At 36.7% G+C, this 136,479-nt stretch overlaps 6 protein-coding genes and 1 pseudogene across 8 annotated transcripts; 2 read left to right on the top strand and 5 right to left on the bottom strand.

Annotated features, from left to right (window-relative positions):
• Window positions 1-25,645: 25,645 nt before the first annotated feature.
• Window positions 25,646-38,332, bottom strand: LOC147543780 (K(+) efflux antiporter 6-like). Of its 3 annotated transcripts, none has more exons than XM_086674115.1 (20): window positions 37,480-38,332; window positions 36,838-36,881; window positions 35,458-35,513; window positions 35,254-35,326; window positions 35,106-35,167; window positions 34,922-34,997; window positions 34,669-34,743; window positions 32,729-32,800; window positions 32,574-32,657; window positions 32,094-32,162; window positions 31,793-31,870; window positions 31,509-31,597; window positions 29,022-29,118; window positions 28,673-28,726; window positions 28,014-28,109; window positions 27,206-27,394; window positions 27,039-27,116; window positions 26,865-26,909; window positions 26,455-26,547; window positions 25,646-26,169 (listed from the first exon to the last, which is right to left on the bottom strand). In XM_086674115.1, the coding sequence occupies exons 1-20, from the start codon at window positions 37,685-37,687 to the stop codon at window positions 26,002-26,004; spliced, it is 1,806 nt and encodes a 601-aa protein (XP_086530241.1). In that variant the 5' UTR covers window positions 37,688-38,332; the 3' UTR covers window positions 25,646-26,001. The 3 variants fall into 3 exon arrangements, with proteins under 3 accessions (XP_086530241.1, XP_086530243.1, XP_086530242.1); XM_086674117.1 differs by having other exon boundaries at window positions 25,646-26,026; window positions 37,480-38,153; XM_086674116.1 differs by having other exon boundaries at window positions 36,828-36,881; window positions 37,480-38,137.
• A 3,873-nt stretch (window positions 38,333-42,205) lies between these two features.
• LOC147543781 (scoulerine-9-O-methyltransferase 2-like) lies at window positions 42,206-43,816 on the bottom strand. The gene is made up of 2 exons (XM_086637756.1): window positions 42,719-43,816; window positions 42,206-42,615 (listed from the first exon to the last, which is right to left on the bottom strand). The coding sequence occupies exons 1-2, from the start codon at window positions 43,487-43,489 to the stop codon at window positions 42,316-42,318; spliced, it is 1,071 nt and encodes a 356-aa protein (XP_086493882.1). The 5' UTR covers window positions 43,490-43,816; the 3' UTR covers window positions 42,206-42,315.
• Window positions 43,817-50,581: 6,765 nt separating this feature from the next.
• LOC147543782 (DEAD-box ATP-dependent RNA helicase 5 pseudogene) lies at window positions 50,582-51,828 on the bottom strand (annotated as a pseudogene).
• Window positions 51,829-52,675: 847 nt separating this feature from the next.
• Window positions 52,676-55,057, bottom strand: EMB2752 (embryo defective 2752). The gene is made up of 3 exons (XM_086635062.1): window positions 54,864-55,057; window positions 54,404-54,817; window positions 52,676-53,112 (listed from the first exon to the last, which is right to left on the bottom strand). Exons 2-3 carry the CDS (start codon window positions 54,584-54,586, stop codon window positions 53,005-53,007), a joined length of 291 nt encoding a protein of 96 aa, XP_086491188.1. The 5' UTR covers window positions 54,587-54,817; window positions 54,864-55,057; the 3' UTR covers window positions 52,676-53,004.
• Window positions 55,058-56,815: 1,758 nt separating this feature from the next.
• LOC147543784 (uncharacterized) lies at window positions 56,816-61,074 on the bottom strand. Its single transcript, XM_086635064.1, has 4 exons — window positions 60,793-61,074; window positions 60,548-60,655; window positions 59,009-59,176; window positions 56,816-57,067 (listed from the first exon to the last, which is right to left on the bottom strand). The coding sequence occupies exons 1-4, from the start codon at window positions 60,892-60,894 to the stop codon at window positions 56,945-56,947; spliced, it is 501 nt and encodes a 166-aa protein (XP_086491190.1). The 5' UTR covers window positions 60,895-61,074; the 3' UTR covers window positions 56,816-56,944.
• Window positions 61,075-88,355: 27,281 nt separating this feature from the next.
• On the top strand, window positions 88,356-93,547 carry LOC147543785 (asparagine--tRNA ligase, cytoplasmic 1-like). The gene is made up of 6 exons (XM_086632907.1): window positions 88,356-88,972; window positions 90,239-90,829; window positions 91,584-91,834; window positions 91,924-92,053; window positions 92,489-92,547; window positions 93,178-93,547. The coding sequence occupies exons 1-6, from the start codon at window positions 88,478-88,480 to the stop codon at window positions 93,359-93,361; spliced, it is 1,710 nt and encodes a 569-aa protein (XP_086489033.1). The 5' UTR covers window positions 88,356-88,477; the 3' UTR covers window positions 93,362-93,547.
• Window positions 93,548-117,645: 24,098 nt separating this feature from the next.
• LOC147543786 (transcription factor bHLH87-like) lies at window positions 117,646-119,001 on the top strand. The gene has a single exon (XM_086635508.1). It carries the CDS (start codon window positions 117,646-117,648, stop codon window positions 118,999-119,001), a length of 1,356 nt encoding a protein of 451 aa, XP_086491634.1.
• Window positions 119,002-136,479: the final 17,478 nt, after the last annotated feature.

The following is a 136,479-nucleotide window of genomic DNA, read 5'->3' on the forward strand; positions in this document are numbered from 1 at the left end:
AATTTGGAATCTACATAGAATTGATTAACTCCCCATTTGTTTGATTACTGACACACAAGTTACCACTAGGACCACTTCCTTAAAAATAGAATTCTAATCAACTTTCCATGGGACTAAAAATATATTATTGATGCAGTGAGCAAAGGAGCACATATGTGAAATGCACATCAATTACCTTTTTCTTTTTGTTGAAATGCACATCAATTACTTGAAATGACTTTAGAGATTGTCTTAGGCTTTAGGAGTGGTGGAAGATAATAGTTTGATTTCAGGATGTTGGAGTGGTGGAAGATAATAGTTTGATTTCAGGATGTTTTCACCGACAATTAAGTTCTAAGTGATGGGGTAGTGAATGTGGTTAATGGAACAATTCTTAGGCTTTAGGAGTGGTGGAAGATATTTAAGTATTTTTTTAATAGTGAGTGTTGAGTGAAATTTGACTCGGTCAATGAAAATTGACCAAGTCAATATGAATGTGAGTGCGACAAGTAAAAATGGTGAGTGTATACGAAATCTCCCAACCAAACCTTCATGTTTTGTCCACCACAATTTTGTGCAGTGGTTCAACGCTCCCTCTTAAGCTCTAGAGCTCTTGGGATCGAGTCTAGGTGGAAGTAGTTTACCATCAAGATTTTTTTTCAAATCTTTATCTCTCATCTCTCCTCTCGGATCACCAACTCTGGCCAATACCCCTGACCACCATCACCATCGTGTGCATCTCGCCCGATCTCCCACTATCTTAGTATCTTTTTTCTCTCTTACTACCTCTCTATTTCGCTCTCTCACTGATCTCACTCCACCTCACTGGTTGAATAGGAGAGAGATGAATGGATAGATGTGCCCTTGTAGAGTTCATTAATGTTTTACACTTCTCACTATATCCAAAACAAGTACCGATAGTCCCATTGCTTCTCTGCTTTCTTGAGCATTTCTCATCAACGATTTCACCAAAATCGATAACTATCCAACATCCACGGTTTATCATGAAAAACAACAAGATAATAAAGATTAAGAACCCCAATATAAGAATTAATCTTTAAAAGTGAACTTCCTAATCTACCTTGACTTTCAAATTTTCATCAGTGTTTAATGCTAAGATTTTAAGGATTATAAGTATACTTGATCTGTTATCCTGCGTTAACTGACTTATTAATTTAAAGCCAATACATTTCTGATTCAAAAATTAAAATGTCTTTGATCTGGAAATCAAATAAAAGAAAAAGAAAAGGAAAATATTGGAGGATTCGAAAAAGAATGTTTTAGACATTTTACTCCCCCGTAACAGCACCAACAGTTAGGTGTTTACCTCCGGGATACAACGACTATACCTTTCAGGGTTGTGATGATACTTCACAATTTTGAAAGTGAACGAACCTTGGTAAGTAATATGAATTCTTTTACTTATGCTGACTTGACCTTCTTGACTCGTGACTTGATTTCCTAGATAACTCTTGATTTGATTTCTAGATAACTCCTGACTTGATTTCGAGATAAGTCCTGACTACGGTTTTTTCTTTTAGGAGCAATCGGATGTTTAAGACTCCATGTCTCCACTTCAACAAAATGTTTTTGATTGTGGATTCTAGACATACTGGAATGCCCTTAATTACGTAATTTAGTCATATTATTCTTTTGATTCCATGCTCTTTATTTCCATCTAATGAATGAAGACTTATTTTCCAGACACATATGAAATGCTTAACAAAATTCAAAAGAGAATGAGAAAAAAGATGAAATCCTTTTAACATTCTCACTAAGGTGTTATTCTAGACAAATTAAAATGCTCCTAATATTCTAATAGACTTGTATTCTTGACACACAAGAATATATAGCTCTCAGTATTGAAAGCAAAGGAAAAAACAGAATGAAATTTGGAGTTGTTTTGTGTTCAATTTATAGGAATCGAATAGGTGTGTGCAAATGGACACTTCTATTGGCACTTAGGACATCATTCATGACTGTTGGGATCAAATAGGTGACACTTAGCGTATTGGTACTATCGGCAAAGATTAGGGTCGTTAGATGTGGAGAAAAAGCGTGGAGCGAATGCCGTTAGTTAGATCTAAACATACTGATATTGTCCTGAGGGAGGAACATCGTGGTCGTTGATCGAGGGGCGTCGGGACTTTCTAGAAGGTTGCAGAATTGTGGCCAACAGATGAACGTGATTCGTACGATGATCTTGCACAGAACTAACGTGGAGTGCTAGATCTTGATGATTTCTTCTTTGCAAAATGGCCCCGATACTAACTATTCCTTTTTGCCGTTTTAGTCTTTAAATTAACCGAACTTCGTAAAAAACTTTAACTAGAATATTTCATTCATCCCGAATCGAATTCGAGTGATCCTTGGCACTAAACTCAAGAGCTCGAAGAGAAGAACATAATGAATTACTTGGTTTCTGAGTTTGACGATTAAGATCGAGCCAAAACCGGCTCTAATTCCAACATTCCCCAACATGAATGAATATTCGGGTTTCATGTAATGGAGATTTTTTAAACTGATATACTGGCACTGATAGAGTTCATAATTAGCTGAACTTTTCTGCATCAAAAAAAGGTGGTCTTTCGACTTTGAACCTTTGCTAGTGAGCAACTAGCAGGTCTGCAAGGATCGACAACAAACTGTAAGTCTTGAACTGCGTCCTGTAATTGTTAACCACAACTAGTTATCCCAAGCTAATTCCTTATGTACTTAGGTTCTCGACTCTGTTCACTTTGGCCTTGAATAATCCTAGTTTCGTGTATGATTTAGAGAAGTTGGTCTAATTGACCTTCTCATAGAACTGACACCAATTCACACACATATAGTTTATCCGTAATAAAGTATGTATCATGTTATACCTCACGTTAGAATCGAGTTTTATGCTTTCGTATGCATTAAAATTTTAACTTGGCCCCTCAATACAGGCAACACTGATTTCATCCTAGGAACGGGTAAGAGATACAAATCCCTTACAATATTACGGTCTAGTCAGAATATAACTTTAGTTTCTCTTTGAACCTAAATTGTGGGATATTCAGTCATCTAGGTAGGGTTTCACCATGTCTTTACTCATTTACTTTAGGCATTTCAACACAATTCCCCTTGATAATGCAATTTTGTCTCTCTTGTTCACCTTTGTTCTATATAGATCCGCTACGTGACTTTAGGATTCAATATAACTCTGATATATGCCTTCTTTGAGAGAAATTTCTTTACGGTATTAATTTGTTGGTTATAAATTCTCTAAAGTTACTGTATTTAGTGCCTATGCAACAACTGCTCTGGGTTTTTTGCATGCACTAGCTTTAACCACAAACACATCCTCTAGGAAGTTTACCACTACTTTGAATACTTCCTTTGCTTTCTCTAAAGCAATGAATCCATCAAGGCCTTTAGGCTTTTATTGTCAATCCAGCTATACAGATCGGCCCTCTGAGATTTTTTTCTGATGTTGTAGCCCTTAGTGATTTTTCTAATTCACTGTTAGACTTTGTATCTTAGATTCTGTAGTTATTCACATGTCTTCATTTTACTTCTTATGATATGTACACCTAAACACTTAGATTCTACAAAGACACCCAAGAACTATCTGTTAAGCAAATATCTCTTTCTAGAATTCAAGTACCTACGTTTATCGTGGTACTTGAGTGATTTTTCCACCTTTCTCGGTCCAATGAAGCAATTTGAATTATCAACTATGAGTAACGATTCAATTTGGAAAACATCGAGATCTTTCTCTAACTCTTTCTTATTCCTAACTAGGAATGTCTGTTATCTTGAACAGATGTTCACAGTCGAATCTTGTTACTTCTTTCAGGATTAGAAAAAAAATCTTTGCGTTTGTGTTTTTCCTGATTTATTGAGTGAATTCTTACTTAGACATTCACTTCATCAATTATATTCACACATTTGATTTCCTAATCTTGTCATGGCTTAGTCTAGTAAATATAACTATGGTTCTTAGTTTAATTAAACCTAATCGATCATACTTTCTTTTTTGGCCAGTTCTGGTTTCCAAGTCTCTATGTCATTTATGTCATTTATTTCTTTATAATTGTCCTTTAAATTCCTTCTCGACTTCCCCATATTCCAAGAGCATTTTCTCTTTTTCACTGATTTAGATTGAATTAAGAAAGGGTATCGAAGCGAGAAAATCTAAAAATCAGGTGTTTTCAATGAAATACAAAAATATAGCTTTAACAATTGTGAATTACGATAAGTCATATAAATCTAAATTCCATCAAAGGGAGTGTGTATGTATTATGCTCATTCAAAATAGTATGTGCAGGAATAAACCGTGAAACAACTCATAAACCTTAGTTTGGCGAAAAAACTCCAATGGGACGCCAACAATGAACTTGATACCCTTGTAACTAGTATAATACATTTGACTTTGTTACTTCGTTGATAGTTTACTGACACATATGAAATCCTAACAATGAGTAGAGAGAAGAGAATAAGAAGAAGAAGAACGAAAAAAGAAGAGAAGAAAAAAAAAAAGAAGATTTTTTTTTCTTTAGTTGAAGGTTGTCGATCGGCGACCTTTTGCCGGAGAAGAAAGATGAGGTGGCGAAAGAGAAAATTGAAGTCCTCATGGTCGACTTGCTGTGAACTCTCGAACGAGGGTTTTTTGACCATTAAGGAGATTTTCAAGGGGAACCCTTCCTTAGGCCTTTGTATGAAACTTTTTCTTTAAGACAAGAGATTTTGGCAAAGAGAACCCTTCACTTCACCAGAACTTTAAGCTTAGACAGTGGGTGAGTAACATTTATCTGACAGATAAAAGGGGGGGGGGGGGAGGGGGAGAGAGAAAAAGATAAAAAGGGAGAAAAAGAGGAGACGAATGGTGGTAGGGGTCTGAAGGAGACGAATGGTTTGGTCTAGTTTAAGATAGATAGTTTAGTCAATTTTTTCACACCCCTATTCTAAGGGAAGAGAAAATGTTAGTAATGGTGGGAGAAGAAGGAAAAATAATTAAGTTACTGACGCAAGTTCCCAACGACGATCTTCTGTGGGCAACCGTGAAAAAGAGAAAGAAATAAGCTGGAGTTTTCGGTCATGTGGAGTGAGAGGGTGCTATAGAGGAGAGAAAAATTGACGAGGTGGATAACTTTAAAAAAAATAAAAATTACAATAATAACACACGAGTACTTTTGAAAAACAAAAACAAATTGGGCCTGAACTACAAAACACTTTGAGGCCAGAATAAAATTAACCGTTGCTAATAATGGATTTGAAAAAGAAATATTAAGAACGGACATATGATTGTACGCATTGTCGGACTCGAACTACTTTGAAGGCTGGCTTTTGCTCTTGACTGGGCAGTCTAAAAGCCAAATCCAGGCCTCAGACTAGTTCGAGTCTGAGACTACTTATTTTTTTAGATTTGATGGTACCGATTCCTACTTATAAAAAGGGTTATTTTCCAAATGGCCCCCTACTTTATGACCAGCTTCCCACGTAGCCCCTTACTTTATCGAAAATACTTAGATGACATTTTTTTGCCGTTACCGTCCATTGACTACCAATTGACTGTTAAATTTTTCTTTAATTCCAGAGATACCCTTATTTAATGTATTTACTTTTTCTATTTCCAACTTTTTGTCTTTACCTTTCTTCTCTACCATCATCTTCTTTTTTTTCATCTTTAATTTTTCTTTCAATGACCTCCATTAGTGGAGGTCTGATTTTCTTCTTTTTCCTCCACCAACCATTATTTCTTGAAGCCACAACTTCATCGAGTCAGATTCAAATATTAGATTCATAAAATTTCAGATTCGTTCAAGATCCATTAAATTAGGGTTTGATCTTCTTGGGGGATTGTGAAATTGAAGGATTTGTGAGAGTAAAAATTAAAGAATTGTGGAATTTGGATTTGATCTTCTCGGGGGGATTGTGAAATTTGGGTTTGTTCTTCTTGGATTGTTTTTCTGTAAGAGAAAACCAGTTTAGCAAATTAACCACAAACAAAGAAAACCACTAAAATTTTACAGAGAGAAAGATGAGTAGCTAGCTAGTTTTAACGCCATGAATAAGAAGAAGGGCATCATTCTAAGCTAGTGATAGAAACTAGGTGGTAATTCCATTAGGGAATACTTTTTTTTTATTGACTTATACAGAAAAAAATAATACTATGAACAAATTAAAATTAGCTTTTGCAGGTTGTGCCACACACGTTGTTGCTCGTTCTTCCTGCTCCATTTGGCTAGCCCGTCCGTCAATAGGAGATGCACCCGAAAGGTTGCACACCCAAGCAGAGGTATCAAGTAGTACCTAGTAAAACCGGGGTCGATTCACAAGACAACAAGTGTAACTAAGATACAAGCTAAAGAGGATAAATTTGACTAAACATTAAATCGGAACAAGTAACGAGGGTTCACTACAAAATAGGTGGCCTTTAGCTACACTCCTTTTGTAACCGACAAAATTAATTGTAGCTATTGATTAAAACTAACGAAATAAACTATCTAAGATGCAAAGAAAGATGAAGAGGTTCGGGTTTTCAAGAATGAGAGGGGTTGAGGATATCGGGAATCCATCTTGATTTGATCATGTGTAAGCTTACTTTAATCCGAATTCGAATTCGAGCTATTCTCGACTCTAAGGTAGGCAACCTAAATACTAGCGTATATCTCTTGATGATACCTAGTTAGAGGATGACATTTTCAAGTAAAATCGAGTCTTCATCGATAATAATGCCTAACGAATAACTATGATGGATGCATGACATACAACATGAAATGGGTTTAGACATTTAATCGAAAATGAGATATGCATCGAATTCAAGAATCATACCAAAATAAACTCACACAATATCCTTTAAAAAATTCATCCCTAGACCTCAACAAATTAATTACCTACTCATAGATTTATTCATGGAAAAACAAACCACTAAAAGTAGATGATAGTTCGCGATAAAAATTATGACAAGTCTCTCTGTATAATCACTCTCTATCTCAGTGGAGGACCCAGAAAATCTTCTTTGTGGGGGCACTTTTAGTCAGGGACGGCACAGACCCAAAGCCACCAAAACGGTCGCTTTGGACCGCAATGTAGTTAAAGGCCTCAAAATTTGAATTTTGTATGATATTTTCAAAATGATTTTATATTTCAAATATATTTAAAACTAGAGTTAACTAGTAGTTTAATGGATAAGAGCATGTGTTTTGTGTAAGAGGTCAGTGGTTCGATTCCTCCTATTCTAAGCACTGTTAGAAATTTTATTTTATTTTTTAAATTTGCACTATATTAATGACACAAATTTTAACTTCGCTTGGGGCCTCCGGAATGTTTGGGTCGACCTTGCTTTTAGTTATAATATGTTGTAAATTGTCTAGAAATCTTGATGTGCATCCGAGCAAGTGATTTTATACATTACTGTTAGTTCTAAGCCAACTCAACTACTATTTACTTGCGAGTTATGTTGACTATAACCAATATAAATAAGTAGTCTTATAATTCGAAATATATAAAGAAGTTAAGGAAACAAAGAGTGTAAACTCATTTTAGAAAATAATTAGAAACTAACACACATGCAATTTAGAAAAATAGTCAAGAAAAAAATTATGTATATAAAATGAATTAAAAAGAAGGCATAAAATGGTAGTACGAAGAAAACTAGCTATTACAGGATTCAATAGCGAATTTACAAAGAATAAAGGCAAAAAAATGAAATGATCTATAAATAAAGGGGTCAAAATGGAATAACATTGGGTTAATATTACATCTAATTGAAAACTAGGGGGCATACAAGAATTTACCCACAAAAAAAAATTATATATATAAAATGAATTAAAAAGAAGGCATAAAATGGTATACGAAGAAAACTAGCTCTAACAACATTACGGGATTCAATAGCGAATTTACAAAGAATAAAGGCAAAAAGATGAAATGATCTATAAATAAAGGGGTCAAAATGGAATAACATTGGGTTAATATTACAGCTAATTGAAAACTAGGGGGCATACAACAATTTACCCACAAAAAAAATCAATAAATGAAAGGCTCCCAGACTCGAACTCGGGTCTCCAAAACCGTCACCTTACTCTACTACCACTACACCATTCCGTACTAAATGTTATTTCTAGGGTTTGTTTGTATTTATTTTGTTCTATTCGGAAAAACTATACTATAACTTTAGACACTGGACCAGTGGGGGCACGTGCCCCCACGGGTCCCTCTCTGGGTCCGCCCCTGCTCTATCTCTCAAATGAATCACAATAGTATTAATACCTAACAACCTTAATATCATACATGGCTAAGATAGATAGTGAAATAAATCACAACAAAGAAGAAATACAAGAGAAATGAGTAAAGGAAAGCCTTATGAGAGTCAAAACCAACAAATGGGACTTCAAAAGCTGCTGTCCAAGAGTGGAGCTGCTGTCCAAAACGAGTTGGAGCTGCTGTCCAAGAGTGGAGCTGCTGTCCAAAACGAGTTGGAGCTGCTGTCCAAAACGAGCTGGAGCTGCTGTCCACAAGAATTTGAGCTGTTGTCCACACGAAATGGAGCTCCTTCGCCCAAAACGAGTTAATTCCGGGCAACTATAAATCTTCCTTCCTTCCCTTGCTTCTTCTTCTTCCCAAACCCAAGATTTCCAATACCGTAGCCTCCTTCCCCTCCTTTCTCTCTCTAGAATTCAGCACTTGGAGAAAATGATAGAAAAATGAGGGTTTCCCCCTCTTTCCTCCAAAAATAGCTCCAATGACAAAATTATCCTTGGGCTTTAAGTTCCATAACTTCTTGAGGGTGCCTTCATGATTTTGCATTCCTTTCTTTTTTGGCCCAAGTAAAATCTAACATGGCCCATCTTATCTCATTTGCCTCATGACCTCTCTCCATGTGGCCCAAAAATCAAAATGCCTTGGCTCTCCAAATTGTTTTCCGACTCTCCCTCATATCCTCTCCTTTACTGTTTCCTCCTTTGATCCTCATGGCTTTTAGTTCTATCCATGTTTCATTGTATTCATGTTTTAGTCTTTTGATTCATTTTTGTACTTTGTTCCTCATATGGTACCTTGTCATGAAAAACATATAACTTATTAAACTAAAGGATAAAACGTACTAACTCGCTTAAGTTAAGTGACATAAATGTGGTGAATTCACACCAAATGTCATACGACGATATGCAAACGTTTCAAAGGCATACGACGATATGCAAACGTTCCAAAGGGACATGTAAAAGTAGTATTTTCTTGATCCCACTCATCAATCTGGTTGTACCTCGAATATCCATCTAGAAAGCAGTAATAAGGATGACCGGCAAGTATCTCAAGGATCTGGTCGATGAACGGTAAGGGGAAATGGTCCTTCTTCGTCATCGAGTTCAACTTTCGATAGTCGAAACATACCCTCCATCCCGTGACTTTCCTAGTTGGGATTAGTTCATTGGCATCGTTTTCGGCTATGGTAATTCTAGACTTTTTAGGCACAACTTGAGTCGGATTCACCCATTTTCTATCAGAGATGGGATAGATGATCCCGACCTCCAATAGCTTGAGGACTTCTGCCTTCACAACCTCTTTAATGTGGGGGTTCAACCTTCGTTGACCCTCACGTGAAGGTTTGGCATCATCCTCAAGATGGATTCTATGGGTACACACAGTAGGGCTAATCTCTTTTAGGTCGACAATAGTCCAACCTAGGGTCCCTTTGTGGTCTCTCAAGACCTCCAATAGACTACATTCTTGTAAATTGGTTAGTTGTGATGAGATAATAACTGGAAATGAGGGCTCTTGACCCAAATATGAATATTTCAATTTATTCGGTAAGGGCTTCAAATCAAGTTTCAGAAACTCTATTGAAGACGGTTGTGGTTTAGGCTCATTGATTGGAAGTGACTCAAATCTAACCTTCCACATCTCCGTGTCCACTAAAGGTGCCGAATCCATGATAGAGTTCATTTTTGATATAGTTATCTCATCATCAAACGTAAAGCAATTCATAAGACTAGTCTCTAATGGGTCTTGGGTACCTAAAGCAAGACCTCCTTGAACAAAAGACTCAATCATATGCAACTCATGAACATCAGACTCATCATAATCAACATCAAACTCATCATAATCGAAAATAGGATGCTTGCAAGAATTGAAAATGTTAACCATAAGAGTCACATTACCAAATGAGAGTTTCATAGAACCACTCCTATAATCAAGTAGAGCCTGTGATGTTGCAAGGAAAGGTCTACCTAAAATGACAAGAATTTGAGATTCACCATGCATCACTGATTTTTTGTCCAAGATAAAGAAGTCTACTGGAAAATAGAACTTATCTACTTGGACCAAAACATCCTCAACCACCCCTCTCGATATCTTAATCGAGCGATCGACAAGTTGTAAAACTACTTTGGTGGGTTTTATTTCACCTAACCCCAATTGCTCATAAACCGAATAAGGTAGAGGATTAAAATTCACACCTAAATCAAGGAGTGTCTGCTTAATGTGAGTCGCCCCTATGGTGCATGAAATGGTGGGGGATCCAGGGTCTTTGTATTTAGGTGGGAGGTTCTCCTTAATGATGGTACTCAGATTGTTAGCCAAGAAAACTCTAGACTTCACATGATGTTTCCTCTTCACAGTGCAAATATCCTTCAAAAATTTAGCATAAGTGAGATTTTCCTTAATTGCATCTAAGAGATGAATATTGATTTTAACTTGTCTAAAGATCTCAAAAATATCACTGTTATCTCCCTTTGGTTGAGTAGAGACCAATCTCTGAGGGAAAGGCACACTAGGCTTAGGAATGTGGTTAGGCTTTGAGGTTTTGTCGGATGCCTCATTATGACTACTACTACCTTTAGAATGGTTCGGCTCCTCAGGTTCAATAACCCTCATAGGATCATCTTGTCCAATCGTTTACCATTTCTGAGAGTAGTAATCGCCTTAACATGTCCAACCATAAGGTCCGATGTATTACCCTCACCGTTTCCCCTAGAGTTTTCTTGATTTTGAGAAGGTAGTTTGCCTTTCTCATTCACACTTAACCTTGCCTCAATTCTAACCATACTCTCTCGAAGGCCTTGCAACATTTGCTCATGATTCTGAAGTATTGCATGGATTGGATCCTCAAGGTTCCTCCGTGTAGGTGGCACATAAGCATTGCTTGATGAGGGACCTTGATGATTATGCACATCATTTGCAGTAGGACCATTCTTCCAACTAAAGTTGGGATGGTTCTTCCAACCCGGGTTATAAGTGTCAGAATAAGGCGAGCTAAATGGCCTTTTGTAGCTGTTCATGGCATTTGCTTGTTCATGGACCAATAAAGGACAATCTCTAGTGGAGTGGTCCATGTTATCACAAACATCACAAACAACAATACGAGCTTCCGGTGCTCTTACAACATTAACCTTTTGCACCTTTAAGGCCTCCACCTGTTTAGTCAAATTGGTTAACATTGCATGCAAATCATCGCTTTCATTTAAAAGATACGTCCCTCCCCTTGAGCTCGTTTGAGCTTTGGATTTACTTCGATCATTTGTATCAGATATTTCCCAACTTTGGGCATTTTTCGCCAAGTGGTCGAAATAATCCCAAGAATCCTCGGGATCTTTACTCATAAATTCCCCATTACACATCATTTCTACAAGTTGTCATTGGGTGGAGGATAAACCATCATAAAAGAAATTGATAACCCTCCACACCTCATAACCGTGATGTGGGCAAGAATTTATGAGTTCTTTGAATCTTTCCCAACACATAAACGACTCATGCTCCTTTTGTGAAAAGTTCATGATGCTCCTTTTCAATTTGTTCGTTTCATGAGTGGGAAATAATCTCTTTAGAAATTGTGTGGTCATCGCTTTCCAACTCCCTATTGATCTAGGGCATAGAGAATGAAGCCATTGCATAGCTCTTTCCTTTAAAGAAAAAGGAAATAGCTTAAGCTTAACGATGTCCTCGGGCACTCCCTCGAGTCGGAGTGTCGAGCAAACCTCGTCATATTCCTTTAGATGAAGGTAAGGGCTTTCAGACTCTAAGCCATGGAACACAATGCTTAATCTCAAAGTTGCCAACATGCATAGGAAGGACAATGCATGATGGTTGACTAGTTCGGTCGGGTTGCAAGTAATCTCTCAAGCTCTTCATAAGAGGGTTCATCTCATGACCCTTACTACCATATGTGCTCTCTTGGTCCTCCATAGTGTCAGACCGATGATAGTTGTGATCAGACTCAGACATGCTACCAAGCTCTATGTTCCTCTCTAAACGATTATGACTATTCCTAATCCAACTATTCATGCACAAAAGGAGAGGACAAAATGCACGCACAAACACACACAAGAGTCAGACAATATAAGAGATAGAACTTCGTTACCCCCCTTTGTTGTTGGATTTCGAGGTCGGGTTTCCACTTTTCTCCGAAATCCCGAAACTTCCTCCTTTCGATCTCTTTTGGTTGTTTTTCGATTTCTTTCTAAAAAGCACAAAGCAAACAAAACTAATAAGAATCTAGGATAAAAGAAAATAAATACTTATATCTAAGCTACAAGTTGCTATCCCCGGCAGCGGCGCCAAAAACTTGATGCACCCGAAAGGTTGCACACCCAAGCGGAGGTATCAAGTAGTACCCGGTAAAACCGGGGTCGATCCACGAGACAGCAAGTGTAACTAATGTACAAGCTAAAGAGGATAAAATTGACTAAAAATTAAATCGGAACAAGTAACGAGGGTTCACTACAAAATAGGTGGACTTTAGTTACACTCCTTTTGTTACCGACAAAATTAATTGTAGCTATTGATCAAAACTAATGAAATAAACTATCTAAGATGCAAAGAAAGATGAAGAGGTTCGGGTTTTCAAGAATGACAAGGGTTGAGGATATCGGGAATCCATCTTGATTTGATCATGTGTAAGCTTACTTTAATCCGAATTCGAATTCGAGCTATTCTCGACTCTGAGGTATGCAACCTAAATACTAGCGTATATCTCTTGATGATACCTAGTTAGAGGATGACATTTTTCAAGTAAGATCGAATCTTCATCGAGAATAATGCCTAACGAATAACTATGATGGATGCATGACATACAACATGAAATGGGTTTAGACATTTAATCGAAAATGAGATATGCATCGAATTCAAGAATCATACCAAAATAAACTCACACAATATCCTATCAAAAATTCATCCCTAGACCTCAACAAATTGATTAGTTACTCATAGATTTATTAATGGAAAAACAAACCACTAAAAGTAGATGATAGTTCATGATAAAAATTATGACAAGTCTCTCTCTATAATCACTCTCTATCTCTCAAATGAATCACAACAGTACCTAACAACCTTAATACCATACAAGGCTAAGATAGATAGTCAAATAAATCACAACAAAGAAGAATTACAAGAGAAATGAGTGAAGGAAAACCTTATGAGAGTCAAGGGAATGAAGATCCAAGCAAAACCAACAAATGGGACTTCAAAAGTTGCTGTCCAAAACGAGCTGGAGCTGCTGTCCAAAACGAGCTGGAGCTGCTATCCACACGAAATGGAGCTTCTCCACCCAAAACGAGTTGATTCCGGGCAACTATAAGTGGTCTTCCTTCCTGCCCTTGCTTCTTCTTCTTCCCAAACCCAAGATTTCCAAAACCCTAGCCTCCTTCCTCTCCTTTCTCTCTAGAATTAAGCACTTTTTTTTATGAGAACTTAAAACTAAAAAAACCATTCTTACAGAGCCAACTAATTTAAAGCAGAAATAAACGAAGGAGCTACATTCTAGATTTTCTTCTGACTATTGGTTCTACCCCATTTGGCGAGTGCATCTGCTATAGAATTGCATTCCCTGGGTACATGAGTGAAGATGATGTCTGTGGATTGATTTCTGAGAGCCAGAGACGTAGAAATGATGCGTCTAGATTGCCAATGAAGTCCGTCACTCTGGTTTTTGGCGAAGTTGATTAAATTAAGATTATCACTTTCGATATGAACATATATTGATTTAGAGTTGGATCGCCCACATGATGTTGTAGAATTAAGCACTTCGAGAAGATGATAGAAAAATGAGGGTTTTCCCCCTCTTTTCTCCAAAAATAGCCCCAATGACAAAATTACCCTTGGGCTTTAAGTTCCATAACTTCTTGATGGTGCCTTCATGATTTTGCATTCATTTTTTGGGCCCAAATAATCTAACATGGCCCATCTTATCTCATTTGCCTCATGACCTCTCTCCCTGTGGCCCAAAAATCAAAATGCCTTGGCTCTCCACATTGTTTTCCGACTCGCCTTCACATCCTCTCCTTTAATGTTTCCTCCTTTGATCCTCATGGCTTTTAGTTCTATCCATGTTTCCTTGTATTCATGTTTTAGTCTTTCGATTCATTTTTGTACTTTGTTCCTCATATGGTACCTTGTCAAGAAAAACATATAGCTTATTAAAATAAAAGTATAAAATGGACTAACTCGCTTAAATTAAGTGACATAAATGTGGTGAATTCACACCACACAATAGGTTATTTCGCCTCGGAGAGTGCGGAAAGATGATATAGTGAATTTCTCTTTGAGTTTCTGAATTTCCTCTATAATCTTGATTGATTGCCATTGCATTGTTGTTCTATGGTTGTGAAGATGTCTAATCACGTTCAAGTTGTCGCTTTCGATATGGAGATGTTCAATTTTTAAATCGTTCGCCCAGAGCAATGCGGCTCGTATTGCTAAGCATTCACATTCTTCCGGGTTTTGTCCTCTAGTTGTGTCTGAGAACGCTATTAACAAATTGAGATGAATTGTCATGCATAATACCGTCTATGCCTGCCAAATCCGTCAATTTGGTGAAGGATGCATCCACATTGATTTTGAGGAATGGTGTGATTGGTGGAGTCCACTTTGTTTGATGAGTTTGTTTAACCGTTGTGGTTGTGGTTTTCATATTCTTAGTAGTAGTTGTTGTGATTCGAGTAATAACCTGCATAGGAGATTGAAAAAATCCTTCGAGAAACGTTTATCACATCTTATCTTCCATATAAGTCAAAGAATATAAGCGTAAAGGGTACCTAAATCCTCGTCAATATCTTTCCAGCTAATGATCTAGTCCTTAATATTGGTAATGCAATCAGAGCGAAAATGAAAGTGGAACCAAATCGATCTGGCGTAGTGACAATGTAAAAGAACATAGTTTATTGTTTCATTATAATCAAAATCTGCACATTTATAGTTGTTACCTATATATTTACCTGTCTTGTCTCTATTGGTAGGCTGTTGGTGCAACATTTCCATAGAAAAAGCTTTATTCTGGGTGTTGTGTTCATCTCCCATATGAGGTTCCATTTTACATCATCGTTATGGTTGGTATATCCCGAGAATCTTAGAACCGTAATTATAGTTCCAAAGTAGAATCTTAACTTGACTAATTGCATAATGACTCAATCGAACCAATCAAATCCCAATCTTTTCTCACATTTTCATAGTTTTAGGTGTCGTTTAGCAACGCTAAAATAAGTTACTTTCTTGCTTATTTAAGTAGAAAAGCAAAAAAATTAGTTTCGTAACGTGAAAATTTCTGACTTCACTTCAGTTAAAATTTGGCTTTCTTTCAAAGTTCATATTTTCAGCTTTTGACTTTAAAGTTAAGCAACTTTTATTCAACATATCCACAAATTTTACTTTACTAAAATTTTTTATTTGTTTATTTCTGTTGCACCGCTTCAACTAAATATCCACCACACAGTGGTACCACTACCACGAACCATCACTATACACCGCCACACCTCAAACTTCCACCACCACTATGTCTCAACCACCACCACCTCCACCACCGCCCCCACCATCATACCTCCACACCACCTCTTCCAAAAGTGTAATAATGAAAATCATAAATAAATTTATATGAAATCATGTATCTTTATGAGAAAAAATTGAAAACAAAATTACATTACCAAACTAACTTTTACTTATAAGTAACATTTTCGCCAAACAGAGACAAATCAAATCTAATCTCTTCTTCTTCAATAAACTATCAATTGAATTAGTTGAAGGTAAATTACTAACAATTACATCACTATTTAGGGTTTGCACAAGTTCTCAAAGCTTCAAATTGGTACAAAGTCTTTAAAATCAAACCAACCAAACCTTGTCCAACAAAAGCCCTACTTTTCCAAGCAAAACCCTAGTATAACTTAAAGCAGATTCATCAACTTGAAGGGAAAGACCAATTTTTTCAAAAGTTTTCTTCAGGAACGAATTACGAACCTTTCGAAAACCGTACTGATTAAAGGATTTAGGTGTCGGCAACACTAAAATAAGTTTCTTTTTTTGCTTATTTAAGTAGAAAAGAAAAAAAGTTAGTTTGGTAACGTGAAAATTTCCGACTTCACTTAAGTTAAAATTTGACTTTAAAGTTCATATTTTTAGCATTTGACTTTAAAGTTAAGCAACTTTTCTTTAACATATGCACGAATTTTATTTTGCTCAATTTTTTTCTTTGTTTAGTTTCGCTCCACCACCACAACTAAACTTCCACCACACTGTTATACCCCTACCACTAACCACCACTATATACCTCCACCACCACCACACCTCAAACCTCCACTGCCATTTCATCCCAACCACCACCACCACACCTCCACCATTACCATACATTCACTATCGTACCTCCACCACCGTACCTCCACCACCACCACTACCGCCACCGTACCTCCACCATCGCCATTATACCTCCTCCACCACCGCCATCATACCTCCACCATCACTATTGCGCCACCACTGTTGCCACCACCATCATACATCCACCACTACCATATCCCCACCACTGTACCTATACCACCACCACCGCCACACCTCAATCACATCATAACCATCGCCGCTTCCATCACCGTACCTCAAAGGTCCCACCACCACTACCACCTCTTCTGAAAGAGTAATCATGAAAATCATTAATGAATTTAATTGAAATCAAGTATCTTTATAAGAAAAAGAAAATAAAAAAGAAAATTAAATTACAAAACTAACTTTTTGACTTTTTTAGTTATAACATTTTTGGCAAACATACTTATGATGATTTTCTACTTTTTTGAAGCACAAGAACTTATTATACTACAAGCAAAAGTACTTATACTTTTGGTTGTCAAACGACACCTTAGGGTTTTATGCTTCTTATTCAACTTTTTGGAGAGATGGGTACCTCGTTACTTGTTTCTCTCGTTTTAGGAATACCATCTTTTACTTTCTCTCACTACAATTTATGGTAAATTACTTGTTTCTTTTGGTTTTTTCTATTCATTTGAATTTTTAGAGAGAGAAACCATTGGGGAAGAGAAATGAGAATATTCAGAGAGAGAAATAATTGGGGAAGATGAACATGTTAAAATGAAAAAGAGATGATGAGAGAGAAAAAGTTTTTAGAGAGAGAAAGCTTTAAAGGGAGAAAAAAGAGTTGATTATGCGGTAGTTAAAAGAGGGCATTTCGGGATTGATTGACGGTAGCGAGAAAAAGGGGGCCATCTGGGTAATTTCGATAAAGTAGGGGGTTACGGGTAGGGGTGGGAATCGGGCGGGCGCGGACGGGCTCGGGCTACAAAGTGTCGGGCGGATCGGGCCAGGATAAGCCGAGCCCGAGGTAGGGAGCCGGGCGGATCGGGCCGGGCGAATCATGGAAATGAAGTGCCCGTAGCCCGTCCGAGCCCGGCTACCCGAGCGGGTTCCAACGAGATCGGGTCGGACGGGCTCGGGTTATTTTATTATAATAAAAAAAAATTATCTTATTATATATTTAATTTTATATAAAATTTTATATAAAACAAATAGTTACTCAATACCCAACCCCTTTGTGTGAGGAAAGTGAAAGAGATACTTGAGATATTTGGGAAGATGAATATAAATAACTCTTCTCCAAGTAGTTTTTCTCTTGTCCCAAAGGTGTGGGACTAAAACATAATTCATCACAAAACAAGAATTGAAAATCACTTTTTTGCCTCCATTCATCTATTTAGTCCCACACCTCTCATATTCTCTCATCTTTTCATCTATTTATTCCCACACCTCTCTATTTCATTGTTCCAAGAGAGCTTGGGGGAGTTCTTAGGGAACAGAGAGGAACACTCTATATCATAAGAAGTGTCAAACCATTCGAAATATCTATCCAAATATTTTTGTGTTGAAAAATAAAACACATCAAAGTTATGAGAAAAAAAACATGGTCATAGAGACCATTTGAAATTTTGATATAGTCAATGACCATGCCCCATAGTTAGTGAAGGTCACAAGAAGGCCAACATCACACAACAAACTTTAAGCAAACTTAATAATGTTAGTCCCACACCTTTGAGTTAGAGATAAAAGAAGCAAAGGGGAGAGGTTACAAGTTCTCCCTCTTTGATGTTCAATCCTAAAGCTTTCAATCTTTAGTACCACATTGATGGTCTTATAGATAGAGATGCAAGAATAGAGGTTATAAATAACTCCTTCATTTGTTTTCCTCCAAAGGCTTTTAAAGGCTAAAATCATTAACTCATAACTTGAGATACTTTCAATAATCATATAATAAAATGTATAAATGTTCATGTTTGGGTTTTTTCTTTTTAAAAGTTCTACAAATTTATCTTTATTCTATCTTATGACATTAGACCCGATTACTTCTTCGTTGCATTTATTCATAATAATTTTCTTCTTTCATTTAAAAAAAGAGATTCACTTCACTTCCACTTAAGTCTCAATAGGTGATGTAAGACTAATAAATAAAATAGACTTAATGTTTTGAGTGAACCTTATTTTCTATTTAATAAGTCTCAAATACATGTTCTAACTGTAAATAGGTGATGTGGGACTAATAAAGTTAAGAGATTTTTGTTGTTCTCTTTGGAGACTTAGTCCCACATTGAACATCTAGAGAAGAATTCATATGGGGTTGTGATTATATGAATCAAACCACACTTCTTGGATTGCAAGCAAGTTAAACCTACATAGTCCCACATTGTTGGGGGTGAAGATGAAGGAGAAAAGGGAATGGTTATAACATCTTAAACACTCTACAATACAAGCCTCTTCAAGGCCAAAATTTATGTAAGTTCCATCTCTTAAGTCCCTCACTATTGGGTCAAAGATATGGGAGCAAGGCTCTTTGATGGCCGAAGGATTTTACCCCTTGGATCAGTTTAAAACATAATCTCTATATGTTTGATCAGGCGGGTTTCGGGCATCACAACTCGGGCGGGTTTCGGGCATCGGAACTCGGGCGGGTATAATGGGCCGGGACTCGGATTTGAGGTTATGTTCGAGTCCCGGCCCAATAAGCCCGATTCATCGGTCCGGGTTAGCCCGGCTCGGGTTGGCTACGGGCAGCGGTCTCTAACGGTTCGGGCCGAACGGGCCGGACCCCGGAGTCTCGGACAGTTTTCCCAGCCCTAGTTACGGGAGAAGCTGGTCATAAAGTAGGGGCCATTTAGGAAATAACCTTTACAAACTCACTCGAAATCAACCTAAAAACGATGATAAACATTGTTCAATGATTTAACCACTTTAAAAACTTTTCAAACACCAGATCAAAAGATAAAATCTTTTGAAGCCTATGTTTAGTTTATTTCTTCAATTAACAAACTATAAAGGATGTGAATCAAAAGAAAATGAAAAATCTAAGAGTTTTAATGAAGATTTTCAGAAAAAATATAAAATGAAAGAAGAAGAAGAAGAAGTTATAACGTGGCCTGCTAGCTCGGTTATAACGTGGCCTACTAGCTCGGACCAAAAGTCATCTCCTGCTGTCCCGTGGAGAGAAAAACCATAAGATATGGGTATTCAATTTCTTTCCTTGATTATTCAATTTCAGACCTTTTTTTTGCCACTAATTTAAAATAAGAAAATTATCTAGGGTGCAAAGACTTTATAAAAAATTTGTCAACTTTAGTTGACCAATATATATTCTAATTGTTATGGAGAATAAAATTTTGTTCACCATTTCTTCTCCATACCGGCAAGGGTCGCCACTAAACTGCCATTTTCTGCGACCTTAATTTTTTTTCCCAAATATTTCTCTCTCATCTCTCTTTTTCTGATCACCAAATTCGGCAACCACCATCATCATTTGCATCTCTCTCTTTCTTTTTCTCACTGTATCTCCCTCTCTATCGTTTTTCTCCCTCTCACTGCCTCTCTCTCACTGTATCTCGTTTTCTCTCTGTCTCGCTAAGGCTCGCACTCCCTAAATCTTAGTCCACTGTCTTGTTCTCATTCTTTCTGTGTCATGTGATTTCAGACTTCATGGTCGACCGGCCAAGAGATTCACACAGTAGATCTCGTGGATCGGTCAACCATGAAACATTTTGTGTCGGACCACCACGAAAAGTCTGTGGTTGGTGGACCACGAAAAATTTTGTGGTCGACCAACCACGAAACCCTTAAGGATGGTTTGGCGAAATCCTCCTCGGGGTCTGGGTCCGGCGAAGGGAAACATTCCCTTCGCCGAAATTGTGTATGCAAATGAGAGAGAGTGAGATATAGAGAAGGACTGTGAGAGAGATATAGACTGCGTGCGTGCAAGCGTGCGTGCGTGCGTGTGTGTGTGTGAAAGAGAAGAGATAGACAGTGAGAGAGAGACATCGAGACAGATATAGATTGCGAGAATGCGTGAGAAGACAGAGAGAGAGAGAGAGAGAGAGAGAGAGAGAGAGAGAGGGGGGGGGAGCAACAGGAAAGAGAGGAAGAGAGGTTAAAGAACAGGAAGAAGAAAAAAAAAAGAAAATGGTGGTGGTGATGGTGGTTGGAGATTGTGGCCGAAATTAAAGAAGAAGAAATATTTTATTTCTCTTTAAATTTTCTTTCCCCAGAAAATCTTCTAAATTCCACATTTTCTTTTGTTTTGTTGAAAGTTGTTATTCACCCCATTATATATTCTTCCCGCTAAATAAAATGGTAGCATTTAGAGCATCGGACCGAAGAATAAAATGGTCGCAATTAGTTAATCAAAATTAGGAAGCGTCTTTATTTTCAGTCTAAAAATTACTTGATTGCATTTTGCCTCGTAATCTTTATGTTCACCTCTTCACCACCACCACCATTTCCGACCACCGATTTTTTCTGTGTGTCTCTTTTTTTTCTCTCTCTATTTTCTTTCTCATAACTTCTTTATTCTTCTCTCTCATTCTCTCTTCCTTGCTCTCAACTTTTCTGTTCTTCTCTCTCATTCTCTCTTCGTTTCTCTTTCATTCTCTCTCGATCTCGATCTCTCTCTCTCACTCTCTCTTTCTCTTTCTCTCTCTCTCACTGCCTCTTTCACTATTGCGGCGAAGGAAAGTGTTCCTCTTCGTCAGAACCCCTTTGTCTGATATGAAAAGGAACTCGAGGAGGTTTTCTAGCGAAACCCTCCTTGAGGGTTCAGGGGAAGGGAACACTTTCCTTCGTTGGAATATTCAGAGAGAGAGGCAGTGAGCGAGAGGGGTCGAGAGAGAGATAAATCGTATGTGTGTGTCTATGTCTGTGGGTGTGCGCGCGCGCGTTCGTGTGTGTGTCAGGGAGAGATAGAGAAAGTTAAAGAATGATTAGGAAAGAGTGAGAATAAGCAGGAGAAAGAAAGACATGAGGAGGTGAAGATTAGGGGATCAAAAACGAAAAGATCAATATTTGGGGTCAAAATGAAGTTGCCCATAAGTCAAATCTAATTGACAAAGGTCTTTGTTCTTCGGAGATTTATTTGGATGTCCCAAAACCACTACCATAAAAGAAAATCATACAATCAAGCTAGAGAATTCAAATCCCCCAACCCTTCTCATCCGTCAGTGACGATTATTGTAGGATTTTTCGGTCAATCTAGTTTTTGTATAAATAAAGTTTGCGTACCCGATTTGTCGATCAATCCATTTTTGGTAAAAAAAATAAAGTTTGGGCCACTCTCACCCAGGGGCGGAACTATGTGGAGACCAGGTTGGGCAGTTGCCCGGCCTGATCTCCACATATACAAGTTACACTACCACTATCTACAACAGTTTGCTTTAGTTTTGTTGGTGGAGTTTGCATGATTCCAACCCAAAGACATGAGTTCAAATCTCACGGCCTGCCTCCTTTCTCTTTTTTTTTTTCATTTTCATTTTGGTTCCAACTCTCACTCTGCTTTATAAACTTTAGGCTTACCCGGCCACGTATGGGATCTTTTTTTTCATTCAAACTGTAGAGTACGTTGGTCATCTATCTCAATTTCCTACACCGTGTGGCATGTAGTATACTCCTTATGTTATTTTTCTGCTTAAATAAATTTCTATGTACTCTCGGTATATAGGGATTGGACTAATGGCCCAAAATTGGGCCCAAAATAAGAGTCCAATCCACTAATGCCCAAAAATGTAAAGCATGTCCAAGGCGTCAGACGGGGAGATGAAAATTCCGAAACGCCCTTCTTTTTTTTAAAATTTACGAAAGCGTCATCGAAAAATTTTCGGGAAACGCGAAATTTTCTGAAAAATAATTTGACACCTCCTATCAGACCTTGTACTTTCCACAAATTTACAGAATTGCCATCAAAAAATTTCCGAGAAACGCAAAATTTTCCGAAAAATAGTCTGACGCACCTGCCATCAAACCTTGTACTTTCCACGAATTTACAGAATTGCCATTAAAAAATTACCAATTTGCCATTTTCGTTCTTTTTTCCAGATTTATTTCTTATTTTTTTTATTTTCTCCCACACATATTTATCTCTCCAATCTCTTTAAATTTCTCTCTCCAATCTCAATAAGTTTTCGTATTTTTTCTAGATTTATTTCTTACCTCTTTAAATTTTCCTCATTTTTGGTAGTTTTTCATTGATTTGTTTCCATATATTTTTTTGATAATTGTTTTCATATATTTTTTGGTAGTTTTTCATTGGTTTGTACAAGGGAATTTTCTTGTACCGAGAATTGTTCTATGTACTGGCTATTTGGTTATGTACTAGACATTTTTGTACTAGGAATCTTCTTGTGTACCGGGAATTGTTCTGTGTACTGACCATTTGGTTATGTACTAGACACTTTTGTATTGAGAATTTTCTTGTGTACCGGGAATTGTTCTGTGTATTGGCCATTTGGTTATGTACTAGACATTTTTGTATTGGGAATTTTCTTGTGTATCGGGAACTGTTCTATGTACTGGTCATTTGGTTATGTACTAGACACTTTTGTACTGGGAATTTTCTTGTGTACCGGGAACTGTTCTTTGTACTGGCCATTTGGTTATGTACTAGACATTTTTGTACTGGGAATTTTCTTGTGTAGCAGGAACTGTTCTGTGTACTAGCCATTTGGTTATGTACTAGACACTTTTGTACTGGGAATTTTCTTGTGTACCGGGAACTGTTTTATGTACTGGTCATATGGTTATGTAGTAGACACTTTTTGTACTGGGAATTTTCTTGTGTACCGGGATATGTTTTATGTACTAGCCATTTTGTTATGTACTAGACACTTTTTGGAAAGAAAGTATAGGAAAATTTATTTCCAACTTTGAACCAATTTCTTTTATTTATTTTATTTCCAAATCTTTCCAGATTTATTTAAATTTATTTATTTTTATTTTCTTTCCAACTTTGAACCAATCTCGAATTTTTTTTCTCCAACTTTCCAGATTTATTTCTTCTTTTTTTCAGATTTCTCTCTCCAATCTCAATAAATTTCTTTCTCTTTAAAAATATTTTTCTGTTTTAGTAGATAATCTTTCAAAAAGATAGAGAGTGCAATAATACAATCAATTTTGGAAGATTTGTAAAGAGAGAGGAAGAATAAATAAGAACAGAAAACTTTGATGTTTTAGAGATTGAAAGAGGTGAAGAAGATAAAATGTGAAATAAAATAAGAATGATGAAGAAGATTTTTGAATGTAATAAATAAGAAGGAAGAAGGAATTGAAACAAAATATAATTGGCGGGATACAAAAAATTGGCCAAGGCAAAAATGGCGCCATTTTTGAAAATTTGAAAAAAAAATCTGAATGTTTTAGAGAGAGAAACAAAATAACGTACGGAAAATTATTATTTCTCTGTCGTCGCGTCAGATTGTTAGAAAATACAGAAATGTCCCGTCCAAGGGCAAAAAGAGGAAAAAAAAAAACAGAAAAATTTGAGTTGTCCCTGACAAAAAGACTAGAAACGTATTCTTAGCCGTTTTTGGATTGCACGCGAATTTTCCCCTCATTTATTGGATCCCTCACTCATTTTGTCCTACATCTTGTAAATAGATTTCTAGGTCCTTGCTATGCATAGTATAGATATTCCCATGAGAAACTAATACAGATGAAATATTATTATATTATCTCGAAAGAGTTGTAGCATAACCTAAGGGTCCGTTTGATACGTGTGAAAACCATCATTTTCTGATAGGAAAGAAAACAATCCTTTTCACATTAGAATTTCAAAGTTAAGTATTCGGTACAACTATAGTAAATTGTGCAGTGCCCATAAAATGAAATATATTTATTGAACTTTTGAGATCACTCTGAATGTATTGTTGAACTTCTTTCGGATGCCTTTGGAAAGTATGTCTCTTCCCCACAATCTGATTTTTAGAGAGAGAGAGGAACGATGGAATCCATGGTAATGAACTTCATGATCATCTTGTGCATCCATGATCATCTTGTGCATTTAAATCTTCATAGCTAATACCTAGAAAACTCATTCAAGAAGATGAATCATAAATAGAGTGCATGAAAGATATAAAACATCAAATTAACCTAGAAATTGTATGAAATAATAGCCATTTCTCTCTCTCTGTACAACTTCATATCAGAAACATTTCATATCAGAAACATGAGAGCGATTGAGTGAGAAAACATCAAATTAACATAATCAATTGTAACTTGAGAACATCAAAGATAACATCAAACGAGTCATCTTGTAATTCAAGATGATGAAAAAAACCTAATTCATGAAGAACTCGGTTCAAAAATCATAAATCTAAATCTGAAAGGGGAATCATCCGGAATAGAAGGTTATGTTTTGATTTCAAATTGTTTGATCCAGGTGATTGACTTCTTGATCTTGATTTCCATCCAATACTATTATCCAAAATCTGAAAGGAAATTTTTACTTCAACTCATATCTCGACCACGAGTCATTGACATCTGAAAGGGAGATCTCGGCAGTACCACTACTGATTCTCCCTATTTCCAGTTCCCCAGAGTTGCTACCTTATGCTTAGACGACTTCTGTAATGAGTCAACTACTACTGTAAGAGAACAGTTAGGGACTTACAGGAGGAGAGAGAGCGGGTTTTTGAAGGGTGGGTGAGAATTCGTTTTACCATGTTTTTTGTGGGAAATTTTTTTTACCTTTTTTCCAACTCTTTTTTCCATCAGAAAACAACTTTCTCACCTTTATAATACCTTATCAAACAGTGTAAAATCGATTTTCGTACCCACATGACTTTCTCACGTATCAAGCAGACCCTAAGCAATTCAGATGAGAAAATAAATATTCTAACTTGTAAAACAACTCAGCCAATTCAGATTCAGAAGTAAAAAAAAAAGAAAAATTATATAATTCCATACACAAAGGAAATCTGAACATATATACTAAAAAGTAAAAAAGAAAATACAGTATTCTCTCAAATGTCAAAGATGAAATCTTCTCTAGCCTCAGGTTTTTAGACTTCATCCTAGAAAATGAAGTACCCAACTGAAAGAACTACTGCAATACCAAACTAACAGAAGCATATATTTAGAAGGGTTTCAAATCTAAGGTTTGAGATAGGAAAAACACAGAAAAAGCTGCATAAAAATCACAAAAAGCCTGACCTATTTCCATTAAAACCTTCTGCTAATATAATTCTGTATCTTTCATGGGCAACTGAAACACAGAACTCGTATTCGACAATTTCACAACTTCAGAAAGAGTTGTCAGTTCTCAACTCTAATGAAACCCATAAAAACAGGGGACACCATGGTGATTTAAATTACATCAGATAAGGTTACAAAGTGGGATTTACACAAAATTGGAGATACAAGATCGACACCGAAGAAAATTTTTACCTTCAAATCCATTGAAGTTCCTCCGTGTTTAGATCCAATCTAACTTGTTCAGCTTGTTTTGTTGCTAGAATCAACTAGAGAAAGAAGAGTCGTTGAATTAGTCTACCGCTTTTGAACTCTTACGGACCTGTCCGCCATAGTAAGAAGCCCATCAGGTAACAATTCGTTTTCTGGTTCATTTTTTTGTTTAAAAGAATCATGAGAGACTTGACTCATCAAAGTAATACGCTTTGCACTGTCTGATCGAAGGTTATCTCCTTTATACGCAATCTGGAAGTCGAAAATCATATTCAAAATAATTCCTCAAACCCAAATATTCCGAGCTCTGACAAGGACATAATACAATTGCCCACGCAGCAGAAAAGAGTAATTTGCTGTATTTACGGTACATTTCATGTCAGCAAATTTTGGCAGTTGTGCAACTCAGATCAGTTGATCGCACGAAAATTAGCTGCCACGTCATGTGATCCATATCTTTGTATAGATATCATGGGAGTACAACAAGAATAGCACTTTAAGAATGTGGATAAGTTTGAATATAGATTGTTATATTACCTCACTCAGACCGCTATCAGGGGAGAACCACCGCAAGAGGACTCCAAGATGCACGACAGCCGGAATCAGTTTGAAAAGCAACGGGGTAGTTACCTGCAAAATGTGTCCACAAGTGATCATTTTAAAATATACTACGAACAATAAAACTTCTATTGGAAAACAGTTCATTCCTTGTTCTTCTGTATGGAGACATATTTCTAGTACGATTATGAATTATCAACACAGACTAAACAATTTGACCCTGACCATTATAATCAAGTTTGCAATTGCACATTGATCAGTTGGTGGTATATTGATGGTATATTAACAAGTTTGAAACTTTTCAAGCTACTATGACACTCATACCAAAATATCCAATGAAAGGACACTTCTGAAATCACAAGTAAGAACCTTCAATCTGCTTTACATACCAGACTAAGAGCCGTTGTACCAAGAAGCAGCAGGTACAGTTTACCCTGAAAGAAAGATGATCAAACTTGGCATCACCTTCCAACTTGAAAAAAACAATGGAAATTTTTTTCTGCAAGAGGGTCAACCGTATTTTCGCTAATGCACGAAAGTATGAGGAAGGAATCAACACTAACCTCAACCACGTGAAGATTAGAAGCACGGCTGAGAAGAATAAAAGCAAATTCTCCAATTTGTGCTAGTGACATTCCAACCTTCAAATGAACGAGAGTTTAAGGTCATCTTGTTCGAGCTAAATATTTCAAATACTGGTCATCAAATTCAAGGTTAAACAAAATCTCACCAGAAGTGAAGTCTTGTTACTGTATCCAAATCCTTTAACGACAGATGTGATTACTATTGTTTTAATAATAATAACCAAAATAACAGCTGCTAGTAAAATATCCATATGATTCCAAAGAAAATGGAAATCGATCAACATTCCAATGCTGGCGAGGAAAAGGGCAGCGAACAAGTTGCGAATTGGTTCAATCTACAAAAAAGCTTACGCAACATGAATACGTTCCGGATCCATTTATATATTGAGTAGTCTATACCGATTACTTGAACTAAATATCCAGTCAGATAGATACAAGCTTGAGACTTGTAAAAGCTAATGAAGAGACATAAAGTTCCAGAACTCAAAGCCATCGGCTCCTTCATTTTATCCTTTAATGCATGAACCCATGAACTGATCAAGAAACATTGGTTCTAAAAATTTTGGCTTGCAGAATAAGCATGTCGAAAGTGCTCATATGATACAGGAATATATGAAGGTATAATGTCTTGATAACAGATAGGAACAGGAAGGGAAACATTAGGAAGCACCAAAAGATTCATCCCTAAGAGGAGAACATGCAAGTATACTTTTTTTGAAACTTCATGCAAGTATACTTTAATTAACTTAGTTTCTCAGTCTTCATCAGAAAACAATGTCATAGACTCATAATATAGACTTGAATTTGTGATTCATTGAGCAAAAGAATAAGTTACAAAATACTTAAGCCGTTCCCTACAGATGTATGAAAAAAAACAGAAGTGGATATCACCAATGCAGTCATCAGCCACCTCAATCACTTTCTTAGAGTAAATCAAGAAGGAAAATATCTTACTTGTTCGAGTGTATGCTCTGCAAGGTCGGTTGTTGATATCATGACCCCGGCAGCAAAGGAACCGAGTTCAAGACTTAGCCCAAGCTTATCGCTACACTGAGAACATCAAAATTTCTAGGTTAAATATTGGGCGTAGCGTACTTATTTCCAAGTTATTAAGCTTAACTAAGAATAAGCTACTAGAAATTTGTGTATCAGTGGTAAGCATGGGTAAAAAGTGTCAAGTCGACTGGCCCCCACAAACACAACTCATAAACAAGAACTAAAGAACATTCAGGATTTGCAATAGTTGGATACCAGGAAGTGTACATGGATCAACATTTATCTCATACGAACACTGCACAACTAAACTCTAACTAAAATCATCTTGCCTTTGTACAAGGTAAGAGTCAAATATGAAGAATGATAAATAGGTTGCAAAACTCGATTAAGGATTGCAGTTATACTATCAGTATGAAAAATACTTGAACCAACAGGCCTAGGTTTATTCCTGCACGACACAAAATTTTACTGGAACACATGTTTCAAATATATTTTTTAACCAATATAAGAACTCTTCTGGCATGACTACCGATCACCACCGGAGTATGAAAAGAGACAAATTTGTATAAATGAAAGTGGGTATTGCAGAAAGTAGTCCAAGTTCAGAAGTAACACACCCAAGCAACAAGTAGACAGAATGCAACCGCTGCTAACTGATAAAGTTCATCAGTCTGCGGAAAAAAAGATTCAGTTAAACCTTACAACAATTAAAGATAAAAGAGAAAATTAATAACAGGCATAGGGAATAGGAAAAGATATGGATTAAAGCTTTGAAACTATCTTGAAAGAAAGAATGTACAAGTTTATGCTCCTGACTCAGGAGCAGAAAGCTTAAAAAAAGATACATGTATGTAATATTGTAATAAAGCCTCCCAAATTCCCAATTAAAAAAATGAAATAGAAGAATAATGTTATATCACAAAATCATAAGAACGGATTTAATCTTCTAATAACTGAAACCTTTACCTGTGATGACAGGCTTATCATCAGCTTAAGAAACCGAGGTACAAAAGTACGAGAAAAAATTGACAAGACGGCCAAAAATGTAATCAGCACAAACAACCTGGAAATAAAGAACTGGTATAGGTTAGATAAGGTATGGAAGCTCCCATTCTCCCTTGAAGAAACGTAAACTATTGCAAGGAAGTGCACACACAAAAAATAAATAGATGGAAATAGGCAATCAATCAACGTAAGTACTCAAAAGTGTCTGCAACAAGGAATGAAATTTCGGTTCTGGTGGAAATTTTGGTCTGCCCGAAAATATTTCGTGGAAATATTTCGGTCTGTACGAAAATTTTACAAATATAATTTGTACAAATATTTCTTACAATACAAAAGAAAGATAACATTTTACAGTTAATAACTATAAAGATATCAATAAGGGGAAAGTATGAAAAAAGCTAACAATTTTTTAACAGTATTAGTAAGATTGAGGGGGAAATATGTAACTACATAGTTATACTGGGGTTGTAAATTGAATAATTTGATCTAAGAAAGTTATAACAAGGGTAATTTATAAAAGAAAAATATTATATAGACTTAAAAGCTAAAAAGAAAAAAAATCAAGAAAGATGTATCATTATATAGTAAAAATTGTCTTACCAAAGAACAAAATAGAATTTAGGATTTTATTGTATCGTTTTTCTTCTTCTTCTCTGCTACTTCCCTTTCTCTCTCTAAGTTTTCAAATTAGTTTCAAATCTATTCAAGTTTCATCAAATCTTCTTGTGGTGTGAATGGTGAAGAAGAAAATAGTGAAATGGAAAAGAAACTACGAATAAATTAAATGAAATCTGGAAGAAATCAACCATAAATGAAGAAGAAATCAAAAGAGAATTTAGGGTTTCGAAACTTAACACCACTTCTTGAAATTTCGACAGAAATCATTGGAAATCCTGCAGGAAACATCTATACCGTTCACCTATTCTGAAAAACGGAAATATTTCGGTCATTCCGACTGAAATTTGTCGACATATTATTCCTTGGTATGTACACTAAACTCTAAAGGCTAAACAAGTTTACATAAATAAGTTTAGTGAACAAGTAAAATATTTTACAAATTGCATCTCTTCCTGTTCACAAAAGTTATACAAACGAGTATAGTTAAAATGCATGACATTGTTCTTTAATTTTCCCCTCACAGTAGTGTGTGATGATTTAATGACTCATGATCACTCAACAAACATATAGAGATACAATTCTCCGGCAGAACAAGCCTACCACCGCCATTACTTAACGTCTAACAAACGAATTCAAGTGGAGACAAGGTACTAGCCAGAAAATGTATTGATTAATAAATCCAATGAATGTGAAGAAGCATTATTTTGATGCAGGCATGCAGCCTTGCTATGTATACCAAGGAATAAAATGTCGACAAATTTCGGTCGAAACGACCGAAATTTTTTGGTTTTTTATAATATGTAAAAGAAATTTTTTGGTTTTTTTATAATATGTAAAAGAAAACATACTTATAAATATTTGGTGCACGATTTCTACCAAAATTTGTCGAAATTTTTGAAAGTGGTGTTATTCTGATTTCTTCTTCATTTTCTGGCCGATTTCTTCTAAATTTCTTCTGATTATCACTTGGTTTCTTTTCCATTGAACTATTTTCTTCTTAACCATTGAAATCCCAAGAAGATTAGATAAACTTAAATAGATCTAAAACTAGTTTGAAAATCTAGAGAGGGAAATATAGGCGGCAGAGAAGAAGAGGAAGGACTGAAAATAAAGCCCTAATTCTATTTAGGTCTTGGATAAATTTTACTGTATAATGTTAAATCATTTTTATGTTTTCTTACGTTGTAGCTCGTAAGTCCATTTAATATTCTTGTTTTGTAAATTACCCTTCCCTTAACTTAAAGTTCAAATTACTCAGCTTACACCCCTGGCATAACTATGTGATTGCAAATACCCCCTCAAACTAACTAATTCGGTTAATATTTGTTAATTTTTTTCATATTTGCCTCTTATATAACTATGTGATTGCAAATGCCCCCCTCAAACTAACTAATTCGGTTACACCCCTGGTATAATTATGTAACTGCAAATGCCACCTGTAACTAACTAATTCGGCTAAAATTTGTTAACTTTTTTCATATCTGCCTATTATAACAACTCTTTATATCTATTAATTGTGAAGTGTTATGTTTTTGGTGTTATTATGAAGTATATTTCCACAAGATATTTGTAAAACTTCCACATTGAACGAAATATTTCCGTTTCGGGCCGATGAAAATTTCCACTGAAACCGAGAATTCGTTCCTTGTTGTATACATGGACAAGCTTGAGCGGGGATTATGGCGAAAAACAAAAAACTGCACGTTCAAAGTTTTCCGCGTTGGTGAGTACACTTTCGACCAAAATTTTTTGGAAACAGAGCAATTTCTATATAAGAGTAACAATACTCATTAGAAATGAAAAAGGGGCATTCACAGATGTTCTGCTTACGACTTAGTCATGGATATGACTCCTTGAAGAAGCGCGGAAGTGCCACGTAGAATTGGAAGCAGTGCAAACAATAAACCTACAGCACAATCCTGGCAGGCAAAGTGACAAACATGTTTAGACAACAGATATTTTTCCATGTGAACAGAAAAAAAGGATTATTCCTGGTTAGCAGACCAATTACAAGAGATTATCTAAGCTTCCGCAAAATTCTTCAATGCAAGAAGAGCAGTCTAATATTTTCTTATGATTTAAGTCTACACTAAAAGAAAGAACGAAGAATTCACCTGGAGAATCAGGGTTCCAACCGTGACTTGACCATGAAGAGAACTAATACTATTTTTATCCATCAAGAACTTTAAGACCTGTGAGCAAGATAAGATACTTAATCATTTCTTTGCACTAAATCAAGAAACAAAAAAGTAAAAGCTCAGCTTTTGTTGCTGTGCGGATTAACTATATAGTGAACAATCTGGTTAATACAAACATCCTACATGGTAACTTTCCATGAGAAGAATTTTATGAGCTGATTTGCGTTAAAGCGAATGGAAAGAAATATAAAGATCCAAACCAGGACAAGAGAGCTACCACAGCTGTTGATGACATTGACAGGAATACGCCAATAAATACTCCCTCTGAGGGTTTACCACCACATAACTGCAAAAATTATGCTGCTTTAACATCAGTACTGCCTATGAAAGAATATTGATTAGTTACAATAACATGATGGATTAAAAATACTTGAAAATTGAACAACTTTTGAGGGAAATAGGAGCTTTATAATGAAGGTGAGATCATGGTCGCCAAAGATCAGCGCTTGGGTCGTCTCCATCGGGTCTTAAAGAAAACAGTGCAATGGGTGGGGTGAGGAACTGGACAACACAAGTGGGGGAAATGAGTGGTTTCTATATGTATAAACTTCTGATATTTCTTTTTGTCGTATTTGTGTAACTAGGTTCCTGTAAGATTCATGTAACTTACACTCAAGTTAATGAATAACAGAATGTCTACACAAGGCTTGCTTAAAGTAAAAACACATAAAAATCATAAAAGAATAAGTTTACATACCAAGGCTGTTACGCCACATAAGAAAGTAAATAGGAAAATTTGGAGTAGCCCTCCTAGAACAGCAACAGATCTTACAACTCGAAGCTGCACATACGAAGGTAAGATTTATCTGATCAAACGCAAAGAAAAACAGGGATGGGGAACAATGAACAAACCTTTGCTGTGGAGAACTCCAGGCCCAGTGCAAAAAGAAGGAAAATTACACCAAACTGAGCAACAGTTTCAACCTACACAGACAAATACAAGTAAAAGAATAAACGCTGAAGCTAATATCAATCATGAATGACATGAATAGACATAAATGTAAGAACAGGACCCCTTTACTTCATCAACTAGAGTCCACATCACTGAAAAACCAGTGTATGTCTTTAGCACCCTCAATCCATCATTTTGAGAAAAACGAAAATTTAAGGGAAAATTATTTGACAATTTCAATCACAACTTCAATAGTGTATTAATGTTTTATCATAAAATCTACTTCTATTCCAACAACTCAACAAGTACTAATATAGAGAGACCATCACGCAGATTTCCTTGATTCAGCGTGCAACATTGACTGCTCTAACCCCTCCTACTAGAACTTTGATATACTACATTACGCATTATATCTAAGGTCATCAGCTAAGGCCAGAAGTAGCATAATGGCATACGAGGAGCATATCAAAATTTAAGTTGTATCTTGATAAGATCTCGTTGTTAGGGATAAGCTGCCCACATATTAGAATTTTTGGCCGTATCGAATACTTTGTACTCGTAGCCGGCACTCAAATACCCTTGTTTGATACTTTAGTCACTTCAGTTGTTATAATGTGAGACTTTGTAAGGTAGGACGGGGGATTTAAGGATAAACTAAGCTAAGAATTAGAAGACATCGAAATAAACAACAAATAATGATAAAGAACGTTAAAGAAGAAGCTTTAAGCAACCAAGGATTGCTTCACATGTTCTAAGATTGGTAATAACAAGAGGACAAAGCACTTATATCAGGTTTCACGTAATTGATAAGTATTAAGGATTCCTAAAATAACTAAACTTCTGAACATGCATATAACAAAATGCAAACTTCTTGGTTGCTGTCCCAACCACGAAACTAATGCAAACTGTTATTAGGGTTGACCGGGCTTCACAAGATGGTCCCCCATCTCTTTGTATATACATCTTCTGGAAACTTGGACACAATCATGTTATTAGTTTATTACCATAAAATACCACTCCAATTAGAAGTCTTTTCCTGTGCAATGAAGCAATGGGTAATTCGAAATCGGAAAAGTGTTAAGCGAAATGGAAAGACGTGATAACTACTGCAATGTCGACAAGAAAGTATGCGTAGTGCGCAATGCAGCTTCCAACACCGGTGTTTTTATCAGTATCCGACACTGGGTACTGGTGTTGTAAACTCAACTCATCAATGCTGGTGTGCATATACATAGCTTTTCACTTTTAAGTAGTGCACATGATCGACTTCCCACGCGAATTTGCCCTAAGCCATTATTTAACTAGGAATAAGATGTTCATATTGTTGCCAGTTACTACATAACGCAGGTGAAATGTACTGAAAGGAGTGAGACATTGGAAGAATGATGGCCCAAGGAGGACAACTCCATATGAAAATACACCAGTTCAAAAAAGTACGAGTCGAAAAGTTGCTCGATTGAAGGAACTGACTATGGCAGAACAACATGACACCAGTGGTTCATGTTCGCAATAAGCACCCAAAACTACCCTTAATTTGTAAGTTACAAAAGCATTGCACAAAAATCTGGAAGTTCTTTTTTCTTTAGGTTAAAGAGAAACATAAGAGAAACAGGAAGAACGAAAAAAAAAAAAATGGGTCACAAGAAAAATACAGCTCCGACGAAAAGAAGGGAAAATATTTTTTTAGTTCCCCAAAATCGTAGTGCCATGAAAAAAGTCTTCATGCCAGACAGCGTAAAAGCACCAATAGAAGGCAACCCATCACAAAGTGAAGATATTAGAGCATTGGATTTGTCAATGATACAACCATTTCCTTCACTAGGGAATAGTTTTCAATGAAGCAGTGAGCTTATTAGTCAATTTATAAATTGCTCAATAATCAATTTATAAAGAGACATACTTGCACCATTTCACTAACAAAGCTTAAGCCTCCTGGTCCAATGATTGATCCTGCTAGCAAATATCCAGTAATTACCTGCAAGATTTAGAATTTACGAAATAAAGTAACAAATTAGTAGAAAGTTAGCAGTCAATAAAAACAGTAAATTCTTCATGTACTCATGGACCTAATTCCTGGGTAGTCTTATTTAATACTTCATGTATAATTGTGATTATCATTAAAGAAAAAAATTGGTGTATTTAAGTATTCAGACCGGTTGCCCAGCACAAGCAAAAGCGATGCCACCACATGTTGCTGATACAATTACAACTACTAGATCAGAGATCAACCTGCACTGACAATAATTTGAAAGTTCGGAGGATCTCATCAGTCAGAATTGACAATTTAAATATATTAAATTAATACAACTATAAAATCAAAAAGCTCAGAATGCTTACCTTAAATCCAACTGCAGGACAGGATATTTTGATTTGGTATTAGATATAATAAATACATTGTCCTGAAAACACAAATTTCAACACGAAAATCAGAACTTTTCTGTACCTTACAATCATTTGAAACTTCTGAATACCACAAGGAACTTACTTTTCGGTCTATTAATGTTGGAGTGTCTTCTTCTCGATTCTCGTTGTTGAAAACATCGTGAAGTTGGAAAGACCTAACAAATGGCCAAAAGTGTGAGAAAACTTAAAATTGAAATAGTGAGGCTGAATTCTGATAAACTACAACCTCACTTTCTCCCAAACCAAATATGATTATCATTTATTCTAATCAGATAGAAGTTTATACTTTTCCCTAGTGTCATTTTTCTTCGACTTGACTCTAGCTACAGTTTCCAAAACTGCCTGATGAATAAAACAAACAAAGAAAAGTTATATTCAGTGGACGAATAAGATAAGAACATTTTTACACATGAAACTAACTAGGGAACAAAAAGGTTGAAGTGTTGCATGAGGTTGTCTCATTAATTAACTCTAAACAATTAACTAATATACAGTTAATGTACTGCTGAGTGCTGAACAAGTACACGTCCGAAGGAACAGTAAGAAACAAAAGAGGCGGACCAAGTACTGAAGAAAAACATGTCAATGTAAAAATATCTAAACCTCTATGCACACCTATAAATGTATCTAGAATTTCACAGCACATGTATCATTTTGTATCATAGGTAATGCTTGGTGCACTTTAGAAGTCCACAGCATTAGTATGAATCTTAACACTCAAATTTTACATTAAATCCAAGAAGTGATTGAATCCTAGAGGCACAATAGGCTTTGCAATGGATTGACCAAGATTATGTGCTCTGCAAGGGATTGATTGACAAAGATTAGATTGCTCGTGGTTGAGTCGGTTAATGATAAATTTTGAACTCCTAGAGTTAGAGAATGATAATTTTCTTCCTTGGCATTTAGGCCCAACGAGCGCAATCCAGAGGCTAACTTAAATATTTAGATTACAGAAAGGCTCCTGTGAACCTTTTTAAGTACCTAAATAAGACCCTTAAGCTAGAGCATTTACCAACAAAGATATTTCTTAAAATACAATCCTTGGTCTATAATAATGCACTGGTCTCTAGGCTCTAGCTTCTACTGAAATTGACTCATGGTGCTTTTGTCAATCCCTTATTTTAATTTATTATCTTTTTTCCTTAGCTAAATCTCATAACTTAGCGGATTCTTAAACAAGTCATGGTAATGATAACATATTGTGATAGAGAGTTCTACCAGGTACAGTAAGCTTAATTGAAGTAAAAAAAGAGATGTTTTCAGGGTGCAAAAGATATCTACTTGGCTTTTTACTATACTGTCATCCAAAGCTCGAGGGAATAGTTATTATGATGTATCCTCTCCAGTATCCGGAATTCCAGATCCCACAAACGAGTAACCAGTTAACATTTTTACTAGAGTATATTTCCCATCATAAAAGCAAGCTGCACAATTTTATTTATTTAGCTTATGATGTTTAATAGCAGGAGACATTTAATGAATACTACAAGCTTTTCTTCGTTCCACGGAACCTTAAGGTTCCTAAGCCAAGAAGGGTAATGCTAAATGTACAATAATCACCCTAAGTAAGATTCTTCGATTCTCTCTAAATGAATGATGGCCATAAACAAGTGAACCATCAATAAGAAACAATGTAGGAAATACGTAATGAACCTTTGCCAACCTGCTGTCCAGCAACACTGTTATTAAAGCTGTCCACATCAGTATCTGCCAAACCCGGAAGAAAAAATGAATTTCTACTCCATGTACATTAGAGTTTTCAGAAATATAAATAGATGCAAATATAGTTTTAATCTAGTTTCGGTTTTGAATAAGCTACTTTTTTTTGTAAATTACCCCTGATTCTAGATCATAACAGAGAATTGCAAAACCTAAATGCAAATTGGGTTGTTTACTAGAAGAGTAATACTACTAACTAATCCAAATCAAGACAATCCATATCCTTCTAATATCTGAGAGGATAAACATATAACTAGTAAATGTTTAATTACTTTCATAAAATTAATAAATCATATAACAAATCCAAATTTGAAAGAGAAAATGGTGGAATTTTCAAGAAAAAGATCTGTGATTGGTTGGTTTCGTTTGTTGTTGCCTTTCTATAACCGATTATATCCATAGATTTCTTTCATATGAAAGAGTGACACCTGCTAATGTATCTAATAATCTTGATTACTACAAATTGCTACTAACCCTAAAACAAGAGGTTTTCATTTCGAAATGGATCATAACAAGGAAAAAAGAAATAAAGTTTCAGATGCCCTAAAAGTAACTTGAGCTAACTAAGAAATTAGATCATACGAACCTCCAGTTTGTTCATTTTCAGGAAATTCCTTCTCAAGTGCCCGATCAATCATGCCAGCGAAACTATCCTCTCTCGATTTCAAAGTACCGTTGATCTCTCCTGTCCGATTCGACTCAGCTGTGATGAGATCGGACAACGCAAAGCAGTCTAAAGATAAGAAACATAGAAAGAAGAAGAGAAGAAGCTCAGAATAATAAGAACTCTTCATTGAAGAAATAGAAATCGAGCTGCGGCGGGAAGGAGAAGGCTGAGGCGGAGGAGGAAGGGGTTGGTGGAGGTTGAAGAAGGTTGAAGAAGATGCGTAGGATAAGCAGGTATAGGGAAAGTGAAACAGTGACAAGTGACAGAGAAAAATGGTGGTTAGGTTTAATTTAGTACTTTATAATTGTTGTTCAGAGAGTTCAGAAATGGCGGATATTTTTTTTAGAGAGAGAAAGAAGAAAGAGAAAAGGGGGAAGAAGGAAGAGTAAAGATGAAAAAAGCCAGGGTTAGTTCTAGGTTAAGCAACGTTGTAATAATAATTACGGTTTACGGAAAACTTTTTAGGGAAATTTCCGGATGAAACCCGATATTGGGATTGTACCAGACTACCAGTATACCGTTGAGTCAAATTCTATTTTTTGGAAAGTAAAAGGTTTCATTTACTCTTGCCACATCTAATGATCCAATGGTCGAGGGGCAGGGCGGGGCGGGTATCGACGTTCACGAGTAATAATGATAAGTTGGGCTCCTCAGATCAGAGTAGATTTGTGATTTGGCTATTAGAGTATGTGGGTGGAGTCGGTTTGACATTTTACAACTTCCATGTTCTCAAAGCTCGCCTAAACCCACCAAATGTATCAGGTCTTAGGACACGGGCCTTCCGAATATGGGACAGTTTTACTTGTAAAGTTTTAACAAGAGAACAATTTTGTTTGTGGATATTGACATTTTTTTGGTATATTGAAACTAGAAAAGTTGGTGATGAAAGAAACACTTAACAAAAAGATAAGTTTTTGTTTGAAATACGGACTTTTAAATATGATTTTTTTAAATATAAGTTATTTGAAATGCAAACTTTTAAGTTTGATTTCTCAACATAAACAAATAAAAAAAGTTAACCGTAAAAGAAGAAGAAATGAAAGAAATAAATCTAAGTCGAGTTGTCTCTTTCCTCAAGACAGTGAACACCCTGGTATTAGTACCGAAACTAGCCTGAAGTTTGTCTCCCGTGATGCATCAGTTGTACCTTTTAGTTTGACAAATAATAGTACTTTGAATCTCTGAAAGCGTGCGAACTTTGAACAAGTAGTAAGAACGACTAATGAATTGATTTTTTTAAGGTTCTAAATACTTTTGTATCTATGAAATGCTAATAAGTAATTTTTAATATTTTGTTTGTTGGATTTTGGTTGGTACTTATGTGCGTAGCGGTAACACTTTAAATGGGTGCCTATATACGAATAAATGCTTCCCCACAGTCACACTTGACTGTGTCTATCGAGTGCGATCTGGACCATTAGATCTCAACGGGTCCCTCTTGATCAGCTCTTCTCTAACCACCATTGGATTCGATCTCAGATTCGAATATGAAAGTGCTTCAGTTGCTCCTTACGACGATGCGTATGTGTGAAGTGCAAAGTGTCCCACTAAAGCATCCAACGCCCATTCGTCGAAGCCACGCGCACGTGCACTTTGCGTGGTAAACCCCACCCAAAGCACCTTATCTTAACACATGGAAGACTCAAGGAGGTAGGACTTGCCTAATGTCTTAGATGTGGCACTAACTCTAAACTATGTTTTGTAGTTAGACTCTTCGCATACCAAAGTAATTTGGTAATAACTCATTCATACTAAACTAGAATTGGACAAATTTAGAAAATCAAGAGCCCGAAAAGACAAATCCATCGAGACATCGGGGTCCTGGTTTAGACAAGTCTAGGTCCCTCAAAATTAGAAAATACTAGTCCGACTGATGTTTAGCTAAAATCTGATTCCAACAATCCCCCCCCCCCCCATTAATGGTTATTACATGCTCAAAATCGCAGCAAACGGACAGACCTTACTACACTATAATGCTGATAGACAGAAGTTCTTACGTGGTATGTCAATGCATCGGATGGAAAGCAAATCACGTAATCTGTTGTGTCAGTATGATTAAATTTTATTATTGATTTCCTAGGTTTGCTTGTTAATAGTCATAAAAATCTGGTTTCACCTTTTTATGGACAGTTTGACTTGCATAAGTTTGAGGCCATGAAGACCTTCTCTGCCTACCCGCTGCAACTATATAGAAATTGAGAAATGTTAGATTTACAACCTAAAATCTGGAAATTTCATCCAGACTGATGTGGCACCAACACGCATCTCGGAATTTCAAATGCATTTATAAGTATTTTATTATTTTTACCAATCTACCCTCTCTTCTCTTGTTTCTCTCTCTAAATCCTTTAATCACCCAGAAATCAATTATGACCAAACCCTAGAAACTAAATCCAGTTTTCATCATAAAAAATTTAATCCAAAAAACCTATTTTGATAGGAGAAGAATCATAACTCAAACAAAACTCCAAATCAAAAGCTATAAACTTCACTACTTCAAAGTTTCCAAACTGTGAAAGAAACTAAGAGGGTGTTTGATTTTTTAGCACTTACAAGTGCTACCACTTACTAAGTGATAATCACTTAGTAAGTGATATCAATTGTAAGTGCTATGGCGTTTGATTTCCATCGGTTCTAAGTGCTTGATTTTAATTTTTATATTAATTCTAAATGTTATAAAAATGAAAAATTGTCTGTTTTAACCTTAGCGTATTTACACATTAGCATTTTATACTAATTCATAATAAGTTCGTTAGTTTAGAGAAAAGAAAATTACGGTTTACGAATGTTATGTCAAAAATATTAATCGTAAATAATTAAGAATTATAAAGGTGAAAGAACTTAGTTGTATCATGGAGTTTGGGTGTTCCATGATTAGTGAAGGAAAAGATGTTAAAAAAAATTAGGAGGAAAACTTAGGTCAATGATGAGTGAAGATAGAGAAGAGTCATAGCGAAAGTCATAAAAAGATTTTGTATTTATCAATTGTTTAAGATTTTCTTTTTAGTTAAAATTATATTGGTAATTACAATATTAGGAGAAGGATAGAATTGTCATTTTTAGCACTTACAAAGTAAGTGCAGAATAATAAGCTCCAACTTGGAGCTTACTATTTTGCACTTACTTTGCCACCACTTAGAAGTGATTTTCACTTATTAAGTGAAAAAACAAACGACCTAAAATTGCCGGCCCGCACTTAATAAGTGAAAATCACTTAATAAGTGCAAAAATCAAACACCCTCTAAGGACTATCTTTATAAGCTATGTGCTCATCATTTCTATGGAAGAAATCATGTTAGATTTCCAGTTAGAGAAACAAAAAGGAAGAGAGGAAGTTAGTGAGAGAAAGATAATGAGAGAGAATATGAGCAGTTGTTTTGCAATACAGTATTTGATAAGATTGAAATTGGGGGTTTTTATTTCTTCCCAAGTATATCCAATTAATTGATTTCTTTTTTCACAAACAAAGAAGGTTTTGATGATGAGCAAATCTTTTCACGACCCTATTTATTTTAGGGGAGTTTAAGTTTCAGAGAGAAACTATGGATTCATTTGAAGGATTTAGAGAGAGAAACAAGAGAAGAGAGGGTAGATTAGTAAAAGCAAAAATTACTCATAAATGCATTTGAAATTCCTAGATGCCATGTAGGAGCCACATCAATCTGGATGAAATTTCCGGATTTTAAGTTGTAAAGGTAGCATTTTTCATAAAAATTTTGGTTCAAAAGCACCAAACTAGTTGACTTTGTAGTGAATTGGGATGCCTCCGACTTTCCTGCCTCTTGTGTAATGGAGTTTCCTTTGATGTTTTTTTTCCATTGTCTTGTATTCAGGGGCGGCCCGGGCCCAAAACACTCAAAGCAGCTGCTTTGCGCCTCATATTTGGAGGCCCAAAACTACTATTTGATTAAAGGCATTTCAAAGAAAAAAAAAAATTTAAGCCCAGCCAAACGCCCAAACCCAATTGAATCTTGGCCCTGCTTGTAATTTGTATTGTAAACCTCTATTGCTTAGCCATCTCATACTTACAGGTTTTTCTATATCATTAATCATATATTCTGCTTTATCCCTAAAAAACCAACATGTCTCAGTTAGAGAAAAATTCAAAGCCTGCAAATCAGCCTTAGCCCAAAGGATGTGCACCTTTAAATTTAAAGGTCATGAGATGGATTATTTGGGCCAGAGTTCATCCTCTTAAATGATCCTATCTAATTTATAGGTCTATATACATACTAAGTGAAGTAGAGGTAGTTCATGGCTTTGGGATTTGTTATTTATTTGTGGTGTTTTTACATAGGTTTATGAGCTGATTACATCCTCTGGATGTATCCAGTTATGTGCTTATTTCATCCTCGTGGCGTTGTATGTTGTTGTAAACTTATGTATACCTAGAAAAACAGGAAAAGAAAAATTACTACATTTTTTGTGGACTCATTATCTTATGTCATGTTACTTACAACCAATGGATATGTACAATTGTACATACGAGAAATAAGAAAGCCAATTCTTGTTAATAGGTTCACTTGGAAACTACGGAGATTGATAAACTCTCAAGGCTATGAATTTATTCGCATCACGCACTATACAAATCCGGCACTCCGTAAAGGTTAGTTGGTTCTTTTTTACATAAAATAGTAACAGTTCCTTAGAATCGAATTAGAATCCTCCCCTTATTAGAATAAAAGAAGAACAAATTAAGAAACTAAATGAAAACAGATGAAATCACAAACCCATAATTCAGAATATGCAAGAATCTCAAGGATATGCAACAATTACTGATTGTATGGCAGGAATAGGAATAATTTCATAGTTACTAAAACCAGCCATCTTAAATAGTTTTTTCCATTCATCTTTAGTCCTCTCTTTGCCTCCTGTCCCAATCATATCCATATCAAGGCTTAGCCTTGCGCGTACAAGATCGTAATTGTCCTCCTCGTCATCTTGGTCTAAAACAATGTCCACTATTATCACCTTCCCTCCATCTGCAGGAATGGCCTCCTTACATTTCTCTAGTATTTTTATGCAGTCTCCATCTTCAAAGTTATGGAGAATGTACTGTCAAAAGAACATAACAAAAAGAAACCAAAGTTAATAACCAAATCTTCATTTTACGCTATCATTAATTTGTTCATTAATGGGTATTAAATGGCCTAGCTACCTTCATAAAAATAGCGTCGGCGGGGGGAATGCTTTTGAACATGTCACCTCCAACCAAGTCAACACCGGCACAGGGTGTTGTTTCAGCCACAACTTGAGGTAGTTCGAAAATTGTACACTTTATGTGAGGAAAAGCCTTGACAACATAGCTCATGGCGGTACCGATACCGCCACCGATATCTATTAAGGATGTAATTCCATTCAAGACTTCTTCACAACCTTTTATGAATGCAGGCATCAACATCTTTGTATCACTAGACATTCCATTGTTTATAAGATGGTTCACCTTCGTATGCTTGTCCGTTAATTCATAACAAGGCAAACCATTAACCTTTTCACAAGATGTGGGACCATCCGCAAACGACGAACACGCAATACTCAATTCATGCCAAAGAGCCATTAGGATCTCGTCTGTAATCATGAGAGCCCAATCAGCTAAACTCTTCTCTTGGTCTCTAAGGAGATATTTAGATGTGTCTGTTAATGAAAATACATCATTTCCTTCAACAATAGTGATGGTTATGAGGTTCATTTTTGCTAAATACCTTAGTAATCTTCTCAAGTTTTCGGGTTTGGAAGAAGCTAAGGATGAAGAACTTGATACTAATTCAAGTAGGGTTATCATGGGTTTATCGGAATTGTGAATGGTATCAAAGATGCCTAATTCAAGTGCACATTTGAGAACAGCAGAATCAACTCTCCCATACATATGGTTCATAACTTGGGCTTGCCATTCTATCTCTTGTTCCTGGCTTCCTTCATAGATCTCCATTGATTTTCTTCTGAAATCTCAAATTTTGATAACAAGAAGTATTGACTTTTGATATAATCTTGAGTCCAATATTTGGAGTTTGATTGGAAGATATAAATAGAATTTGTGACTAGATGATGAGTTTTGGGTTTAAGCTTACCTACTACAAGGTGAAATGCTAAACTAGTGTGTCATTATCTTCATTGGTTGAGAAAGTTTGATTTGACTTTAGTGGATATGTACTTCTTATTAACTTAAGGTTTATTAGTTGTTTGTTTCAAATATCATTATTGGCAACTACTTTTCCACTTCTCTTTCTTAGAGAAGTCATTTTCGAAATTTTGAGAATATCCAATCATGCATCCTGAGGCACTTATTTTAATAGGAAGGAAGCAAAAGAAAACTCTTGAACAACACCCAATGTAGGGAAATTTGTTAGGTTGGGCTTGATATATTCCTTTGGTCTTGGTTAAAGAGACAAGTCAATCTTTATTTGGGTTGTAGATCTACCACGAGCTACCCGTTTCTGTAGAAACATGTGCAATTCTGTACAAATCGGGTGGAAAATATATATAATTTGTGCAAGCTATACTCGATAAAATCTACAAACCAATATGCGAAAATTGTTAAACTCTTTTTCAGAAGAAAATTTGGACCAGGTAGTTTTGACTAACTTGATTTCATATACAATTTTCATCGACGTCTAACGTATATATGCAGAGTTCTGTTTTTTTTTTTGTCAATAATATTCAAACTCTAGTTTTTCCAGTAGAAAGACACTAGTTTTTCCAGTAGAAAGACATACATGTTACGACTCTATCAAAATGAGTTTCACAACGGAATTATTTGCTTTAAGGTACAAATCAACAAAAGTTATTTACAGGAAAGTAATATTTTATTTGGACTCCCATGTAGATCTACAATTCATCAAACAAAATGTAGATCTACACAAATTTAATGGATTTTTCATTTTGCTTTTTTTCCCCTAAAACCCATGGACTCTTTCAACAAAAAAAAGGCCCGGTGTTACGGGGAAATAAAAGATTTTCCGGGGTGTGAAGTTTTGGGTGGAAACAAAAAAAATTAAAATTTTTTGTTTCTCCCAAACAACCAAAACCTAATACTTTTCATCTTCTTCTCTCTTTCACCTATTACCACCATTTCCGGCGACCCTCCATTTCTGGCGACAATTTTTTTTTTGTCCTCTTCATCTTCGGCGAAGCCCCTTCGCCAGAGGCTTCCAGATTCGTGTGGAAACCAAACCAGACGAGTCTGGTTTGCTCTTCAAACCAGACTCCTCTGGATTCAGACCAGATCTACTCGTCTGGTTTGCTCCGGCGAAGGGGCTGCTCCCCTTCGCCGGAGATAGAAGAAATAGAGAAAAAGATAAGAGAGAAGTGAGAGAAGAAAGAGAGAAGAGAGGGTGAAGAGAGAGAGAGAGAGAAAGAGAGATAAAGATGATGAAGTCGTCGACGACTTTTTGCCGGCGACTTTTTGTCGGCGACTTATGAGGTGTGTTTGGTTTTAATTTTTTGGGTTTTCCACCGTCTTTCCCGGAAACTTTTCTGCTTTCTCCAAAACGTTGGCAAAAAAAACCCTTGGACTCATCATAATTTGTTGGGGAGATGTTATCCAAAAATAAAAATAAAATAAAAAAATACTAAAATATCATTATAGTCTATCTTCTATTGAAACAATAAAACATATAACAAGAAAACATAACTTAATCTGAATGCATTGGAAGTAATGGTTTTAAGACCCGACCTGTTTTTTTTTATGAGGAAGACCCGACCTGTTAGTATGTGCATTTTCTTTTTTAACTGAAATCTTGAAGTATATGAAAGAGTGAAAAATATTTTCGTTTGTGGGAAATAAAATTATTTGTATCTTAATACATATATTTAATTTATTCGGAATTATTAGAGCGAGATAATATTAAAAACTCAGTTGTACTCAGAGGGTAAAACAAAAATAAATTTGGTTGAAAATTACTAAAATAAAAGGTATAATTTAAGCATGAGACTGGTCATTAAAATAAAAAGTTTGTGTACCATAGAAAATTGAACCACCTAAATCCCAAGGGATCATAGTCGCTCAGACGTCTCAACCATGGAAGAATCACCACCAATAATTGATCAGTGGTAATTAAAAAACAATCAATTTAGGTTTTTAATCAGGATATTAATAAATAATGTTCCATCTTCAACTGAGTGGTGTTTTCATTTTTCTTTTATTGTCTACATTTAACTCGATTGAATATGAAACGTTTGAACCAAATATACGGAGGAAACAAGTTATTGAGACAAATCAAACAAAAAAACATTTTGAAACCTATAAATTTTGAGTCAAAACAAATCCAGAAGCACTGTGGGCTAAATTCCTCAAAGCTAAATACTTCTCGCATACCGATATCCCAGGCCCAGCAAAGGCTCATCACTCTTGGACCTGGAAAACGATCAGAAAGCACTACAACTTCATTGAAGACCTATCCACTTGGGAGGTACACGCTGGACATGATATTAACATTTGGTCAGACAACTGGATACCAGAGATCAATGGTCGGGTACCGAACAACAACAACTCCAATCTAACCAAGGTGCCTCAACTTATCACGAATAATGAGTGGAGTAATGAAGCCATCAACTCTAATTTTGATACAACTACGCAGAATCTTATTAGAGCCATTCCGGTGAACAGTGAAGGAAAAGATCAACTCAAATGGAAGTTAACCAAGTCGGGTAAATTCACAGTATCTTCGATGTATCAACACTTAAGTATTAATAATATCAACCAGAATCCCAACAATCAGAACTGGAAGTTCATCTGGTCGCTTCCGACCATTCCGCGCATCAAGATCTTCATCTGGAAAATTTGCACCAAAGCTCTCCCGGTTAGAGAGAGAATTAGAAAGTACATTGGCAACACTACTTCATGCCCTAATTGCATTGTCACTGAATCCATTGAACATGCTCTGTTACATTGTGCTCTTGCTAAAAATGTATGGTTCAAACTTCAATATCATATCTGAGAATATTACCTCCATCACAGATTGGAGCTTCTCGTGGGAAGATAATGCCGATCTCTTTTATACCAAAGAAAATATACACTTTTCGAGTATTCTATGGATCTTATGGAAGTACGATGTGACCACTGTTTTCAACACGAAATCAATGAACTTCAAAAGATCATCAAAATGATAGAAAATTTTCCGAGAATCAACAAAAAAACCTGAGAAAAACAAACAAAAAACCAATGAAAAATTGGCAGCCTCCTGCCAATAATTTTACTAAAATTAATGTTGATGCATTGTTTATGAATGTAACATCCAATATGGGAATTAGTTTAATTGCTCACAATGCAGAATCAAAATTTATAGAAGCACAGGTGAAATTTCGGACGAGCTAGAAATAGTGAAGAAAGTGAAGCTATGGCAATCTTATTTGGCTTAGAATGGGCGAAAGAAAAGAATCATAAATCTATAATTATAGAAAGCGACAACATCAATTCATCAAACACATTCACAACAAGCATCATACAGTACACTGGTAATCTCTTATCCACATCAGGAGAATTCAAGAAATCAGGAAAGAATTCGATGCGGTCCAATTCAAACACACAATGAGAGAACTCAACTTAAATGCAGACAAATTAGCGAGATGGGCGAGGAAAAAGAATGCGAGTGTTCCTTGTATTTTAGTCGATAAATACTGTAATAACACTTTTATTAATTAATGTAATGCTAGTTCAACAAAAAAAAAAAATTGAGTTCTTTCATATCGAGTTAGAAACAAATTTTACCCTAATTTTTTGCTTACTTGGGTTAGAGAAGTTAAATTACATGTTACACCTAACCTTACCATTTAGTCTTAAAAAGATTTGACTAAAACAAGGGTTGTTTGTTTTTCGGCCCCCTTATGTTTATGACTAGTTTATTTCGACTCTGTGATTTTCATATATTCTAACCTTCTTATTTATTTTTCGGCCGTTGATATTTAGCAATAGATATTCAATTTTCTATTTCACCCGTTCTTTGAAATGAAAATCTCTCTATGTCCCCTTCTTCATATGAAGAATGGTCACTGTAGAAAGGATGGTCGTCGGTTGGTCAACCGCCTACCACCACTTCACCAATTTTTTATACTTTGCTTTGTTTCACTTCTCTCTTTTCCTTTACTTTTTACTTTTGATCATCTTTTGAATTTTGTGCGGTACGCATCCGAGCTAACTTCTCATGTCCATGCTTGACAAGCTGTCAAAGCAGCATAATGTCGTATCTATTCTACTCTAGAGACTACTGAAGCAAAACAATGTCGTCTCTCCCATTCCATAGAAGATGTTTAGTCAGAACAATGTCGTATTTCCGCTGTCCTAGAAGATGCTGAAGTAGAGTAGAACAAGTTTTTGTTCGTGCTGGAGACAACGACAGCATAGCTAAGTAGCTAAGAAGAATTTTCAAAGCGCCCTGCCCCCCCCCCCCCCCCCCCCCCACACCAAACACGGGCCCAATCGAAACAATTCTAGTAAATATAATAACTACTACGGTCATAAATACTCGTAAAGTGTATGGCTCCACGGAGAATTGGTTGTCCTGGCCATCAATGGTCATTGGTTCGACTCCCATGATGAAGAACACTATTTTTTTTATCTTCATAGGTGGTTCTATAAGCACCCCTACTTATTGTTGTTGGCACCCTTAAGAATTTTATAAGTTCGTATTGTATTTAATAAGGTTTCAAATATTCTAGGGTTTCATGGATTTAGAACAATTCAACTTTGTTTTTTAAACTAGTATGAATGAAATTAGACTTCGTGAACATGAATACCTCTCTTATTTTTAAATTTTTTGTACCGAAGCATTTATATAGTTTTCAGTTTTATACCAAAATAGTTTTCACAACATTATCAAGTTTTATATTAGCCTATTCTGACATGAAATCTTAGTTCTACATGCATCGATTATCATCTCTAACATTTATTATTTGTTCTTTGATCATCTAAGAGTCTAATTACTTAGTTGGTATACTGGTTGCATATCAAAGAAACTTTACTAGAAAATTATTTGAAGCGATCATTAGAAACTTCATATTACGAGTTTGGTTTCGTGAACAATTTAATGTCATCTATATTATTGAATAGTTTTGGATATTTTTTTAATTTATATGTTAAATAAATTTTCAACTTTATGTTAACGTACCACCGGGCCATAAAGTTTGGCACGGGCCCTCAGATTCTCAGCCACGACTCTGAGACACTTCACAGATGTGGAAGTAGTAGAAGCAAAGAGATGCAAACTGGTTGCAGATTTGGGTGAGGTCGGAGCCTGTGTCGAGGCTAAAAAAACTAAAAGCAGAAACCGTGGTCCAAATGGTGGCAGACCATTAGCAGAGCTGCAACTTTACTGGATTGATTCGAAGGACTAAGGACGCAGAGGTCATTCTCAAACACAGCCGAAACATCTTATCAGGCAATCTATTGTGACGCCAGCTATACGCTGCCAAAAATCTAAAAGAGAACCGAGAGCAAAGCTTGACTGGGTTACATCAAAATGAGACTTGCTTCAGCAAACACTAAAAATACAGGAAGAGCATCTCTAAGGCCTATGCAGACGCGACCACTCAAGTCGTGGCCCAACTCAAAACTTCTACAGAGTGTGAAGCGCTCATTAGTCTAGAGTCTTCCGACCAATTTGATAGTTGGGCATGTGCATTGCAATATAGGAAAATAACATTTGTCACCTTTAATTGAGTCCTTTTTATTGCTTTAATGAAGACTTAAGATTGGGTACCGCCGAAATACTCCGACACTCAAAATCAGTTCAATGTGCAAGTAAGAAAGTAAGAAAACAATAACTAAAGATAGAATTCAGACGGGAACTCTTTTATACTACAAACTTGGGTGGCACTTATAGGTTTGTGAGCACGACCGACAACGGTCCTTGGTAGCCACGTCGAAAAGTCGTACAAGTTCCCGTGATTGTATTTATTGTCAGTAACTGCTCCAATTAGTAAAATGGGTCTTTGGCGATATCGGGGTTTCCACGTAAATGTTATTCTCTCGAGCAGATCAAAGTTCAAGGTGTCGAACTTACTTCTGCAAGCCACTCTTTTATGTCTCTCTGGTTAAAGCAGGACTCTGGGGCGGAACTTTACTCAGATCCACCTCCCCACTTGCCTCTCTCTATATAAGAGTTTAAGGTGCTGGGTAGACTCGCTTCGACCTCCCTACAATCTATGCAGCTAAAGTAGGGTACAGGTGGGTCCACTTACTAGCTCCAACGGGGACTCATTCTTTGTGCCTGCGGGTTAAGTTGGCATTCACCACTCAAGTCAATCTGTTAATATCTTGACTTAGTCAAAGTTGATCAAATATTGACTCAACAACAAAAGATAGATGTTTCCATGTCTTCCTATGTTCAAGCATCATTCTTGTCAGCAGGATTTTTTAGGAGGCTCAGACACCTATTGAACATCCCTGAAGGATGGAACATGAAGAAGGCGGCAAAGGTATGGAGGAAAATCTGGGAAATAAAAGAAGGAGATCTCTAAAAAGGGGAGACAAGGAAGCAGTAGGCATTAAGAAGAGGAGACAACCCGCTCTTGGACTTAATAGATGTTGCATGCTCAATGTAGAAATCTTGGACAATTATTTTGATGAACTGCCACTAAATCAAAAATAAATAAGAGAGAGAACGGGATGTTGTCATCTACATAACAGGTTTACCAAGCCATCCTGGCATGGGGGTGGTGGGAGATTGGAAGTGGTGATGCCGTGGTGGTGGTGAAGATGAAGGGTAAAAACAAACCTTTTAATTTTTAGGTCTACAAATGAATTCGCTCTTTAAACTAATTCTGTCGGTGAGAAACTATAATGCCCGAAAATCTGCATGCCCATCAACCAAAGTCGTATTGCTCCAAAAGCACAGGCGTTTTATTCTTTTCTGGATTGAACCATGGGTATGTAATTTCATTACATAGGTGTCCGGTTACAAAATGATAGCAGATTTAATTTGTACCTTACAAAGAAAGGGTAACATCATCTGACACTTCTGTTTGTTAATCTTGGTCCAAGACTAAGATTTTTTTGTGTAGTATTGGTTCTGTATTCACTAACAAATCTGACCGATAGAGTTTGGATTCCTTTTCGCGCATCAGCAGTAATTTCTTTGAAGTGAGATCCATAGAGTTTGGGCTCCTTTTTACTTCACATGAGTGCCAAATTTCACAAGGGATTCATAAGGGACTCCGGCACAATCTGACCGAACTTTTTCTTAGAACATTTACCAGCTTCCCAGCTAGGCCCTTATTTATCGGAGAAAGTACAAGAAATGCCTGTGTTACCAGCTTGTCCAATCCTCCCTATCCTATGAATGTAATCCTCTGTTGTAAGAGGGAAAGTGGGAAACTATAGTTGATCGCCACTTCAACATCAGGAATATCTAATCCCGAGCCGCAACATCAGTGGTACTTTGAGCTTTATCTCCATGTACAGAAATAACTTCCAACCCCTGTAATGGAGCAGATTTTTGACAAGACTTGCTTCCTTCTTGTACAGAACAGAAACCAATACTCTCTTACTTTTTGACTTATGGTACTTGACTGACATGGTTATCAGTCGTGCGTCGCATGCTATATCATTCAGAATATTTACTATCTGCATTAGATCGTGGTTTGCAGTCAAGTCTTCTGAACCCACAACCACCATAACAGGATTGAGATCCATGATTTCTTGAGCCAGTTGGTGTACAAAAGGTGACCATGTTGCACCGAACATTACCATCTGTCGTGCTGAGCATGTTTGGCTCAATATGGACTGAACTTCTGGTCCATATCTCATATCAAGCATTCGATCTGCTTCTTTGAGAACCACAAACGATACCTCCTTTAGACAACAAAAACCTGACACAATAAGATCCTTCAGTCGTCGACCAGGAGTCGCAATCACAATATTAACTCCGAACTTGAGTGCAGATATTTGAGGTCCTTTGGAGCTCCTCCATACAAACAAACTGAAATGTCACCGCATGAGTTCCCAGCTTCCCCGAGAACATCAGCAATTTGTTGAGCTAACTCCTTTGTTGGTTAGAGTAGAACACAAAGAGGATTCTTTGACGCTTTGACGTTCTATTTTTACGCTTCTGCAAAATATGCACGAGAGCTAGAGTTCCAAAAGCTAATACTTAGCCTGAACCAATAGCCGCCTCAATCCCTATAAGATCTCGACCATCAACAAGGCCAAGCATGAGCTTGAAGTGGAGAATGTTGACTAAAACCCTTGCAACATTCAAGTACTTCATCAGAAAGATCTATCTCTGTAAAAGAACTCAAGGCTTTGTACTTCAAATCCTCAGTGTTGTTTCCAAAACAACGGTTTTACTCACACTTTCAATCTCTATCTTCTGTAATGCTTCTTCTACTTCTGTATTTACTCTCTCTACTTCATCTTCATTCGTTTCTTTACTAATAGTCTTATTCTTGTTCTTCTTTGGATCTTTTTATTTACGTTTTGTAACTTCTAGGATTCCATTTTCAGCTTTGTTTCTACTCAAGTTTTTCTTTTCCCGCTTTTTCTTCTTCTCGATGATTTCTAGGGTTTCTAGTTCTTCGTTTAATCTCGTTGCTACTTCCCTTTTCCTCCCCATAACTAAAAGAAAACTAGAATGTAGAGAACCGGCCTTTATAAACCATTAGCAAACTACCCATAAAACAGTTTTCGTCAAGATTTAATTTCCATTGATACTATCTGTCAATTACTTGCTGCTTTTATATGTTTAAATTTGTTATACATAAGACCAACTGACCAAGACTACAGGATATGCTGTACAAATGTGGTAAATTATGGTGCTGATATCTATAATAACTCAAGAACCCGTGTTTAAATTTTAAGCACGGCTTAACAAATTGTGTTTTTTTTCTAACAAGGATTAGGGTAATCTGTTGATGCTTAATGTCATTAGTATTACAAACAGTTTTATAACAAAAGCAAATATTTCTCTAGAATAGAAATTTTTGTCCTTGATTTCACAGAATATGGTACAAAAGGTAGAATGCTGCAAACAACTAGATAAAAAAGGTATATACTTGGAAACTTTCATCACAATTTCTTGTTAGGACAGCAATAACTAACAATAAAAGAAATTAATTCGAAGGCAATTGTAGTATTTGGAACCGACCTACGACCATCAAATGATTGCGATATGCTAAGCCAACATTTCGAATTTCCACAGCTTTAGATTATATAAATGTTGCCAAGAACAATTCCTTCATTTACTAGAAGCAGTATAAGTTTTCTATTCAAGTAAAACTAGCTCATCAACAGAAGGATACTAACTATAAGAAAGTTTTCTTCGACAGAGACCAATTCATAAAAAAAAAGGCAGAAAGGAACATATATGGATAATTCATTTCTTCGAGAAAGCTCAGAGAATCACGTCAATTCTTTTACAGTGGAGTCGCTCAAGTACGATAATCAACAATAGAAATGTTATCATTCGCAGTGCTAATAGGAAAGAAGTACCTCAAAATGACTTAGTCTGGTATTCACTGTTTGGGTACGTGATCCTCTCGAAGAACCTTCCAAGGACCCCAATAGAACTTCGGTTTCATAAGAGGAACTGCTTCCCCAGGATGTTCTTCCCAATATTTTTCCTGCTCATCATTAAAAATGTAAACTTTAAGCTCTTCTTCAGTCTTTAAGTATAAGAATTTTTCAGAATTTCTAATCTTTTTAGGACTAAATGACACCCCCTCAAACATTATACGTTGAGATTTATATTCGAGGAAATAAGACAAAATAAACTTCCAATCACTGTGTTTCTTCCTATCAGTGAGAGATTACATTTGAGCATTGTGAGAAGTTAATCAGAAAAATATTTCCTTTTTGAAAATTTTAATCGCTATTATATCAGAAGACAATAAGGAAGCTATGAGAGTATTCGAAAGTAAGAAAGTAACTATGTTATTTTCAGGAACAACAACAAAATGCAATATCACGAAAGCTAACAGACCCGCTGAAAGATTAGAAAAGCAAACAAAGAAGATTTGAAAATGACTCTCAAAATGATAACCTAAGAATCTGAGGAAGTATATTGAGCTCCTCCAAATAGAGAAACCCTTTCAGGAAGAAGACAAGACGTACCACCCTACTTAGATTTGAACAAAATGTATCATGTCTTTAGGAATACTAACAAATTCAGAGACATCAGACAAGCTTCAAATTCAACGGCAAGGATGTAATCAATTCAGAGATAAAGAGTAAAGGTTATCTTCACTCAGGTTCAGGCGTTCAGCTCAACCTTAGAATAGATTTTGGGTCAATGAGTCCAACCAGACTCAGAGTCAGGTTAAGAGAGCGCGAATATAAATTAACCACATCTTGCCGAATTTTCTGAAGTGAACAAAGTTGACTTGTGTTCTAGCAATAAATGTTTCAGATAGTAGTAACGGTCATTTAAGCTGATCAATGAAATGAAAGCAACTACTTCCCAAAGCAAATTCTAGAAAGCAACTTAAACGATGCTCTTAGATGCTGATTTATCAAAGTTAGTTCCCGAAAAAGCGAATTTCACAGTAATTCCATAGAATTTGAGTTAACTAACATTTAGAACGGAATCTCCTATCATTTACAACATAAAATTTGTGTTATCTAACATTTAGAATGAAATCTCCAAGATTGAAGAATTTTACGCAGAAATGAACAATAATGAATTTTCCTATTAACTCCATCGATATAACTGAGATTGTACAGGAACAATTCAGAACAAACATTGAAGCTTCAAAAAAGGAATTTGGGTAGGCTAATTAAACATCAAACAGAAAAATTGGATCATGAAAAATGGTGGGTATGAGATCAAAGAACAAAGAATGAAACTAAAATTGGTGGGTAAGTGATTAAAGAAGAAAATTAACAGAAAATTAGGAAAAGTTACAAGAATTATACCTTATGGAGTTGTTCTGTGATTGCAGAACCAATGACTCCAGTATAAAATGCAGCAACATATATAACGATTAGAGGTTTGAAAGATTTGGGACGTCTGTAAGGATCGATCATGTCCCAAAGAATTGTTTTCTCCCACTTGTTGTATAGATACTCAGAATATCTCTTCCATAGATAAGTAGCCATTACTCCACAGGGGTTCAGAACCAGTGAAGGACAACGTTTCAAAGGGGAGGGAGGAACTAGGGTTTAGTCAATTGGAACTTATAGAAACCCAAGATATGTGTTCTGGTTAAATTAAATCGAGGCGAGAGATTTAGATGACTATATACCCTTATTGGTTCGTTCTTTAGTGCATTTCGTCGAACAGATTGTTGGCGTCTTTTAAGTAATGGCACAAGGGCATTAAAAACAGGCCTACCTAGTTACAGATGGTGGATGATAAGGAGAGGTTGTCTTATACCATTCGTGCCCTAACTTACTCTTGATTCAATTCCACCAATCCTTCTTCCACCGAGAAAGCACAACAGATTCCCTTCCTTCTGTCCGTGGGTTGGCTGGCTATCTTCTTCTACCAGTTGATCTTCTTGTAAGGGGCATTGGTCGGCTTCATTCCTATCCGAACAGCAAGAAAGGATCTAGCATCTAGGGCAAGGTGAGCCGGTTACCAAATAGGGGTGGGAAAAAGATCCCGAACACCGCTACCCGTCCTGTTCGACCGAGATAAAAAGTGTCCATGGACACCCGATGGTCATAACGGTCAGTGTCCGACCGGCCCGAAAGAATTGACAGAAGGTCACGGTCAAAATTCTATTTCGAAGGACCGAACGCTAACCGACCGGTACGAGTTACCGAATAAGTTGACCGACTAAACTGTCCTCATTTTTAGAAGTTGACAGTTGAATTTTATAGACATATTCGTTGATTATAGTCATATAGTCCTCTGGAAGACCAAACATTAGTGTATGGCTTAATTATATCTTGTCAAATGATGATCAACTGTGTTTTTTCTTTTTTATATTTACTTTTGATTTCTTGGCTAAACATCTTCATTTGTAAGTAATTTTGTTTGTGGTAAAATATAGTTCTGAATTAAGTAAATTTATTGGAAAGTCCGGACCGAGACCGTCCGGTGTCGACTGGCCCGGTAAAATAAACGGTCTTGAACGGTCAAGGGACAAAGAATTCTTGAGATTGACCGTCCGAGTTCGCCCGAGTAAATAGGTGGTCACCAACAGTTTATGTCCTAGTCGACCGGTTCGATGAAGTTAGAGTCCGGTACCGACCGGTCCGGACCGATTCCCACCCCTACCAAGGTACGAGGGGGGAATAAATCTCTCCTAAATGGGCAATTTGTTCTGGTCCAGTGAGCTTTCGCGCAAACCTGCTCCTAATGGGACGGGTTTTACCAACCTATATGGATGAAACTAGAAAAAAATGAAAATTGAAATAGATGCACAACCAACTACCCGAACAGTTACTAACCACTCACTCACTTTATTGATGCGATACTTTGTGTTAACACCCATTTATGTTATTCTTTTGCAAATTTAGAAATACGAACTTTCAAACAAAACAAGTTATATAAATTGAATTATGTCGGTCGAGTGAGCTTTTAACTGTCGTTTGTCGGGCTTTGACATCGTATCGTAGTCTCAAATATTGATGTTTGTTAATAGGATGGTGGGGACCAGCCTTCTGAGATGTCAGTGATACTGTTCACTTTGGCCCATCTGGGCCTTACGATTTTTAAAAGGCCTCACTAGGGAAGAGTGCTTAACCTTTTAAGAAGAACACCACACTCCGTTTCACCACCGCTGTGAGATTGCTTTACAACAATGCTAGCGTTGTAGGTGTTGTTGCAATTGTTAATTACTATTTTATAATTGTTATGTTATCGTTAAATAACTGAAACAGTTTTAGTTACACAAGAAAGTTGTTCCCAGGTGGGGATGTCATGGTTTCTTTATAATGTAGCTCTCGTCTTCCGTTCATGTGCTATTGCAGGATAATTTCTCTATTCTTTACTTAGACCTGATTCTTGTGTGCAGCTTGCTGTCTTATTTAAGAAAACTAGCCAACAATTTGAAGTAAAGGTAGGAACTGCAGCGAACTGCCGAAATTATAAATGTCAATCGCCACAAAAACAGTCCTAGTATCTTCTATGTTCCAAAGATTAACTCCAACGTCTTATAGCAGGAATGTATCATTGTTGTACAACACGACAACAACTCAACAAATATCTTATTTACCACGCCATTGACTTCATTTTCATCTAACATTTGATCGGATAATTTGAGGATGAATCTAAACTAATGCGTAAGCATTTCCTCACGTAGTGATAATCTGATCTGCAAGAAAAATATACCTAAAGAAAAGAAAACACATATTCCTAAACAAAGTAAAACAGAAGGATTTAGAACTTTAACTTTATAGTGGCAATGGATTTTTATTGTCGATTATCAGCAAACCACGTCCACACCTTACATTTCCATAGACTGTCTATAAATAATAGCAGTACAGCCAGTAGTTACATTTTCTTTTTCACTTGAGAATTTCAAACTTAGATTTGAGGTTAGATATCATAACTGGGCATTCTCCCTTCTCGCAGTACTCGGAATACTCCCCACCTGACAAATCAATGCCTTCAAATTTGGTTCCTGATGTCTAAACAAACAAGAAATAATAATTTCAGAGTTAAATTTCTGAAGAATTCATCACTTAAAATCTAAAAACTCAAGTAACTATTTCAACAAACCATCATAGTGAATTGAAACTTATGAAAAGATGAGAAGATGTTTACTCGGGTTAGTGGTCACAAGACTCGCAGTCGCAACCAACAGACTTATGTTACTTTAGCTTTCAAATGGTACTAGAGTTGTCAAGACGATCATTTTTGGAAATTTTGTGAAATATTTATGAAATATAATAGTGACGTTTAGATACTAGTTTCATACAAGGAACAAGTTGAAGAGAGTACAAGTTCAACGGTGTGGCATTAAATAGCAACATGCTTAATGAAGTCATTCCAATCTTCACGCCATCCATGTCTGACAGTATCACAACTGCCGAAGGGCGAAATATTGAATATGTAAGTATGTAAACAGAGTCAAGATTGATTTAGAACTCTAATTAATGGAGCTTAAAGTTTTTAAACACAACACTCTCCAAACTCAAAAGTCAAATGAAGTGTTTCTATTGGTTTTCCTTTAGTGCTACAAGCTATACCAGTCTCTCTTTCTCCATAGTTAGAGTTGATTTTCAATAGCAAGTGCCAGAAATTTCTAGTGCTTACTATCTGCATTCTGAACCTAAACAAGCACCAGTCTTTAGCTTCTTGTGATCCTAATTTGTAGTGAAAGCTGAGATCTAGCTTAAGGCTCAGAAACTCCCTCTGAACTAAAAAGGGGAAGGCAACACGGAAACTAATTCCTGTTGCAATTTTTTGGAACTTATGGAAGGAGAGGAAACAATCAAATCGTTATGGCGAAGAGAGGATCACTTGAAGTCACCAGCATAGCGATCAAAGGAACCCTATTCCATTGGAATAGAATACAAACCAAATTCCAGCATCTTTTGCAGATTTTGTATTCAACTAAAAGGCAACAGTGAAGAAAATGTAATTTTGCTTTCTGAGGTTTTCTAACCTCAAGCCTAAGGGCACAAACCTTTTGTTACATTTCATATATGAAATCAAATCTTTGAAGAAAAAAAATCCCAACTGAACTTTACATGGCACCTTTTCTAATACTAGCCACATTAAAACTTATTTAGCCACAACTCATACCTAGTTCCACATGATACGTGATCTTTTCTTGGCATTACCTACCCTAGAGGCCTAGACCACCCCAAGGCGAACCAATAAGACAAGGTGCTATCTTATAATATGGTTTGAAAGGTCTTCCTAAGCAATGTGGAACTAAGCACAACGCACATCAGCCGTTCGAATCTTATCGGAATGATCTAGAGTTCAATCAACTTTAGCCTATGATACTGTATACAGATTATCTGATTGTTCCATTAATTGCTATGATGACAGATGCAAATTATGCACATTGTGTACTATGTGTATATTACACTTGTTATCCATCATAATGAGCAGGTCAAATTTTTCGAGTTTCATCCACATACCTCTTTTCTAGGCTTATGACTCAAAGTACAAATTGGAAAATAAATGGTCTTTAGCATCTTCAGTTGACACTTAGTTTAACAGTTTAACCTCCTCTAAATGTATAATTTGGAATGCCCAAATCATGTTTGAGTTACGACAGATCACAATTCCTCAAAAAAAAAAACACGATGATGGGAGGTTAGAAATGTTCGTTTGCCAGCACCGGAGATTTAATTGCTTATACATATCCCATAAAAGAAAATGAATGTTATTAACCTACTAACGAGACTCGCTATTGAGTATAAAACATGGTTACTTCAGGTTAAAAAGTAAAGCGGAAAAGTACTTCGATTCAGGCACTACGTGTTCCTTGTAAGCTGGTTTTCGAAATCAAAGTATACTCATATTCTGGTATATTCGTGTGAAATATCCAAAACAAGAAATTGGGTACTAAAAACATTCAATATATGAGACATGCTTGAAATAAAAGCACTTACAGATTCCACTTTCCATCCATCACCAAAAGAGAAATCCACTGGCTCAAGGCCTCTGCAGTCGAATACCATTACCGGTGCGTATTCTCCCATTTCACTAGCTTCAAGTGTCAAAGGACGGCCTTTTCCAGGAATCATTGTAACATTTCCTTCTCTTCCACAAAACTTACACTGCGAATTAAAAAATAATAATTAAAATAAACCAAAAGATAGTTCATTTGTTGTCATTTGATGCAGGGCCGTGCCTGAGAATTCGGGGGCCCGGTGCCAAATTTTTTAGTTGGCCCCCCTTGTATAAGCAAACGTAAAATCTAAATTTTTTTACGCATTCGGTTGCTTTTGTGTATGTCAAGGTTGTGGCTTACTTTTTCATCTCACACATTAAATTATAGTTTAGTTATGAATGATAATGAGAGTTTGGATAGAGATTCATATGATAGAAAGAATGAGAAATTTTAGAGAGGATAAAAAATATAAGGATTAAAAAGAAAATTATGTGTCAAAGAACAAATTGCGTTGCGACAAAAATTATAGAAATATCATGTCGCAAGAGAGACTGAGAGAAAGGAGATATGTGATAGTTAGAGAATAGTTTTGTTCTTATTGGCTTTGGGATGAAAATACTATATATTATAACATTTTTTTTTTGTTGACATGTATATTATACCACTTGAATCATTGACCATTAACGTTTCAATGTGACCTCTTCCAAAAAAATTAAGAGAAAGTGCTACCGGTAGCACTCGAGCCCAAGACCTCTAGCCCAAGAGATGAACAGTGCACCAGCTGAGCTACTTCACAACTCATGCTAATCCTATAACCTTCCCGGTTTAATAGGGTTAATAAATGGCCAAAAACTTAAAAATGGCCCTTTGTGGTGGGGGGCCCTGTGTGGGCGCACGGCCCGCACCCCCCACTGCAAGGCCCTGATTTGATGATAAAACCAGTTAAAACTTGAAAAGAATTTAAAGATTTGGAATGAAACTAATTGCTGATTTAGGTGCAATTTCAAAGGTTTCATTACATGAATCTAAAATTAAAAAAAGAAAAGAAGTAAAGTTAGACTATCCAAAGAACTATCAATTGAGAGAGAGAGAGAGAGAGTTTGACCAACAACTGGTAGTGCATCTACTCCGCAATACGGAGGTCTCAGTTCGATCTGAAGTTTACATCCAAGATTATTGAACTTGAGTATAAATTTAGTAGTTAGATGGGCTTTATGCCAGTAGTTTGATTGCGCTTTAGGCTAGTAGTTTCCGGAACTCGAAAGGTTTCAATTTCGTAATTTTTTCTTCTTTTGAATTGTCAGCGTTCCTCGAACCCTTGACCTCTAAGATGGAAGACTAAACTTCTTACAACTCCAGCCAAGGGTTGTTGGCAAATTTCGTAGTTATCGTGTTTATCACATCGTATAGATGTATCAATGCCTTTGTAATTACTATTGTAGTCAATATCCAAAAAAAAAAAAAAAAGAGAGAAAATTTGTGTGTGTGATGATTGAAATGAGGAGTTAAAGAATTAGCTAAGAGAAAGTAATCAAACCTTCTGAACAAGATTAGTAGTTGCTCTTCCTTTTGGAAGAGGAACTGTTTCACCCAATGTCAAACATGTCTCTTTCTGGCTTGATTCTCCACAATTTCCACATTTCATCTACACAAACCAACAAATCAAACAACTTCATTTTAAAGTATTCAAGAAACAAGAACAAAAAGAAGAACTTGAAACCCTAAAAAGTGATTGATTCAGGTAATTTTTTTTCAAAATATAAATAGATTGAAAAGAAAAACCTTGAAGTAATAAGCGAAGTTTGGATCATCACAGCCTCCTTGAGGTTGAAGATCAGTTAGATTCTCGAGTTCCGCAGTGATCATCAACATTAGGTTCACCATTTTCTGGATTCTTCACAGAGGAGACCCACTGGAGAAGTTATCTGGAGCGACGACAACCTTCAGTCTCGGAATCGGATTCTTCGACTATAAAAGGGCAACTACTATGGTATGGAAGGCACAAACCCCACAAACATATAGATGGCTGTGGGGAAAAAGAACTCGGTGCCTTTATTGGCGCCCTTCCTTTTTTTCACTCAGGGATTGCTTTCTCTCTTTCCGCCCCACGGACTAGGCAAATCTGAGGGCACTCGGACTAGGCCTAATCCGTGATGGGCTTGAACTGCACGAACTGAAGCACTAGGTAATCCGAGAGCACTCGGACTATCTGTGTTGGGCTTGAATTGTACGAACTAAGCCAGTCTAAATGCCCTCAGTCTACTTGATCTGTGGGGTTTGGATTGCTTAGTTCGAAACTAAGAGAAATGCCCAAAGTTAAGGCGGGCTTGAATAAAAAGGAGGGGCACGTTTAGAGCACCAAATAAAACTAGAAAAATGGGAGCATTAAGGTGTCGTTGGGCAAATAAAAGTAGCAGTACTTTTACTTCTATCGTTGGGCAAATAAAAGTAACAGTACTTTTACTTCTAGTAGAAGTACTTTTGCTTTAATAAAGTAAAAAATATCAAAAATATATTGTATACATAGTTGCTTATAAGTAAAAACTAGTCAAAAGATTAATTTGGAAACATAATTTACTTTCCTATTTTATTTTTATTTTCTCATAGAGATAACTCATTTTAAATTTACTCATGCGATTTCATTATAACTATTGACGCAAAGGTGGTGGTAGCGGCGGTAGTTGTAGTAGCCACAGTGATAATTGTGGTAGTGGTTGGACCTTTGGAAAAATGGTGATGTTAGTGATTGAAATGTGGTTGTGGTGTTGTGGAGATACAATGGTGGTGGTTGAAATGTGGTTGTGATGGAGATACAGGTTAAGGCGTGGTGGTGGAAATACAGTGGTGTTGATATAGTGGTAGTGGTAAGGAGGTATGGTGGTGGAAATATGGCGATGGTGGTGGTGATGGTATGGTAGTGGTGATGGAGGTATGTTGGTGGTCGTGGAATTATGAAGATATGATGATGGAAGTATAGTGATGGTGGTGGAAATATAATGGTGATGGTGGTGGTGGAGGTATGGTTGGTGGTTGGTGGTTGGTGGTAGATGTGTGACAGTGGAGAAAAAGTATCGCGGTGGTGATAGAGGTACAGTAGTGGTGTTTGAGGTGTTGTGGTGGTCATGGTGTGATGGTGGAAGTGCGGTGGTGGATGTGTGGTAGCTATGGTAGTGGTGGAGGTGAGGTAGCGGTGGAGGTATGTGAAGGAGATGTCCTTTGCTCAAGATGACAATGCGACCAATTTATCAGACAAGACAAACGATGAAGATCATTGATTTCAGATGTCTTAGGAACCGTAATGTTTAGCTACAACCCAATCACAATCTGCGGAAAATTTAGATCACCCGCGACTAACAACAACCGGATCCTACGACGGGTTACACAAAAAAGTGTCGACTCCATCACAATATCTGACTTGAGGGAATGAGATGAATGACATGGATTAAAACTAGTTAGAAAAGATCCAAAAGGGTCCGACTGAGAGTCGCCGGACAAAGATGGCATGGGTCCGACTCAGATAATTAAACACTTATAATTTTTTATTTCTCCTTAATGTGAACTTTAAGTAAATTAAACGACCCTGGTTACTATTTCCCACAATAGGATATGCAAATATGTATAGTGCATATTATTTAAGTTTCGTAATGAAACTAGTGTGGCATAAACAACAACCACATTCACTGTATATCCCCCTCCCTCCCCCAATGCAATTATTTCAATACGATACACTATCCACGTATAGGGGTGGGAGTTATATCCATGGGTCCGAACCTGCCCCTGGGAACCCGAGTCGAACGAGGATCGTGAATAGCCGCGCCCGTCTTAGGACACAACCCGCCAAGTTTTGGTGCACGGGCATGGGTTAAAACCTCTACCCCAAACCTGCCCATGCCCGCACCCGCTTAGCATTACCAGATGATACCCTACGGTCTATGTTGCTAGGCCTAGTTGAGATGGTAATATGTTTAAGGACAATCACACTAACCCAATGCATTGCTTTGCAATGGTCCAAGAGAATTTTTAGTGGGATAATGAAGTAATGCTTGCTTTGAGGGGGCAAAAAGTGGGATAAGTTTATATTATCGCAATCCCATGAGAATTCTTCCTTATTTTTTCAGTGTGGGATTCAATTCGCAAAGAAACAACACAAATAACCTCTAGTTTTAGTCTCACATTGCCTCTTTAAAATTAGGAAAGGTGTTTGGAGACTTTATAAATGGAGAGGAATAAGTGAACTTATTTAAGTCATGGGCTTACCCGTTACCGATCCGCACATACCTAAAATTAGGAAAGGCATCCATACTCGCCCGATAGCCACCCCTATCCACGTATCAAGAACTATATAGCTCGATTACTACATAGACCTTATGTGGCACACACCCTCTAGGAAGAGAGTGTAACAGTATCTCATCATGTACCACGACTATATGACCGTGGGATATCTTTTTTTCTTTTATACACCAAAGATATATGACAAAAATCATTAGTCCAGTCACCAAATGATGTATATCGTAATGACAACATACAATAAGATGACTAAGTTGGTCCAACTCAAGAAAAGATTAGTTGGCATAAACCCTAATGGATTTTTCCATCACCCAAAATCTCATGCGTGTTGTTGACGGAAACATGATGAGCCATTCCTAAAATATTTTCACCACCAAACCAAATTTAATTATTTGATATTGTTGACGGAAAAATAATGAGCATGACAATGTTACAATTATGAAACCAAAATATGTCCAATATAGATGCAGCGTATTAGGATTTATAATTTTGTTATACAACCCATCTCAATGTTTTTTCTTGACAAGGCAATCTTTCATTTATAGAGTTAAAGTCTATTATAAAAGGGGGCCTCAAGAAATCAAGAACAACATCCAGCCAAAGAAGTTCATCATTGACCGTCCCAAAAAGGGTACGTCCGCAGGTGTACGGGCGTCAAGTAGTAAAACTCGGTAAGATCGGGGTCGATCCGCAGAGACAAAGCCAAACGTATTCTAAAACTTCGAAGTAGCACGTTTTCTTTTCAAAATTGATTTTAGTTATGAAAGAATAAAATACTGAAACAAATAGTAAAAATAACTTCAAATGGGGGAGAGGACCTAGGATTTCGACTCGATTCTAACCATGCACAAATTTTGACCTAAAGATCATATTTTTATGGATCAAAGTCATCAATTTTCTAACAACTCTAACTATTACCTATCAACTAGCAAGTATCCAACATTAAAGAACCTAATCTAAACATGGTGGATCAAGCTTCAAGAAGCATAAGTAATGAAAGATTATACCCGTCTCAACAATCGACTATTACCATTAAAGAGACTACTCTAAATATGACGAATCAACTCGGAGTTGTAATTGACGAAGGAATCACGAATATTGTCGAAAATCAATGCATATGAGATGCTTAACAAACTAATAAGATCATAAATCAATATCTCATGCATAATCATAATGATCATAACCCTAAATTAGAAAAGATTAGCTATTCATGATCAACAAAGACATATTAAATAAGAGTTTCATTCCAAAAATTAAGTTCAACGAAAAAGAGATCACCAAATGATTGACTCTGTTTCGGTCCATTCTCTGTTTTGTTCTAGCCGTGAAAAGATAGCTTCTCCATAGATGATGCTCGGATTCTATTTTATAACTGTTCCCTCTTCTGTCCTCTTCTCCTACTTTCTCTCACAAAAAGTTGAAGAAAAATAATGAACATCCTAGAAGATGATGATGGAAAAGTGATAACAACTCTCTGTTTTCTTTCCTTCTCTGTTAATATATTTTCTTCTCACTAGAATTTACAAAAATAGAAGAAGAAAAGGATAAAGAATCAACTCAACAATGGTGAAGAATTATCAATAAAAAAATGGTGATTTATTTAATTGAAGCCTCTGTTTTACATCTCTCTCTGTCTAAGAAGATTTCTGAAACTCCCTCTCTTTAACTCTCTCTCTAAAAATCTATCTTTTATGATTTGAGAAAAGAGAAGAAGATCATGACCTCTCTCCCTATTGTTAGCTTAAGAGAAGATAAGAAGATGATGTTCCCCGGTTGAGAGATGATCTTTAGCCCATGTTCTATAGTCGAAGGTAGGACGCTCCTCGAGACGAGATAGTTGTATCGCAGTGGGTATATGGCTCTGCTACACATCGATGTTCTATAGTCGTTTGTGTAAGTCATGATATTCTAAGTGTATCATTGTTTAGGTATGATTTATTATTCGATGCGTATTGAGATCACGAGTTAGCTTGATGGGCGATGATGACAACATGAGAGTCATGGAAGCTCTTATTGATGCACCCGAAAAGGTTGCAAACCCAAGCGGAGGTATCAAGTAGTACCCGGTAAAACCGGGGTCGATCCACGAGACGGTAAGTGTAACTAAAATACAAGCTAAGGAGGATTAAAGTGACTAAAACCTAAATCGGAACAAGTAATAGGAATTTTTGTATGAAAGGATGACTAACAAAAAAACAGAAACAAATAAAGTAAAGAGGGGGTTTTAATTAGGCATTGACCAAAAAGAAATAGAAGAGAAATACGTAAACTTGAACTATTAACTAAAAATTCTTGGGAGACTAGGGTTTTATTCTAAATATGAGAGAAGTTAAGGATTCGGGAATCTATCGAGATATATTTGCATCGATGCTTGTTTGGGTCGATTATCAAGTTTGAGTCTTCTCGACTCTAAATTAGATGCTCTAAGTGCTAGATATACCTAATGGTCATAACTAGTCAAAGGGTCATCATATTCCATTAACATCGAGTCTAGATCGGAAAGATCGATTAACAAGTAACTATATAACATATGCTTAACATAAGACATGAAACAAGTTTAACCGATTAACCTAACATGATAGAGATATCAAACATACTAATCTAATCAAACAAACACATACATAAACATATCAAGATTTCATCCCTAGACCTCAACAAGTTAATTAGCTACTCATGTTCAAGCAAATATCGAGATTCAAAGTTAGAGAAGAAACCACACACATGATTTTATAATTTGAAACACTAAGAATCACAAAATGAGTTGACAAAAGTAACTTAACACAAGTTAATATGCTTTTGGAGTAGTTGAATAAGATAAAGCACAAGTAAAAATGGAAGAACAAGAGAGAAAATGGAAGAAAATGGGGTTTGAAAGCTGCTGGAAATTCAATCTCTGATGTAGCCAAACAGACCCTTGAAGAAGAATGGTTTTCTTGCTAAGAAATCAAGCCAAACGTACCCTACTTCCCAGCCAAAACAGCCTTCTTCTTTCACGATTTCAAGTGCCTCCAAAATCCTTTCAAACCACGATTTCAAGTGCCTCCAAAATCACCCACTTTTATAACCACCAACCCAACCAAACTACCTACTGTTTATCTTTTCAAATCCACCCTTTATTCAATTACCAAACCACCTATCTGAATTTCCCAAATAGCCACTTCTTCCACCAAATCCAGCCTAACCCATCAACCCACTAAAACCTTCAATCCGCCCACACTAAAACCAGCAAAAAAACACCTCTCTTTCAAAAACCAAAACCGCCCCCCTATTCTCCCTCTTCCAGCCTTTTGATCAACCCTCTACTTGCACTTGGTGAAGATAAAAAAACCCTAAGTCAGATTTTTTCTTTCCTTTTGTTCTTTCACCAAAACCCTAGTCAAATTGACTTGGTCCTCCTTTGACTTGGGCCAAATTCTCAAAGAGTGCTCTTAAAACTTATCTTTTCTCTTCTTTCTTGGGCTCTTGGGTCTTGGATGTTAGGCTTGGCTTCTCATTAGAAACCAAAGTGGGTGATTCATCATTCTCTACATCTTCTAACTTTTAGCAAAGACCGAAATATCCATCGACTTCTTATGATCACCATTTCTTCCATTTTTATCCTTTTTTCTTGTTCAACTCCATAGATCGTACCTAATCAAAAGAAGTTTATAACTAATCAAAATAAAAGTATAAAATGGACTAACTCATTTAAATTAAGTGACATAAATGTGGTGAATTCACACCACATTAAAAGAAGTTTATAACTAATCAAAATAAAAGTAAACTCAACATATACAAAAACTAAATGAGGATATCAAGTTCTAAAACGAAATGATCTCTTAGGAATGGAAATAACCACTAACGGAATGAGGAAGCTCACTCACCCTTCTCACCCACTCTACCCTCTAATAATGCCTCCTAAAGGTAAACGGATACAAGTGATGGAATGGAAGATGATGAAATCCCGAGAATGTCGACGCCTTCAATGATAAAAGAACACTCAAACAAACTTTAACTCGACTTTTTGCTTTGAATACTTTATTTATTCCAAACACTTACATAAACACTCAAAAGTCCACATGAACTTTTACACAAAAACAACTTTCTTTTTTTTTTTTTTTTTTTTTTTTTTTTTTTTTTTTTTCCTTTTTTTTTCTTTTTTCTTTTTTTTACACACATAACCAAACACCAAACACAAAAGTACAAACTAGTATTCTCAACAAATCACCTTTACTTTCACATTTTGCTTTCACATTCTTTCTTCTTTACTTTTCATGCCTTCATTCTCGGGAGTAGTATGATGAATGGATGGTGGAGTATCCGTTTCTCTAAAGTTAACACCATTATCGGGTTTCATAGACTACAAGGGTGAGGTTTATTCGCTATCATGATGTCACTCCTAGTGGCTAAGGAAGTTGAGCTCATGAGATCGTCTAAGCTCTTTTGAAAGTTGCGAAGTTGAGTAGCTCTTCATTCTACTCGGAGTTAGCGCGGAAGAGTACACTCAAAGGCAATAAAAAGGCTCAGATATCTCACATGGGTTATAAGTCTCCACTAATGACTATTTTAGGTTACTTAGAAGTGTTCCTTCTTCCTTAAGATGCTACTCACATGATAAGACACCAACACCAAAGGACTTAAAATTCATGAAAAGACTAAGAGCATGCATAAGATTTATCAAGAAAGAACCACATGTATCAACATACTTAAAAATACCATTAGAGTCATACCAAATCTACCCAAAAAGTTTCAAATTTGGTCAATTTGTTGAACCCTCTTGTCTTTTGAAATCTAAGGTCATGATGTCATTCGACCAAAAGGTCGTATCCCCATCCCCAAACTTAAAACTAACATTGTCCTCAATGTTCTAAGCATATAATCACTAAAATATAAGAGGTACAATAAGTTAAAGAGAAGGGTGGAAGGATATCACCATATCCGACGGAGATAAAAATTGATACTACCAAGACTTATGTATTCGAATTCCAAGTTGATGATAAGCCCATCGCCATCCCCAAACTTGGAACGAACCACGTCCCAAAAGTATACAAAGTGAGAAACACTCCTAACACATCAATATAAAACATAAGAATGAAGCATAAGCATGACCATAGAAAAATGACCACTCACGCGGGATCACTCGATTGCATCAAGCTATGCAACTAGTCTTTGAGTCTCTCGTGTGCATGAGAGCACGAGTTTTGTCTCGTGGAGGGTTTCCAGAGATGATACCCACAAACATCGACTCTGAGAGGTCTGACTATGAGAGGGGGGTCAACCTTGATGTACAAGATTGACCAACATGAGAGGGAGATTGATCCTGGTACACCGCATCAACCAATGGGGTAGTCTCAACCTCCGGGTCTTCAAGGTCCAAAAATGGCTTCAATCGTTGGCCATTCACTTTAAAAGAATTGCCATCTTTGGGATCCTCGATCTCAACGGTACCATAAGGGAACACGGTCTTCACAATATATGGGCCAGTCCAACGAGACTTGAGTTTACCGGGAAATAGATGGAGCCTAGAGTTATAGAAAAGAACTTTGTCTAAAGGTTCAAACGTCTTCCTAAGAATTCGTTTATCATGAAAGGCCTTCATTCTACTCTTATAAATCTTGACACTCGTGTAAGCCTCATTCCTAATCTCTTCAAGCTCATTAAGATCAAGCTTCCTCCTTGCACCCGCTTTGTCTAAGTCAAAGTTGAGCCGTTTTATGGCTCAATATGCCTTATGTTCCAACTCTACTGGTAGATGACATGCCTTGCCATACACAAGGCGGAAAGGGGACATTCCTAAAGAGGTCTTGAAAGCTGTTCTATATGCCCACAAAGCATCAACTAGTCTTAAGGACCAATCTTTGCGATTCGGGTTTACCGTCTTATGCAAAATACGCTTTATCTCCCTATTAGACACTTCCACTTGCCCGCTTGTCTGAGGGTGATAGGGGGTTTATGCGTTATTCCATATGTCTGCATCAAGCTTTCAAATGGTTTATTGCAAAAGTGACTACCTCCATCACTAATAATAGCCCTAGGCGTGCCAAATCGAGCAAAAATGTGTTCTTTCAAGAACTTTATGACCACCCTATGGCTATTATCCTTGCATGGGGCTGCTTCTATCCATTTAGATACATAATCAACTGCAACTAAGATATACACATAACCAAAAGAAGAAGGGAAAGGGCCCATAAAGTCAATACCCCAAACATCAAATAACTCAACAATCAATATAGGGTTAAGGGGCATCATGTCTCTACGGGTCATGCATCCTACTCTTTGGCATCTATCACATGCTTTGCAAAATTGATATGCATCCTTAAAAATTGAAGGCCAATAGAAACCACATTGCAAGATCTTAAAGGCAGTCTTCTTACCAGATAAGTGACCTCCACATGCCTCAGAATGACAAAAATTAAGTAACCTTTTTGCTCCCATTCTGGGACACATCGTCTGATAATCTGATCAGGGCAATACTTAAACAACAACGGGTCATCCCAAATGAAGTTTCACACCTCGACAAAGAATTTCTTCTTGTCCTGAGCACTCCACTAAGAAGGCACATGTCCTACAGCAAAGTAGTTAGCAATATCTGCATACCAAGGACACTGTGAAGCTAAAGAGACCTCAAACAACTACTCATCGGGAAATGTCTCGGTCACGGGTATAGCCTCTATAGTGCTATGGGTAACAAGCCTAGACAAATGATCTGCTACCACATTTTCAGACCCCTTCTTATCTTTTATCTCTAAATCGAACTCTTGCAAAAGAAAAATCCATATAATAAATCGTGGCTTAGCATCTTTCTTGGATAAAAGATATTTCAGGGCTGCATGGTCTGTGTATACAACAACCTTAGATCCTACTAAGTATGACCTAAACTTGTCTAATGCGAAAACAACTGATAACAACTCTTTCTCCGTGGTGGAGTAGTTGAGTTGTGCCTCATTAAGAGTTTTACTCGCATAATAAATGACACATGGTAGCTTGTCTTTTCTTTGGCCTAAAACCGCACCGAGGGCATAGTCGCTGGCATCACACATCACCTCGAATGGTATAGACCAATCGGGTGGCTGAATAATCGGTGCCGTGGTCAACAAGGTCTTAAGAGTATCAAAGGCCTTCATACATTCATCACCAAATACAAAATCTTTCTCTTTAGACAAAAGAGCACATAAAGGCCTAGATATCTTGCTAAAGTCCTTGATGAATCGTCTATAGAACCCTGCATGTCCTAGAAATGACCTAATGTCTTTCACACTCTTAGGTATAGGCAAGTGCGAAATCAATTCTATTTTGGCACGGTCAACTTCTAGTCCACTAGATGACACCACATGACCTAACACAATTCCCTTTGAGACCATAAAATGACATTTCTCCCAATTCAATACAAGATTCATTTCAATGCAACGATTCAACACACATTTCAAATTATGCAAACACACATCGAAAGAATCACCAAAGAGAGAAAAATCATCCATAAATACCTCTAGGTACTGGCCCACCATATCAGAAAAGATACTCAACATGAGTCTTTGAAACGTCGCAGGGGCATTACATAACCCAAATGGCATACTACGATATGCAAACGTTCCAAAGGGACATGTAAAAGTAGTCTTTTCTTGACCTCACTCATCAATCTCAATCTGGTTGTACCCCGAATATCCATCTAGAAAGCAGTAATAAGGATGACCGGCAAGTTTCTCAAGGATCTGGTCGATGAACGGTAAGAGGAAATGGTCCTTCCTCGTCATCGAATTCAACTTCCGATAGTCGATACACACTCTCCATCCCGTGACTTTCCTAGTCGGGATTAGTTCATTGGCCTCGTTTTCGACTACGGTAATTCCAGACTTTCTAGGCACAACTTGAGTCGGACTCACCCATTTAAGATGAGATAGATGATCCCGACCTCTAATAGCTTGAGGACTTCTGCCTTCACAACCTCTTTCATGTGGGGGTTCAACCTTCGTTGACCCTCACGTGAAGGTTTGGCATCATCCTCAAGATGGATTATTTGGGTACACACAGTGGGGCTAATCCCTTTTAGGTCGGCAATAGTCCAACCTAGGGCCCCTTTATGGTCTCTCAAGACCTCCAATAGACTACATTCTTGTGAATTAGTTAGTTGTGATGAGATAATAACCGGAAATGATGGCTCTTGGCCCAAATCTGAATATTTCAATTCACTCGGTAAGGGCTTCAAATCAAGTTTCGGAAACTCTATTGAAGACGGTTGCGGTTTAGGCTCATTGATTGGAAGTGACTCAAATCTAACCTTCCACATCTCCGTGTCCAATAAAGGTGCCGAATCCATGAGAGAGTTCATTTCCGATATAGTTATCTCATCATCAAACGTAAAGCAATTCATAAGACTAGTCTCTAATAGGTCTTGGGTACCTAAAGCAAGGCCTCCCTGAACAAAAGACTCAATCATGTGCAACTCCTGAACATCAGACTCATCATAATCAACATCAAACTCATCATAATCAGATATAGGATGCTTGCAAGAATTGAAAATGTTAACCATAAGAGTCATATTACCAAATGAGAGTTTCATAGCACCACTCCTACAATCAATTAAAGCTCGTGATGTTGCAAGGAAAGGTCTACCTAAAAAGACTGGAATTTGAGATTCACCATTCATCACTGGTTTTGTGTCCAAGATAAAGAAGTCTACTAGAAAATAGAACTTATCTACTTGGACCAAAACATCCTCAACCACCCCTCTCGGCATCTTAATCGAGTGATCGGCAAGTTGTAAAACTACTTTGGTGGGTTTTATTTCACCTAAGCCCAATTGCTCATAGACCGAATAAGGTAGAAGATTAACACTCGCACCTAAATCAAGGAGTGCCTGCTTAATGTGAGTCGCCCCTATAGTGCATGAAATGGTGGGGGATCCAGGGTCCTTATAAGTAGGTGGGAGGTTCTCCTTAATGATGGCACTCACATTCTTAGCCAAGAAAGCTCTAGACTTCACATGATGTTTCCTCTTCATAGTGCAAAGATCCTTCAAGAATTCTGCATAAGTAGGAATTTGCTTAATTGCATCCAAGAGAGGAATGATGATCTTAACTTGCTTAAAGATCTCAAGGATATCACTATTATCTCTCATTGGTTGAGTAGAGACCAATCTCTCAGGGAAAGGCACACTAGGCTTAGGAATGTGGTTAGGCCTTGAGGTTTTGTCGGATGCCTTGTTATGGCCACTACTACCCTCAGATTGGTTAGGCTCCTCAGGTTCAATAACCCTCATAGGATCATCTTGTCCAATCGTTTTGCCATTTCTGAGAGTAGTAACTGCCTTAACATGTGCAACCCTAGGGTCAGATGTATTACCCTCACCGTTTCCCCTAGGGTTTTCTTGAGTTTGAGAAGGTAGTTTGCCTTTCTCATCCACACTTAACCTTGCCTCAATTCTAACCATACTCTCTCGAAGGCCTTGCAACATTTGCTCGTGATTCTGAAGCATTACATGGATTGGATCCTCAAGGTTCCTCCGTGGAGGTGGCACATAAGCATTGCTTGATGAGGGACCTTGATGATTATGCACATCATTTGCAGTAGGACCATTCTTCCAACTCAAGTTGGGATGGTTCTTCCAACCCGGGTTATAAGTGTCAGAATAAGGTGAGCTAAATGGCCTTTTGTAGTTGTTCATGGCATTTGCGTGTTCATGGACCAATAAAGGACAATCTCTAGTGGAGTGGTCCGTGCTATCACAAACATCACAAACAACTATACGAGCTTCCGGTGCTCTCACAACATTAACCTTTTGCACCTTTAAGGCCTCCACCTGTTTAGTCAAATTGGCTAACTTTGCATGCACATCATCACTTTCATTTAAAAGGTACATCCCTCCCCTTGAGCTCGTTTGAGCCTTGGATTTACTTCGATCATTTGTATCGGATATGTCCCAACTTTGGGCATTTTCCGCCAAGTGGTCGAAATAGTCCCAAGCATCCTCGGGATCTTTACTCATAAATTCCCCATTACACATCATTTCTACAAGTTGTCTTTGGGTGGGGGATAGACCATCATAAAAGAAATTGATAACCCTCCACACCTCATAACCGTGATGTGGGCAAGAATTTATGAGCTCTTTGAATCTTTCCCAACACTCATAAAACGTCTCATGTTCCTTTTGTGAAAAGTTCATGATGCTCCGTCTCAATGTGTTCGTTTTATGAGTGGGAAAAAATCTCTTTAGAAAGTGTGTGGTCATCTCTTTCCAACTCCCTATTGATCTAGGGCGTAGAGAATGAAGCCATTGCTTAGCTCTTTCCTTTAATGAAAAAGGAAATAACTTAAGCTTAACGATGTCCTCGGGCACTCCGTCGAGTCGGAGTGTCGAGCAGACCTCGTCATATTCCTTCAGATGAAGGTAAGGGCTTTCAGACTCTAAGCCATGGAACTTAGGGAGTAAGTTAATGACACCATGCTTAATCTCAAAGTTGCCAACATGCATAGGAAGGACAATGCAAGATGGTTGACTAGTTCGGTCGGGTTGCAAGTAATCTCTCAAGCTCCTCATAGGAGGGTTCATCTCATGACCCTCACTACCATGTGTGCTCTCTTGGTCCTCCATAGTGTCCGGCCGATGATTGTTGTGGTCAGACTCAGACGTGCTACCAAGCTCTATGTTCTTCTCTAAATGATTATGACTATTCCTAATCCAGTTATTCGTGCACAAAAAGAGAGAACAAAATGCACGCACAAACACACACAAGAGTCAGACAATATAAAAGATAGAACTTCGTTACCCCCCTTTGTTGTTTGATTTTGAAGTCGGGTTTCCACTTTTCTCTGAAATCCCCAAACTTATTCCGTTCGATCTCTTTTTGTTAATTTTTGTTTTTCTGAAAACACAAAGCAAACAAAACTAATTAGAATCTAGGATAAAAGAAAATAATACTTATATCTAAGCTACACGTCGCTATCCCCGGCAGCGGCGCAAAAAAATTGATGCATCTGAAAAGGTTGCAAATCCAAGCGGAGGTATCAAGTAGTACCCGGTAAAACCGGGGTCGATCCACGAGACGGCAAGTGTAACTAAAATACAAGCTAAGGAGGGTTAAAGTGACTAAAACCTAAATCGGAACAAGTAATAGGAATTTTTGTATGAAAGGATGACTAACAAAAAAACAGAAACAAATAAAGTAAAGAGGGGGGTTTTAATTAGGCATTGACCAAAAAGAAATAGAAGAGAAATACGTAAACTTGAACTATTAACTAAAGATTCTTGGGAGACTAGGGTTTTATTCTAAATATGAGAGAGGTTAAGGATTCGGGAATCCATCGAGACATATTTGCGTCGATGCTTGTTTGGGTCGATTATCAAGTTTGAGTCTTCTCGACTCTAAATTAGATGCTCTAAGTGCTAGATATACCTAATGGTCATAACTAGTCAAAGGGTCATCATATTCCATTAACATCGAGTCTAGATCGGAAAGAGCGATTAACAAGTAACTATATGACATATGCTTAACATAAGACATGAAACAAGTTTAACCGATTAAACTAACATGATAGAGATATCAAACATACTAATCTAATCAAACAAACACATACATAAACATATCAAGATTTCATCCCTAGACCTCAACAAGTTAATTAGCTACTCATGTTCAAGCAAATATCGAGATTCAAAGTTAGAGAAGAAACCACACAAATGATTTTAAAATTTGAAACACTAAGAGTCACAAAATGAGTTGGCAAAAGTAACTTAACACAAGTTAATATGCTTTTGGAGTGGTTGAATAAGATAAAGAACAAGTAAAAATGGAAGAACAAGAGAGAAAATAGAAGAAAATGGGGTTTGAAAGCTGCTGGAAATTCAATCTCTGATGAAGCCAAACAGACTCTTGAAGAAGAATGGTTTTCTTGCTAAGAAATCAAGCCAAACGCACCCTACTTCCCAGCCAAAACAACCTTCTTCTTTCACCGAAACCGCCTCCAAAATCCTTTCAAACCACGATTTCAAGTGCCTCCAAAATCACCCACTTTTATAACCACCAACCCAACCAAACTACCTACTGTTTACCTTTTCAAATCCACCCTTTATTCAATTACCAAACCACCTATTTGAATTTCCCAAATAGCCACTTCTTCCACCAAATCCAGCCTAACCCATCAACCCATTAAACCTTCAATCCGCCCACACTAAAACCAGCAAAAAAACACCTCTCTTTCAAAAACCAAAACCGCCCCCCTCTTCTCCCTCTTCCAGCCTTTTGATCAACCATCTACTTGCACTTGGTGAAGATAAAAAAACCCTAAGTCAGATTTTTTCTTTCCTTTTGTTCTTTCACCAAAAACCTAGTCAAATTGACTCGGTCCTCCTTTGACTTGGGCCAAATTCTCAAAGAGTGCTCTTAAAACTTATCTTTTCTCTTCTTTCTTGGGCTCTTGGGTCTTGGATGTTAGGCTTTGCTTCTCATTAGAAACCAAAGTGGGTGATTCATCATTCTCTACATCTTCTAACTTTTAGCAAAGACCGAAATATCCATCGACTTCTTATGATCACCATTTCTTTCATTTGTATCCGTTTTTCTTGTTCAACTCCATAGATCGTACCTAATCAAAAGAAGTTTATAACTAATCAAAATAAAAGTATAAAATGGACTAACTCATTTAAATTAAGTGACATAAATGTGGTGAATTCACACCACATCACTTATCGGGGTATTACGTGGATCCATGTGTACACTGCAGTAGCCAACTGTTCAATAAGGCACCGCCTGCCTACACACTAACAAAACCCTACCGGTTCTTCCTAGCCAAATAGTATGTGACTCCGATTGGGGGTGTATTCCGTCGTGATCTTGGTAAGCTAGAAGAATTATCTTATTGTATTGCCTTGGTTGGTGTGCATAATAATATCTTTTTACTAATTACATCACCTAAACTGTTGATATTTTAAACTGTTGAAGTTTGTGGTGCGGGTAGGATGTTTAGGTATCTTACTGAGCCGACTTTCAAGTTATCTCGATTAAAGGAATATCCTATTTCGGAGAAAGAGAAAACGAGATATACCTATTTGTGCTGATCACAAGAAGATTTAATCTAGGTAAACGACTCATTGACTGCGTTTTTGTTATTGTCTTCTTCGTTTTACTTAAATCTCTCTTCTTCTTCTTGATTTTTCGGCCATTCTTAATGATATGGTTATCTGTTTAGTTAGGGTTTAGAATCTTGATTAACCTTTTGAGTTAGGGTTGAGTAGTTATTGAGAAAGTGCATCTTTAGGTTCGATCTCTTCTTTTATTTTTTCTTTCTCTCTACTTTCTCTCAATTCGTAAGTTGCAATTTTGTTATGTAGATCTTGAATTACCCTAATTTTGTTTGCCTTAGACAATTGTAAAATAGATTATCTTTCAGATCTGGGTTCCACTTTTCTAAGTTTACTCAATTAAGGATCAAAATGGTAGCTCAATATACATCTAGGTTAGGATTTTATTTGTGCTACATTAAGTGATTTAGATCTATGTAGGAATAATTGACTCTTGTTTGATACTTGATTTGTATGAAAGTACTACATATCAGATGCGATGATAGTGTTTGTGTAAATTCAGTTGTGGGTAAATTAGATTTAGTACCAAAATTGGAGGATGTCGACATGATTTCTTATTTGTTATGCTGGATGACACGTAACCTACCACTGAAGACAAAAGAAGTATGTCGTGCGAAAGTTACGTGCCTTTCAAGGACTGAAGATATGATATTTGTTAAAAATAATTTGAAAAATGATAGACAAAAACAAACGTTCAAAGAAAGTTGTTTTTGACATCTTTTAGAGGTAAATGACCTAAAGTTTTGCTATGTACTTGTGCATAACATGTTGCTCCGTGAAACAAAGTCATCGGATATGGATGATGGTGCGATGAAGTTTTTTGTTGGTAAGAAGAAATTGAAGTTTTCAGTTGTTGAATTCTCTGAAATTATGGGCTTGAAATATGGGGAAGTAGATGAAGAAGATACGCTTGTAAAAGACATGAAGGAAGATCTTGACGAGGTATCATTAAGGGACAAATACTTTTCAGATGAGTCAAACATCAATAAGGAAGTCTTAAAGAGATGTATAGAAGACTGTGAGGATGACCCAAATAAGGTTAAGATTAGCCTATTGCTGTGCTTAGACTATTTCTTGTTAGGTAAAGATGCTCGTAGGACGAGTGTAAACACATAACGTATAGAGTTAGTCCAGAACATAGACAAATTCAACAAGTTTCCATGGGGTCCAAAGGTTTTCCAACGTACTTTATCTTGCCTAAAGAAGGCATTGCCTCGTGTAATGGAACCAAAGAAAGAGAAGAAGGAAAGTGGAATCACTTATTATTTGAGTGACTGGCCATTTGGATTTCAGGTAATGTTATTTGATTTTATTTTATAATTTTATTAGTTTTGCATAATTAGTTCAACTATTACCACTTTTAATATAAAACTTTTAGAATAGCTTTGCGAAACTGCCTTTGTTGTAATCGATTGCAGATTTGGGCATACGAATGCCTTCCGACAGTTGCAGCTGAATGTGCAAAAAAAAAACCAGGAGTGAATTGCGATCCTCCCATCGTAAAGTGGAATTCCAAATGCAAAGCCGTCACTTTTGAATCATTAAGGGCAAAAATTTGTAAATCCACATGTAAGATGTTTGTCTCAAATATACACTTATCATTCACATCTTTTTTGTAACTCTATAAATACTTCTACTAACGTATTCTTGTTGCAATGGTTTTAGGTTGAAGTGACACCTTATAATAGAGAAGATAGAGAAGAGACTTCAGAGTTAGAGATGCCACGAAGCGAAACTGAACAGCTTAAGAAAGAGATTTTTTACCTTAAAGAAGATCTTCGTCGACGTGACGAGATAATAAAAAAGTGGGAATCAACGAAATTATGTGTTTATGGTGGATTAGAGCGATCTGGAAAAGATATTGAAGAGAGTTCACATAAGCTTATGTCCGCGATGGAGAGAAAGGTAATTAGTTAGTAATAGTTTCCTTTATGTTTGAACTATGTTTAGATTACATCATACAAGGTATTTATACAATAACACTCTTTACCATAGGGTGAGGTAGAAGACACTAATGCAGAGGAGAACCTCACAGAGATCCAAGACCGTTTCTTTCTGAAAGTGACGTTATTTGGCAGTGTAGTTGCATAATTATTTCATTATATTGAGGAGTTTGTATATCGGTCTATTGCAGGAGACTGTAGATGATAAAGATGTAAATGAGATTCTTGATGAAACAAAAAATGACTGTTTTACAAAGGCAATTTATATCTGTATAAGTATTTTTAATCGTTTGATGTCTATGGTGTTGAGTGACAATTTTTTTGCAGGACGCGACAGATGTGGTGGGAGATGACGGTGATGGAGTGAAGAATTTTCATTCGTCTGAGATGAGAAAAGGTGATCCCACCCCCAATTGCAAGACGATTTCATGGAGATAATAAAATTTATATCATGCTTAAAATTTATGTTTTAAGAGTACTGTAATTGGTTCCTTTTGTTTGTTTTGTATTCATCTACTTAATTTATTTATATTTTAGGATGCAACCGAAAGGTTATTAGACACGATATATAGCGTGTTTAGTGAGGTGTTTAAGGTAGATGAAAGTGATGTAAATGCTGTCAACGACGCTCGATTGAAGGAGGTTGATGATATATTAAAAAAGTATATGTCTGTAATCCTACGACCACCTAGAGATAGCATTCAAACAAAAAATCACCTTACGTAGGGATGAAAAGAAAAAAAGGTAATGTTCGTGATACATTCGAAGTGAACGACACTCTTAGATTCATGTCGTGGGTGAATGCATGGAAGAAACACCAGTAAGTACAAATCTTAGAATTTGTTATAATCTGAATTTTCTCTTCATAATTATAATAGTTATATATTTGACTCATGAGTACCTTTAACTGAACAAACCAACGTATAAATGTTGGCATTGCAATCGTAGAAGAAAAATGATTTAAACAGTTATAGATGCAGAACCAATGGTTGACATGCGAGGTATATGACTATTGGAGTTATTAGATAACCATTCTATTTATACAATTTGTAGTCAAATTTTAATGAAAGAGTGAACGACTTGATTATCACTATTATTCGTATGTTGCAGCAAATCGATGTTGGGTTGCACTACTACCGTGCTCGAAGAAACTGTGACCCTTCAAGATTCGGGATGAACTGTACAACGGCTGACTATTTCTTTTCAGTAATTAAGTCTCTGATTATTATATATTATGAAGTGTTTTTATGTTGTGCGTCATCTTGCATAACCCGTTATTTCATTCCTTGATGTTTCAAATTTAATGTTTCGGCAATGCGGTCCTGGCATTTGATATTTATTGACCTCACAATCTTATGTTAGGTCGAATCCACGATTGGTAATAATATACTTATATGATTCTTATCAAGTCTAGTTAGGAATTGTTAATATCTTGAATCTTCGATTTTAGTCTGGTTAGGGGCTAAGTATTAATGCTTAGAAAGTTATTACTTAGTAATAGGGGTGGGAATCGGGCGGGTTCGGTCGGGCTAGGACTCTTACTTCTTGGGCACGGGCGGATCGGGCTCAAGAGTGAAATGTCCGGTCGGGTTATCGGGCACGTTGGGCCGGACAAATATAGGTATATTAGTGCCCGCGGTCCGGTTTTGCCAGAGAGCCCGCTCTGGCTATAACGGACTCAGGCGGACGGGTCGCAGGCTTTTTGAGCCGAACCAGTTGAGTGAAATGATAAATCACTAGCTGCGTCATTGGCCCGAGCCCAAAGATATCTTTACCAATATTCCGAACTCCTCTCTTATAACTCATTCTTCCTTTTCCCGCCTTCTCCTTCTTCAATGTGGGACTAAAAAATCATGCAACTCTCTACTTAGTTCTTTATACTTCCTAGAATCCTAGTAGTAGTAGTAGTAAACAATCTAGAGAGAGAGAGTGAAAATGAGATCATCTGATGGAGTATATGGCTTTTAGAAGGATGTTTGAATTCTGGGTCATTAATAGATGTTAAAAGGGTTCATGGGCGGATTCTGAAATCTGGGTTTTATGGGGAATCCGTTTTATGTAGTAAGCTTATTGATTATTATTTTAGTTTTGGTGAATTAATTGACTTAATCAAGGGGTTTGATGATATGTCTGAAAGAAGTTTATCTTCTTAGAATATTGTGATTTCCATGTTGCTTACTAGATAATTGTAATCCAGGGTATTAGATTTATTTTCAAGAATGATGTCGGAAAATGTAGGCCCCCATTATGGTTTCGCTAATGATTCAATGGTTTGTAAACCCTTTGATCGACTTGTATTCCAAAAAGGGGTTCGTTAAGTCAGCTAGATCAGTTTTCGAAGAATTAGGTTCACGGGATAGTGTTTCTTGGGTTGCTATGATCTCGGGGTTCACTCAAAATGGTCATGAAGAAGAAGCTATCAATCTTTTTCGTCAAATGCTTGAAAGCAAACCCAGTTGAATTTGATTCAGTTTTTAATCAAAGTCGACATACATTTGCTTTTGGTAGTCCTGATATTATTCCTATCTTTTGTGGTGCTTTGCCACATAGCACCTAGAATAGCTATTCTCATGAGTACGAAGATTTCGCAACAAGTTAAGTTTGTTAGCTGAAAAAGCTTAAAATTCTCATGGATATTTGTCCTTGAAGAATGTCTTATTTGAGGTAGTACAACACGAAAAGAGTGTAGTTCGGTTCTTGTAGAATGCAATGGAAACGATATGTTTTATGTTTTGTAATTTCACTTGTACCATGTGATAAAAAAGAGTAGTTTGCCTCCGAGATTTTTACACTTCGAGAGAGTAGTTTGCCTCCGAGATTTTTACACTTCGAGAAAGAATTGCGCTATTTTTAGAATGGAAGATGTAATGAAGTTCAGTACAAATCAAAAAATTTGCCTAATTAACTTATCCATACTAGATGGAGTTGCCCAAGTAACTTGTCCACTTACCTTAATCTCTTATGGTACAAATCAAAGAATTTGTCCAAGTATCTTATCCATACCAGATGGAGTTGCCTAAGTAACTTATCCACTTACCTTAATCTCTTATTTATACCAGATGTGGTACTAAAGAGATACTAGAAAGTTCTTTTTGAATGGAAGATGTTAATTAATTCATCTCCAACCTCTTACTAATATTTCAAAGTAATGGTTAAATAAAAAGGTAGGGGAGGGGTTATTCAAATAACCGTTCCTCCAACTTCCTTCTTTTGGTCTCACCAATATGGGACTAAAAAAAGAAGCAAAATATTTTCTTGGCTGGTTCTTCTTGAGTATTGACTGGCCATGTGGCATGGTCAATGACTATTGACCATGTCACATGGTCTCTATAACCAAATTACATACGTATATATTTATTGTTTTTTAGGTAATTAGGTACAAAAACTTTTAACTCTATACCCCGTTATATATATATATATATATATTTTTTTATTTTTATTTTTGTACTACCATCGACGTGTCCCATGAGTCAACCACCACTGTCGCACCACCATATCCCGTGACACATCCACCGCCATCACCACCATTATAACTCTATCACCATTGTCACTCCGATCGCACCCCATGACTTAACAACTACTATAACTAACACTATACCTTCACCAACATTACCACGACCATATGCCCAATGACTCAACCACCAAGACCACTGCCGCCACAACTTTTCGCATACCCTATTATTCAACAATCACTGCCACCATCACCACCACCTCCATACCACCATCACCTTTGTACCACCAACACCTCCATACCTCAACCACTACCACCAAAATCATTCTCCACACCTTATTATTCAAGGACCTCTACCGCCACTACCCCCATCCTACCCCCCACTACCACCACCATTACAAACCACCATCATACATGATAACTCAACCACCGTACCCTATAACTCAAACACCACTCCACACCACCACCGGATCCATACTTCACCCACTACCACGCTAACTACCATCACACTCTCAAATTTCACCATTATACTCGTAATACCAAAAAATGTGTTTTCATAGACATGTAAAAAACTCTTTCACAAAACTAAGCTTGATATTAATAGATCGATCACAAACAACATAGTCTATCATAGATTGAGTCTTCCTCGAAAACAAGTTATAGCAATCATTCTATTTAACAAGTCTCTGGTTTATAAATGTATGTTTTCACTTTCTATAAAATACAAGACCTAATGTATTCATTACGTTTGTATATTTGTATACATTTGTATACATATATTTAAAAATAAGGGAGCAAGAGGAGATGTTTTTTTTGTTGAAACAAGAAGGGGAGATGTTATTTATGTATAACATCTTCTTTGCTTTACAAAATAAGCCTTTTGAAGGACAAAATACATAGTTTTCACCATCTCTTTAGTTCCACATTGATGGTGTAAGATAAAAAAGAAAGGGGAGATGTTATATATATAATCTCCTCCTCTTTGACAATCAAATTAAAGCTTCACAGTTGCATTCTTTAGTACCACATTGATGGTTTTAAAAGTAAAGAAGCAAGGAAAATGTATAAATTCTCCCTCTTTGATTTTCAAATCAAGGCTTTCAAATGTCAAAAAATTTCAATCTTTAGTACCACATTGATAGTCTTAAAGATAAAGAAGCAAGAAAAGATGTAATTAATAACCCCTTCTTTTGCTTCTCAAAGTAAGGCCTTTAAAACCCACCCGGGTGATCGGGCGGTTGAGAGTCGGGCAACAAACGGTCGGGCATATCGGGGGGGCGGGTCGGGGTTGAATTTCGGGCGGTCTGATTGGTCGGTACTCGGGTAAGACCTCCTACCCGAATACCGCCCACGCCCGCCCGAAATAACGAGTCGGGTACACCCGAGCCGGGTTTACTTCGGTCTCCGGGTCGACTCAGATCGGGCGGTTAGGGTCGGGTTTAGGATTTCCGGACCGTTTTCTCGACCGTACTTAGTAATGCAGTATTGTTGTTAAAATATGTGGTTGCAATTTCTTGACGTGAATTAATATTTACTGGCTGGCCAACATATATAAAAAAAAATTTATTGTAACTTTTTAGTTGTTTGTGCGCCCGTTTCCTATTTTGGTTATCTTCATTTCGAGTCTTAGTGGTTTGGTTATAAAGATCATCTAATATTCATGACTAATATTGAATTTCTTTGTGTTTTTGTCGAAGCAACTACTTGATACTTGTCACAACAAACCACATGCTCGAAAAAACCCATTGTTGGGCGAAGAAGAGAGATGTATGAAATATTTGAAGGGAGAACTTCCAGTAGCAAGCAAATCATGGGAAGATGGTGAACAAAATATATTTCCCGGTTAATTATAAAAGGTGTTCATCGGGTCCTAGGTGTTGTGCACCTTTTAGAAAGAAAGATTGTTATCTACGACTCAAACCTTGGAGGTGGACGACGGCAAAGCTGGTGTATGACTTATTTAAAGTCTATGTTGCCATTTTTAATGACAAAGCTTGAGGACAACAAAGAAGGAAATACAGTCGTGAAGAAGAATTCATGGGTAGTCAAACACGCTGATTTTGTCCCGCAACAAAAAAACTCGTAATTGTTCATCTCACAAGTTAATATTATGATATTAATATTATACCACGTAACAACTTTGTATGAGTTTGCCCTAAATTGATATCTAGATGTCTGATGTGATGAATTTGAGAGAAATTACACTCAAATAGGGTCTAATGTCATGCTATGTTTTGTTTAGGATATTGTTTTGTCGGCAATGGCTCGACTAACCTAAAGAGAAAGGTAATAGTGTGGTTGTATGTGTTTGTTAAGATACTATTTTGATGTTAGAATAAAAGTCTCTGTGTTTTTTGGCACTAGAAAATCAATGATACTAGATTCCGTAGAAGAAGGAAAACAGATCATGTGTGCTTGCTCGAATGATTTTCTTAAAGTGTTGCTTTCCAGAACTGAGCGCAATCCTAATCGATGGTTCACAAAGTGTCTACAAACGGTATAATTTTTTTATTATAGTTTATATAAACATTATTTGAAGTATTTGAAACTATTCAAATGTAGTTACGATCATTCACTATGTGTGTGTAGAGAGGATTTAATGACAAGGATGTGGATTATGGTGTTGGTTGAATGAACTTCGATTGTGTCCATGTGGGGATGGTCCTGCCAAGCTCATAACATCAAAATTTAAAGGTCAGAGGTTTTATTGTTGCCTAGAGTCATCTTATAATTAAAAGTGTGGATGAAGATTTCACATTTTCGAAGAAGATACTTATGATTGTGATGACATACCGGAGGCGTCTACGAGAGAAGACGACAAAAGAAGGCGTATTACTGAAAAATTAATTTCTTTGGAGTTGGAATCTCGTACACCTATGGAGTGTTACCGACAATGTGAAGAATTAAAGAAAGATCTTATAAAAAGCGCCGAGTTGAAGTTGAAAAACATTGGAAAGATTTAGTTAACTATATGGGTTTGATACTTCTATGTTGAAAAGCAAGATTGTCTCTTTTGTATGCCTTCTTGTCCACTATGTTAAAAAACAATGTACAAACTTTTTATGGCTAGATATTGTTCTGTATGAAATTTGATATTGTTTTCTATGAAAGTTGTGTATTCCTTCGTGCAGTGAAAACTATTGTGTGGGTTGAAAGGGCATAAATAGAAAACAAAACTTAATACAAGAAATAGTAGTGGGTCGGTTGTGCAGTACCTAACATCATGCATCTTAATGTGTCGGTTGTGCAACACCTAACATCATGCATCTTAACGTATCAAACTGAAGCAGATCAATCACTTTTAAGGTTCAGCTAAACAGTGTTCACATAGGTCATCTCAGCATGTTTGTTTCTAAGCTATTGTGAACTATTTAACTTTTTAGGACAATACAGAAGTTCTGAAACAGTATGTAGACAAACCCATCTCAGCATCTTATCTTTAACTCAAAAATAATTCATGAAATAGTCTATAGAATCCCATGTACTGTCATATCAACCATTACAACAATTCATGAACTAGTAGACAAAATCATAGAATCCAAACATGGAACCCAAACATAGAATCCAAACATAAAACCCAAACCTAGAGTCCAAACACAAAATCTAAACATAGAAGTCGACCATAATCAACCATTACGCATCCTTCTTAGTCCTCGATTGAAAAATTAAAATCATTATCTGTCTCGTCGATCAATTGAAAACGTGTCATTGGCTGATGAAATTGTCGAACCCCCGCATTTGCTGAAAGCGGAAAAGTTGAACCACTTTCAAATTGAGGACGATATACCCCATCAAAAACTCCATGTTAGACTACATTTGTAATTAGTTAAACAAAAACATATTAAGATTTCTTAACTTAATAAGAGGTAAGGTAAACAAATTACCATCCTAGGTTCCGGTGTAGAGTATATGTCTTGTTGACTATCACCAAGCAAACTCTCTTGTGTATTCAACAGGGACTGACATGAAGGCATTTTAGACGATGAAAACTAAAAAATAAACACAGTTATTAATATTTCTTAACTAAATAAGAGTTACCATCTTAGGTTCCGGTGTAGAGTATGTGTTTTGTTGACTATCACCAAGCGAACTCTCTTGTGTATTTAACCCTGACTCAATTGAAGGCATCTTAGATGTTGAAACCTACAAGTAAACACAAACATAGTATAATTTAATACATTACACAAAATAAGAAAAGTATATAACATATTTGAATAAATATAGGTATATAGACATACAACTTACTTTTTTATGCTTTCTTTTCAATTCTAGTATCTCTTGGACGACCCTTCGACTTAACTAACACTGGATTATCTTCACAGTCGACCGTATAATTCGTTTGTATGCTTGTCCCTGAACTAGTTCTCTTGTCCTCTTTTGAGTTTATCTTCAACTTATATTTCAACATCCATTCTTTTAAACGATTAATGCTTCTCTCATCCAAGGATGTTTCATCTGCTATTTTGCTGAATAATATACACAATTCGTCATAGCATTTTTGCTCTTTGTAGTATCTCACCCGCCATAGTTGACACTAACTCGGGTGTGAGATCTTTTCACATCCTTCCTCCATCTCTTTAGAATGTATTTCTCCGGTATAACCTTCACATCGTTTCTACACAACACCATCAGTGCATGTCGGCATACACATGCACTTAAACTCAAACCAAAGATAATTGCATTTAATGTCACACTCAATAGGATGAAAAAACATCGAATATCTAGCCCTACCAAATTCCTTTGTCTCTGAAATTAAATACTCATACATTGTGTCGTACTCTCTAGCATCCACATAGTCACAAACAAGCTTTCCAGCAAGTTTTGACTGAAAATCTTGAAACTTAGCTAGTGCGTACATGTCTCTCATCTATTTTTTAATCTCGAAAGGAGTCACACAAGACAACTCAAAATTATGAGACTTAAGTCTTCTCTTACCTCGTTTTCAACTTTGTCTCTTAATGCCACGTTGTATTGTTCAACAAACACTTTCAATGAGGTTTTCGCATTGACATATCCATCAAAGAAAACATTCATACCTTCACTTCATTGGGTACTAGACATTCTCGCGCAAAAGTAAGGTTTCACAAATATTGGAACCCATCGTTTCCTCTCTCTATACATATATATCATCCAACCACCGATTATCCCATAAACTGTAATGATCTATCATGTTTTTTCACTTAGACTTGAACTCTTCAATGCTAAGTATGTCATAAATAATATCATGCAACACATTATTTATCTTCCTGTAGTCTTTGTAGCGACTTAGTTTTTGCGGTATCTTCTTCATTATATGCCAAAAACATCATCGGTGTCTTGTATTAGGAAATACTTCCTCAATAGCACACTGCATAACTTGATCTTGATCTGTAATAATACCATTAATAGCCTTACCATCTATACAATCAAGCCAAGTCCTAAACAACCAACTAAACGTCTCTATATTTTCATTAGACAATAAACCACAACCCAAAAGGATGGATTGTCCTTGATGATTAATGTCAACAAAAGGAGCAAAAGGAAGACCATACTTATTTGTTAAGTAGGTTTTATCAAACGTCACAACATCGCCAAATTCTTAGTATGCCTCCTACTCCTCCTATCTGCCTAAAACACATTACATAAGAAGCAATCTTCGTCTAAAACCATACTAAAAACAAAACCATTGGTCTTCTTTTTCATTGTCAAAAAATACTGTTGAATAACATTTCTACAGCCAAAGATATGTATAAGATATCAAATACATAAATCTTAGCAACAAAACCCACAAACACATGACGACAAAAATTAATTATCAACAAAACCTCACAAAATACAACAATTGAATCACATAACAAAAAATCCAATACATCTTAATTGCAACAAAGTAATTTAAGACAACACAAACATATTAAGATCAAACAAATTCGAGCTTAGGTTGGCAGAGTACCTTCAAGCTTTTAAACCGAGTTGCTGTTAAGAGGTGTTTTTGGTCGGGAAAATCGAGCTTTAACTTGTCCCAAATTCGAACTTAGGTTTGTAGAGAGAGAGAGAGAGAGAGAGAGGGAGTTCAAAATTTGAGAGTTAACAAAGAGAAAGAGGTAAGAGAGATTGAACGAGAAAGAAGAAATTAGAGTTTTTTGTTTACCTAGATCTTTGTTGGCTGTTGATTTGTTCCAAAGCAAACAATCGAATTCAAATACAAAAATGTTGTTTTTGATGTTTGAAGCTCTTAGACGAAGAACCCTAGCTAGTTTTCCTGACCAAATCGAGTTCAAAGAAAGTTTGAAAAGAGGAAAATCCCGAGCTTCGTTTTTTTGTCCTAGCTTTTAGCAGTAGGTTTTTTACCAAAGAAAGTGAGTTTTTGATAAAAGTCCTCAACTCAAAAGTACCAAACTTTGAGGAACTAGATTATAAACTCAGGAAAAAAACGAATTTACTGCCTTGGCAGATCAGCAACTATGCCCGGCTGGAGTGCCAACTCATTCGGCAGGGATTGGGTCAGGGCATAGCATTATTTTTGTTCCTTGAAGACATATTCAATCTATCTCTAGCTAGCAAAAGTAGCAACATTATGGGTTCCCTTAACTTGTGGGCCCATCAAAAGGCTTTCATTTAATAAGCCCAATTGTTAAAATTTAGCCCGGTCCGTCGAAATCCCTAAAACGAGATTGGTTCCTTCAGCATTTCTTCATCACTTTCTCTCTCTACAAGCCACTTAAAGAAGAATTCTCATAGCTTCAACCTGCCCTAAAAATGGCAGACAACTCAGCGCCGCCTGTGCAAGAAATGGCCGCTACAACGCTAGACTCATCCTCTTCGTCTTCCCCAAAGTGGGCCGAGTTCTCCAAACGTGTTCCGATCGTTAACATAGTCTCTCGGCCAGACGGTGGCGTCGGACTTGCCGGAAGCAAAGTCACTATTGGTGGGTGGGTTAAAACTGGACGTGAACAAGGAAAAGGAACCTTTGCTTTCCTTGAAGTCAACGATGGATCGTGTCAGGCTAATCTTCAAGTGATTGTTGAATCCTCTGTATTTACTCTTAACCAACTTGTACCTACTGGTACTTGTGTTTTTGTTGAAGGGGAATTGAAGAAACCTCCTGAAGGAACAAAACAGAATGTTGAATTGAAAGTTGAGAAGGTTTTAGAAGTTGGTTCTGTTGATCCTGCTAAATACCCTTTGCCAAAAACAAGACTTACACTTGAAACTCTTAGAGATTTTGTTCATCTTCGACCTAGAACTAATACAGTAAGATTATCTACTACTCTGATCTCTGCATTTTGTTTTGTTATTGGAATGTAATTGTTTTAGTACTTATATAGTGGGTTTTGGAATTATGTGGTTAAATGTGTTTGGATTTCATTGAGTTTCATAGATCTTAAGTTACTCTAGCAAATAGAGACATATTAAGATTTGCAAAGTTAGGTCCAAAATTGTGTGGTTTTGGTTGTAAGTATGATGGGTTCTAGTGTTAGTTTAATTTAGTGATGATTTTTAAGATTAAACATTTTATTTGGTTTTAGGTGAAGGAAACTATGAAAGGTCTGACGTTTTTAGCTTTTAAATTGGTTATCAAATGACAGGTCGAACGCGTTTTGTTTCATTGAAGTTAAGATGGGTTTCTTGCGTTTTAGCAAATAAACAATGTTGTGCAAAACTGTTGGATTTTATATGCAAATGACTTGAATTAGTATAATGTTAAGTTTGTTTTTGTTAATCAATATTTTCTGGAAAAACCTTAGGTTGCAAGTAGTTATAACGAATTAACGAGTATGAATGGCTTTATTTGCTACTGAAGACTCGTATTGATTTCTTTATTAAATGTTGAGGTGGTGTGGTTTCTTTAGCTTGTTTAATTGCTGCACTACCCGTGCCTGGTTGAAAAGAGAACACAATAATTTACTATTGATTTGGGTGCGTTGGGAGGCACCTAAAAAGGCTAGAACATAACCAATGTTGTCGGGATTCTTTCTGTCCATTTTAGTAATGGAAAAATGTACTTTAAATTTATAATTACTTGCAAGAAACAACGCAAAATACTTAATAAAGCCAATGTTTGGTGGGACATGCCTTTTCCATCAATTTTTCTTTTCATTTTAGTCCTGTATCTGTACTGATTGGCATTCTGATGTGTAGTTTCTTGTAGAACATGTGACAGCCGTGATGCTTCATTTACCAGCATCTTCTTTTTCAGTCTTTAGTTAGTTCATACTGGTTCTATCTCCTTTCATATTTTGAATTTTTTTTTATTGTGAGTAGTTTTCAGGATGTGTACAGTTTTCCTCCGTTTAGAAACTTACTATTCTAGGTTACAGATGACCATTTTTTCTTTCTTTTCCATCTGTGCCTTCAAATTCAGATAATTGCTAGCTTTGGTTCACAAATTGTCTTTGTTTTATGCATACCATTCCCTTAGCTTCCATTTTACATACTTCCTCGGATACTCAAATTTTGTAATCTAATTATTTGTACTTCAACTCTTATGCCATGAATCTAACCAATTTGTCTTTTCAGATATCAGCAGTTGCAAGAATCCGAAATGCGCTAGCTTTTGCTACCCACTCATTTTTTCAGAAGCATGGATTCCTATATGTGCATACGCCTATCATCACAACTAGCGATTGTGAGGGTGCTGGTGAAATGTTTCAAGTTACGACTTTGTTCAGTGAAGCGGATAAAACTGAGAAAGAGTTGATAAGAAACCCACCTCCTTCAGAATCTGATATCGAAGCTGCAAAGCTTATTGTAAAAGAGAAAGGAGAAGCAGTTGCACAGTTGAAATCTGCTAAAGCAAGTAAACCAGAGATAACTGCTTCTGTTGCTGAACTTACAAGAGCCAAGGACAGCGTAGCAAAGCTGGAAGAAAGATTTAAGCTTAAACCTGGTATTCCACAAAAGGATGGGAAGGTTGATTATTCCCAGGATTTCTTTGCTCGCCAAGCATTTTTAACTGTGTCTGGCCAGCTTCAAGTTGAGACATTTGCTTGTGCCCTTAGTAGTGTTTATACATTTGGCCCAACTTTTCGAGCTGAAAATTCCCACACATCAAGGCATTTGGCAGAATTTTGGATGGTAGAGCCAGAGATAGCATTTGCTGATTTAGAGGTAATAAGATATAACTTATGCATCATGAGGAAAAAATTGTTTTACTTGTCCTGAAGAAGTGGTAGCTTATGTTTCGAGGTGGTGCCCTCAAGACATACTCATTTGAGATAGCAAACTAGGTGTTCAAATCATACGTATGATGCATATGCCTCTCATTTTTGTACTAAATTGGAAAAAGGAAGATTTTGGCCAGTGGCCACATTGGGTAAAAGTTTACATCTAAATTTTTTGATTTATATACATAACTAATTTATATATTTACTGAAGAAAACCGTAAGACATTGATTGAGGAGATTAATACATTCTGGAATTGTTGGGTTTTGTCTATCAATTGGAGTTTATGCAACATTAAGAACATTCTTATTTTTGGTTTGTAAATAGTTAAGATGTAGTATTATTGTAGCACAGTAAAAAAACCATGTCATATTTATTTGTATGTAAATGTTGTGATGTTTTTCTTGCTCGAGAACACCTTGCTCAACTGTCTTGAGGTGAAAAGTTCTAAATTTTTCGAAGAAAAGAAAGTTCACTTATCGAAATAACGTTTGCAAACAAAATACTGCTAGTATTTGACTAGTATTCTTGTAATGGATTATACACTGCAAAAAAATATGAAGGCACATGACTACTTAGCTAATGTTGCAAGTGTAGAACAATGAAAAACATGCTTGAGATTTTGAGGAACAATTTTACATTTTCTTCTCGTGATATATTCAACTTAACCAGAGTAATTGCCTTTGCATCTATTTTGTAGGATGATATGAACTGTGCAGAAGGATATGTGAAATTTCTCTCTCAGTGGTTACTCGACAATTGCCTGGATGATATGCAATTCATAGTCAAGAATTTCGATAAAACTGCTATTGATCGTCTAAAACTGGTTGTATCAGCTCCTTTTGAACGTATTACATATACAGCAGCAGTGGAATTGCTTGAGAAGGTTACAGAGAAGAAGTTTGAGAACAAGGTGGAGTGGGGAATAGACTTGGCATCGGAACACGAAAGGTACTTCAAATTCTTATTTTCATCAATTATGTGACATTTTTCTGTGTTAGATTTGTGTGTTTACAGTGTAATGTTGGTTAACAATGTAGATATTTAACGGAGGTTATATTTAAAAAGCCTGTTATCGTCTATAACTATCCAAAGGGAATTAAAGCATTTTACATGAGGCTCAATGATGACATGAAGACAGTTGCGGCTATGGATGTCCTAGTACCAAAGGTATATTTTTTGAAGTTTTGTGTTCGCTCACACATGTAACTATTTGCAGGAGATAACAAGTTGGATTTTGTTGACCCACGTGTAATGTGAGGCATGCATCATATCATCATATGATTGGTAGGACTTGAACAGTCAATTCGATAATCCTTCTGACTGTATAGCGGTAACCTTAATTCCAAGTGTCCAGTCAGGTGGCCGGGGTCTTACATCATATACCATGTTCACTTAATTTCTTGATGTGGATAAAGTTTGCCCGAAGCTGCCCTTGCAAATTATTCGTCATTTTAAATTTTGAAGATAACCTTTCAGAACGAAGCAGCCATATATGTGTATATATATGTATATGTATTTGAGCATTCGAGAGAAAGAACTTCACCCATTTAAGTAGTTTATGACAGTCAGAATTATGTTTTCTGTTTTGCTTTACCTTTTCAGGTTGGAGAATTGATTGGAGGAAGCCAAAGGGAAGAGCGTTATGACGTCATTGAGAAAAGGTATTAGAGATGCAACTTGGTTGTTTTTACACCTCATAATGTTTAACTGTACTGGGCTACATATCTCATCAAACCAGCTCATCTTTATATGTTCCTTATGTCGCCAAAGGCCCCGTTCTTGCTTTAAAAGGATTTACTTTGGGGCCTCTTGGCTCTCCCGCTTTTCTGATTTAGCGCCTTTATAGATGACCTCTGTAAACCATTAGGGTTCAGCCACTCAAATAACTACATTCTCTAATATTATACCGTGTTTGTTATCTTTTTTGGTTTCTTTGATTAATTCATTGTGTATATAATTATATATCAAGTAACTCTATATATGGCTATAAGAAGGGGGCTTTCCTCCTGCCTTAGATCGTTCCGCCTCGCCTTACAGGCATCCGTGCCTGTTCTACTTCTTACCCCCGATAAACACTCTTTGAGCTCAAGTTAAACATCATGAGATTGCTACTCTTAGAATACCATTTAATTCTGTTTAGGAAATCAAAGTCTCCATGAAGCTATTTTAGGTTTCATATAAATTCCCATTATAAATTTGAGATCTCAATGGTACATTCCCAAAATAATTTTGGGTTCTAGGTGTAGCAAAACTATTGAAATATGATATTTCCTTATTATCGATGATTGCAGGATTTTAGAAGCGGGTCTGCCTCTTGAACCATATGAATGGTACCTTGATCTACGAAGGTATGGAACCGTTAAACACTGCGGATTCGGTTTAGGGTTCGAAAGGATGTGTCTTTTTGCAACTGGCATCGACAACATCAGAGATGTTATTCCGTTCCCCAGATTTCCTGGCAGGGCAGATCTTTGAGATCATCTCCATATTCTTTTACGGACCTCTGAAACTCATTTTGACAAACAATTTTATGTTATTTGAGCAGTTTTTTTTAGTTATCATTTCATACAAAAAGATTGATTCCAAAAACTGACCTTTAGATCAAATGTGAATTATCTAAGAACATTAGAATGTTAATCAATTGGGTTGAATTGTGAAAAATCATGTTCTTATATTCATTAGGGATTTTGTGAAAAATCATATGATTTTGGTATTTCAGTTTTTGTTCCCTATCAAGCTGAGAATAGGAAGTGTTACTGGATATGCTCTGAGGCCCTTTTGCCTTTATGTACAAGTGATGGCGTTCAACATTTTATTCATACTCTTAACATGTTTGGTGTGTCGGAATGAAATACAATGACTAGGAATTATTATCTGGTGCATCAGAATGAACAGAAAAAACTGAATTCGTGTATCAGGGACCGAGGAGGAATAGGATTTCCTTAACGGATGTAAACACCAATCTTTGTCGTGTATCAGGGATCGGTGCTTGCTTTTATCAAACCTTTCCAATACGTATGAGATAGAATTGACCTTTTAAAATGTTACATACTATTGATATAAATGTTTAGGTTTATATCAAAACCTTGTACCCAAACTTATGCTCGGCAAAATTCTACTACAGCTGCTAGCGTTGGGTTGCTCTTTTTGATGCCCACACTTTTGGCGGGTTCTAAAGAAAAAGGGCGAAAGCCATTCAACCAATCACTTAACCAAGAACCAAAAGAGGAGTTGGGAATTGAGATAGGAGTGAAGTAATTCTTTGGCTCAGTTCAGATAGGAGTGAAGTAATTCTTTGGCTCAGTTCAGATGGCTTACAATAAACCAAGAGATGATTTAGGAATTGAGAAAGGAGTCCAAGCTCAGGAGGCTTCGTAACAATATGGAAAATGTATGAGAAGTTATCAATATCCATATGCTCTGCCTGCCTAACAGTCGAGCTCTAGCTTGCCCATGAGTCAAACTCGAGTTGGTTTGACGACTTTGTTTTTCTTTATAAAAAAAAATTACTAGTTGGGGCAAAATAATTCGGCCTAATGCACAACAAAAAAAAGCCACTAGATTATAATATGGTAACATTAGACCAAAATGATCTACCCAGATGACAGTTTACGCGAGAATAATTTGTTTGTCTAAATGACAGTTTTAAGCCATAAATTTTGCCTCGTATGTGGGTGAGAAGAATACTTTCCTCAAAGTAACAGGGAAAGATATGTTTCTCTCTCCCAATGGTTTACTCTAAAAAAAACCCCAAATGGAATCTTTACCAAATTTTTAGTGTTTTCAAATTTTGGTTCGAATAATAACTCTAAATTCCCACCAAATCAATATTCATGACGCCAAAATTCTTTCCTTTTAATCATTTTTAACTCTCATTTTCTATATAAAATAAGATTACAATTAATTTATTAAAAGCTAATTGAAATTACAAGACTTACACTACAAATTAAAACTAATATACCACTTTACTAAAACTACAAATTGAAACTAATATAACATTTTTTTACTAAAGCCACAAAATGAAAGTGATACGCCATTTTATTAAAACTACGACATTTTATAAAAATTACAAATTGAAATTACTTCGTTAATACATGGGTAAATCATCATCTCCATAGCCACCTCCATCTAGGGTTGGGAATCTATCGAGTCAGGCTTGCCCTCAGATATATTTCATCGGGCTCGGGGAGTCCAGGCCCAACACATCATGCTCGATGGGGATTTCGGTCCGCTTCAGGTCGGGCAAATTCTAAAAGTCACTTGCTTAAAGCCACCCACAACCAGATTTATTCTTCGGGCACCCATTTATCGGTCTGGGTCGGTCCGGGTACAACCGAAATTACTAAATCTTTTGGGGAAAAATTTAGGTTATCTGGTTCTAAATGAAACAAGATGATCAGAAGAAAAACTAGATGAAACAGATCTCCATCATCTCTTAAGAAGAAATAATATGAAAGAAATCTTAAGAAGTCATCTCTTAAGAAGAAACAATACGAAACAAATCTGAAGAAAAATAATAGATATTAAAAAAAACAGATCTTCATCATCTATTCGTTCTTCTTCTTTTTCGTCATCTATTTGTTTTTCTTCTTCGCTCTTCTTCAATAAGTTGTTTGTTTCATCTTGGTATACCTAGGAGATGAGAGATTGAGGAGTCCAGGAGACGAGAGAGAGAGAGAGATAGAGGAGTCCTAGAGATGAGAGAGGAAGTTGAAGAGATGACTACACTTAAACATAATGATTAACACACCATGGAAATGGGGGACCATACACTATATAGTGCAACACTACAGAAACCGGGAACAGATTTATTTACTGCCAATAATGGAATGTCCGAACAAGATGTTCATTCCCTGTGTGTATAGTGCAACACTAAAGACATCAGGAGTGTAGAAGTTTACGGTAAATAACCAAATGTACACCCAACATGTTCATTCCCAGTGCATACATATATATCAAGAGTATTTTATAATAAATCGATAGTTGAAAAGTTTGGACTGGATCAACAGGTAATATCACTAGGTTAGGAGGACGATATTCTGAATAGTGCATCATTATATGGTTTGGAAACGGTTTGCTTTACAGTACACAACAATATGTACGCACAAGCTTAGAAATTCCTGTACATTATAATATTTCCGCTACACTTACACATAATGATTTACACACTTAGGAAATTGTCAAGTAGGAGACGATGCTCCAGCAGTAGGAGAGGATGTAGAACAGAAAAAATTACATTCCAACCTGGATAGAAAAAGTAAAGAAAACATATACTAAACATAAAAAATAAAAGGAATAAGTAACAAAACTTTTTTTTTGATGAGGAAGAATAAGTAACAAAACTTGAAGTATGTTTCACAGAGAGGACGACTTTGCAACAATGTTCCCAAAAACTTCACTAAAACATACAAAACATAAAAGGAAATAAGAATATAAAGTGGTTTATTATGGGTATTCCAATAATCACAGTTTCATGTAAACTACATACGTAAGTGATCTTTGGTTTAACTGGGACGGAATTTCTTCACTATCCATTCTATACTGTCCAGAAAATAAACAAAGATTTAGAAATTTTGAAAAGTAAAAACATTAAAGACGAGGAAAACAAAGTATGTACAGTCCAATGGCAAGAGCAAAAAAACATAAAAAATTATCCTTTTTGGACATGATGTTAATTTTTTGGCAGCCCTGGATTGGGAATGAATACGGCACCCTTTTTTTGGACCAATAGCTCATTTTTCCAAATAAAAATCAAAAGTAACGAGACACCATCTAACTGGACCTAATTTAGGAGAGAGAGAAGAGAGATGAAGAAGATGGAGCAAAACTTGCCCCAACGGTTGGTTTAATTTGACCTAGCAGTTATGGCGTTAGCTCACTGTTCAAGTCAAACTGAAGGCTTGGATGTGCCTTATTTGATGGTAGGCGCTTATAACCAAAACCTCAAATAGGGGGGTGTCAATAAGAGGAGGCCCTAATATTACTATTAGGAGGTGTCTTTAAAACTTTCCCTACTCTTGCACCTTCACCACTGTTTTCCCCCCTTCTTCAACCTTCCATTATCTTAGCTAATCCATTAGGGCCCAGTACCTTCCTTGTCTAATCCTAACATCTTTCATTTGTGGAATCTCAACTGAACGTTAGTACACCCGAGTCTCAACCCTTAGGGCAAAACCAACATGGGGTTCAGGGACGGAACTAGGAGTAGTAGTCAAGGGGGGCCGAACAAAAAAAAAAGTGAAAAATCTAAGTCTACCAGTGCTCGAACCCAGGTGTCTCACGTCTGAAACTCGGACCTTTACCATCTCACCCACGCTACATGTATGTTATGAGTATGACTCGAACGTTATTTACACGAAAAACTAGAGAGCAATCAACATTTCTAAAATAAATTACGGCAAGTCAAGGGGGGCCATGGCCCCCTTTGGCCTGCATGTAGATCCGCCCCTGATGGGGTTCGGGCTCCCAATTGTGGGAGCCCTAGGCTTTTCTCAATTCCAATGTCGGGCTCCCAAATCAAAATAATGTACGTGTGCGAAGTACGTGTGTGAAATTTTGATTATAAATTTTGACTATGAATTAAAATGTGATATTATTGGAGAGAAATAATTTCAAAAAGATAAACACAAAAAAAAGTTAGAGAAAAAATATTTTAAAAAAAATTTATTTAAAATAATAAAAAGATATAAAAAAAATCAGTTTAAAAACAAAATCTACAAAAATTAAATAACGTGCCACCCCAAATATGGCCATTGGGACAGCCCAACGGCCATATTTGGGGCCTGGGGGCCCCCCCAGCTCGAGATCCCATTTGGGAGCCCGGGAGCATGGGGCTCCCAGCCCAGCCCCGGGCCTCCCGCGTTGGAAGGGTGGGGCTGGGGCTCCCAAATTTGAATTGGGAGCCCAACCCACCCCACCCCACACTGGTTATGTCCTTAACTATTTTGAACTTTAAATCTTGTAGGTTGTTCTCTCTCTGTTTTGGAAGTTACCTATACTAAATTCTCTGTTTTTGTTTTCTGATTGTTTCTTAGACATGGATTTTCAACGATTCGTTGAAGGCTCTTTTCGTGAACAAATTGTGATGCCATGTAATTAATCTTATTTAATATTAATTGAAGTGGATTTTGTATTTCTAAACAATTCCGCGTGTGCGACCACGAGATTCTATGACTCTTGTGAAGTCCTGAATCGAATGTCCGACCCAAGACTCAGACCATATATTCACGGGTATTGAGCACCGCCCGGTTCCCACCCCAAATAAGCTGCAGTTGGCGAAAATGGTGGTGACCATAGAACTACTCAGAAAATAGATCCTTAGCCCTTGGGGACTGGGAGTCATATAGAGGTTTGGATCCATCAAAAAGAGCCCAACTTTCTTAGCCCATATATTCTATCTGGTTGGCATAATAGGAGATGTTGAAATGAAATCTAAGACTAGCTAGAGTTTGAGACTTGGAGTTGGGTAGGAAAATGGCAGAAAGTGAAAGTCAGGGTTGAAGGTTGAAGAGGATAAGAAGATAGGGATGGCATTGAGTGGGGAAGGGCAGTTGTTAAGATAAATGAGATTGAATATGACATATCACTGCAGTTCATATATAATATACACAGTACATGCATGCATAAATGAATTAATGATCAATGAAATTTTGAAATGCATGCATATAAAAACAACACATGAAATAACATTGCATCTTCTAGATAGAACGAAACTTATTAAACCAACGAACTCTCAGTGTCCATCAATTTCAACTCTTCTGAGATGTCACATCAACTTTCTCTCAACTACTTGGAAATAGTTAAGGAAAATTATACCTATAAATCCATTATGCTATCGTAAAATGATCTTTGAAAATGTTAGCAATGGTAGCGGTACGTGTAAATTACGTCCAAGGCCGGTCTTAATCCAAAACCAGAAAAATAGTCTTTTTGAACTCCAAGTGAGAAACGGCACTTGCTTGTCTAAGTGACTGAAAGTGTTGACATAAATTCCAAAATCATGGAAGTCCCACGTTCGATTCCCAGGGAGGGTGGAATCCATGATTTATTAAATTTGTCGTGCTTTAGGCCTCTTTCATGTTATCGGGCTTTAGGCCTCTTTCACTAATATTGAACTTAGGCAGTTATCCTGCTTATCACATCTTCCTGATGTATCAATGTCTTGTACGTAGCGACTAACGTCGATAGTAGTCCATTTCTCAAAAATTAAAAAAAAAGTGAGAAAAGGGCACAATGTAAGTGATGAAGACAAGCAGGTTGTTATCTAACATCAAATATGAAGTAAGAGTCAAGTGGCTCAAACCTATTTCATCGTCCAAGTAAACCAAGTCTGACACAACCCTCCCCACCTCATTTTATCATTTGAGTTTACTAATTTTCCTTTGTTTATAAGTTTCTTTATCCAAATCATGTTTTAAAATCTAAATTAAGGAACTAATACAAATTACCAAATTCTTTTGACAAAGGACATACATTACATATAAATTACTAATTTGATTTATATTCAGCTTATTTGCCTTCTGTTTCTATTTTGAAAATTACTTTTCCTTAATTGATTAGTATGAAATAAAGACGCATGATTAATATGAAACTATAATCTAAGAAAATATAATGATTGTAGTTTAAGAAAGTTCAGTTGATCTGATAAGAATCAATGTTCTGCTGACAATATGTTTTTACTTATTAAGTTGTTTCTTTCAAAAACAGAGTAGGTCGGTCTAAAAAGAAAAATCAAAATGACAAATCCACAAGGAATTGTTGACATTTGACAACTTTCTAACTTTGAAGTTATAAGAAAATGAGAATCTATGTCGAGTAAAAAGACATGAAAACACATTTGATGACCTTACGTCTGTCAATGGCCCCCTTTAAAAAAGATGTTCTCCCGCTTCCAAGGAAGTTGTATGTTCCGTCTCTACCAATGGAATTTTTTGTTTGAATTGTTCACCGTGTCTCGAACACTTTGCCTCTAGGATGGAAAGACTATACCTCTTACCACCAGGGGCGAGCCCACATAGGGGCCCGTAGGGGCACGTGCCTCCACAACCCTATGTGGCTCATTTATTTTATACAACACTAGTCATATTGTATATGTACTGTTTTTCAAAAATATTCTCCCTAGCTCGGGTGGTGAAAGGCATGAGTTATGTAATGAGGGACATGGGATTGAGCACCATGGACCTCAAGTTTTTTTTTTTTCTAGAATTTTTACTACTTACCCTTAAATGAAACTCTAGTTGGGTTTAGAATAACGCTTATAAAAGTCCTTATGAAGGTCGTGTTACGCTTTTAATTGGCCTAACTCAATTTTGAATTCTTGAAAATCATCAACTTATTAAAATAGCCCCCAACATTTGAATTTTGTCAGATTTTTTCTTGACTTGTATTTTGGAATTCAAAATTGATTTTTCTATTCTTTTCTCAGATTTGTCATAGTAAACATGATATTAGAAAAAAAATTCATATTTCCTACCATTACGATTACTTCATCTTCATCGTGTCCACCATCGTTTCATCTTCATCGTCTCCACCATCGTTTCGTATTCATTTTCACCATTATCCCTTCATCTTCTCTCTTTGTTTTCAATTTTAATATTTTTTGGTAATCTAGTTGGGGGAAAGATCCTTTGGTGAGTAAATTTAAGAGATGGTTGTTATACGTTAAAATTATCACGGAATATCTTAACTATAACTAAAATTCTTTTGAGAATTTACTCTTTGGTTTATACCTAATCGTATACTATGACATTCTTTCATTAACTATAACTAAAAAGTGCCCCCACACCTGATAATTTCTGGCCTCGCCACTGCTTACCACTCCAACCAAGGGTTGTTGACGTCTACCAATGGAGTTATTGTTAGGTTATGGTATCTTCTAGTGTTCTGAGCGGATTCTCAGACATCTAATGTCTAACACTAGTATTCCCAGGATCTCATGCATAAGCTAATAATGATAACTAAGTTAAACTAGTTGTATAAATACCTTTATCGCTAGTTTTCCCTCGAACCTTTCGAATCGCTTTTGAGAAGACCAAGAGCTCCAATTGTAGCTCCTTTACTTGGGACACCGAGCAATCACCTTGATCTCCCACCTTGTTGCTAGCTAGAACACCAATGGTGGTTAGATGAAGAACACCTTCTTCTTTGACTAGATAGATAGTTGTAAATTTTCTCTCTTTCTTTCTCTACTTGATGGTGTAGAGGTTGAAAGCTTCTTGAGAATTTTCCACACCTTATTCAAGTCCTAAGAGACATTATATAGAAGGCCGCGACTTTGAGGCATAAAGAAAAGTCTCCGGGGAATAAAGACTTAGTCAATCAAGATTGACTTAGGAGTATATTTGTTTGTTAACCCAAAAAATTCACTTGATTGTTTATAGCCCCCCAATCTTCATCTTCCTCTTCATCTCTCTTCCAACACAATAACTTTCGACCACCACCAACGTTTACCAACCACTGACCACCTCACTATCTGTAACACCCCTATTTTCTGTATATATCAAATTAGGTGGAAATAACAAAACTCTAGATCAATTTGGGGTTGGCCTAATATGAAGAGTAAGTTAGTGTGGGCTTGAGCATCATGAAATAGAAGTGGGTTACAAGGAAAACTAGGGCTGCTTGGGTTAATTATATAAAAAGGGGTCTAGATCTCTTTTTGTAGATCTAGAACAAAACCCCGTACCCGTGTGGGCTTGGGCCTGGGTGGTTAAAGCGGGGACAATATCGGCAATTGCTAAGGCTTGGGGCGTTACAAAGTGGTATCAGAGCCGAGGACGACTCTTCGCTGAGGGTGGGGGATTGTAATAGTCCCACATTGCTCACAAGAGTGTCCAGAGACTGGGCTATATGTGTAAGCTCAAGCTTAGTAAGTACCGAGGCCTTTTGGGTAGGCTTGTGGTGCCTTCGCCAAGAACAAAACCCCGTACCCGTGTGGGCTTGGGCCTGGGTGGTTAAAGCGGGGACAATATCGGCAATTGCTAAGGCTTGGGGCGTTACACTATCTGTTTCTCTTGCGTTGTTTCTTTCCCTCTCTTCTTCTTTTCACTTCCTCTTTTTTTTTCTCTCTCACCCCAACATAGACTTTGCTCGACACAACTGCAACTATCCTTACCGGATTCGCCATTCTCTATCTTTGTATTTTTATTTTTCATATAATTTTACTACAATTGAAATTCGATCCAGAGATCTCTTTTTCCTTCCAAATCCAGTTCCTCTTTAACCTCATTAGATTGATTATCACTTAGGGGTTGTTCTGATGTAAACCCTTGTTGTCAATTTCAGCACACCTCTTCCTTTCGATCTCATTTATGTTGATTTGTTCTTTACCATCAACCTTTTCAACTAAAACAAACCCTAATTTCTAATCACTGAAATCAACTTAATCATCAAGATCTTAACCGTATGTATTAAAATCAGACTGAATTGCGTAAAGTTGTGACTCAAATATATTATGACATACTGTGCTCAAAGGAGTAATAATAGCTATGTAAAATCTTCCCGAGTTAGATTTCGTGGCAGGCCGCCATGAAATCTTCGAGGTTTGGTAATTTTAGGGAGAGAAGGAAGTTGTAGAGAGAAAATATATATATATATATATATATATATAGATAGATTGATAAAGAGAGAGTAACAGAGAGAGAGAGAGGGAGAATGAGCAAGAGAGAGAGGAAGATAAAAGGAGATAAAGAAAAAAAGTGAGGAGATGGAGATGACGGGGCAAAAGATAACATTCACAATTTTTGGACCTAAAATGAAAATGTCCCATAAGTCAAACTTTATTGACCAGTGTCTTCCCCGGAGATTTTTATTTATTCCCCAAAGTCGCGGCCATATAGAAGCCTAGGTTAGAATAAAACCCTAACCAAGTTTCCGTAAAGTCCCTTTGGATAAGATTAAGAAAACCCTTGAAAATAGAAACTAGTTTCTTATTTCTATTTACTTAAAGATGTGGCTGCCCCATGCATGCCTCCTTGGGAAGATCTTGCCGCCCCCTTAAGGGAATCCAATCAAGCATGGTCGGCCCCGCTCTTGGGCCCAAAACATCCCTTTGGTACCCCGGCTCAAAATCTCTCCATTCGGGTCTTTTGTACTATCTTTGCTTAAACTTCTTTTAGACCTTTGGCCATATCTTATGGGTATCATCCATGTATATATGTCTCATCCCTCTAGTCATATCTTCCGATCAAGTTGACACTCTTTGTGTAACCCGTTGTAGGATCCGGACGAAGTTAGCTGCGAATCGCTTTGCGATTCGACGATCGTAGTTGGTTTCTAGCTAACCACTACGACCCCTAAATCATCCGGACTTGATGATCTTCTTCATCAATTGTCATATTCGACAAATTTCTTGCATTGCATCCTTGGTCGAAGGAGAGAGAGAGAAAGAGATAGGTCGTCCTCCTTAATAATGTGGTCGTCCAGAGAGAAAGGTAGCTCACCCTTCCCTGATAGCAACATTACTCCTGCCTCTTTTGAGGCTTTAGTGGAAGCACCGTCTACATATAACTTCCAGACCACCTTTGGGCCCAAATCTACCATATTGACTCCAGATTCAAAGATAAAATCTGCTAGTTCCCGCCCTTTGATGGCTCATCTTGGTATGAATTTAATATCAAACTACCACTTGATTAATCTTCCATATTTGTCTAAGTTTGTGCAACACATTTTGCAGTGGTTGATCTGTGTGCACTTTTATGGCATGACTCAAGAAGTGTATGGGCCAAAATACGTTACCAGGAACGCCCCCAATAATCCACGATTAATGGGCTTACACGGTGACCAAGCTCATGAATTAATTGCTAATGGGCCCGCCCCTTTTATCTTCGGACACCCCGAAGGAACGTTAAAATACGCAAGCACATCCATCCCTGGATAAAGAGGTCAATCCTCACCTCCTCAGCAGACCTCCGTCCGTATATTCATCGGGTAGTCATTATTGTCATTCGAGATATCAATATCGTAAATATACCCATTAGCAATTAAAGAGGGCATCCAGTGATCGACTAATACATCCGATATGCATCGAATTTTCGACAACAACATCCAGTGACCGATTAATACATTCGATAGGCATCTGGTGATCGACCAATATATCTGATCATCGGCAAACACATCGAGTTATCACCTAATACATCCAATTCTCGGGCAATCAATTGATTACTTTCTCTCTCATCGATCGTCCAAACCTCTTGCGAGTTATCTTCCTCTCTCGACGACGACCAGCCGACCGTTATATCCCTAAAAGAAAATGGAACTTACCAAACTTTAAAGTTCAAATTTCCTACCAAAAACAACAAAGCCGAGTATAAATCTCTCCTAGCAGGACTAGTATTATCCTTACAAATGAAAGGAACGAGAGTGCTAGCCTCGAGTGATTATTCAGAACTTGTTGTAAACCAAATTTTAGGAGAGTGCGAGGCCAAAGGAGTTGACCTCGTGAAGTACCAAGCGAACTTAAGAGCTTTAACTAAGCACTTCGAAGAAACTTATTTATTAAAATTATTGGAGAAGAGAATACGTTGGTCGATGTCGTATAGAAAATGGTGCAAAGTCAAACAATTCTGCCAAAAGTTTGGTTAAAACACTGCTTCCTAAAATCATTCAAAAGACAAAAGACGTTGATGTAAAAATATGTATTCTTAGTATTACTCAGAATAATTTTGTTCTTCTCGATCTGGGGGGCGAAACTTGCAAGGAACTAGGAAACTTCTCTGGCGCTCAAGACATGAGTCAGATTGTCCTTCATGTTAAATAATTGAATATTGAATGAACCCGAGTTTTTGGAGTTGTGAGTTACTCGATGTGTTGAGAGAATTTGTTCGCTCATTGTAATCGTTTCCTGTTTAAGGCGTAGGTTTATCTTTTATAGGCCTTTGTAGTCTACTGTAGATAGGCAGTTGAGGTGAGGCGGTTATGATCCATCATGTTGGATTGAAACTGCTATTTATTAATCCAAAGATATTAGGATTTCTCTTTGGGATTATCATGCATGTTTGATACTTAGAAGTTCCCTTGTTCAAGGATACTTGATAGATTGTGCTCCGAGTTTGTAGATTCTTTAGGAGAAGTTTACTCCTTGAAAAATTCTTGAATCCCAAGCTTAATAAATACTTAAGATCCTCACAGAGATCTTTGATGGGGTTTCGAGATTAAGGCGATAAGCATTAGGCACGCTTCTACCTCCTCATTTCGGGATTGAGGTATCAGTTAACTTACGTGGACTCCCTAGTCTTCTCTTAAATCCCAGGGCAAATCTGATTGTATCGAGTTAGGGCAGGGCTTAGGGAGTCTACGAGAATGGTACCAACCACCCAGTTCTGGGCTTGAGTGGCAGACTTCCTTCGGATTCAACCTCTCTGTTGACTTGATACGGGTTAATCCATTGGGTTTTTGATCTTTTCTTGACTTATTGACCTCAGTCAACTGATGACCAATTTTTGGATCATCAGAGGTATTAGTCACACACCTAGAACTAGAAAACATGAGGGTAACCCTCTGCTCAGAAATCTGAACAATTTGAATGAATCTTAGAGAGTTCGGAGGAAGAGTTCCATGTACATTCAGTTTGTGCGCAAACTGAGTTTGCAATATCTGTAAACCGAGTTTGCATTCTGTAAACCGAGTTTGCATTATGTAAACCGAGTTTGTATTCTGTAAACCGAGCTATCGAGTTTGCATTCTAAAATTGAGTTTGCAAGATCAACAAACCTGGAGATAAAGTTTTATATATTTGAGATATTTCTTGTAATCATCTAATATCATTATTAGATAGATATTATCATGTTTCCTAGATTAACTAGGAATATTATGAAACTAGGAAACCTAATTCACCCAATAAATATGAGTTGGATCCTAGAGTTTTATTCATGTAGTTACATCTAACCAGTTTAAATCCATTATTGGTTTCTCCGTGGATTTAAGTCGAGATCTATGGGGGACGATCTTCGACTTAACCACGTTAAATGTGGTGTTCGTTATTTTATGTTCATCTATCTGATTATTACGTTACCGAGAAATTCAACATGGTAGCAGAGCGGATTTATCATCCTAACTCAAAGCTTTCGCAATTTTCTAACATTTTATTTTATTTAAACTAGTTGTGACGTAATCTTCATTTGAATCATCTTCATCAAACATCCAAGATTAAGAAGTTGCAAGAAGGAGAAAAAGAAAGTTTGTCCTTCATTTCAAGCCGAGCCGTTTTACTATAGACCAGAAGTCGATTTTGTTTGGACAAGTCAAGTTGAATATTGTTTTACCCTATTTTCATCTTTTTATCCAAGTAAGACACTTTGAAAGCTATGTCTTCCTGTTTGCGTGGTAAGGGTGTTGAGATACTGTGTAACTCGTGATCGAGAGACAAGTTCCAAGATATTTGAAGATCTAATTCATAAATTTAAGATATTTCTTGTAATAATCTTATTTTATTATAAAATAGATATTATCTTATTTCTTAGATTAACTAGGAATATTAGAAAACTAGAAATCCTAATTCACTCTATAAATATGAGTTGGGTCTTAGAGTTTTATACATTTAGTTGCATCTTTTTAACGTAACAAATTAAATTCACGATTGAGGTGACTGTAAGTAAATCTATTATTGGGTTCTCTGTAGATATAAGTCGAGATTTATCGTCAACTGAGTCACGTTTATTTTTTATTTTTTATTCTTTTCTTTTTGATGAAATAGTCACGTTTAATTATCGTGACATTATTTCAATTTATCTCTCCAGTTATCACATAATTGTAAATGTAACATATGTCAGCGTTCCTTTTAAGTTGTCCAACATTACTAATCCATAAATGATAACATTTTTTTTTTGAGAACATAAATGATGCCATTGGAAGGGTTGAATTTAAATATCACCAGTAACAATATTGTGATTTTTTTTTTGTTGAGAAACAATATTGTGAATTTACCATGTGAGTTGGGGCCTAAACATTTTGAGATGCAATATGGTTAGAACTCTAATCTTTCTAGTAGAGAGATACACATGTTACCATCTGGATTATAGTAGATTTCACATGTCTTATTAATTTTTGGGGCTCATTTTCTTGTATGTTTTTCAAGATGAGACTTTTTCTTGTCATCTAGAACCTTTTTATCTTTGTCTAAAGATCAAACTCAAGGTAGTTAAAATGGTCCCATCTTAAATTCAGGTTTCACATTTCTTGGAAAGGTGTAAGAAAGTATATACAATATGGAGAAGAGCAAGTGTTAATTAAGATTGTGACAAAGAAGCATATGATATGGATACCCATTCACTGCAGTGCTAGCTGTAAGAAGGTCCATGATGATGGGGAGCATGTGACAGTTTCAGATACCCAACACACACTCTTTGTCTCTCTATCTTTCTCTCTCTCTCTCTCTCTACAGATAGAAGAAACTCAGAATAGAACACTAAAGAAATACAACTATCTTAGTAGGAACAACTTGCTTGTTATCTTCCTTTCTGACCCCTTTTTGCTTGCTTCTTGCCTGCCATTCTCTCTATGTGTTGTACATTGATAAAATAATAGTGTAAAACTACAAAATCATATCCTATTAGTCATACATGACTTCTCCTTATGTAACTCAACACAACAAAAAGTTTCTGATTGCAAATGAAATTTCGGTTAATGTTCCTCTTACATACAGTTTCTTCTATTAGTTTGTATAAAATAACTATTGCAAATGATTCATATTGATGAGAATGTAGAGTATGTGCACGCTTTCTCATTATTTTACTCATTGTGTCATAATTATTTCTGCAGATGCAACAAATAATCTTTTTAGTTGTATGATAGTCTGATCCCTGATTAATTTATTAATAATTTTTTTTAAAAGTGATTAATTAGTTTTGAATCAGAAAATATAAGAAATTGGTCCTTATATTTACGAGTTGAAATGTGTAAAGCCCCGAGCATTTTTGACACCTAAACGTGAGTTTATGTAATACCAATTCTGACATACGGAGCTTCGATTGTGGCAACTTCAGTCGTTTGTCTTTATTTTTTTCGGTTGATTCCTCTACATCACTATAGGCATGGTTATTTTTTCTCGGCCGAGTCCATGCAAAAAATCTCGATATTGGTGAAAATACTCGATTCACCCTACATCCGAGTATGCAGCGCCACTATAGCCCCCCACATGCTTGAACTTTTCTCACTTAGCCACCACCAAATGTGGAAGCATGTACTTAGTTATAGCTAAGGCGGTGGACTCTCCTCAAACAATATGAGACTATTACAATTTCACAGGCTTTGAGACTCGTCTTCAACTCTTATACCCCTTCTGATGATCCAAACTAATAGACCCTCGCCAAATATCGATTGTTGTAACAAATGAGTTAATTCTTAGAACCCTTTCTTATTTATAGAGAAATTAGTGTTTAGGATTTCTAAGTTTCTCCTACCTAATTTAATTAGGAAATAATATATATCTAATATTACCATTAATCCTTACCATTAGATTATTACAAGAGATTCGTAAATATAAGAAAATATATCTTCCAATATCTTAGACTTATCATGATGATTGGATCTCTTCATCTCGATCCGTCTCATATTTCAATAGTGTACTCTCATGGTGTCAACAATGGATATAGGCCCGGTGTTGTTAACGTTTGAGTGGGCAGTTATCAAGCTTATCACATCTATGATGTATCAAATGCTAAATATCACGACGTACGTAGATCGTAGTCGTCTTCCAAAAAAAACAATGGATATAATTAACTTCTGCTACAAAAAAAACTACCTTAAACATATCATGCTTAAAAAAATATGCTAGTGCAAACCTCATAACTGTAATAGAAATTATTGTAATAACTCATGAGATGTCCTTAACACTTTTTTATCATTTCACATGGCTAGTTTGTTTAATTTCTTTAGCAGATACAAATGTTATAATAACGATAACGGCTAAGATTTGTTGGAATCGTAGCCGATTTCGAATCGGTTCGAATCGTCAAACTCAGAAACTAAGAATGCCATTGCGTTCGTCTCTTCGAGCTCTTAAGTTTAGAGCCAAGAATCACTCAAATCCGATTCCGGATGAATGAGTATTCAAGTCTGAAGTTTGGACGAAGTTTGATTAATTAAGGGACTAAATCACAATAAAGAAAAGTTGGTTTGGGGGCCATTTACGCAAAGAGAACACGTCCAGATCGGACGGCACGCGTTCACTCAGCGCAAATGCACCAGATCCAACGGATCGCATTAAGCCCGTGTCGGGCACGAGGTGGGATCATTCCGAAACCCCATCCAACGGCTGATCTCCTTCAGATTTCGGTATGGTTTCGGTATAAGTCCATCAGATCTAACGGAGGGCGTTTTATCCGCACTTTTGACCGAGATCTGACGGTCCAAATCCTAACCGACATGGTATGTTGCTAAATAAGTGACCCGTCACTTTACTTTCTCAACAGATGCGTCCCTTAACCAACAGAAATGTCCCAAATGCATGTATCTATTCGAAACCTATTTATAGGACCCAAATGAACTCCAAATTTCAATCCGATTTTCCAGAGTATCCAGCATTGTTAGAAGATCATATTAGAGTGTCTAAGAGAATGATTTAGCAGAGTTTTCAAGGAGTTTCATAAGCAAGAATTTTGGTCCATTTGCATAAAGTCAGAGGTTAGTATACTTTCGAGTTTGACTGCTTTCTGATTCGAAGTACCATTGAATCGAAAGGCTAATCGTTGTATCCTGGGAGACAAATGCTGGTAACTATTTGGTACTATACATGACGTCAATTGTCTTAAGGAAAGAGGAATACCTCGCCTCGATTAAAAATCTTCTTCTTTTAATCCTCCGATTTTTCTTTTTCTTTTTAGTCTATCTGATTTCTTAATCAAAGACATTCTGAATTTTAAAATCAGAAGTGTGTTGATTTTAAGTAATAAATCAGTAAACACATAAGGAATACAATTCCTCTTTCCAATCTTAAAACGATAGTGAGATTCGGCTGCGAATCATTTGTTCTGGATAACAGACATTATCGGTTAGAAATACGAAAGATATTGAGTTGTTTTATTCCTTAGTTTTTCTCCATTAATTTGGAAAGAAAGTGTTTTTGATTGATTTACAAATAAAATCAAAGTAGTAACCAGCTTCACCACTGATTCGGTTATAGACTCGCTGAGTCAACTCTTTAAATCGATACACCGAAACCAACAAGATTTAGGATGTTGCATTTGGTATTAGAACCAAAGACGACTCGATCATCTTCCATGATCGATTATTTTAATAGTCCCACACTGTTTGAGAGAGCATCAAAATAATGGATTCTAGATGCATATTCAAGCTTAATAAGTATCAAGACGTTTCGATGTCAAACAATATCTATCACCAAAATGGGCGTTGGATGCTGAAGTAAAAAACAAAATTGAACATGTAACGCAGTAAGTTCATAATATGATTCTTTCTGTTTTTGCTGAAAGGGTGTTCATAATATCAGTGTATACATAGTTGAGTAGGGATAAGACAATAGGCGAAAATGTTTGAAAGAGATATCCTTCGATCAAGATGACAATACGCACAATTGTCGGATAGGACAAAAGGCGACGAAAATCATCAAATACAGTCGTTTAGGGATTGTAACAATTAGCTAGCCAACTACAATCGCCCGATCACTTAGATGATTCGTGACTAATTACGACTGGATCCTACAACGGGTTACATCAAAAGTGTTGATTCGACTAGAAGATATGACTAGGGGGATAAGACATATAGGGAATGGATTAGATCCATAAATATACCCAAAGAATTGCATGGGTCGGGCCAATTACCCAGATCAAAAGGTGGGCAGGCATAAGGTTCGACCCATGGATGAACGAGCCATGACATGGCCGACCAAGCTAGTAGGGCTAGCCAAGCCTACCCCATTAAGGGGCAGATCTGGCAAGCCACACTTAAAGGGGTGTCCTAGATGGAACAAACGTCCTATCTGAGAATCTCTCTCTGAGTTAGACTCTAAGTCATTTTTCTGTGGTTTACATTGAATCCTGATCTGAATAGGATTTTGACTTCAACAATTCTGTTTTATGGACCTCTTTAGAACAAAAATAGGTGTGGATTTTTCTCAACATGATTTCTATCTCTGTCACATCAAGTAGAAAGCGAAAGAAAGAAAAAAGATCCAAAACTACCTATCTAGTCTGATAGAAGAATCCGTTCTTCATCTAACTGCTTATTAGAGCTCTAGCTGACTAGAAAGGCGGGACATCAAGTTGATTTCTCAAGTATCTCAAGTAGAAAAGCTACAAATTGGAGCTCTTAATCTTATGGAGAATGCAATCAATTTAGTTTGAGAGAAGCGATAAGGTATGTCTCTAACTTGCTAGTTCAATACTAGTTTATGTATGAGATCTTGGACACCTGATGTTAGACTTACCGGACTGAAATTCCGCTTAAAACATTAGAAGACAATAGAACTCAACAATATCAGTAACTCTGGGCGTTGTGGGACATTACAAAATGTATCCAAGATTATGTAATATGTTTTTTCTTTTCGTTTTCTCTATTAACATTTCACATTTTTCTTTGTGGATTATTCTTTTCAGTTTGTAACCTACATTTTGAATTGCGGAGTAAATAAGTCAATCTGTACAAAAGTGGGGAATATGCAGACCATCAACGCAACAAAAAAAACTAATAAGTGGTACTTTGTAGTTTGGTAGAAGACAAAAACAATTAAATGGATGACTTGTATTCTTATTTTGTGTAGTTTGTGGACAGTAGAAAATCCAAATTTTGGACTATTTAAACAAGGTTATGTAACCTAATAATTATACTCAATATATATACCACATCAATTAACTTAGGAAATTTGGCTATTGGGGATTATTAGCTGGTAAAGTTGAAACAAAAATTCTACTCATCTCTCTGTTTTGGTCTCTCCTCCAACCCTCCGTTAATATGGCGATACATCACTGGAGTATATTTTCTCACTATTCTCTCTCCAATTGCTTCACACTCAAGTGATATGTCGCCACATCAGCGGAGGGCTGGGAGAGGGACCAAAATGGAGGGATGAATAGAATTTCTCAAGTTGAAATTGCAATATACAGTTGAACACGTCCGTACATACTGACTTCAAAAAGAGACATTTTGTGAGAAGAGTCCAACAATAGAACACATTCTCATAACTAAAAATATTATGTCTAAATCTATTCTATTTATTGTCAATTGATTTTGAGTTAGACGTATACAAACTCTATAATTCAACATAATACAAAATGCACCATTTATAGACCTTTTATTTTAAACCTTTCTAGAGAATGTCTCCACTCCGACTGTATCTCATTTTAACTAAATTAAAATCACTACATATACATACTTATCTTCTCAGAAATAGCTACATGAAATCAGTGGTGATGATTATATCTATGATTAAGTAAGTACATGAAATTATGGGTAAATACTAAATAGTGGTACGTAATACTTCTCTCTTTCTCTCTCTTCTTAAATGTAAGTATGTAACAGAGCGCATGGAAGCATAAGAGGCTCAAAGGAAGACAAAATGTGGCATATAGCTTTCTCTACTCTAAACTCAAAACTAAATTAATACTATTTGAACCGCTTTTCAAAAATTTCATGCTCCCCATCTGCAGAAACTGCTTCCACGCCCACCAATCGTTACCTAATGTTTTCTCCTATTCAGAAAACACAGCCCCCAATCCTCTAATAACTTTTTATAACATTATGCCCTTTTTTTAGTCATTCTTGTTTTTAATTCGTTTTTAAGTTTGATAGTATACTTTAGGAGTTTGATTTTTAAGCTAAGGGCAAAAAGTTCATTTGGGTGCAGTTATTTCAGATTAACTTTTCATGAATATATTTGATTTTATGCCTGTCAGTTGCAGAAAGTTGTGTTGTGTAAAAACAACCTGAATCTGCATAATATATTTACAAGGTAATTGTGCAGTTGTAATTGTGACAAGTTTCACTCAATTTTAAGTAGTAGATCAAGGCCAATTTTAATTGTGATTGAATTGGTTTTTAATTTTTTTTTTTTAATTTTATGGGTCACTCGAGATGATTTTTAATCTACCCCTAACTAAAACAAGTTTTAGAATACTTGTTTGAGAAGTATGAGTAATGTTGGACAAAAAAAATTTTGGGCAGAACTTCTATCTGGATACCGTGATTCGTGTCTTCGATGACTCTGATCTACTAATCAGCAAATCACAGAGAGCTTCATAGGATTTATGTCCAAAGTCAGCCTAGCTTTCAACTTTCGTGATAAGCCCAAAAAGGGTTTACCTGCAAGTATGCACGTTCAAGTAATAATAGCTCCTGTAAGGCCGGAATCGATCATCATAGACAAGTAACTTTGCTTTAAATATAGAATTTAACCACTTTTGTAAAATTGATTTTGTTTTGAAAATGATTCTAATAAAAAAACAGTAATAGACTGAAGAAGAATGAAAGCAAGATGAGAAAAGATCAAGGATTTTCGATTCCACCACATACATTCACTTCCTAAAACAGGCAATTAACTAACTAAACCTTTTTTCGTTATAACTCGAAATTTACTATAATGGAATATTTAAATTTCGGAAGATATTCTTGAAAAATCATTTCACAATCATCAATTTCTAATTATCTATCTTATAAAGACTATACTCTTTTAACTATTATTCATCATCCAACAAACATATTCCAACAAACAACTTAACATAAGCATGCGATATCTAATTATGAAGCATAAATATTGAAAAGAAGATAATATATATGGAAAGACAATTAATAAACATTAAAGCACAATCAAAAGATTTAATTAATCAATAACATATCTCAAAAAGATCAAATATGGGGTCTCTCGATAACCCTAGATATGAAATTAGCTACTCATTAAATTTAAAGACATATTCATTGATAACGCAAGATACATGAAAATACAAGAGACAAAGAAAGATAAGTCACCAAAGGAATCTAATTTTTATTCCAAATATGCTCCAAATAATCCCAAAATTATGCTCCAAATTTCAAGTGTTAGATCTTTGTAATTGAAAACATGAGAGAAAATAGATTTAAAAAAGAAAATGAAGAAGGGAAGAAATTGTGAGAAGATAAGAAAAGATTTTAAAAGATAGATGAGAAAGAAATGAATTGAGAAGAAAATTGGAAAGAAATTAGGGCAAAAGGAGTAATAGAAGAGAAGGATGAAGGCTAAGGTTTCTGTCGTTAGAACTAAAAGAAGACGGAGAGAGGGACCTCTCATTGGTATTAAATGATGTATTTGTTGGAATTCGAGCAAATTTTGGTTCGACCTGAATCGTCAAACTCAGAAACGGAACGCTCCATTGCGTTCTTCTCGCCGAGCTCTTAAACTTAGAGCCAAGAATCACTCAAATCCAATTCTAGATGAATGAGAAATTCAAGTTTAAATTTTGGACGAAGATCAGTTAAAATAGAGACTAAAACGTCAAATTGGACAAGTCAATTGGTGGTCGTTTGAGCGAAATGAGCACGTCCAGACCTGGACGACTCGAGTTCACTCCGCGGGATTTGAAGGGATCTAACGGCCGCGCGATGATGGTCTCGGGACAATGTTAAGACGAAGCCCAACGACGGGCATCTCCTTCGTGTCGGGCTAGCTTCAGGATTTTAGTAGATCTTAATCTAACGGTAGATTTGGTCATCTGATGGGCGTGTTTCGGGCAAGATCATGCTCCATCCAACGGTAGGCATTCCACCCAAGTTATGGAGGCAAATCCGACGCTCTATATTGCCATCGACTTTAGTATTTAGTTATGTCAAGTCGAGTCCGCCATTTTGAAGGGATATGTCCATTGACCCCAAAAGACACATGTGCCTATTCGAATCTTATATAAACAAACCAAATTCATTTCATTCTTCATTCAATTCGTTATCTTCTCTTCTGAAATCAGTATTCTGGTGTGTCAGGAATATAATTCTGATTTTAGAAATATTTTAGTAAATCTACAATTTTGAGGAAAGAAGTCTCCGAGTGAATTCAGTCTATTCTCTTCTTTTCTTCTCTTCTGAAATCAATATTTTTATGTGTCTGGAATATAATTCTGATTTAAGGAATATTCTGGTGTGTCTGGAATTCCGCAAAGAGAAGTATCCCAGTGAAGTTATAATATTCAAGTGTCTAAAAGATCTATTCGCATCAGTCCAAAAGCTCATATTATTTACGAAGGTTTCCCCGCTTCCAAAATATAAAAGTACCGTCTTAATTCTGAAAGGATAGTCATTGTGTCCCGAAGGCATACACCCCAATCGTTGGTACAGTTACGAGGGTGTAAAATGTCTTAAGGAACGAGAATATATTCTCGCCTCGACTCCATTGATTTTGTCTATCTCGGTTAATCCGAAAGAAGGATTGTTGATAATCCGCTTATTGTCTATCTCTCTATAACTTAGAGAAAGGACGTTTCCTACTCCAACTTAGACTCTGTCTTAATGAAGAAAAGATAGAGATAAAGTGAACTCAACTCGTAATCAGAGGAACAACAGTATTTATATGGGTTGGTTAGGGTTTTGAAAGATAAAGGAGAGAAGAGTTAAAATGGAGATATTTGAGTTGCTTTTGGTGCAAGGTAGGACCCTTATTGGTTGGAAATCAAGTGGGGACCAAAAGAGGGGCAACAATAGAATTTTGAGTCGCAACTACTAAAAATCATATGCCGCAACACCAATAGTTAGCGTCGGATGAAGATGTGTGCCAACCAGACAAATGATAGCGGGGCACCGTGGTGGGGACTACCAAAGCTTCGATGTCACTCGCTGTACTGAATCTTGCACCCATTAGACCCGATTTGTTTGTTCGTGGATGTCTGAACTAGGGTGAGTCGCGCTTTAATGCTATCTATGCTAAGTCCTAACTTTTAGCTTCAATGTTTCACCCATTTATCCCACCCAGTTTTTTTAAAGCTTGTTATGTATCTAGTGAACAAAAATTCTATTTATCCCTCCATTTTGGTCCCTCCCCAGCCCTCCGCTGATGTGGCGACATATCACTGGAGTATATTCTCTCACAATTCTCTCTCCAATTGCTCCACACCTCAAGTGATATGTCGTCACATCGGCAGAGGGCCGAGGGAGAGACCAAAATGGAGGGATGAATAAAATTTCTCATCTAATGAATGCTAGCTTTGTTAAGTCCGAATTTCTAGCTTTGTCAAGTCTTAGTATGTAAAGTAAAAAAATATATCCATCTAGTTAGTGCTATCTTTGTTAAGTCCTAATTTTTAGCTTTGCCAAGTCCTACTATGTAAAAGTAAAACATATGTCCATCTAATAGTGCTATTTCTGTTGAGTCCTAATTTTAGGTTTGCCAGTATGCAAAGTAAAAAAAAATAGTATCATCTTATTTGTTGTTTATAAAAACCCTGAAATAATACAAATTTTACAAAAATAGTTTATCTTTTAAAATACAAAACAATAGAGATGATTCTACTCTTATCTATTCAATACAGAACAATAAAGAACATTCTAGACTTATAAAGTGGTCCAAAGATTTCCCCACATGGTGTGCAAAAGTAGTTCTAAGAACTTGGATGAATCAAATAGTATGATAGATGTGATGTCTCCCAAAATGTTAAAACACTTGCACTACAAAGTCAGCTAAACCTCAATTTGTGCCAAGACCCTTGGGTGTGTAACTAGATCCGGCGTACAAAATTAATATGAGAACCTTGTGTCTATTTTCTCGAAGTATATATATATATATATATATATATATATGGCTATATGGCAGCACTAAAACATAGAGCGGAGATTATTCGATATTTCTAATGGTATCAGAGTCAAGAATGACTCGTCCTACGAGAGGAAGGCAATGTAGTTCCATCTCACTAGGAAATTACTCATATTCTTAGGCCACAACAAAGAGAAAGAGTCAACTCATCATATCAAAGGCTTTTTAGAGTGGGTTTGTGAGATCTAACACCAAATACAAGATCTTGTGTTTATTAGGGTCCTACTCCTAGGCAGACAAGAAGGGGCCATATTGGTAGAGGTAATCAGCTTGGTTGGTCACACCCAAAACATAGAAGTATAGGATCAATATTCCCTCATTCCTACTTGTACAAAGTACTCTAACCCTCTCTCTCATTCTCTCTCTTACTTGTTTATATATAAAGGATATCATTTAGTAAGAATGCTATCTATCTTTTTCTAATCCTGATCATCATTCTCTCTATTACATCCAAGGTCCATAGGGAAAAGATATCTTCAATTCAATCTTTTTTGTCTGTACTTTCTTTACTCAGTGAGTTGTATTTCAGTTCATGACCTTCAACATAAAAACCCAACTTGGTTCCCATATATAGCTATTAGTTTCATCTTATTGTGGGTGTCTCTAAATCTTGTTTCGTTTTTGGTTTTCTTAAGAGAAAACCAGAAGTTTATAGTCTCTAATACAACCCTATAAACAAATACAGTTCTAGCAAATTTCATCAATATACTTCCTTGAATCTCAAAGGTGAATAGTTTGATTAGCCTATAATAGTCTGATTCAACTTTACTTCTAGCACTCTTGGCGTGGATCGAACGCGTCACTGTCTCCTTCTTCAAAGATAATAACTAGAGAGGTATTGGATCTTGGAGCAAGGTATACCCTACAGAATTGCAGATTCAATAAAGACTGTAAGTTTCATATATATAGATGAACTCCATGCCTTGAAGGTTAAAAGTTTTATCTTACATCTCTACTTGGTCGAATTTATTTGCAGGGTATATACACAAATTTGGAAAAAATTGCTCAACAATCTAGTCGTATGGACACATCGGTCGTCACCAATATGTCAAATACTCAGCCATATCATTGTAGCAACCAGCAAAATGAAATTGGAGAAGCTTTCTCAGGTTCATCTCGTTTTGATCATTACACCATTGTTCATGGAAATGAGATGAATGAGCAGCTGGCAGCTAAAGGATTCCTCTACCCAAGCAGTCATAATGAGTTTGGAGGAATTAGGTCGTGCGTAAATAGTACCTCAAACTCAAATGAAGTACATAAAAGGGCACAAGAATTAAAATTCCCTAATGCTGCTTCAAAAACGAACTTCACGGAGCGAATACAACCGATATATCTTGACGGAAGTAATGTTGAATCAGGAGTTAGTGGTGGGACTAGTTTGAGTGAAGCAAATTTGAATACTCCTTACTTTTATTCTTCTCCAATGGTAAGCGGACCTTATGATATTGTGAGTCCCTTTTATGGCGTTACGGAAGCATTTACTACGAGTAAGGTTGGTTCTCTAATGGAGTCTCTTGACTGTTTGATGTCTTCGGATAATAACAACACGACAACATCGGTCGAAAATCAAGAAAGCATGGGAAGTATGATATTTCCTGATTGCAGAAATTTATGGGACTTTGGTTCTATGAGTACTAGTGGTGTTTCTACATCAGTAGAATTTCAAAATAATGAACAAAAGAAAGAATTGCTACTGCACCCGATAAGTGAACTCGATGAAACAGTCTCTCAAGCTTCATCAAATCATTGTTTCAACAATATTAATGATGGGTGTCCTAGGCCTAGTAATTCAAAGAAAAAGGAGAGAGAACCATTCAAAGAGAATGTGAATTATCCATATTTCAATCCTTCTCAATCCCATTCTTTCACTAGAGAGACAGGTTTTCGACTTATCTCCGACGACCAATCCAAGTTGAAGAAATCACAATTAGATAACTCTTCAACTATCAGCTTTCAACTTCGAGATTCTTCCGTATCTCCTGTTGATGAGCCTGATACAGAAGCTATTGCACAAATGAAGGAGATGATTTATAGAGCTGCAGCTTTTAGGCCAGTGAATTTAGGGCAAGAAGTAGTAGAAAAGCGTAAGAGGAAGAATGTCAGAATATCAAGTGACCCACAGACTGTAGCTGCAAGACAGAGAAGGGAGAGAATAAGTGAGAGAATTAGGGTTTTGCAGAGGTTGGTTCCTGGTGGAAGCAAGATGGACACTGCATCAATGCTTGATGAAGCTGCAAATTATCTCAAGTTTCTCAAAGCACAGGTTAAAGCCCTTGAAAACCTAGGTCACAGATATGATCCTTCTAATTTCACCTCTAGAAATCTTCCTTTATTATCAGCACCACAATTCAACAACACTTTTGCCATGCAAACTCCTTTTCATTTCCCAAAACCCTAAAAAAAAAAATGTCCAACATATAAAAGTTCTCTTTATTTTTAGAAAAAGTTTAGCCCTATTGATGAATCAAGACTTATCTCAAATACCCATTATACTCATCATCATCATTAATCCATCACATGATGATGAAATCATATAGTATCCTACTTCAAAAGTTATGGACCCTAATCCCAAATACAAGTATCATAATCTTCATTAGTACATGCACCTTTTTTTTTAAGATTAGGGTTTTTAAAAAGTTTTTTGTACTTGGGGAGCATCATTAGCATCACTTAATCATAACCACATCAGTACATCCACCACAAGCCAAACTAGAATAAACAAGCAAGAAAAACAAAGTGGTTAAACTTTTTTCATACAAAAAGTTTAAATTCATTATTTAGCTATGATTATCAAATATTAGAGTTGGAAAAGTTATATTCATCAGTAAAGTCTTTTTTTATTTTTTAATTATCTAGGGTTTAGTGTTGTACTTGGAGCATGTTTTACTTGGAGATCTGTGTGAAGAGTTTTCTTTAAAGTAGCTAGTTGGCTAACCAATTTAAGACATTCTCTTTGGGCTTTTGAGCCTTAGTCAGTCTATGTGTCTCCTTGGTTTAAGCCAAAGCATGCTCTTGAAAACCACTCCAACATCAGTGTTTGTCAAGGTTTGCCTTCTTGTTTTTCTTTTGTTTGTTAGGTGGGTGTGGGCCTTGTGTAATGGTATATGACTAGTTTATAATTTAATACATTTGAAGAAACCCTAAATCATATTTGTGATATAATTAGTCTTGATTAATGTCGGTAGTTATATTATATGGTTGGGCATCTCCTTGTATGTATTTACTTCATTTTAGCTTTAAGAGAAGTGGAAAACCACCTCCAACCTTTGAACCCTCTAGATAAAGGCGCTTACGTTTTCGCTAAAGGCGACCCTCTTCCTCATTCACCATTAAAATTGGCTGCCTAGGCCTTTAGTATCTTCCAACCCTATAATGTTTTTTTCTTTAAGACCCTAGAATCCATTATCTCACGTCCCAAAGTGTGCAGGAAAACAAAATCCATTACGTTGAGGGAGGATGGGGAAATCCCTAGAGTGAAAAACTACACCCACAAATTTGTCACTGTCAAGAGTACTAAATCTTTTTTTTAGTGGAGGGAAAAGATAAATTTTTAGGCCCAATGTGAAGGCAAATTAGATTGTGGAAATTAGTTCTACATTGGTTAATTATCTAATGAGTATTGGTCGCTTCATAATTGTGAAAGTGAATGAAACTTCACCTCATCTTGAGCTAGCTTTTGAGATGAGAGAGACTCAAAAGCACATCAAGAAAAGCGGAAGACAACACCCATAACCTGTCCCAACACAAATAACTCTCCCTAGTCGGGGTAAAATTAGCGCAAATCTTCTTCTTGTAGTATTAAACCCAATCACCTAACGAGGTTTCCCAATTATAAATCACCATAGTAGAGAGAGAAGGCTAAAAATCACATTATTACTTAACAAAACAAGTATTGCTATATTTATAAACGAGAGCTCGTATTTGCAATCTGTTAGAGAGAGATAACGGATTCTGTTACAGTTTATTACAAACAGAACTTTCTAACTAAGTCTCCAACCACTTACGCCTGTAGGCCCCCCAACCATAGTGTAACTATGGTGTAAGTTTAAGTCTTCTTATCTTTATTCTATAGCGTCCCAAATCCCAATATCTCGCTAGCCGCTTTGAAATTGGAGATTTGAGACCTACAAACTGGATCCACGAGCAGCTCCTACCCGGGATATATTTATCCAATACATGAAAAAATAAAATAGCGAGGTCAAAACTCAACTACATTAGATTCCTCAACTATAAGACCTTGGTAGGTAAACTAAGACCTCCAACACATAGCTATAACAAGGGAGAGATGGAACATATCATAGAAAGACAAAATAACACTGTGTTGTTAGACCAATGGACTTATCAGCTGTCATTAGTGGTGATGTCAAAAAATGGCTTTCCGTCAGATCAACATGAAATAGGGAGTTGATGCATGACAGCCTCCGTTACGTTTAATTATTCTGTTAAGTTGAGTGATGTTGGCTTAGAGTTCATGCTTCCTGCTCTGCCTCCTGTTTTGCTCCTCTTTCCTGCTCCTCGCTCCTTGCTCCTCGCTCCTCGCTCCTTGCTCCTCGCTCCTCGTTCCTCGCTCCTTGCTCTTGTTCCTGTTCGTCTGTTCCCAAAAGGGGGAAAACCTACAGAGGGTTCGAAAACCGCTCTGACGCTCAAGCCAGTCAGGGTGCTCTTTGCGGTAAAAAAATGAATATTGATTGATCCTTTTGGGGCGAGTTATGGGAACTCTGAGTTTTTGGGTGATCTTTTTTGGTAAAGAGATCGTGTCCTGGGAAGGACGATGTGGGGGGCCTTTTATAGGCGATGTTAGGTCGACTATGATTAGTGGCGGTGGTGAGGCGGTTGCCGCCAGACCAAAGAGAAAGTTTCCTCTCTTGAGTATCTAGGGTTTCTCTTAGAGTCTATCTCGGATCTTTGATAAGTGGAAGTTCCTAAGTTCAAGGATTCTTCGTAGATATCTTGTCGATGTGATAGATCCTAGAAGAAAAGTTTCCTCCTTTAGTTGCGTGGATTTCAAGTTGGCTTAAACACTTCGAGATGTGTGGTCGAATGAGATCTTTCTGGAAGATTCGGGATTAAGTCGGTAGATCGCCTAGCGCTGCTGCCTCCCCAGTTCTGGGCGTAAGACATTGCCCGGATCTGTTTGGACCCCCTTACTTCTCTGAAGACCCGAGGGCTGATCTGTCCATGCCAAGGGCGTTTTGTAGGGCTGGTTTCTTCTGGCTGACCTCCCAGTTAGGGGAATATTTGGTGGACCATCAGGGGCTCAGCGGTCTTGCTACCTTAAGCCGGGTTGACCCAGTAGACTTCAGGTCTGATCTTGACTCTTCAGACGTTAGTCAACGTCTAGACTTTTTATGCATCATCTATTAGAATTACCAAATTACACTTGGCCATCTAATGCACACCACAACCTACATTTTCAAGTTGGCCGCCACGACTAAGGGGGATTGGAAAGGAATTTACTAGTCTGACCTTTCGACCACCAACAAAATCTTGAGAACTACAATGTTACCACCAAAGTAACTTTTAACGTCCCAAACCCAAATATCATATACTCATACAATCCACAAATAAAATAATGCACTTGTACAACGAGACATATCAAATAAGCTACCAAATATCATTTACTCATACAATCCGCAAATAAAATAATATACTTGTACCACGAGACATATCAAAGTATATCAAAAAAGTCATTTCACCAAATCAATGCATCGAAGTCACGTATGTATTTATTCATAATAATCATCGTCTTATTAGTAGGACAACGAATGAGAAATCAACAATTCATATGAATTAAATAGCAAAGTCAAAAATATGTATAACATTTGTCAACAACTACGAATATATGAGTTTATATAGCTCGTTAATTCAGCAAAATTTCTTATTATTAGCTTTTAACTCTCAATGACTGAATTTTTAACAAATTCATATAAATTAAACAATTATACCCCGAATAATTTTTACGAAATTATAAGCTCAAAAGAAAGAGACTTTTAGAATGACTAAAAAGGGATTAGGGCAAAGGAACCTACATGATTTTGATGCCCCACATTAAGAACAAGAACCTTAACCAGAAACTTCATTTCTTTCCAAGAATGCAGCAATAGTCACCCATAACGAAATCCAAAAGAAAACAAGATTTGTATGGCCTCCTTCTCCCTTATCATCTATCTATACTATCTCTTTCCTTTTTTCTGTCTCTGAATCTCACTACCCACCGTTTTCTCACTCTAAAACCTGCGGTCTATCCTTCTCGTAAGCTTCCTTTAGATAGTAGAGGAAGTAAATAGGGTTTTAAATATATGTTTTCAAAGTCTGACCAAAATGGGTTTGCTAAATACAACCAAGCAAAAAAAGACTAAGTACCAAATACCTCTCTCCCACCAAAGTACGTTTATTTGCACCCAAGTGTTTAATAAAACTGGGGTGTTACAATCTTCCTACCTAAGAGAAGATTTCGTCCTGGAGATCGAACTTACTGTAATTGTAAAACAATATGCAATCAAGTGTATCAACTTGATGGGTCATGAAAATGTCCCATCTAAGTCGTTTAATTTAGCCAAGTTAGTCGGTTTCGAGTCTTTATTATAATAAAATGGTTGGTTTTCTTGATTAGGTGTCTTTTGTAGAGTTATGTGTGAAAATCGATTAAAAACGGGAGGAAGTTACTTGAAGGGCATTTTGGTCTTTTAGACACAAGGATATTATGGTAAATTTGGCCAAGATCAGTGCATGGGTAAGAAGTAGAGTCCGAGACGAGTTCGTAGGAAAAAACGGAAGTCAATTCGGAGTCCGGATGAGCAAACTAGGCAAAGTCAAAGTTGGAGTCAAAGGAAGTGGACCAGTGGGACACTGTTGGGCACAATTCGGGCATTCGGGATGAGGTTTGGTGACGTGGCACGTCCTGAATACACAAAACGGACAGAATACCGTGGTCCCCTCTTTTCCCACTTTTAAGTCCCTGAATTTACAGAAATGCCCCTCCTTTTTGTCCCACTCATATTTCAACTTATAACTAATTGACAAGTGGCCATCTTTTCACCACAACTCTCACCAAAAATTCCAGATTTTTCCCCAATTGTACTAGTTGATTCTTTAGCGAATGCTTATCTATTTCTTGAGTAGAAAGCAACCCTAACTTCCTATTTTAACCTTCTTTCTCCCATTTTCTCCCAATTAACTCCTAAAACCCTAACCATCAACCCATCTATAAATAAATCTCTACCTCTCTCATTTCTCTCTAGACTTGAAAACCCTCTCAACCTCTAGGGGTGTTCGTTGGTTCGGTATCCGGTATTTTGGTGTCATCCGTTGCCAAACCACTCATGGTTTGGTTAGTGATTTTTCAAACCGTTACCAAACCGGTCAGTGTTTGGTTCGGTTACTAACCAAACCATCATAAGCGGGTTGGATACTACTGGATACCAAACCATCCATAAAACGCAATTTGTTCTCCATGAAAATCGGCGAATCGAGTTAATTTCTTCATACATTGACGTATAAAATCAAGACAACACTCCTGAAAAACCTGGAGAAACAATCAAACTAACTGTAGAGGGTGAGAAGTCTACGGGTCGGAAGTCAGAAGGTCGGTAGCGGAAACGTCTTCTGGAATTCCAAACGTCGGGTTCTTGATTGATGGGCACCAGCAACGTGTGAAAGAAACCTGCAAAAGAAGGTGAACAGACACAAACAAACCCGTGAAGGCTTGGGGGGACACCGGGATGGTGCCTGCCAAGGGCCCTCCGACGGTCAAGTCAGCAAAGTATTACAATGAATAATAAATGAAAAGCCGAGGGTATAACCGTTGATGTATAATCGGAGAGTGGCTAGGCTCGTAGAATGACCGAAGTTCGAATCTACGGGAGTGAAATGATCAGAAGTATGAGAGTAGATGTTACCAGTAGCGTCGAGCAAGAAGAAGGTCGTGATCTCCTCGAAGACGTCTGGAAGCGTCGAGCAGGAAGCGTCGAGCCGGAAGCGTCGAACAGGAAGCGTCGAGCAAGAATAAGCTTTAACACCCTTGAGGCGTCTAGTAGTGTCCACGACTAGAACCAGGTGAACTTGTATGCAAAATGTCTCAAGGATAGTCGAAGAACAGAGAGCGAGTGGAGAAAGAAGTAGTATGGGTTGCTTTGCTCTGCTTTCGATGTCTGAGAAATGAAAGTGCTCCTCTTTATATAGGCTTGAGGAGTGATCCGTTGGGGGGAGTAAAGGCTTGACCGTTACAGAGTAAATGCATGGAAAGATACCTGGGATGTGGTGACGTGTGCACGAGTTGTACATGCACAACGGTTGTGCATGTTCTCTGGTAATGACTCTCAGTGTGCATGTACATGGTCTCATTATTTATGTGAGACGTTACCATGTTATGCCTTTCATCAATGGGGGAATATTCGTTGCTGGAGTTACGTTGACCAAGTGTGAGATCTTTGTCATTATGGATATATTTGACATGTAGAGGATCTCTTCATTAAATAATCTCTTACACGTGGTGCGTGGAGATATAGACGTGTCGAGCGCCAGACGTTTGGAGATTCGAGCGTGTGGAGTCTCTTTGCACGTAATTGGGCCTTGACACGAGTTTTAGGATCTAGTTAACGAGGGCCCATTAAGAGACTTCTGGGCTGAGCCCAAACAAAGACAAGCGAGCCGAGTTGGGCTTGACGTCTCAATTTGACCGTCGAGGGCCCAGGTGTAGTTTTTGGTCAATACACTAACATAATGCATCGAAAAAACATTTGAAACATGAAAGACATGTGCAGGACCCCCGCCGATATATTATATAGTAGCTAGTAACATTGATGATGCATGAATTGTTTTAATCTAATACTAGCTAGTAACATTATATTGTAGTGCTGTTGTTTTGTATGGGTAGTAGTTATTCTTATTTATAGCAACTTGATGAAAGATATGTATTTGTATGAAATTATAGAGATATGATAGATGTATTCTAGAAAAATTATGTAAATATATAATTATATATATTAATTGAACTTGACTGGTTCGGTTTGGTTTTAATGGTTCCTAAAAAGTGCATCTACTTACCGAACCAAACCAGTTGGTTTTTGGAAATCTACAACCGTACCAAACCACTCGTTGTTTGGTTTGGCTTGAAAACTGACTGGACCGGTTTGGATTGGTTTGGTTCGGTTTGATTGGTTCGGTCTATTTTTTCACACCCCTATCAACCTCTTCTTACCTATCCCCTCCTACCTATTTCTTTCTCCAACCTATTATCTCTTCTCTACTATTAAATCCATATTTTTCATTTTTTTTAATCTTTCTCTACTACTACTACTACTACTACTTCTTCTCTACCACTATTATTCTTCCATTAATAGTCTTCTCCTTCTTCCTTCCATATTCTTCTATCATCTTTACCCCCTTTCATCTTTTCTTTCCAACTTCTTTCTACATCTAATTTCTTCCTTCTCTTTCTTTTTCTTATTTGGGTGGCAATAAAATAGCTATTACTTGGATTTCTTGGAGTAAAATTCTTTAGCACAAATGGAGCAAATCTTGGATAAAATGGAGATACATGGGAATATGGATTTTGAACATTCTTGGTGTTTTCTTTCCATTAATTTCTTAGTATTTTCATTTATTTTACAATGTCAATGAATGTTACTCTAGATTTCATGTATAGTTAACTTACCAATCTAAGGTTGTAAATGAACCCATTTTGGATCTTTATAATACTTGTTCTTGATTAATTAAATCCTTTGATGTGCTTTAATGTCTATTGATTGTTTATCTATATGGATTGGATTTTCTCTCCATTACTCATGCCTCATAATTAGATATTTCATACTTTCGTTAAGTTGTTAGATGGAGTATGCTTTTTAGATGATGAATAATAGTTAAGCAATCCGAATCTCTATAAGGTAGACAATTAGAATTAGTAAGTATAAAATTGTTTTATCTAGAACATCATCCGGAATCCAAATAGTTCATTATATTGGATCTCGAGTATATACAAAAGAGATTTAAGTAATTAAGTGCTTGTTTTATAAAGTGAAATTATGCAGGGGATTTTATAATCTTAGATATCCTCTTACCTCTCACTTAGATAGTTTAGTTAGTTTTATTTGTTTTCTTATTTCTTGCAAATCAATCATCAAATTCATGAAGTGGGGTATGTGTGCGTTTTAGTCTAAGTTAGATATTGACATCTTGATTATTGGGTTAAACCCGCATTCAATATCCGAAGTTACCTACCTATTCCTTGGGACGATTCACGAATTTACTAACATACTATAACTTGACCTCGTATACTTGCGGGAATAGACCTATTTTAGGCCTATCACAACTATCAAATGCTACAACGTACATGTTTTATAAGAACAAGACATAAAACACAACATATGACATTGTAGCAGAGGTTTAAGCCGATAAATTGCACAAGCTTGCTAAACCAAATGATAATGAACACATGCTCAGACTCATTACAAGTGAGTCACAAGCGATGCACAATCTATATGTCATCATTGCCAACATATGACATCAAAGCCTCTAAAACAACCTCATCTAAACAAACCTATTATGCGATTGAAGAGATTCACACATTTCGATTTCCCATTCGATGGGTTATAACGAATTTTGAGGTCCACTAGATAGCTTCACTTGTCATTCGTGTTTGCATCAAATTTTTCTCTCCAATAAACTATGAAACTCGTCAGTCATTACACATCTTATGTCAGGAAGGGAGCCAACCTCTAATTAGCGAATTACTTCTCAAACTAGAAATATGTGGTCCACAACAATAAATTTGTGTTTGCATCAATCACCATGTGGAATCAACCACCAATTAATAATGGATTACAACCTTCAATCTATATTAGAACTCAAGACCATGGTCCACTGGGTTTCCACTATCACGGTAACTAACTCGTGTTTGCGATCGACCCACATTCGAGCCAACCAGTCTCAGTTCGATCCATTATTAGAACTCAGAATCATAGTCCACTAGGTTGACCGATATCACATCAACAAACCTGTGTTTGCATCTGTCCACATGTCGAGCCAACCATTTTTAGTTCTGATTTATCATCATTCATAACAACCAATTTTGTAGTCCAGTGGGTAGCCTAACTATGTATTAGCTAACCCATGTTTGCATCTACTTTATCGTCGAGCCAACCACTAGTTGTCAATCATTGCGGTCCACCAAGTAGCCTAATTTCATGTTGTCAGACCTGTGTTTGTATCTACTCTCACGTCAAGCCAACCACTAATAGTTGATGATTAAATAGTCAGATACCTAATTAGGGCTTAAGTCTATGGTCCACTAGGCAGCGCCCCTTATTGGCGAACATGTGTTTGCATCGACCTTCTCGTCGACCCAACCATACTTAGTCTCACTTTGATGATGCTCTTTGCATTAACATCCAACTAAATGGTCTACTAGGTAGCTTACCACACATTAGCCATGTGTTTGTATCGACTCTTACGTCAAATCAAACCTCTAATCGGGTTAACATTTACTCACCTAATCAAATTTTGAAGTTGATTCATAACCAATCGATACACTAGCACACGACATACTTTGAAACAACTCAAAACCCCATAAAAGTAGGGAGTTTCATTACCCTCACGTACATCATAAATATATGGATTGCTATAAGCACTATCACATACCTTAGGTTTGACATCGCAGTCAAATAAGACATTTAATCATATCAATAAGCATTATCCTTCATATGGAAAATTTGTATTCAAATTTTAGACTTAGAAAATACAAAGACAAATTCCCTTAAAGTTTTCACAAGGAAATAGTTCCAAGAACACGTATACTAGATTCAACAAGTTGTGCAAGACACTAATCAAACTATTCCTAATAATTAAGTGTCTAACGTTGACAATTAGACCAAACAGGAAAACCCTAGGACCACTTAACCTTGAGCTTTGATAGTATTTTGTAGCGTCCCATATCCCAATATCTCGCTAACAGCTTTAAAATTGGAGATTTGAGACCTTCAAACTGGATCCACGAGCTGCTCCTACCCGGGATATATTTATCCACTACTTGAAAAAAATGTAATAGCTTGGTCAAAATCCAACTACGTTAGATCCCTCAACGATAAGACCTTGGTAGGTAAACCAAGACCTCCAACACATGAGCTATAACATGGGAGAGATGGAACATATCATAGAGAGACACAATAACACTGTGTTGTTAGACCAATGGACTTATCAGCTGTCATTACAATTACCAAATTACACTTAGCCATCTAATGCACACCATTACCTACATTTTCAAGTTGCCCGCAACGACTAAGGGAGTATTGAAAACAAATTTACTAGTCTGACCTTTCACCACCACTGAAATCTTGAGAACTACAATGTTACCACCCAAGTAACTTTTAACGTCCCAAACTGCAAATATCATATACTCAGACGATCCACAAATAAAATAATACACTTGTACCACGAGACATATCAAAGGCTATCAAATAAGTTATCAAATATCATTTACTCATACAATCCACAAATAAAATAATATACTTGTACCACGAGATATATCAAAGTATATCAAATAAGTCACTTCACCAAATCAATGCATCGAAGTCACGTATGTATTTAGTAATAACAATCATCGTCTTATTAGTACGACAACCAATCATATATCGATCATTGTTTTTCCGATTCAGATTTACTGGATATCTTTATTGTAAGAAATCCAGATCAGGTTACATTTTTTTGATGGTTGGAAGGGTTAATTATTGGAAAGTGTAAAACAATCCCTTATGACCTTCTCGACCATGAGCAGAGTTCTTAGCATGCTTTCAAGCATCATGCGATTTCCCTTTGGAATTTTTGTCTTTAAGTTAGAAACTGGTCGGATACATAAAACAACCAATGAGGATCTAACATGACAATTAGGCAACTAAGTTGTACTTAAATAACAACGGAAGCTTTTCAAAGTCCAAATACATCGTTATTCAGTACCTTGCGGTAAAAGATAAAGTTCAGAGTCTTTTAGTATCCATTGAGCACATTGACACAATCTCCAATGTGGTGAACCACTCATTAAAGATTTATCGCCTAAAGTTTTTCGTGAGTATGTGGTTTATATCGGGATTCTAGGGTCCCATTGATTAGTGGGAGTCTATTGTCTTATTTTTCGGATTCATTTGGTTGTGCTCACTGGACATGTTTGGTTGTGCTCACTGGATTCGGGTAAGTACCTACAACCTTTTACATCTCTTTAATTCATCAAGTAGATATCTTGGGTTACTTTCATTATTTGTGTTGTGGACGGGTAGAAAGTCACACGGTTAGAGAGATCGTTAGGTGGGCACCAGCAACTAGGCTTCGGGCCTTCAAATAGACTGGTTGACGGGCAGAAGGTCGGGTATGGTAGTCGGGTAGATGGGTAGACGAACGTCCGAGTAAAGATCGACTACTGGTAGACCAACGTCTGGGTAGTGATGAGACATGAAAATGTCCCATCTGAGTCTCTTAATTTGGACAAGTTAGTCTATCTAGGGCAGTTACTCTCATGAATTACTCCTTTTTCTACTCAGGTACCTTCTTCAGAGTTATGTGTGGAAAACAGATAAAAGTCGGAGAAAATGCAGACTAGGGGTATTTTGGTCATTTGTCGATTCTGATTTCATGGTCAAGATTAGTGTTTGGATGGAAAGTAGAGTCCAAGACGAACCCGTAGGCGAAAACGGAAGTCAAATCGGAGTACGAATGAGCAAATTAGAGCGAGTCAAAGTTCGGGTCAAAATTGGTGGATTAAAAGTCAAGGAGGACACGTGGCGCACATCCAAACTTTCATCGAATGAATTGGAGAAGGTGCGGGCTACACTCGGGCACGCCAGAGGTACACGAAGCAACTACAAAAACACGGGATAATCCAACGGGTGCGATTAGCCGAGACATGTGTCAAGGGATTAAGGTTTGAGCCGCACGAGGTTTCGTCCGACCGCAACACACCGGAACTTGAAGTCAATTGTCAACCGCCCCGGATGAGGTCAGCTGACGTCATCATCATCGTTTTCTTCTTCTTCCTAAAACTGAGACCGACTGCCATTACAAAAACCGACTTCTTTCTAAAAACTCTTCAACCGACTCGAAGAATTTTTACCTGTTGAGCCATGGACTCAATCTCCTGCTGCATTTGAGTCGCAAATTGCGACATCATCTCAGTAAAATGACTCTTATACTCTGTTTGGGATCTATCCTCGAGAGTCTCCTCATAATAAGGCTCACTAGTATAATTAAATGAAGACTCTTGATCATAACTCCTACCGTACATATTAGGATCATACCTGCCTCTAAAGTCATTGGTCTCTAAATAGTGTGGACTATAAGGTCTCTCATACATATTTGGTGTCGGACCATATCCATCACTAATCTGACCATCTGTATACATTTGTCGGTGTTCTCCTAATGTCATACGAGATCGATCAGGTTCTCGTCTACTCCACTCACTAATCGGACCGTTTCTAGACATTTGTTGATAATCTCCAAATGTGATACCAGGTCGGTTAGGCTCGTCTCTACACATCTGTTGGTACTCTCTTAGGGTCATACCAGTTCGGTTAGGCTCAACTAGCCTATTCCCCTCGTTAAGTCGTTGATAATCTCTTAGAGTCGTACCACGTCGGTTAAGCCAGTCTTTACGCAACTGTTGGTATTCACTTAAGGTTATATCAGTTCGGTTAATGACGGGTCCCTTTAGATCAAGGTCATCATCATCAACAGGGTATGTCCAACCATTAGAAAAATGTGCCATGATGGTCAGACACGATCATAAGATGGGAATTGACACTTGCAAAAACTACACTTGATTCCTTTCTATTGGTCCTTTTTTTTTTCGAAAACCACGGAATCACTACGAAGATCCTAAGGAAACAAACACAATCAAGCTGACTCCACCAAGCAACCTAAATAGAATCTAGCAACAAGTTATTAGATATAGATTTAGTGAATGGGTTGTCAGATTTGCCTAATAATCTAGACAGCTCCTATTTCGCCACAACACTTGAACTCTGACTGTTATAAAGGTTACTCGATCAGAGTAGTCGGTAAACAATTCTCCAGGAAGACAGCCAACGATGAACGTTGTGATAGCCGTCTTCCTTTGGCAAACGTTTCCTCTTCTCGAGGCGGCCTTTTTGACAAGAATTGCTCACACACTTTCCTCTGAGAATGCCTAGATAAAAATCGAGTTCCCGAGTTGTTTATGAAGGTCCTATGAGCTCGATACCCTAGGGTCACTGTCTAAATCAGATTTTAATTATTAACGAGGCTTAGGATCGTGAATGTTGTTTCCTAAATGGGCAAGAGAACGGTGATGAAATCCGAAGTCCTATCTTGTAATTGGGTTTTGCACCCTTACTAAAATGCTTACACTAAACAGTTCGGCAAAACAATGAGGCAAACAAATTCACACAATTATCCACTTACAGGAGATTCGTGGGTGATCAGAAAAATTACCTCCCTTAAGTGATTTCGTTTTTTTTTTTTTTTATATGTATTAGAAAAATTCCTTTTGAGTCCTTCTTCTTGTTGCACCTCCTCCTTTGATCCTTAGTGTTCTGCAGACAAAAATTGAGAAGCAAGTCAAAGAATTCAAAAAGTAAAAATTACTGAAAATATAAACAAGAGTAGAACAAATTGATATTAGTCCCCGGCAGCGGCGCCAAAAACTTGATGTGTCCAAAAAGGTACACCCGCAAGTATACGGGCGTCAAGTAATAAAAACTCGGTAAAACCGGAATCGAATCCTTAGGGACTAAGTATAATCTATTCTAAAACTTGTATCTATGGCAATTTCCTCTTTTGAAGATAGTCTTAAAAGTAAAATAACTAAAACAGAAAAATAAAAAATAAAAAGTTGATAATTGGTTTATTTATGAGAAGGGAGAATCTAGGGTTTCAGGATCCACTTTAGCAAATATGACATCTAACTTATGCAATTCAAATCTTCTTCTTATATAACTCAAGGAAGAATAACCAACCTCGGATGGTTTTTACTTTTCAGAACACGTACTTTAAAACTTTCAATTTCGGCACGTAAAATTACGGGTACTCTAACTATTAGATATCAAACGTAAGCATGAAACATTAAAGACCTAATGTCTAAATATGATCCATCAAACATAAGTATAACTAATGAAAGAGGTTATCGTGAAAGATACGCGAAGAAATCCAAGTATTTAAGTACTTAAAAGTGATTAAGTCAGAAAATCACATAAAATTAAAGCTTAACCTTAACCCTAGCACTACAAAAAATATGCTCATTAGTGACAGAATAAAACCGTCCCTAGAAGCCTCAAAACTGTCCCAAATACTCGTTTGGGACAGTTTTCTGTCCGTCCCAGAAACTGGCGTCCCAGATAGTATCAGGGACGAATATAGGGACGGTTTGCTTCTGTCCCTAGTAAGTTTAAGGGACAGATATATTCTGTCCCTAATAAGTATATTGGGGCATTCAAATTGTTTCCCTAATAAAAAATTGGGACAGATCAAACGGTCGGCACCATTATTAAAATTATTAAAAATATATATAAATGCTAATTTTCCAATTAAATTTAGAGACTATTAACTCACTCATTTATTAAATAAACTTAAAGTTACATTCTCTAAACAAATGTTGTTAATATAAACTACATTTATATAATGGAAATTGAATTCAAATAATAAAGACACTACCAACAAGTTATTCATTTCTATATGTCAACCCAACTACCAACTACAGACATAACAATTAAATTCACGATTGTTCTTTCGGCTTGAATCTCCATCACAAAATGTCGCTTGTTCCTTCCCCATGATGCACATATTGAAACTCATCAAAGTATAATGGACCCTAAAACGTTGTGACCACCATTGAGGTAGAACAAGCTGAAAGCCAAAATAATTTGCGCTCGGATAGATCAAGGATGCTAAAACATTGAACCACGAAGAGTACAACACATATGGGCACACTGCCCGACCCAATCAAAGTACCAATGTCCACCCTCCCTGACCGATGGAAGATTACAAACACCGGGGCAAGCTCGATTCCTACCAACATGAGTAACGATAATGCAGTGTTAGAAAATAAACTATCTGATAGGTATGAATAAGAAATCGATGACAAGGTGAGACTAGGTACTACCTCTGTTTATGTAATTGTTATTTGGCATTAGTCTCTTTTTATCCAATAAACTGCTCTTTGAGTTCTCCGAATTTTGTTGTTTATTCATCCCTGTTTTGTAGCAAAGTTAAGTCAGAAACAACATAGATAAGCTTCTCAAGTTCCTATGTGGAGTATACAAAAGAATCTTGTTCAAATCGAGAGTCGAACCAGATTCCATAGGCAAGACCCACAGTTCCAACACCTTTGGCAACTGATCACATTGAAATGCCAATCAAAAATATTTAAATTTATCTGCTCATATTTAATCTAATAATAAAACATGATTTAACTACAAAGCATCTAGCCATGTTTAAAGATTGAAGCATAGTACAAAATACATTACTTGAGAGAGTAAAGCTGACGCAACCATCGTTGACATGTATAAACCACCATTCGAAGTGCTAAAAGAATTGCCTGAGTTGCACATATACATTCAGAATATAATGCGACCAGGAGAAAATAAAGAAAGCTGAAGGTCGGAACATTTAAGCTTGAAAATATAAAATTGAAGAAAAAGAAATCCCCAATCAAAATTTCAAAAGCAATTATAATTTATAAACAATTAGGTTTGCATTTGTTTGTTTTCTTATGACTAGCTAAAGTGTCGATTGAGTATAAGAGTGAATCCTAAAACCTGATGGTGAATTTAGGTAGTAATAAATTTGTTTAACCAAACTAAGTTGTTATTTGCACTAGATAGACATTGTTCCTACTTAAAACTAGATAACACTGGAAATACTTTACCCTGTAATGCCAATGCCGGTCAACAATCAAATCTCTCTCTAATGTCATGGATTCAGTCTTGACGGACTTTGAACTCCACCTTAAACATGTTTAGGCAAAGACAACTTCTTGTTTGTGTTCTAATGAAGCTCTTTGTTTAAATAGAGAGAAAGACATAACCTGGCCATGACAATTTGACAGACTTTGAACTCCACCTTAAACATGTTTAGGCAAAGACAGCTTCTTGTTTGTGTTCTCATGAAGCTCTTTGCGTAAATAGAGAGAAAGACATAACCTGGCCATGTAATTAATAAAGTTATGGGGTAGTTCTTGAAAGTATCAAAATAAATAATTGAGTAAAAAAAGTGTTCTAGTCCTGCCCCTCCAACCCATTATATTGAACGCAGTGGATGCACGGGTGACAATTTGATGCTTGCCATCTTCATCTACGACCAGTAAAAGAGAAATTAGAAACATTCTAGTAAAAAAAACAAGTACAATGACCATAACTCACAATTCCAACTAAAAATATTCGCATTCTAGTGGTTATGTGGTCATTATAGTTCCAGAAGTGTGAGTTGATATTGTATATGAAACTGTTAAACAAGGCCCTAGTTTTACACTTGTGCAAATTACAAAAAGGCAAAAACTATGTTCTATTAGATATATGATATAGGGTACCAACAAGATATCAAACCATATATATACTAACAATGAAAATTTCCATTTGATATGTAATATTATTGACATCATAAACTCTTTTATCAAGTCTACTTCCCACAACATCCCCACTTATGAACCCAGCTCAAGGTTGGTGAGTGTTTCCCTTCCATTAAAGGCATTGCACAAAGAAAACTCTAATATAATCAAAACTTTCACCAACCTGGAAAAGTCTTAGGGGGTTTCCTCGTGATGTATTCATACCTAGCAGCAGAATGAGCGCTCTATTCACCTACAAACAGACTAAACGAATTCCAATATGATAACCTAACATATATTACCCCCCCTTACATTTTAATCCACCACAAAAACATTATAAGATATTAGAGATGAAGCAAAAAGAAACCACCACACCAAATGTTCAAGTCTTGACCCTTAATTGAAGAAACTACAGAGTCACCAGGATCTCTTAAACTTCTACAACTGTCGGATTCCTCTTGATTTAAATATTTGTAAGAGAAAGAACTCACAATCAGATCTAGTAGGAATAATCTATCACAAATAACATAAAACCATTAAATTAGTACATACTAAAACAATATTTCCTATGTAATTAGTTCTGAAAGGGAGAATCATCCGACTTAAGAACAAATTTGGTCTAGATCTAGATCTAGGAGGGAAGCTTTAGACAAGATAATTTATGGTGAACAATAAGAAAACAAACATTAAGGGCTCTTCTCTCTATTAAGAGAGACCTAGGGCATAATTTCTGCCGTTATCTTTCTATTTTTTTGTAACCCTAGAAACTTGTACATTAGTTGTTTCATGTAAGAATATTACTAAGAGATTTAAGTTTGTATTTTTTGGGGGAAATGAGAACCTTGATAGAGAAACACTAGCATTTCGTAGAAAGTAAGGTTACAAAGAGATTAGTGAAGCATAAAAGAGAGAGGGAGAGGGACATATCTTACGGACGGATGTGGCCATGAGACCTGCTTGTAAGGGAAACGCTCATCTTGCAACTAGGTCATTTTTGCTGAAGGTATGAGAAGATTCAAAAGAAGAGGTCAGAGAAGGAGAAGAGAACAAAAAAAGGGGGAAAAGATAAAAGAAAGAAAAGCTCATCTGGACCAAAACAAAGCGATCATTTGCGCCCAAGTTTTTTGGTCAAATTCTTTTCGCAAAAAAAGTTCCCGCTAAAACTTGCCGCTCAATCCTTTTTTCTGGGCTGCAAATTCAATCAGATTTTGATCTGTCCCCATAGTCAATTTAGTAAGCAAGATCACAAATTACAGGCATTAATAAACCTTCCCTGATATTATTACATTAGGGACAAACATCACAAAATCGTCCCTA

The sequence above is a fragment of the Eschscholzia californica genome, unplaced genomic scaffold (assembly GCF_041429995.1).
Source record: "Eschscholzia californica isolate CP2 unplaced genomic scaffold, dmEscCali1.0.p SCAF_4, whole genome shotgun sequence".
Taxonomy (NCBI): Eukaryota; Viridiplantae; Streptophyta; class Magnoliopsida; order Ranunculales; family Papaveraceae; genus Eschscholzia; species Eschscholzia californica.

What these genes read in the sequence shown, in the direction of transcription:
- LOC147543780 (XM_086674115.1), bottom strand. Translation starts at nt 37,687, where the DNA reads ATGAAGAGTTCTTATTATTCTGAGCTTCTTCTCTTCTTCTTTCTATGT. An exon ending in CAACATTAATAGACCGAAAA is followed by an intron (nt 35,168 to 35,253) that starts GTAAGTTCCTTG and finishes TTGTGTTTTCAG; the next exon opens with GACAATGTATTTATTATATC. An exon ending in CAGAGCATACACTCGAACAA is followed by an intron (nt 27,395 to 28,013) that starts GTAAGATATTTT and finishes GCTTTTTTGTAG; the next exon opens with ATTGAACCAATTCGCAACTT.
- LOC147543781 (XM_086637756.1), bottom strand. Translation starts at nt 43,489, where the DNA reads ATGGAGATCTATGAAGGAAGCCAGGAACAAGAGATAGAATGGCAAGCC. An exon ending in CCGACGCTATTTTTATGAAG is followed by an intron (nt 42,616 to 42,718) that starts GTAGCTAGGCCA and finishes TTCTTTTGACAG; the next exon opens with TACATTCTCCATAACTTTGA.
- EMB2752 (XM_086635062.1), bottom strand. Translation starts at nt 54,586, where the DNA reads ATGGCTACTTATCTATGGAAGAGATATTCTGAGTATCTATACAACAAG. An exon ending in TCACAGAACAACTCCATAAG is followed by an intron (nt 53,113 to 54,403) that starts GTATAATTCTTG and finishes AATGATGAGCAG; the next exon opens with GAAAAATATTGGGAAGAACA.
- LOC147543784 (XM_086635064.1), bottom strand. Translation starts at nt 60,894, where the DNA reads ATGGTGAACCTAATGTTGATGATCACTGCGGAACTCGAGAATCTAACT. An exon ending in ACTTCGCTTATTACTTCAAG is followed by an intron (nt 60,656 to 60,792) that starts GTTTTTCTTTTC and finishes TGGTTTGTGTAG; the next exon opens with ATGAAATGTGGAAATTGTGG. An exon ending in CTACTAATCTTGTTCAGAAG is followed by an intron (nt 59,177 to 60,547) that starts GTTTGATTACTT and finishes TTTAATTCGCAG; the next exon opens with TGTAAGTTTTGTGGAAGAGA.
- LOC147543785 (XM_086632907.1), top strand. Translation starts at nt 88,478, where the DNA reads ATGGCAGACAACTCAGCGCCGCCTGTGCAAGAAATGGCCGCTACAACG. An exon ending in TGGATGTCCTAGTACCAAAG is followed by an intron (nt 92,054 to 92,488) that starts GTATATTTTTTG and finishes TTACCTTTTCAG; the next exon opens with GTTGGAGAATTGATTGGAGG. An exon ending in TATGACGTCATTGAGAAAAG is followed by an intron (nt 92,548 to 93,177) that starts GTATTAGAGATG and finishes CGATGATTGCAG; the next exon opens with GATTTTAGAAGCGGGTCTGC.
- LOC147543786 (XM_086635508.1), top strand. Translation starts at nt 117,646, where the DNA reads ATGTCAAATACTCAGCCATATCATTGTAGCAACCAGCAAAATGAAATT.